This window comes from Lycorma delicatula, chromosome 2 (assembly GCF_047948215.1).
Source record: "Lycorma delicatula isolate Av1 chromosome 2, ASM4794821v1, whole genome shotgun sequence".
In the NCBI taxonomy this organism is placed as follows: Eukaryota; Metazoa; Arthropoda; class Insecta; order Hemiptera; family Fulgoridae; genus Lycorma; species Lycorma delicatula.
The window spans coordinates 166789196-166902155 of NC_134456.1; the positions used below are offsets into that span (position 1 = coordinate 166789196).

At 30.6% G+C, this 112960-nt stretch overlaps 2 protein-coding genes across 2 annotated transcripts; both read left to right on the forward strand.

The window, feature by feature from the left end:
- Positions 1 to 3062: 3062 nt before the first annotated feature.
- On the forward strand, positions 3063 to 87434 carry Glg1 (Golgi apparatus protein 1). The gene is made up of 16 exons (XM_075356657.1): positions 3063 to 3667; positions 7598 to 7948; positions 14325 to 14567; positions 15711 to 15891; positions 22252 to 22472; positions 24264 to 24385; positions 29881 to 30142; positions 36512 to 36681; positions 40319 to 40436; positions 47958 to 48191; positions 48853 to 49032; positions 53115 to 53300; positions 54606 to 54806; positions 60836 to 61187; positions 66211 to 66326; positions 75877 to 87434. Exons 1-16 carry the CDS (start codon positions 3419 to 3421, stop codon positions 76042 to 76044), a joined length of 3354 nt encoding a protein of 1117 aa, XP_075212772.1. The 5' UTR covers positions 3063 to 3418; the 3' UTR covers positions 76045 to 87434.
- Positions 87435 to 102218: 14784 nt separating this feature from the next.
- On the forward strand, positions 102219 to 107425 carry LOC142320310 (uncharacterized). Its single transcript, XM_075358017.1, has 3 exons — positions 102219 to 102332; positions 104997 to 105104; positions 107279 to 107425. Exons 1-3 carry the CDS (start codon positions 102246 to 102248, stop codon positions 107423 to 107425), a joined length of 342 nt encoding a protein of 113 aa, XP_075214132.1. The 5' UTR covers positions 102219 to 102245.
- Positions 107426 to 112960: the final 5535 nt, after the last annotated feature.

Below are 112960 nucleotides of genomic sequence, written 5' to 3' on the forward strand. Positions count from 1 at the left end.
ACTTTAATCCTAAGAAGAATGTGTATACAAATTTTCATCAATTTATCTTAAGTAGTTTTTGCTGGCCATTGATTATGAATCGGTCACGACATGTTTTATATAAATATACTGAGTGGGCCATAAAAAAGTATTTCCGCCAGAATATGGAATATAGAATAGAAAATTAACATCATAAGTTTGCTCACAGGACTTTGGCATGAAAAATTTGTACAAAGGAAGTACATTACTTTCCCTACCGTAAGTCATATGATTGTTCCTTCCTAGGCTCTATTCAATGCTACGACCGTCAGTTGTTTAATGGATCGTGTGCGTTATGCTTACGTTAGCGATGTATTCGGTACTAGAGCAAGTGAATATTTAAAGTCGTACATAAGAACCGGTCCTTTGAAAATCACAGGAGTTATTACGTAAAGTTTCGTAATCGTCCCGACCCAGCTGAACACAGCATTCAGTAATTTGAGATGATATGGAGCCAAACGAGTTCTGTTGTAAATGAACCAAAGAATAGGGCGCTATCTGTCCGCACTCCTAAATTTCGTGCACCATTTTCGAAGTGACACTTCGTAGTATTCAGAAATCTACCAGAACTATCGCAACAGATCGGGGTGAGTATAACAACCTGCAAACGTGACCTGAAGAGTTTAAAGTTGAAACCGTACCGCATTATAGTTCTAAAACAATTGAAGGAACCGAACAGCCAAAAACGTGTGATTTTTTTTCGCTAGTTGAATATGGTTGCAGATGGTCGATTGGACCCGTTTATGTTTATCATGACAGACGAGGGCATGGTTTCTGCCCGGAGAAGTAAGTATTGGACGTCAGAAAATCCGCATGTAATACTCGAGGTACCCTTACATGACCAGAAGATAAGTGTGTGGTGTTGTATGCTTACCACGCGTGTTATTGGTCTAATATTTTTTGACAGCACAGTCAACACAGTTGTCTACCTGATCGTTTTGGATGACTTTGCTTGACAACTGACCGAAGATGAACGTGAGTATTGCTTTTTCCAGCAGGATGGGGCAACCTGTCCCGTCTGAGAGGTCATTTGCTCGTGTTTATTAACTGTTTACTGCTAAGCGAACAGTGAGTTCGCTGCCGCGGTCCCCAGTCTTGTTTACATATGACTTTCATTTATGCGGAATGTTGAAAGGACAAGTATATCAAAACAATCCACATATAATCGATGAAGTGAAAGAGATTATCAGGATGTGCATTAGCAGTATTACCTTGGTGGAATTGACGCAGGTTTACTTTTTTTTTGTTTAGCCTCCGGAACCACCGTAAGGTATTACTTCAGAGGATGAATAAAGATGATATTTATAAACGTAAATGAAGTGAAGTCTTATTCAGTCTCAGATCGACCATCCCTGAAATGTGTGGTTAATTGAAACCCAACCACCAAAGAACACCGGTATACCTGCATTTTGTTAAACCGTCGGCACAAGTGTTTAGATGTTGGTAAAAACCATTTTCAAAATTTACTCTGAAGATTATTACAGGTTTGTTAATTCTTAATATCAATATTACATATGTTAATGTCGATTTTGGCGGGGCTACTTTTACGTGGCTCATCTGCATATCAAGTTTGAAAATTACTTTATAAATTATTTTTACTGCTTGGAAATTGATGAGTCTAATGAAAAATTATCACATTCACTAACATGAAAAATTTTTAAAAACATATACATATGTGTAATAAAATCACAGCTTAGCAAGAGAATAATTGGAAGGGTCTTCAGAGGGTGTGAGAATACAAGGTCGTATGTTATAAAACTCTGTATAGCAACCAGTACTAATTTGAATAAAAATAACCTAGTTGATATTTCTGTGTGGTTTTACTAATAAGTATTGTGTTATGATCACTGCACAAATGTTTCTCTTTTCCCCTAAAGCTTCTGCGTGAGCCTCAGTTCTGATGACGGCTGTTAGTAAAGTGGATAGAATGGTCGTACTCATTGAAACTGTACTCCTGTATTGTAACTGTATTCCTGTACTGCACTCCCTATCGAAAATATTGAATATAATCTGAAACTATTCACATATAATTTGATGCTTCATTACTATCAATAAAACTACGTCATAGCAACCTACTAATATAATATACCATCCATACGAACTGCCTACAGAAAACCCATGGATACCCATCTCTTTTGAAAGGTACTTATGAAAGAAAATTAAACAAGGCACACAAGTACCTCTTCTCGGTCGTATAAAAGCCTAGAATGTGATATGATTAATAATTGTTTTCACTTGAATTTTAATGTTGGATTGTGAATTTCAAGCAGTATGAGAACATTAGTTCTTAATTGTTTTTACCAAGACTGCAATACCACTACAGTATCATTTCCAGCGACGGGGAGTTTTACTCTTTAAGACTTTGGGGGTTAGTGTCCCCACGACCTTAGCTGATAGCTGAAGGTCACGTCTAAAAAAACTGATGGTATCACCATCATTATGCAGTTCCAGTTAATGCTTTTTCTCAATTATGTAGGGAGATATGATTTTTTTTATTGCTGCAACATTTTTCGACGATTCCGTATTTTCAGGGTAACAGCAAACCACAACTTTGATACTGATCTCCGACTGCACTGTAATGATGTAAGAGTGTATTCTAATATGCAACATTTTGATCGTTGAAGTAAAAAGGTCGTGAAGATGAAAATATGATTGTATACTGGTAAAATAAGGTAGTTCCGGATTGGTATCCAAGCAGAAGTGGTATTTTTACTAATCATTTCACACACTTCATCTTATCACTAAAATACCTAGTTTATAAAATGTTCCATATCCTATTTCTAAAATTAATAGTTATCAACAAAGAGCTAATCTAAAAGCAGCTCGTAAATGACACACTGTTATTGAATATACGTTGCAGGATCTCTTAATACTATTTCATTTTTTTTATGAAAGCTCAATATCTTTTAGGTTATAAATTGGCTTAATTAAAAAAAAAGTATTCTACTTTTAAAATATTGGGTATTAAACTTAATTATTGTAAAAACGACAGAAGTCGATTATAATCCTGATACGAAACACGTCGTCATTCTGATGTCGACTCAGCTGTAGTGCGCCACTGATGAGCGAATAATCTAAAGAGCAGGTCCTTTAGTTCAGTAAGGTCGTAAAGCATTTTCGTTATTTTAGATGTAATTTTTTTTTAAGTTTATTGACGTTACTGTTTAGTTATTGATATTATGTAGTGCGGCTATGAGATTTCTGTGTGCGTTTTGGTTTTTTGATTTAGAAAGAATCAAAACATTTTTTTTATATTGGTGATTCCTGTTTTTTTTTGGTTATATTTTTAGATTTGTTTATTGTTATGACACGTTGAAGTAAATTTTATTCCATTTCTTTGTGTTAATGTTTATGGACGTCAATTTTAATTAGTTGGTCGGATTCAAACATTTAACGAATAATGGAAATTATTAATGTTATTTTAGTATTACTTGTTAACCTAATAGTCGATAACATCGTTGCCGATGATATGTATATGCCTAAAAAGAAAATTAGTGCTGGATTAAATCTTGTAGATGACGTTAATGAAACTTCTAATAAATTATTAATTAATAACCAGTTCTGCAAAAACAGTTTTTCTAAATTATGCAGTTCTTTAACACAGTACAGTGATGATTTGACAGTACTAGAATGTATCCAGTCATACAAGGTTTGTATTGTTAATGTATTATTTCATTTTTACATAATGTATCTGAAATTCGATTACACCTAAGTTAGAAAACAAATATCAATCATTGCATTTTAAAGTTGGCTTATGTGTTGTCATTTGAGGATGCAGTTCTGTGTACATTCCTGATTGATTTCAAACTACATTACTGCCCAGTTAGTACAATTAACATTACAGAGTTTTTCTAATGATTTAACAAGTTTGTATCAAACTATCTATTTTATTATTTTACTTGAATCAAGTTTAATAGAATGAAGAAGTTGTGGTAAATGGTTATCGAAATGAAATTATAGAAAGAAAACACTTAATTTCAGAAGTATTAAAAGAAAGGACAGTTTGAATGGGCAGTTAAGTTGTTAAACTGTATTTAAAATTGAAGTTTCACTTTCAACTCTGTGAAATGATGTAGTTTTTTTATTACTGGTTGAATTTGTTGTAACTACATACTTCTGTTACTTGCTCAATGTTTTTGTACATGCCCATACTTCTAGACAACATGCTACTTAAGATACAGAACTTCAGTTATATCTATTGACTTATTCAAATGTGTGTGGTGCATTTTTAATAAACATTGTTTTTTCTTATTGCTTTAAATATTATTTTGCTTGAACAATACTGTTTTTTTTAATGCGTTCATCGAATCTGTTCAACTAGTGAACAATAAGCAACTTCCATCAATGGCCAATGAGATGAGGATGCTATACGTGTGACGAAAATAAGTTATGAGCTTGAACTATACTTAATTTGCTGAAAATATTTCATCAGAAATTGTTTATAATGTATTTTATCCTTCAGTACTAATCAAATTTTGTTTACTCAAACGTTTATATTTCTTCATTTTCTTTTTTTTTATTGTTTATCATTAAAAAATAAGGAATAAATTAGTCCATAAGGTAATTCTGGGAAATTATGTAATCAGTTTCAGTTTTGTTCAACTTTAATATACCATAGTAGATACACTTAGGATCAGGAAAACACAAGATCTAAATGTCAGAAAGTAGATTTGGACAGCAGGTGACCTGTGCAAGGTTAAAGTCTGTGCCATGTTATCAGTACTTAATCAATTAACTATCATCAGCGTTGTGATTTATCAAAATCTGTTAAAAAGTTAGTCCATTCTTTGGACAGATGTTAAGGTTAAGGTTAAGGTTAGAGTTACAGTTAAGGTTAGACTATTGAAGAGGGAGGTTAGGGATAAATTAGCAAGGTATGGCAGGCAATACTTAACACTCTCTTGTAGGACACTTGGCTGAATTAAGATTTAAAATCTAATAAATTCTTTACAGAGAGAGACAACACTACATATTCTGTGCTATTTGTCATGTTTATGACAAAGACCACCATCAGTCATCTACAATGTCTGATACTGACAAATGTTAAGGTTAGTTTATGGTTTGTTTCACTCTCCACAAAACTAATCTTACTCTGACTATAACCATAATATTAAAACTAACTTCTCTCTACAGAATGTATTAGCATCCGAACTCCTCCCAAAATTAGTGCTATAACTCACAAAACTGATTGCTAATTGACTAGAGTACTGATACTGTGATGTAGACTTTGACCAAGCGTGGGCCGACCACTATCCAAATCAGCTTTCTGACGTTTAGATCTTATTTTTTGATCCTAAGGATATGTACTATGATATAAGTATGAAAAAAAATTTAATTTGATCAAGTAATTGCTCAGAATTACCATCCATTAACTTGATTTAAACTGTTTCACTGGATATCACAATGATCTGACCAATTGGAATTTGCTGAATGAACTCATCGCCGATTGAAATTTTTTATGTTGGATGTTATATCTGCAATCCATGTTTTCTGATCTTCCCGGTAAATACAGATTTTTGTAATCTACTTACTTGTAATGCATTCAATTAAAAATTGAAACAATATTTTTGTCAGAAATATGTTTTTTTAATTTTTATCAAATTTTTTCCTAGTGTTATAATAATGAGAATAGGTAAAAAGGCCTTATACGAGGGAAAGCCAAAAAGTAAACTAAATTCAAAAAATCAATATATTTATTTGTACTTACATGAATGATACATGTATTATTTTTCAACAGAACCCCCTCCTACATCTATGCACTTAGTCCATCTTTTAACAAGCTTTTGAATTCCTTCCTAGAAAATTTTTTCATCACTTCTGTGGCCTCTTTATCAGATTAATAACGATTCCCTCGCAACTCTGCTGACAATGGGCCAAAAAGATGAAAACAATTTGGAGTCAAATCCAGACTGTATGGAGGGTGGCCCAGCAGCTCAAAACCGAGATCTTAAGGCAAAGGACTGTTTTTTTGGCTGTATGAGGTCGAGCATTACTCTGAAGCAAAATCACGCCTTTAGAAAGTTTACCAAGTCTTTTGGATTTGATTTTTTGCTTCAATAAACACAGTAGCTCACATTAGTTGTCACAGTTTACTGATTGACTTTCATGTGTGAAGTAAACCAAAAGTGAACCTTCCATATCCCAAAATATCGTCATCACCTTTCCTGCAGACATCTGAGTTTTACGTTTTTTTGCTAAGGGTAATAAAGGATGTTTCCACACTAAACTTTGTCGCTTATTCAAAGGTTCAAAGTGATGGACCAAAGTCTCATCAGCAGTTATTATTTGCTTAACAAATGAGTCTCCTTCATTTTTGTATCATTTCAATAGCTTCTGGGAAATTTTCAAACAGTTCTCTTTGTGGGTGCTGGTCAATTGACATGGAGCCCAGCAAGTATAGACTTTTCAAAAGTTTAAAGAATCTAGGATGATTGAAAATGCTGAGTCATGGCTTATATTCAACTCATTTGCAATGTTATCAACTGTAATTTGTTGATTACTGAGAATCATTTGTTTAACTGTTTTAATACTGTCATTAGTATTTGAGGTGGAAGGCCTAACTTGCAGCTGTTCATCAGAGAGAGAGAGCGAGAGAGAAATCGTACCATTTTTAAAGCGATCAGTTCATTCGTAGATCTTGCTTCCACTCAAACAACTTTCTCCATATTGCTGCTGCATTCGATGAATAATCTCTGCTGGTTTCACCTCTTCTGAACTGAGGAAACTTATCACTGCTGGCATTTCTTCCTTGGTGCAATCAGACAAAGGAACACTCATTTTAAACAGGCTTTTAAACACAATCACAAATAGTCAACAATGAAACACAATACTTTCATTGAACAACTGATAGAGGTTATGAGTTATAGCAGAACAATCATTATTGCCATACACGTGATTGGGAGGGAAATCAAAATTTTCCTTTACTTTTTGACACCCTCATAAAGTAACAAACATTTTTTATTCAGCACTAATGTAGAGTTCATTCTATTGATTTTTCTTCATCTATATAATTCTTTGTGTTCTCAATGTATGCTCTTGTAATTTTGTTCTAAAATAGTTTTATCCTAAAAATTGTGCAGTATACAATTTTAACAGTTTCATTATTAAAAGGATTTAAATGAACAGAAAACATTCTTATTAATAAAACACTTTCTAATTTACTTTAACTCTTGGTTATCATAAAAGATGAAACACCCATGGATCGTATTACCAGCTATGAAATGTGTGGTTGTGTGGTTTTGCTGCAGAAATAAAAACAGAATTGATTCCCAGCCTACAGGTTTGTTCTTCAATAGTTAGATATTATAAAAATGATAAATCCTAACTTTTGTTCCTAATAGTTGAACTAACTAATGTAGGTAGAGTGTGACACATGTGATAGAATCTAGACAGGTTTGTGGTAAATAACCCTTTACTGTTAAACCTATTACAAGTCTTTTGTTTATGTAATGCTCTGCTATGACGATCATTTATACTCATTAACTGCTTCAAGTATTTTTAAACAATAGTATGTAGCCATGATGGACATTTTACTATTAATAAATCAAACCTACTTATTAATAAAGACTTTGTTTTACAGATTGATGTGGTGTCAAACTTAGATATTTATTGTCAAAATGCAATATGGAGTCATACAGCAAATCTTATGAAATATGATCATCTTAGTGCAATTATTGGGTCTGTATGTAGTGATGATGATTTGGAGATGCTTAAAAAAAATTGTCTTGAACTAGAAGAACATTCTCACTATCTTTCTTGTATATTAGATAAATATAATTTAATTAAGAATATAAAATGTCATAATCTTATTCATAGAATTGGATTAGCGGCTTTTAGTGATTTTAGATTAATTTCTGATTTAACAAAATATTGCGAAAATAATATAAAAGATTTGAAATGTGGTAGGATGCAGCCCAACAACGAGTTAATGGTAAGTAATGTATCTGTTACATATGTATTACTTCCTTTATCTATCTTTACACTTCTCTCTAGGAACAAATACACTAATCTTAATGCCTTAGTACATGGTGATTCAGGGAAACTGGTAGCCTTTTCTGTTGGTAGCCTTTGAATGGTATCTTTTATGTTGAATCTTTTAATTTTTATCTTTTTTTTAGAAAAATTGAAGTTTGTATTTATGAACAAATTAGTTCTCATTTTTGAGTTGTATCATAAAACTTAATACAGACTTTATTTAATTAAGTGTAATAGTAATGTATAACATTCATCATAATAGATTATATTGTACAGTTTAATTAGAAAAATCTTACAGTATAGTGATTATAAAGACATGGCTTTAAATAGTAAATAATAGGATGTGGTAGTGGTGTCCTCCTACCACTCCCCAAATAGCACAGTGGAGGAATCTTTATGGTTTCTGGACCAACTAGAAGAGGTGGTACAGCAGTATAGAGGACATTACATCCTGATTGCCAGTGATTTTAATGTAAAGTCGCCAGAGTTTGGGGGAGAAGTCAGAAGTGGTCAGGGGGTCACACATAGCAGCATGTGTAGCTGCTTGGGGGGTGCAATGTATAAATGGAGAAGGGAATACATTTGAGCGAGGGCAAACAAGATAGGTGTTGGACCTGGTATTTGGGAACGGGGAGTATGCGAGCTCATACCAAGGGTGGCAGATACTGATTGAAGAAAGCCTGTCAGATCATCGGATCATTACATTTGAATTCAGTAGTGGAGTGAATAGAAAACACCACAAGAGGAAGGTGACATCAGTGTTTGGTTGCATAAGATTTGCAGGGGCAATTTCACAGCTACCACTGGATGGAGTTACACCGTAGGAGTTTATTAGGATGATTAGAGATGAGTGTGACAGATCTGGGGTGGCTGTATCTCATCCTGAGAAGAAACATATTTATTGGTAGTCAGCTGACCAGGCGATCCTCTGGCAGGTCACAGGTGGTATCAGAGATCAGGTGTAAGAGGAGTTGATGAGGACAGGATTGAGGCCCGAAGGGAATTTGTAGAGGTCAAAAATGGATACGGGGTGAAAATAAGAGAAGAGCGTGGAAGGAACTCGAGGTGGCAGTTGATAGCGACCATTGGGGGAAGGGCTATAACCTAATAGCCCTTCCGCCAACCACCTGGTAACAAAGTGTTTCAACCGCAGGATACCAGTTCTCCCTGAGGAGAAGGTGAGAGAATGTGTGGCAGCATTAATCCTGGTCTCACCAGCCCCGGTAAGGGTGGAGGTAGTCGTGGTAGAGATAAAACCCTTCAATATGGAAGAACTGATTGTGGCCAGTCGTAAAATGAGATTATGCAAGATTCTCAGACCAAATGAGGTACTGGTAGAAGTTGTAAAGATAATGTTGGAGAAAGTCCTACTTAAAGTACTAAATATTATGAATGCCATCTTAATAGGGAGTAGTATTCCTTCTTCCTAGAAGGAGGTGAGGCTAATTTTGCTATAAAAACCGAATACTTCTAATATATCACAGCGTTGACCAGCATGCTTATCGAGTAATTTTTGTAAGCTACTGTAGAGAGACAGTGTCGATGGTGGGGTGCAGTGGGTATTATAATTGGGTGGCAGCTGGCACTTGGAGGACAAGAAGGATTTCAGTGCAGGTCACATTCAACATTAAGAATGCATTCAATTCCCTCCGGTGGAAAGCGATCTTGGGGCAGTTAGAGATTGGGGGATTTTAGGGTCATTGAGAGGCTTATCATGAGCTATTTGGAGAATAGGTCCTTGACCTAAACTATAGGAGATAGGAGAATGCGTTTTGAGGTGATGTGTGATGTTCCGCAGAAGTCCATGGTGTGGGACATTGTATCTGATGGGGTGATTTGGTTGTCCCTGCGGGGGTGCTGCTTTTGTAGATGACCTCGCGATGTTGGTTATGGCAAGGTCAGAGGATGAAGTGACTGAGATAGCAAGAATTGCCATTGGAAATGTGCAAGAATGAATGGTAGAAAAGAGCTTAGACTGCCAGAAAAGACAGGGGTGTTGGCACTGACAGGCAGGAGGAGACTCTCTCCGATTGATCTTCAGGTGGAAGAGCATCACGTGGAAATCCAGGGTGCTGTTAAATACTTAAGAGTATGGATGGACACCCAGAGATCATTTATGAGGCACACTAGAGAGGTGAGTTTATGAGCAGAAAAGACAGTTAAGGCCCTAGGTATGCTAATGTAGAGTGTGATGGGGCCGAAAACTTCTAAGCGTAGACTGTACGCCCACATTTTTGAATCGGTTCTGTTGTATGGAATACTGGTGTGGCACAGGGCATTGCAGATAGAACAGAATTGCCACCTACTGGAGGGTATGCAGTGTCTCATAGGTTTGTGTGTGGCCACTACATATAGTTCAATGTTGGTGGGTGCAGTGATGGTTGTGGCTGGGCTAGTACTGCTGAAGTAATTGGCAGATCACAGAAGGCGGTTGTATGAGGGTGTGGATTGACACAGCTCGGGCGAGGTGTTCATAGAGAAGTGGCAATCTAGGTCGGATGCTTCCCACAAAGGGATGGACCCACTGACTCATCTCGAGTGTTGCACCATGGTATGGGAGTTGATTTGGTGAGTTGAATTATTGGCTTTTCCAGTTTCTGACTGACCACGGAGTATTTCAGGCACATCTTTATAAGAGGAGACGGGCTGACCACAGCAGGCTGGAGAGGTGAACATCCCGTATCATGTAATTTTTGAGTGTCCAAGATGGGACAATAAGTGGCAGTAGTTTGAAAGGCTGGTGGGTCAGCTGAACATGGAATATATCATTGCTTAAATGCTGGAGAACAAACATCAGTTCAACACCATTTTAAGATACATCACAGAAGTTATCCAGTAAAAGGACCAGGAGGCTAGGAGACAGTAAGAGCGAAGGGGTGAAGGATAGCCCCCCTGCAGAGCTGCCGTTCGTCCACACTTGCAAGATGGCAGCAGTGATGAAGCATGGGGACTCTGGATTTCCCAAGCTTGAAGGCACCTCCTGGGGCTGTGTAATGCTTAATTGCGGATCCGGCCCTGGGAGGGAAGGATCAGTGAAATAGGAGGTTTAGTTGGTAGGGTGCAGGCACACATATGCACTCTCAGTAATATCTTGCAGAACCTGTTAGCAAGCATGACACTCAGTACATAAATGGTATTCCTCCGACTCAACTGAAAGAAAAAAAACTTATAGACTGCTGGCGGAATAAACTGATCCCACTAGATTTATGTCTGTTTTCCTTTTGTGTACCTTTATTTATGTTTCTAAATTATCAATAATGTAATTTAAAAATTAATATAATATGAGCAATTTATATTTGTATATATGACACTGAAATAAAATAAAGAAACTTTACCTGTCAGATCTTGAAGGAAAATATATTTATACAAAGAACAATGTATTCCACTCATTTTATCATTTGCCAAAGTCCAGAAATTTGTGTTTTCATCTCTTTATACTGTCTGTATTTTTCTTCTGGCAGTTACTGATAACATATGTTAAAAATCTATTAGCTAAATCTGATTCAAAATAATAGTGAATGCAGTTTGTAAATCGTGTTACTGGTTTTGATATAATAGTAGCGAACTCAACAAAACTATAATAGTATGCTTTACTCTACGTTTGTTATATAGAGTAGAATGTATACAGTTGTACCTACAATTAATTGTTTTAAAAGGATGTGAATGTGAGTTTTAGAAAGTTTTTCCATTGTATTAAGTTGGACTGGTCTACAAAAAATAAATTAAAAAAAATAATAAAACTAAAACATTAGTGAAATTTTCTAATATTTTTAACAAACAGCATTAGCCACCCATCGTGGGTCCAATGGCACCAATGGTATCAGGACTCCATGGTCATAATGTCCCATTGAATGAATCTCTCTCCTTGTTCATTGCTAACTTCATTGGAGAAGAATTTCTTAAACTCCAAGATTTCCTGGAAAGAAATTGATTTGCATATGCATGTAGAATATGTATTTTTATACTTCCTTGATGTAAAGGAAATATTGTGATCGCGAAAAATTTTGGATTTCAGATTTCAACAGAAATATCCATTTTGACCATCCTTGAATTCATTTTGATTAGTTCTAGTGTAACGTCTGTATGTACATATGTATCTCGCATAACTTAAAAACGATTAGCCATAGGATGTTGAAGTGCTGGATTTAGGACTGTTATAACATCTAGTTATACACCTTTTGATTGCAATTGACTGAACCAAAATTGTCTAAAAAAGCCCAAATTCCAGAAAATTTGGATTTTGGACTTTTCTTAACTGCAGTAATAAGCCCTCATCGAGAGCCTTTTAACGACATATCATAAGTGGTACTTATTTTCATTGATTTCAGAGTTATAGCCAAATGAAATTTTAACTGAAGAAATATTTGGATCTTATAAGGGGAAGGCACATCGATTCGAATCACACTTCATCTCCTTTTTTTAAATTTTTATTTAAATATATTGATTTATTAATAATTATTAACCTCTGATTTTAAAAGTATTTTATGATAAACAATAATTCAATAATAACAATAAAAAAAATATCAAAAGTTATTAATGAAATAAAATTTTATGTACTTTTCATTTTAAAAAAATGTGTATGAAATTTAATAGGCGTACAAGTTAGTCATGTGGTTCCGAATCAGATTTTTAGAAACTATGAGTATATTCAACATCTCATGGCTTGGTAGGACTTAAGAAGCTATTGTGCTAGGATTTGTAATTTTCTTCTTTGTTGTCTAAAAATCCTTTTAACAAATTCAAAAATGATTTCTATGCTGTGAATTCCTTTTGGTTGAGTTTTCAGAATCACAAATTACTCTTCTTGTATCAGGCCTAGTAAATATACTCAAGTTTGACTTAATTATGAAAAAACTTCTTTTAAATGTTGGAAGCCTTCTTCACCTTCTTTATCCATCGCCTTTACAGAATTTTTCGTTAGTTCTAATTTGATGTGAAGCAGAGGAAGAAAAATTTTCTCAAGTTCAGCTAGAGAGTCATAAAAGACATTTAATTACCTAATAAAATTCAAATAAGTTCTTTTTGGCCAGTCTCTTTTTTTACAAAATATTACTGACTTGCTCTGCTATCCAATAAACATAAAAACCCGTTAAGGCACGTTAAGACCTTCAAAATCCCACAAACTTGCCAACTAAACTGTTATTACTTAATTGCTTTCAGAATGACAAGCATGGTATCACATGCTTCTTTTACTGAATAAGCAACAGGTTTCTTGTTTCCATTTTGGAATAAAATTGTTTCAGGCTATGTTTAAAAGAACCACAATAAAAAGGTTAATAAATTTTGTAGGTTTATGGTTTATTCTTAGTTCAGTCATTAATTCATCATAGTCAAAACATACACAAAAAGAATCCTCCGTTTTTTAAAACACTGACAAAACAAAATTTCATTTTCTGAAGAATGTAATACTTCTTTCATCTGTCAGTAGATTCCAATTTTGCAATCCAGAGCAGAGAAGTTCAGCGTACTGTTTTGACAGGCCCAAATCATTTAATTCACTTTGACAGATAAGATGGAGGTTCAATGGGTATTAGAGAACTTTAAATGGGATGTTAAGTGTTTTCTTAGAAATATCTAAAATTTCATCAGGTGTATTAGCATCTATCATTAAGCTTTTAAATTTTGGAATCAGTAAGCCTTTCCATGTTAGTTTTTTTTTTTATTGATAGGTTCATGTAACACCATAGGGACAACCAAAATCAGACCTGTTATCTTTCACCTACTGAACTAGTTCGTTTACAGCTTATACAGCCAACATGGGGAGCAATTTTTATTTTGATTTCCAGTTTTAAACAAATATATAAAAAATAGATTTTTCATTTTTTTGTTATTTATGTACCTTGTGACTGGAATATAGAACGCTTACAAACAACAAAACCTGTCTGGTGAATTTTTGCAAGATCTGCTGTGAAAACTTGATATTTTGAAATTAATTATCTATTAATTAATTATTTTGAACAGAGATTATCTATCTACTAGTAGCAAACACTGCATGACAGACATTGATTGTTGTCTTGTGATACACTGATTATGGTGAGGTTACTGACTCTCAGCACTAACCTACAGGGTTGACTACTGTGAAGTACCAAAAATTTCTAATTATGGAAGAGACTGACAATTAATGATAACGTAACGTAAAAATGTGATGTGCTGGGATTTTTTAATGGCCAATATTTAAAATACAAGTAAAATGAATTATTAGAATTGATAATATGACCCTTGTTACTAACACACTATTGACCAGGGTTATATTATTTAATTTACAGTTTTAGATATTATCCCTAAAAGTTTGTATTTGTCATTTTTAATCTGATATTTTTATAAAATTACAGACTCTTTCTCAAGGCCACACTATTAATTGTTTACAACAAAAGATAGAAAGATTAGAAGAGAAGTGTAAGGAACAAGTTCTTCATTTTTCAGAACTGCAAGCAAATGATATTAAATTTGACAGGCAGCTTTATATTGCATGCAGTGAGGAAACACAACGGTTTTGTCAGAATGTTAAACCGGGTACTGGTCAAATGTATAAGTGTCTTATGCAGCATAAAATGGATAGATCTATGTCAGAAAAGGTATTTATATTATTTCATTTTGTTTATTTATTCATTAAAAAATTAATTATATTAAATTTAAAAATTAATTATTAGTTATTTTATAAATTTTTATTGAGCTGTAAAGTACAGTTAGCGTGACCTAATGATTTGAGTATGGTTTTTGTTGATTTGATTTAAGTTTTTTGTTGACTTCTTAGAAAGGGAGGCCAAGCTGATTCCATCATACACTTACAAATGAGTTAAACAGCTAGGTTGATGGAAAATTCAAGTAAGTTTAAGGCAAGAAAGAATAAACCCACCGGGTTGGTCTAGTGGTGAACGCGTCTTCCCAAATCAGCTGATTTGGAAGTCGAGAGTTCCAGGGTTTAAGTCCTAGTAAAGCCAGTTATTTTTACACGGACTTCAATACTTGATCATGGATACCGGTGTTCTTTGGTGGTTGGGTTTCAATTAACCACACATCTCAGGAATGGTCGAACTGAGAATGTACAAGACTACACTCCTACATTTCATCCTCTGAAGTATTATCTGAATGGTAGTTACCGGAGGCTAAACAGGAAAAAAAAAGAAAAAGGCAAGTAAGAATAAAATGTAAAAATAGAAATGATAAATTGAAATAAAGATTCATTTACACAGTATTTAGTATACAATATATAGTATTTTAGGAGTGAATTATGCCTCGGGAGTGCTAAACCACTTACTTTTACTCTCCCACTGCTTACAACCTCCTTAACAGAATTGAGTTCTTCATTCATAGTCACATTGTCTTCATCCAGTTTCTCCTGCGTAATGAAAAATGCCAGGTAAACAATTATCTGATTTTACTTTAAATCAGTGTATTTAAAAGAAAGCCTTTTTGTAGAATTTTGAATAATATAAATAAATTATTACTACTACTCTTATGTTGTACATGTTCTTTTGCTAGAAATTGGATTTATGTCCATGTGTGATGTCAAAAATGAAATATAGTTATTGCTATAAATACTGATCAAAAAATCAATTTTAACTCTTTTCATGTACTAAGAACACTTAAATGTTTCTGATATTGTTCTTTTTATTAGAATGAACTTTTATTAGTTTACATAATTGTTATTCATATCATATGTTATATTAAAACCAAATTATATTTAGGCTAAGCTATTAACTCATCATTGTTTTCAGTGTGAAAGTCAACTACTTAAACATCAAAAACTCATCTCTCAGGATTACCGTGCCAGCAAAGGATTAGCAAGAGCTTGTAAAGAATACATCCGTAATTTTCATTGCAGAAGATCTGTTTCTGATGACAAAGCTGTTCGTCTTGCCCAAATACTTCTATGTTTAGAAAATAATTTAAAAAATGGTAATTTTGTTTTCATTTCTAATTATACAGATATATTTTTTTGTGTGTGTTCTATTTATTAATTCTTATTCATTGTAAACTTAAAAAGAACTATGCGTCTTTCAAATTATCTGTTGAATATATTATTATATTATATTCTATTTGGAAATATTATTATATTGATGTGTAACAATATAATATTGATGTTCAACAATATTATTATATTGTTGAAAATATTCAACAATCTGTTGAATATTTTTTACTCTAGGTTTTCTGTTTCTCATAAGTAGAGACAATGTAAATAATTTAATCTGGACAGAAAGGAGGAGTAGTTTAATGTTTTGCTTTATACTGTCTCCACAACATGGTAATAATAGTTGTAAAGCACCTGAATATAAAAATTTTGAGTGGGAGATGTTTTTTTATAAGACTGTTTAGCTAATGATTGATCATATTAATTGATTGTCATTAATTATTTTAATTCGTTGTATTTGTGATCATGAATTTATCTTTATTAAAACTTCCATTGATGTTATCCCCAATGATATTATAGGAATATTTGTGGCAAAGAGATGGATACAGAATTGAAAGTAATTGAAAAATATCCTAAAACTAGCCAGAAGAAAAAAACATACCCCAACCCAGCCATATGCATTATACTCTTATTATATTGTTAATTTTTCCATGCTTTTATTTATGCTGTATAAATAACTCAAAAGTAATAAAAAGAAAAAAGATTACTGATGTTTAATAAAAAATGTTTATAAATACTGCAGATTATTTTACACAGTTTAATACAGAAAAACGTTTACTGTTTGATCTAATTGAATCCTATCAAAAATTTACTAGTCATAAATAAGATTTATTAGACACTCTTGATCAAACATATTAATGAATATCACAATTATTGTGTATTATAAAATCCATCCAGTTATAATTGGATACAAAAACATTTACAATTTTTTTTTTTAATCATTAATTATGTATGTTAGTTAAAGATTTATGTGATGGTTGTCCAGAAAGTAATGTAAGTTTTCTATAAAAAAAAAAACAGCTGCTGGGAAAAGAATATTTTTATATACACTTTGAAAAACATCCTTAAATTACTTTTCTGTAGTCGCCAAATAAATTGAGTCACTTGTCATATGTGTGGACGAGTTTTTGTATCCCGTCATCAAAAACTTTTGCCACCTGGTTTTTCCATTCACTCAAGGGACTTTCCTGGAGCTCCTCCTCATCATCAAAGTGCATAGTTGCCAGCCAGTTTTTCATGTGAGGGAACTAATGGAAATCACTCAGTGTCAAATCTAGGCTGCAAGGCCTCAAGAAAAGTAAAAAAAAAGATGCATATACGCAGTTTGTATTATTCTGAAAGAAGTTTTGAAACTCAAGTTAAAACTTATCCAGCTTTTTCATCATAACTTCATGGAAAAGACTACATGAGATTTTCAGAAACTGAAATGGAAGTTCTGTAATAGTAAAGTATTGATTAGTGTGAATCTTTTCATTAACTTTCACTACTAGTTTGTGTGACAGAACTTTAGTCTGGCTATCGTTTTTCATACTTGAGCTGCCATTTTTAGACATGATACATCACTTTTTCAGTACATCTTTTTCATAAACATTAAATATTTTTCAATAAATCTCAATGGGTTTGTAGTCAAAAGAAATCGAATAATTGATCTCAATTCACAAGTGGCAGGATTTTCTATCATGGCTTATCATTTAAACACTTGAAAAAATCAACAAGACACATCATAGTCCTTCATGTAGCACAGCTTGATGATTACTGACTCAGGCTAGCAACAACTACCAATATGGCACTGCTATCCTCTCTTTCACAAACATCAGCAAAATGTGAATTATTTTCTGGATAATCCTCATAAAATATTTTTTATGAAAATCATTAAATAAAAAATAAATTCAATTAAAAAAATATTTCATTTAATACAAAAATGTAAGAAGAAATATTAGTACACTTGCTGGCCCTCTACTAAAGATGGTGGAAACGAAATATCATCGCTTCAGTCACAGCATGGGATTGTACCCCTTATGAGATAGTAGTATAAGTGTTGTTACTAAAAAAAAGACGCAAAATAAATTTAAATGTTAAACATTTTTTTCTTTTTTAAAATTTACACATACCAATTGTCAATGCAGGATTGAGATAGATTTTGATACTTTAATCATGAATATTGGTGGTGCTATTATGAATTTATACTGCCAGAAATACAAGGGTAGGGTGAAATTTTCTATTCCTGGATAAGAAAACATAATTTTTCTATGCACAGTTTGATTTATTTTTCAACTTACTCACCATTAACGTCTGTACACTTAGCCCAGTGTTATCCAGTTCAGTTAGTAGATTTATAGAACTCCTTAAAATAACCATCTATGGCAGCAGTAACTTCATTACTGGTCAAATATCTATTCCCTCCAAGCAATTATTTTAGGTTAGGAGTCACTGGGAGCCAAATAAGGTGAATATGGAGAGTGTTGGAGCAATTTGAACTGTAATTCGTTGATTTTTGCCATTGCAATGACTGAAGTGTGAGCTGGAGCGTTGTCTTGATGGAAAAGAACTTTTTTCTTAAGTACGGTTGTATTTTCTCAATTTCATTGCGTAGATGCTGCAATAGAGCATAATATTCCCATATATTCATCCTTTTTAAGAAAGGATATTTTATCCTTTCTAAGGCAATCAATAAAAATTATTCCACGTGCAATCTAAACAGCTGTTGCCATAACTTTTTCACGTAAAAAGTCTTTTTTTGTTTCTTTTTAAGCACATTGACCTTTTTTAATCCATTGTTTTGTCTCAGGAGTGTACTGATGAACCCAAATCTTATCAATCATCACAAATTGATGTAAAAATTCCTTTGGATTGCACCAAAGTATTTTTTTGGCACTGTTTCTGGTCGGACCTGAGCAAGTGCAGCACCCATCTAGCGTACAGCTTCTCATGCCCAAATGTTCGTGCAAAATATTGCACATGCATTCTGTTGACATGCCTACAGACTCTGCTAACTAATTCAATATCAACTTTTTGATCTGCCAAAACGATTTTCTGCAAAATTTTTTTTTTTTTTATATCATTTCTGTTATAGTCACTTCTGAAGGGTGTCCATTGCGAGCTTCATTGTTAGGCCAGTCTATAAGTGTTGTTATTTGATGGAGAGAAGCCTCCCAACATCATATTAAGCTCTTCTTTAATTTCTTTTTTAATTAAGCCTTTCAGAAAAAAGTATATAATCACTGCATGAATTTCCAGATTTTTCCATTTTACAATAACACCATAATTCTCCACTTTGACAGACTGTAAGTGCTATACTAAGTGATGCAGCAACTTGAAACTCTTATAGTAAACTAATGAAGAATGGAATCGTGCAGTGCCATTGAGAAATAAGGCATACCTAATGCCTTCCCTGAAAGCCATTCCTGTGTGAGGCCTGGGAACCTTTCACCCTAACCTCATATATATTACAGTAAATTTGATTAAGCTGGTGATTATGCATAATTACCGGTGAATTTAATTAATCATCTCCAATTTGGAGAATTTAATAAATATATAGCATTTTTTAAATGTACTGGTCATCATTATTCATATTCTCCATATTAACATATTTCACATATTAAAATAACAACTTTACTATAAGCAGTAATTACTGAATTTATTATTTAAATAATCAAAACCTTACTATAAATTAATCAAGGTTAGCGAGCGTAGGTAATAAAATAATATGTCCACATTGCTCACTAACCTTGTCTAATTAACATTAGATACAGAAATTACATATGTTATTCTCTAACATTGTAGGCAATTAATCAAATTCTCTGGTAATTATGCATAATCACCAAATTAATCAAATTACAATTTTATATATATATATATATAAAATCAATACTTGTAATACCCATATTCCTCTGTACGAGTATATTTTATTTGTATAATCAAAAACCAACTTGAACAACCCAAGTACAAAATTACGAAGTAATGAAATGACATTTACCTTTCTTTTTTTTTATTCCAAAAGTACATATCGATCATAAAAATTTTACGAATCATAAAAAATTACGAAGTAATGAAATGACATTTACCTTTCTTTTTTTTTATTCCAAAAGTACATATCGATCATAAAAATTTTTAAATTAAAGTATTAAAATTTCAAATATATATACAAAAACATATGAAATCAATTAAATAAACATTCATCACTCTCTGCCCCGAGATTTTCCAGGAAGAAATCTAAATGTAAGCGCAGGAAGTGTACATTTAAAGACATATTACAACCCAAATTTTTATAACATCATTGACAATATCATTGTAATTTTCTGCCTTTCAATTTCCCAAAAAACTCTGAGTAACATTTTTTAATGCTTGCCAAGTTGCTTTCTCCAGTGGATTTGATAGGTCCACAAACTTTTCATCATGCATTAGTGATCATATTTGTAGACCCACAAATATTCCTTCTTTAATTTTTGCATCATTAATTTTAGGACTCTTCTGTTTTATGTACATGAAACCAGGAATATTTGTCGAAATTCTTCATTAATCCTAGTTTGATGTGTAACGGAGGAAGATACAGATTTTTAGAATTACACAATCGATCATGTGTCACATTTTTCTGTTCAGGAATCAGTGATTCACATTTAGGTCATTCTTTTCTAATGAAATGGTTTTTTCTGTTCCTACTATCCCATTCACAAGAAAACAACAGTCTTTATGTAACCAAGCTGCAGTCCAAGAATAACTGCAATTTCCTTCAAATCACCACAGATATTCCATTCATACACTGCATATTGAAGCTTTTCCAATATAAATCTGAAGTTTTTATATGTTTCTTTCAAACTAGCAGAGTGAATCACAGGTACTGATGGGAATTTATTGCCATTATGCAGAAGCACAGCTTTTAAACTAACTTTAGAGGAACAAACACCATTCTGTTACAAAGTGTAACAGAAATGTTCATTACAAAGTGTCTCCATAAGAGAAGAGATGTCATTACAAAACACTAAGCCATTTTCTTTAGAAAAATAGTATTTAAATTCAGAATGACAATTACAATAAGTACTATCTTTGTATTCTTTTGAAGAAGATTCCATTCTTTTAGCTAGGAAGCAAGCATTTCAGACTATTTTTTGGATAACTTTAAATCTCATATGAGATTGTTGAGATTTTCTTGAGTCAGTAAATGAGGCTGAGATGAACTGCTTTGATCAAAAGTTGTATCACCAGAATTTGTTTCTTTTTCTTCCTTATTTCCATCAAACTCTGAGCTCTCTTCATCTAATGTCACATGTTCTGGAGGCTTTGGTATGTGCAGTTCTTGGCAGTGTGGAACTGGTCTCATTGCAGATTGCAAGTTAGGTACACCACTGTATGTTTTGATTTTGACTTAATCCCTTTAATGTTTGTTAAGCGGAAATAGCAGTCAGAAGAGTGATTTTTGGGTTTCCTTCAAATCATAGGGATAGCAAATGGCATGTGACATGTGCCATTTTTCCATGCAGTGAGAAGCGTAGAACACAATAAACAGCAAATATGTGGGGCCCAGACCCTTGTTTAGTCTTCAGCTTTATACCCAAAATAAAGTTCATAACACCTTTTTAGTAATGGAGTAAGGTTTCGCCTTTGGGACTAGAGCATCACTTTACTGCAAACATAACAAAAATTGTTAGAATAATTTAAACAAACTAGACATTTTGTAACTAACATCTAATTAAAAGAAATAAAGTTGTAAATATGTAATAAACAATAATTCAGACACATAAAGCACTCACAATGACTTTTTACTGTTTCACTACTATCTCACAACTGTCATCGTTCTGATGAATGTGTGCTACTCTAGATCACGTATGTACATGTTTACACACTTCTGAACCTGCACAACATTAGCAATGCTACCCTTTGAGTTAGCTCGTTTGGTTCCATCATATTTACAATACTCTATGATCTTTTACTTGACAAGGGACAAATGGATGAAAAAACATTTTAAAATATTTAAAAAAACTGTGGATGATGGAGAAATACTGAATACATATTTGAAAACAGGACAAAAAATTGCATTAAGTACACATATTGGTAATTTGGTACTCGTGAGACAAAAATCATGTTGACCCGTGTAATTGTCAAATTTCTCATTTAGATGTGTTTTTATTTGCAATGAAATACATGTAACAATAAATAATGCATCCAAGCATATGTTTGTAGTATATCAAGCAGATAGAATTTTTGTATCATCAAGTTTAAAAGAACCACTGTTTAATACCAATCTCATTACTTCCCAATTTGATAATTTGACTTATCTGTTATAATTTTTTTTATATGTATAATGATTTTTTCTTTTAAGAGATATTACTAATTCTGCTTTAAAAATTTAGGTAGTAAGGTAAGCCACGATTGTCAGTCAGAGATGATAGAACACAGAAAATTTCTTCTTGAAGATTATAGATTGTCACCAGAAATTGTTGCCTATTGCTCTGGTGACATCAGTCAATTTTGTCAAGGCAATATAGAAATTGGGAAAACAATTCACTGTCTTCTAGAGCATTCTAGATATAAAAGAAAAAAGCCAAGAGTTTCATTTACTTGCCAAAGAGCTGTAAGTAGCTGTAATTTTGTAACTTATTTACTATGTTTGTGTATTAAATCTCTTTTATGTCACTGTTAATAAATAATGATAGTAATGTGTAATAATGATGATAGCTCTCTTTTTTCTATTGTATTATTGATAAAAGATTTTTATTTTATAAATAGCAAATAAACAACACTAGTGTTGTGTAAAAATATAGTCATAAGGAAGATTTATAGATTTGTGCAAATTATGACCAGTAGATAGAATAAAAAACAATATAGAATTTTATTGAGTTACATAAAGCAGATATTGTTGCAATAAGTAAAAAGCAAGATTTTTTTGTGATTTGACATAAGTTAAAAAGGATTAGTTTCTTAACAGAGTTATTATACTTAAGGAAACAGAAATCAAAATAGCCTTGAAACAAGAAAATTCAGGTTGAAAAAATAAGATATGAACTAATAGGTGCTACAGATATGGGCTAAAGGTTAATAAATGAAAAAAAGATTGATTACATTAAATACTTATGTAAAGCAATATTATTTTTATAGCTTTTTATTAAAAGGAAATTCAGTGTTCAAATTCCAGTCAGGTGTTGCATTTTTCTTCCATTACAAAGTTTTCACACCATATTCCCTTACCATAACTGCTAGCTTATGTCATAAATTAATAAATTTCTAAAATATATACTTGTATTTATGCAGGATTTTATATGACAGTTCTAATGTGCTAGAACCCTGTGAATTTAAACTAATCCATTAAAGAGAAAAAACAAACAAAAAGAGATATCCATAATTGTAATGTTTCTAAACATAAATTGAAAATTACAATTTTTCTAGATTACAGAGAATTTGTTAAATGTCTTAAATAAGTTAATTTACTTATCCTACTTTTTTCCTTTGTTTCTGCAAAAGTTTAATCCAATATGATTATAGTAATTAGATAAAACAGTTTATTTTAAGAAAACCTTTTAGAATATAAATTTATATTTTGATTAACTAGACTGACAGTTATTTAAATATCCAGTTGTTACAGTTCCAGAACAGCAAGCATGTTTGTGTGTACACTTCACAGAAAAATAAATTCTTCAAAAGTATAATTATATCATGTTTCTGTGACATGTACGCAGAAACATGATATAATTATTTTTCATGATTTTATTTTTCCCTCGTAGAAATTATATGACAAAGAATTCTCATCTAATGGAAAATTAAAAAAAAATTGTCATTTTACTTGATGAAGCAGATCATTAATACTTTGAGAAGCCTCCTCCCTTTCCATGCAAGAGGTTAACAAAGGCCTGGCTGAACCATATTTTAGAGCCAGCAACTCCATGATACTATCCCAACCACCATTCTATTGTTTTGCTCTAATTAATAACACATTATGCTGTGGCAGTCCATAAAACAAGCTATTATTGCACTTATCATGCTATAAGGTATACAGCTAGCTGTGAGCCCCAAATCAAGATAACTTCTAAATTTATATTTATAATTATTTTTCAGTCTAATTTCAGACAATTTTAAAATATTTTTTTTTTAAATTGTACTAAAACCTTACTTGGCTCTGTATTATAAAATTGTTTCTTCTACCTCTGAAGAAAAACATAATGTGCAGAAAAAATTATACTAAATGTAAACTGGAAAATTTAATCTCCTACATAATTTTGTTACTTTTAAGAGATGTTTTATGAAACCAGTAATTCTCATACTAAAAGGTTGCCTATATATCTAATTTTAGAGATAAGTAAAATTCATATAGATTATATAGTTCTTTTAAAAATATGTTTTATTTATTCTATTTACATATTTTTGTTAGCTGGAACAGCTAATCAAAGAAACAGATGCAGGTGAATATTGGCAAGTTGATCCAGTATTAAATGAAGCTTGTAGGCGTGTAGTCGATATTGCATGTCAGAAAGTACATGGAGGAGAAGCAAGGTAATTATAAGAAAACTTTATTAATCCCAAACAATATTTAAAAAATAAAAATATGTATTACAGAAAGTCATGCATGACATAAACCATTATACTTCATCAAATATTATATACAGAGTGTATCACAAAGTTCTGGTGGGACTTGTGTAACCTATTGTACTTGCGAAAATAATGGAAAAATATCATATAAACTTATGTCCTAAAATGCTTTATTTGCGAGTTATGGCTAGTGAAAGATTTCACTCAAATTTCGGCTACTCAGTTTAAATGAGGTCATACTGAAATTTTTAGGACATTAATTAAGGGGCAGAATTAATGATTTCTTATTATTTTTGACCAGAAAGATAGAATAAAATAGGTACTAAATCGGCTAAAATGGGTTTCAGGATTTTTGCAATTGTTGACATTTTAACATGTTAGTCTAGAAATATGAGAGGTACCAAAAAAAAATTAGAATTAATTATTTAAATTTCTTTTATATAAAATAACACCTTGAAGACATCAAACCTGATCAAAATACTGTCCATTAGATGATATGAACTTGTCGTAAGGGTTTTTCTAATGCTCGAAACATTTTTTTTATATTCTTTTGAACTATTGCTGTTAAGTGCCTACAGTGATTATTTCTTAACATCTACATCCTGAAAACTTTTTCCCTTTAGGTTTTCCTTTGTTCTTTGAAATAAGAAGTTGCAGAAGACTATGTCAGGCTTGTAATAGGGAGGTAAGAAATAATTTTCATGCCAGTTTTTCACCAAAAACTGGTTTCAACACTGTATGGACAGGGGCATTTCATGATGAGCATCCCCTGATTGCCACAATTCAGGAAGTTTTTCTCACTACTTCATGCAATCTTTCAACATTTGCAGTTAGTAATGTTTGTTCACTGTAGAATCCTGAGGAACAAATGTAATATGAACAACTCCTTTGGTGTTGAAAAAACAAATCATCATGGACTCCACATTTAGTTTCACTTGCCATGCCTTTTTTTGGTCTGGTTGATGAAGCTGTTTTCCACTGGATAAAACTTCTGTTTTGTTTTTGGGTCATAGCTATAACAGTAAGATTATCCCTTGTTATGATTTGAAAAAAATCTAGATCAGAAAATGTCTGTTCTTTCAATTCCTGGCACACTCTGGTGGTTCTCTCTCTGGTCATCAGAAAGCAGTCATGGCACAAACTTTGCCACAACATGCTAGAGTTCATATCTTCAATTAGGATTCTTTGGCTTGAATCCAGGAGATTCCAGTTATTTCCTCAAATTCGTTGATTGTTCTGGTATAATCATACAGGAAGGCATCACGCACTTTTTGAACATCATCTATTCTGGATGTTGAGGGGCTACTCGAATCATATTCATCCTAAAGTGACATTTGGCCACTTCTGAACTGGGCTAACCACTCCTTAATTCTTGCCTGGGTTAGAGCTTCCTTTCTTAAGCTTCCTGAAGCATTGAAACTAGTTCTGCCACTGATTTCTTTAATAGGAAACAGAATTTGACAGCATGTTGCTCCTTAAAGTTAGAATGTTGGTTGGGGCTTAAAAAAACAATTACTCTGTCCATTGCAATGATTTCTCATGATGCTTCCTGGCCAACTGAGCAGAGAGAATGCCTAGTAAACTTACCCAGCAGGAGAGGGCAGCACTGCCAATCCACATGCCTACTGAAAAATTCTTGTTTTTTTTTTGTACTCCCACCATAAAAAAAGTAATTGAAAAAATCTGGAAATAGTTTGTATAACATATGTGTGTGCCTATATTTTGGTTATTGTCTTCAGATTACATAAACATAAATTCTTCAAAAATGGCTCAAAATATTTATATTTATAAGTTTTCACAATTTTAATTTTTTTATAGTGGTTATAGAAAATTGCGCTTTAGTTTAATGAAGTACTTATTGAGTTATTTAAAATTTCAAACTTTTAAGTAAATTGAATTTAGGGTAGGGGCATATTTAACACTATTTCTAAACAGTTTTTGCTTCATACCTCAAAAACTTGTTGACCAAAAAAGTTAAAATTTGGTACAAATATTTGGCTCTATATATGTATATATATATATATATATATATATATATATATATATATATATATATATATCCACCTTTGACATAATTTGTAACTCCATTGGCCAAGAAGGCATCATGGTGCCCATCTTTTCCTTCTTTTGTGTCAAAAGAAGCCTGTTTATTTTTTATAATTTTTTCTAGCCTTGTTAATAATGTCATATTATTGCACAAAATTATGAATATTGCTCCCTCTATGAATCTTGAGACCTTGCCAATGGTGAGGGGGCTTAAGTGCTCAGTGACACAGAGTAGCTGGACCAGAGGTGCAGCCATATCAGAGATGTAACTGTTGAGAGCCAGATTAAGGAATGATTCCTGAAAGAGGGCAGCAGCTCTTTCGGTAGTTGTTTAGGGTGTAGTTCAGGAGGACTTGTTGCTCATTCTTCTGAGTACTGCGCAGCTGAAAGCAATGGAAAACTATGGCTGTTTTTTTTCCAAGAAAATGTAGCTCTCTACATTCTCATTTAACAAGGATGGAGGCACCTTCATTGTTAAAATATTTCAGAGTTAAACTAGTCACCCATTTGGATCTCTGGGTGGGGACTATTAAGGAAAGAGTCATCAGAAAATTAAAAAATAACATGCTAAGAGTTGGAGTGTGGAATGTTAGAAGTCTAAAAAAGGTTGGTAGGTTATAAAATTTAAAGAGCGAAAAGGATAGGTTAAATGTAGGTGTCGTAGGAATTAGCAAGGTTTGATGGGAAGAAAAAAATGACTATGGTCAGATGATATTAGAATAATTAACTCAGTTCAAATAAAGGGCAGGCAGGAGTAGGTTTCGTAATGAACAAGAAGATAGGGAAGAGAGTAAAGTATTTCAAAAAGCTTAGTGATAGAATCATTGTAATAAGTATAAAATCAAAACCTAAGCCGACAGCGATTGTTAACTTCTTTGCGCCTACAAGTGCTCATGATGATGATGAGGTAGAGTGTGTATACGAAGAAATTGACAAAGCAATTAAACACATGAAAGGGGATGAAAATTTAATAATAGTTGGAGAATGGAATGCAAGCATCGGAAAAGGCAAGGAAGGAAATATTATTGGTGAAAATGGGCTGGGCAAAAGGAACGAAAAAGGAGACCAACTTATTTAGTTTTGCACAAAGTATAATTTAGTAATTGCCAAAAATCCAGTTTAAAAATCTTAATAGAACATGCACATGGAAAAAGCTTTGTGATACTGCAAGGTATCAGATACATTCTATCAAAGTTAAACAAAAATTTAGAATTCAACTCCTTGACTGCAAAGCAAATCCTGGAGCAGACATTAATAGCGACCATAATTTAGTGAAATGAAATATAGATTGGGATTTAAAAACCTGAAGAAAAAGTGTCAGATGAATCAGTGGAATTTAAAGAGCTTGAGGTATAGAAGATTTTTGAGCACGACATTGCAAGAGGTCTGAGTAAAAACGATACAGTAGAAAATATAGAAGAAGAATGGGAGAATGTTAAAAAGGAAATGCTTAAATCAGCAAAAGTGAACTTAGGTGAAACAGAGAGAACTGGTAGGAAACCCTGGAAATCAGAGTATGTAATGCAGCTGATAGGTGAAAGTAAAAAGTATAAGAATGCTAGTGATGAAGAAAGTAGAAGGAACTATCAACAATTAAGAAATACTATAAACAGGATGTTGGGTAAAGTTAACAAAAAACACAGTTAGTATTTGCCAAAAGAAATTGGACTTTATTGAAAACAAATGAATTTATGTTACAATTATCATAACTTAATACTACTTAATATATCAGCTGAATTAACAAATGAATAATGCTGTTAAATACAAAAATACGTGAATAATCCTTTATAAATACACAGTGTAACAGAGTCGAAAAATAAGAGAGTTGTTTACAATAATTTCAGTATAGAAGGCGTTAAATCACAATATAAACACATTAAAATCAATAATACTATATGAAATATATCGCACATAAGTTTTATAATTCTGAAGTAGTGTTTAGATTAAAAGTAGATTTGATGAGAACGATAGTTTGCATTTAATAACCCATAAAATGGGCTACACATGAACAAGAATAACATAAACGTTTAATATGAATAATGATGAATAATTTGCACTTGCCTGTATCACACACAAATATTAGCCAGAGATGAACTCGTAAAAGCAAGTACCGATGAATACCTATGTAATCCTGGGCGTAGTCCGCACGGTGTATCAGGAATACCGAGGTGTGATGTGGTTTGGTGGTAGAATGATGCGTAGAATCTCAGATGTATAGTGAGGAGTTTTGAGATTCTGCTTGAATGAGAATGTTACCACAAAGTTTGCAGGAGAGTATGGCCATAGGCGACTGCACTGGTGAGATGTTGGATCTACTCTGCCGAAAAGATGGCGAAAGAAAACGGGGGTAACCAGATCCAGGTAGTGGACAGGAGAGAGTGTGTGTAAAAGACAAGAGATGTGTGCATGTATTAGTAAGGGGACGAAAGAATAACAGGTGTATGAAAAGGGTAGACAAAAATAACTCGATAGAAGAATGGACGCGGTCACTAAGGATGACGGTGGGAGGGTCGAACACAAGAACAATAATAGAAACAGGTGGACTGACAAACACAGAAATACGAAACAAAGTGAGATTTAAACATTCCTTGTAACAAAACAACGGGACCCACCCTAGCTTGGAATTCGTAGAAAATAACGGAAAACTTTATGCCAGAATGGCGTAAACACAGGAAGTGCAAATTAGTGAAAGAAGAGTGGATTAGAGAAAAGTGTTCAGAAGTGGAAAGAGAAATGATTATTGGTAGAATAGACAGAGCAAACAAGTAAGTTAAGGAGAATTTCATGGTACAAAAATTAAAATCAAATAATGTGATAAATAAAGATGGTACACCGATTTATAATACAAAAGAAAAGGTTAATGGGCGGGTGGAATATATTGAAGAGATATGGAGGAAATGAATTAGAAACTGGTGTTATAGAGGAAGTTGAAGAGGATGAAAAGGGAGATACAATATTGAGATCTGAATTTAATAGTGCATTAAAAGATTGAATGGTAGAAAGGCTCCTTGGAGAGATGGGATATTTACAGAATTACTGGGCATTGCAGGTGAGGAAGCAATAGATAAATTATACAAAGTGGTTTAAGAATTTTGATTTTTTTTTTCTTCAATTATACTATTAATAATGCATCATTTTTAACATAAAAACATCATTGGTCAAGGGGGCCAAGTCAGTTTATTTTTTTTTTTACTGAATATTTTGATCTTTATAAAGTTGTACTCTGAATATTGCATAATTAAGTCATTAATATTTAAAAATCATATTACATATTTGAAATTAGAATCTGTCAAGAGCAAAGCTGGGAAAGTTGTGGAACCCTGTGTTGGCTTTTTTTTGATAATTTTAAAGTAATTTTCCCATTTGTCATGACTGAATTTTTATCAGTCTTTTATTTTATTCTTATGTTTCAGAGTAATAACTTGTTTAATGGATCATATTGGTACTGCTCTAATGACTGATGCCTGTGAAACTGCATTATTACAAATTCAGTATTTCATTGCTCGGGATTACAAACTGGATCCTCAGTTGTATAAGCAATGCCATGAGGATGCTGTTCATTACTGTCATGCTAAACATTCATGGCATGATGAAACCAGCATGGATCCTGATCTTGGTCCTCTTGTTCTTCCATGTCTTTATAGAATTGTCTACCTTGGTCATGATTCTATTAGGGTGAGTATTTATGTAGTACTTCTAATTTTTTAATTAAACTATGTTTCTAAAGTTTTATCTTCATTCAGTGTGTTTTAGTTAACTTTGTTTTCCATTTTTTTTCTTTTGTTTTGTTTGTTGCTGTATAATTTCTTGTTCAAGATATTAATATTAATTTTATATTAATTATAAGGTGCTACTTTGTTATATTCCTCTTACTTTTCATTGGAGTACACCATGTATTCTGCATTTCTTCTTCGCTGTATATCCTTTTAGAAAATTTACCCCAAAAAATAAAGAAATTAAGGTACAACATTTTATATTATATTCTTATTATGTTACTTATACTAACAAGGGCAAGCAGTCAGCTTACAAAGGAGTTTATGGATGCCCTTTTGCAGGCTAGTAGGAGGGGATTCCCTCCTTTAAATCCAGATTAGCAGTTTCTAACTTAGCCATATTTCCGAGTAAACTCCACTTTAAGATTTTTGAGCAGTTCAATTCAAGTAATCTTATTTGTATACCTGCTGTCACAGCAGCAGCAGTTTACTGGTAAGCATTCTACCCTCAATCGAAAGGTCTGTATGTAGATTTTTTTACTTTTTTCTTACACAAATTTACATATACATTTTCTTGCTTACATTAACACAAATTTTTGTTTTGTAATAATGTTTATACACTCTAAAATATAGATATACATATGAATATAGTTTGCTTATCCTTGTTGTTATTAATATTAGTAATATTAATACAGTATTACATTTTGATTCTTTTTTTTTTTAGAGCCTGAAATTATAACCTTTGTAGAGTAATGTTAGTCAAAAGCTTTTAGAACTTGTCAAAAAATACCTGGCTTATTCATTCATTCTTATAGTCACACGTGCCAAAGATGTTTATCATAGCCTCCTTTGTAGAATGCACACTTCTAAAATTACATAGGCAAACAAAAACAAGAAATGATTCAGATGGTGGCAGACTTCAGGTCTGATTTCATCACTATTGCATTCTCTTGAGTTACATGTGATTGTACATCTCAGTTTAACATTGGTGTTTTGTGTTTTTTTTTTTTTTAATAATTTTTGTCGCTGTACAGGTTTTTTTAAAAATTTTGTTAGTAGAATGTCAGAAAAAAAATTAAATCAAAATATTAAATTTTGAAACCACATTGAGTAAACTGAAGATGCTGGCTGTTGTCTGTCACAAAGAAAATTAGTAGAAAAATACGATTGTGATGAAACACAAATCTAAAAAATTTTAAAAGAAAAGGTTTAAAAATGATAATAAAAATATTAAAAACGAAACTTTTCAAGTGTACAAAGAAGTGAATGATTTAACTTTGGCTTGGTTTAAGGGTGCCCGTGCACAAAGATTACGTATCAGCGGTAAACTTCTATAAGAAAAAACAACAAGTAATGCACCACTACTGCAAATCAACACTGCAAGCAGTGGTTGGTTCGAAAGATCCTGCCACCGAAACAATATTGTTTTAAAAAATCGGTGTGCTGAAAGTGAATCCGTTATTGAAAACATAGTGGCAGAGGGGTTACAACAGTTACCATCATAATAAAAGACTATGATCTTAAGGATATTTACAAAATTAACGAAACAGGACTTTTGTATTGAGCTTTACCGAAAGTCATTGTTGTTCAAAGGTAGTAATGCATATGGTACTAAAAAAGTAAAACAAATAGTTGTAGTGATGTCTAACACTACAATTAAGACTCGACCATTAGATTTTGGAATCCATTTGTTTAAACTTCATTATCATCATAAGATAATGACTTCTCTTGTAGCAGTTATTGACTTAGTTAAAAATGTAGATGATTGATTCAAAAAATTTCTTTGATGGATGTAATGAAATAGGTATAGGAAGCATAGATTAGTGTGGACAAAAACATGGTAAAAAGTTTTTTTAAGGAAGATGGTATTGATTTTGGGTTACCTGAGGAAGAGAATATGAAGGAAAAACTGTAATTCAAACTGAAAATGAAGTCGTAAAACTAGGTCAGCAGATCAGTATTGAAAATGATTGGGAGAAAGAAATTCTGGATAAGATGCTAATGCTTCTTTTTCAAAATAATATCAACAAATTAAAATAATTAGATTCATCTTGGTAATAATAGAATTGTCGACTTGCTTTCTAAAGTTCAAATTGTATTAGAAAAGGAAGTGATTAAAGAAAAGATAGAAACAAGAAGGCAGACTTCACTGAATTTATATTTCAAGTAGTAGGCATCTTTAGAGGCTTGTGTTAAATACTAACAAATTTTGTGTAAAATACTGATACTGTATTTGGTATTTACAGTATTTTTCAGTACACACTTCTTTTTTTTTAAGTGTAAAATTAATTACTCCCTCATTTATCATATTACTTTCTTGTTAGACATTTATTTCCATTTTACAAAATTTATTAACCTGTTCTGAAAACTTAATTCAACTTTTTATTAATGTTTTTTTTCTTTTCCATTATTGTCATCAACAGAATTATTACAGTAATATATATATCGTTTGACTAAATTTTTGTAATTTTAATTAAATCAATTTCTTCTGTTCTTCCAATTACATATTTTTATTAAAAATAGTAATTTCCGTAAACTTTTAACAAGAATTATTATGGCCACATTGGTACATCTATAAGAAATCATTATGACCATACCGACAGTCATTGTTCTACTAATTGTCCCTAAATACATCTTCCAATATTCAGAACTTATGCCACTGGATCATTAATGTCTTCAATAAATACCTTGTTAGTGTGATCAATTATATTTTTGTGATACATAATTTATAACAGATATAGATACATTTCATTTATTTTAATATTGTATAAAATTGTATTTTGTATTGTATTAGTAACTTATTTCACATTGTTGAGGTTAATTTTTATGTACATGTACAATATTTATATTTTAAGAAGTATTATATAAAAGTATTTATTTAGATTCACATTTAAGTTACATCTTCAACAGAACTGACTTAACTTTAACTACATATTTTATTGAACTGATATAACTTTAAATGAATTGAATTGACTATTAATACATATTTAACTGAATTGAATTAATTAACGATAGTATTATAAAGACAAAATATATATTATGAAACAGCTGTTGAACTCAACTAGATACAACAGCTCAACTAGATTTTTTTTTTTATATGTCTTGCATAAGTAAAAAGAAAAAGTTAAATAGTTTGTTTAACATTAATAAAGAGGACATGAAGCTGAATAGAAAAGTTCTCTAAGATGACCACCTCTACAAAAGACCAAAATCATCTGGAACCAAACTTATTGTCTTAGGGAGATTTCACTATACTTATTTAAATGGTGCAAATAATACAATATATGTTTTTATTAAACTGTATGGAAAACTATTCTACTTATAAATGTTTATGAGAGAAAATTTTTTATTGTAGCAAACTCCTACAACCTATAATCAAAAACATTCTGTGATTAGGCATGCATTAGCATTGAGTATATGAACCATCAAGCTGTCAAATCATACATATGGACTTCAATTTTTCACCCCTATAAAATTCAAATTGTTCAAGAATTAAAAGACAGTAATTTGGTAGATTGCAGGAAGTTTTGTCAAGAAATATTGGAGTGTTTGGATGGTGGTGAAAACTTAATTGAAAAATGTAACTTAAAACTTAATTCCTTTGTATGTGTAAGTCAGATGAATCCCATTTTTACCTCAATGGCTACTTAAATAAGCAGAATAGTTGAGATTAGAGCACTAAAAACCCAGTTCAATTGCATGAGAAACCATTACTTCGAAGGTTACAGTATGGTATTCACTTTTGTCATCTGGCATTAGACCTTTTTTTCAAGACAATCAAGGAAACTCAACCATTACTGCAGTGCGTTACACAAGCTTGGCCACAACATTTCTACAACTCATACTGCTTTAAGAGATTCTTTTCAAAACATATCATATCCAAGAATGGGTACATTGTTTGGTCATCTAGATCACCTGATTTTTCCACATGCAACTTTTTCCTTTGGGGTTTGCTCAAGTGCAAGGTATAAGTGGAACAATTGCAAATCGTGAAACTAAAATTAAAAATTCAAGAAGTTGCACATGCAACTTGTTATGGTGAATAGTAGAAAATTTCCAAATAAGACTACAAGAGTGCACATTTGTAATGGACCCCATGTGTCGTTATTTTTAAAAATAAATGGCGTGTCCTACTAAACAGAGTAAGACTCTGCCAAGCTCCATGATGAGAGCGTTTCAGCCTTTCATCTGGAGGATCCAGGTTTAAATCCCAATCAGGCATGGCATTTTTCATACAATATAAATTCCATTATTTCCATATCCCACACACATGCTTCAAGTTAGTGTGGTAATATCGTCAAGTTTAAAAAAAAAGAAACATTCTTGTTAAAATAAAAACCTACTTAAACACAGGAGTTTTAAATTTTCCCGCTTCACCGACATATATATATAATATATTATATAATTATTAATAATAACATTATTATTATTCACAATGTTTTATTATAATTTTTGATATGGTATGAAAAAGAAATAGTTATAATAATAAGAGAGTTAATAACTGAATGCTGTCTTTATTCACAGTAACGTTATAAAATAATTTGTATTTGATTAATAAAATTTTAATATTTTTTTACTGTATAATAATTGAACTGATATTCTATCAATTAGTAATATATTACATTAAAAAAAATAAATGTTTAATAAAATATATTTATAAATTAAATTAAATATATAAAACAAATAAATAAATGGTGTCTTTACTAGTATATTAATAAAGAACCATTTGATTTGTTTCAAAACACCAAGACTCAGGCTATACAAAGGGAGTTTCTGTTATGTCTTTACAATAGAGAATTGGTTTAAAAATCCTTGTATGTTCTTTTAACAGTTAAATTCATAGACATTCAAGAGTTTTTCTGTCATTTATTCCAGTTCCTGGTGCATGTATTGTTTCACCACACTTGAAAAAGTTGGGTTCCAGTGTTTCATTGTCAACAGAGGTACAATTTAATAAACCCAGAAAATGATGCACATATATAAATATTGAAAGGTTACTATACCTGAGAACAATATTGAGATACTGTAAAGGCACCATTCAGATTTGTAACTAGTGATGTTCCATTATCTTCAGCATGCCATACACAACCTTTTCATCAAGATACTGTGTATTTTTAAAGACTTCTGAGTGTGATTAATCAATCAGCAACGTTGAAACTTTAATTAAATATTTTGTTATATGGTATTTAATTATATTGAATATTAAAGTGTATTTTATTGCAACTTATATACATACATGTACACAGGTAATTCAAACTATTTAAAACAATGAGAAGACTTTTTCCATTCTGTTTGATTACAAAAGTATGAATAATGTAAAAACTTCTATCCTGTAAGATATTTTGTGGAGTAACTGTAAAAATAAACTAAAACGTGTGACAATTATCAAATTCTTCTGTATGTTACGGAAGTAATGAGAGTAAATCAAATTACCATGGTTACAGGTGGTAGTATTACATTAATGTGTAATTGTGAGTAGCGTTACATCCATAGCACTGTCCTAAATTTGTGGTCAGTGGATGTATACTATTATTAGAAAAACTTTTTGATTTTTAATTTTGTCAAACAAAGAAAACTTTTGCTCTTTGCTGCAACGCTTGCACTTATTTTACCATATTGCCCTCAGAAATAAACAAATCTGATTGCTTTAATTACATCAATGATATATTTTTTCACATGTAGCTAGTTGTTTCTATTGACAGGAGAAGGTCCCAAGAAACTAAATTATGTTCTCTTAAACTTGTGATTATAATTCTTTTTATAACTTATAAAACATCTGTTTGGATTGTTAAAACTTTTAAAAGGCATTAACTTTTATTGTCTTCAGCCGTTAATAAATTTCAATGCAGTAAAACTGTATTGATGAACTTTTATGTTATAAAGGAACTGGTTCATGAAATGATGGCTTTGGCCATTGGTACTTTATCTTACTCCTTAATCTTTAATTTCCAGGTTGCTACTCCCTGAGATGTTGTAGATGTGAAACTGTCAGCATGTGAGGAATGCAGTTTACTATCTTACCCGTGCCCATTTTTATGCCTGAATAACATAATCTGTTCTTCCACTCAAATGCACATAAATTTACTACATGTGTATTCAACATGCACTTGTTTAATTATCTAGTACTACATTACTACATCAGTTTTATAATTTACTGGTATAAAAACATTAGTTTATCAGTTAAGTTTGTACCAATAATTTATATAAGTCAGAATAGATTAAAATTTGCTTAAATGTTGGAAATATCCCCTTTGACAATCCCCCCCTCTCTCTCTCTCTCTCTCTCTCTCTGTGTGTGTGTATAAAGTTTAATCTTTTTTTTATTTTTCAGTTAAAACCTGGTTGTAATGATGAAATACACAGAGTGATGCGTGTTCGTGCTATTAGTGTTGATCTGCAGCCTGAGATAGAAATTGTTTGTGTTAATGATTTAGCTGTGTTTTGTTCTGATAAAACTGGTGTTGGAGAAGAAATGGTTTGTCTTCAAGATAATCTTGAAAGGTTAGTATTTATCTTTTTTGTTTATATTTTTCTTACCTCTTTATCAATTGCCTATGTTTACCATCCATTAAACAGGATAATAAATATTAATAATCACAAAATAATTATTATATTTAACTATTTGATATCATTGCCATCTTATTTCCTTTCTCATATCAGAAAAGAACTTTCTTGTCTATATTATTATTGAATTTTGTTGTGAAGTTGACAAAATATGCCGATAATTAATGTCAGTAATAAAGTAAATTAAATTGAAATTATTTAAAACTAAATTTTTGCATAAGAATAAAATTTCCCTTGTATGTTTTTCTTACTTACTGAAGAGATCCAGATAATAAAAAAATGGAAAAAGATATAATCTACATCAGTTATTTATTTATAAAATAATTAAGTAAATAGTGACCTAAGCAACATACTGTTATTCTGACAAGGAAAAATCATCTTTGTTACTTTTAGAATATAATAATGTATTAAGAATGTGCAGCTTTTGAAACTAAAATTATTCTGTTCCATTTAAATTTAGTATTGGAATGTAGTAGTAATAAAAGCCATATTAATTTATGCTATATTTCTATTTTTAAAATAAACATCTCTCATTTTAATTTTTATTCAATTTGTTTGTTGTACTTAACAAAGCCTTAACTGTTGTATAAAAACTAAACATAACATAGTACTAATAAATAAATAATACATACATAATACATTTTTTGTCAATTCATTTTATGCGAAAAAGATGATTTGGTGAAATTTTGTCCATGTCAAAATGACGTTTGTACTGATCACATGTTTGGTTCTCATGGCAGTTATGATAATCTGCATATGATAGAAGTTATGTTTGTTACTGTTTAAAGTCACACATGACATCGCAATTAATATTCGGATGGTAAGCAAAAATAATTATTATTTTGAACTTAATGACTGTTTACGTTTTTGTTTTTAGAGAACATTATTTACTCATGTACATTGCATAATATGTAAATATCATTTATGTTTTTAGTTGGTCATGAAATCATAGTTTGTTCAGAGTGAAAATAAATGCTTTATTTTATTTATTTAGTTTTTTACAATACTATATTTATTGGCGTGTTGCATAGTAGGTAGAAGAGCCTAGAACATTGTGCATTTTATCATTGTTTTTAGTTGTTTATGACATTCGAATCATAACATTATACTTATTTCATCTTAGCCATTTTGTTTTTCTCCTTTAGTATTTATTAGTGAGTTGCTATAATATGCAAAATGAGCAATGTACTTTGAACATCAAGTGAAATTGATTGAGAACTTAGGAATGTTCAGTCTGAGTGATTTGTGCGATGGCAATTCTAAAAAACTTAATTTTACAAATTTGACTAAAATTTATTAATTTATTGCCAAAAATCATGATGTTTTCAGGTGCAACACAAAGTAGGACAACAATTCTAAAAATCATTATTCCCACAGGAAAATTGTTTCTTGATTTTGAGTTAGGTGATTTCAAACTTACCTTTTTGGTTTTTTATTTCTGTTTTTGGATTCTTTAATCTTCAGAAAAATGTTTTATTAAGACCCCAAAAAAACATTTCAAGTTGATAGTGCAATAGTTTTCCTACAATTTAAAAAAATGCTTTTTTAAAAAATATTTAAAAAAGAATATTGGTAATAAAAAATTTTATAAATTTTTTAGTACAAGCTTACAAATAGCCACCATAAGGCACTGTACAGTTTTTTTACCAACAATAATATAAGCATGCAATTTTTGTAAACCTTTTCCAGAAAAAGTCTAGTCCTGAAAGTGTTAAATAAATTAATAAATTAGTTTGTCTTTTAAAAAATATAATTTAAACACTTATATGTATTACATAAAGAAAAAGTCTTTATTGTTACAAAAAATACTTACGAGTTCATGTCTTAAAGTAATTGAGGAGGAACATTATTACAGTATGGAAGGAATGACCTTACCCAGCGATTCTTTTCAAATAAATTACAGTTATTTTGCTGGTTGTAATGATTTAGCTACAATTGCAACGCATTTGTTGCATACTGCAGACAGTTGGAGCATATTTAAAACATTAAGAATATATATTTAAAGGACATGAGAAAAATTATTGTGTAATAGATGATGGAAGTAAAGACATAGCAAAGAAATTTAATATTAATGCATTAGGTTTATAAGTAAATTCTTGGATTTAGCTAGTACCATATAAACTAAAAACTGTATTCAGGATATGATACTAAAACAGAGGATGCTGAAACAATTGAAGTTTTGAAATTTAAAGAGTTGATGGCATAATTCTAAAGTTTTAAATGAAAAAACTTTAAATAATGAAAGAGATGACTTCAATAACAATTAATCAGAAATTCCAAGTCAGCTCTGAATTAGAAAGTGCAAAATACATTATTTGTCTTAGGTTCAATTTACATATAATTCTCATAAAATTAAGAGGCAAAAATTAAGTCAGCTTTACCAAATTAAATAAATTAAGATTTTTATAATAGTTAGAATAAAAAAAATAGGTTTAATATCAGTTTCGGTTCTTCATGATGATAAAAAACTATAACCGTTGCTAAACTAAACTAACATTCTGCTGTGCATAGTACAGATCATACATAAGTTATTTAGTATTATTATCTCTTTTATTTTACATTACTTAATTTTTTTTTATAGTATAATAGGACAGTGAAATTAAATTAAGATGTATGATTTATTTACTATTTACAAGTATGTAATTTAAACACTTGTAATGTTACAATCACCGAATGAAATTATTTCCTTTTTTATGGCATAAATTTTAAATAAATAGCTCATGGTTGTTAAATGTAATCTGCAGTTTATAAAATTGATATTATGAGTAAATTTTTTTTTTGTTTTTCTGTTTGAATTTTTGTGTTTTTATTATAAATTTAATATACAACTGTTCTTTAATATATAAACTGTTTTACTGTGTATAAATACATAGAAGAATATTTCATAATTACGACTGATTATTGTATAATTTAGGGGAAAGGCATTAGATTTAACCACCAGTTTGATAAATTTTCAAGAATACAAAATAAAAAAATATTCAGTACAGCCTCTTCTGCATGTAACAACCTGTGTATTGGTTGTTAAATATAAAATGATTTTATGAACTGAGAACTTATAATCACGAAAATTTAAATTGAAAATCTGCCAGTCACATTTTAAAAAGTATTTTGTACGTCTGACGCTTTTTATAACAGTATGTTAATTATACTCCCCCCAAAAAAAAAATTAATTTCTTCCATGGAAAGATTTTATAAATTTATTCTAATATGTAACTTTCTAGTGCAGTAAGAAAGAGACAGTATCAAATGTAAATGATTAATTAGTATTGTTCAGTAAAAGCTTTGAATGTATGTACTTAGTATCCACTGTGTACTAGAATATTAATACTTTCTTTATCATATATTTTAGCATATTTTTTTAATATTACATCATATTTTTTAGCAGTAGATTTAAAAAAAATCATAATTTATTGTTAATATTAGAATTTACTATTAAAAAATTGAATAATGTTTTAACCTTGGCTATAATTAGCTACATTAGGTTGTGACGGTTTTCATTTATTTTTTATTTTTTTTTTCATTTTAATTACAACTGTAGAGTTAATTAGTTAATCTCTATTTCTTTTTTTTTTAGTCTTTCACAAGATTGTAAGAATCAAGTATCTAATTTTACTCAAGTAGAATCTGCAAATATTGAACTTAACCCAATAGTACTAGCAACATGTCAAATTATCATAGAGAAGCACTGTGAGGTAATTCAGAAAAAAATTTTCATATTTTGTCTAGACTATCCTTCATAGCATACATATGTTTGCAATTTTTTTTTAATAGTGTTTACTTTTGTGAATTTTACAAGAGAATTTTTTTCAGGTGAATTATTTTCATCATTATGTACATATATATATATATAATAATAATAATAATAAATCTTTTTCAAAAAATCAACTTCACCTCTTAAAATAGAAATTTTTTTGTTATTTTGCTTTATCTCCATTCAGTTTAATTATTTTTCAACAATTTTTTGGAAGTTTACACTTCATATATAGAGCTATCAAGAAATAAATATATTTTTTTTTAAATAGACCCGGAACTGAATGCAGAAAAGTTTTGAAAATTTTCTTTTTCTTATTTTAGTCTTTATTTAAGGTGGTGTTAGATTTAGAGAAAACTTTATTTAAGCAAATTTTTGAAGCTTAACCTATGTATGGATATTTTGAGAAAAGCTTTTGTTAAAATTTATTCCCCACTCTAAAAATAATTTCTTCGTTTATTCTTTTCGTTTTTTTGTTGGATCTAACTCCAAATTTTTATTATTAATAGCCTGGAAAGTCATGCAATACTTTTCCAGGTTTTTATTAAAGTGATTTAGTATTGATGAGTTGTTAAGTGTGAAAAGAGTGTGAGCAAATGTACATAATTTGCAGCATATTTATGCTTACCATACATCCGGTATTAGCCCAGACAGTCCTGGTTTTTAATGCTCTCCAGAGTTTGAGAATTTTATGACTGGCGAAGATTTTTTTTAATTTTAGAACTATATGTTCGACATCACATTTTTAAACATTCTCTTACGGCTGTGCATCTCACAGCCAACTTTGGAACAAGTGCTGATGTTGATTTTGACAGAGGCGTGGCTACCAATCTCACCACAACTTTTTAATTAGTTATTTGGCAACACAACACAAGGAGGGGCAATGTGTTTATGTTGTTTTTATGTATGAAGTAACTCATCTCCATGTTTTTTTGTTATTTTACCTGTATTCATTTTTTCTCTTGTCATGCAAAAGATAATCTATGTTTAATGTTAACTTGCAACAGGAACAAATTTTGAAATTGTGTAATGACAGTAACAATGAATGGGTTTATTGCACGCTATATTCTGGAGAATTTTCTGGGGGACATAAAGGAAAGAGTGAGAGATATTGAAGACCACATGAAAACAGCTAACTAAACATGGAAGTGCTATTAATGCTACTGCCTCAGCAAACAAGAGATTTTTTAAACCCAATAATAGTAAAAGGAAATAACAATAACAGTGATCTGGAGTGTGCTGCTAAAGAAGCTACATTTTCATACCACACTGTTAGACACAAACTCAGTTTCAAAACATCAAACTGCACATCTAAACTGGTTAAAAAGTTATATGACCAAAATTTTCATCTGCTAGAACCAAAACCGAGGCAATTATTGTTAACGTTATTTCACCATTTTTATTTGATAATGTGTTGCGTTCTTCGGAAAACATTAATTATGTAACAGTAATGATGGATAGCTCAAACAGAAGTGAAGTAAAACTTGTTCTGTTTGTTGTAAGATATTTCAGTCTGGTGGAAGGAATTCAAGTTAAACTTTAAAATTTTGATGAAGTTTCATGTGAAACTGCTCAAATTTTGACTCGGTATCTTTTTCAGTGTGTGAAAAAATACAGACTTGAAGAAAAGTTGGTTTGTTATATTGCTGATAACGCTAATAGTAATTTTTGTGGTGTGAAGAAAAAGGGGAATGAAAATGTATTCAGAAAAGTTCCAAGTGATTTAGATAGACCTATTTTAAGAATTGGTTGTTCATCCCACATTGTACACGATTCAGTATAAGCAGCATGTGATTCTCTATCTCTGGACATAGAAGTTATTATTATAAAAATTTATAAATATTTTCACATTAATAGAGTAAGAATAACGAAACTTCTGAAGATGAGTTCTGTGAATTTGTGGAAACAGGTTACATTAACGTATTTTCTCATAGCAGCACAAGGTTCCTTAGTTTGTTACCTGCAATAGAAAGAATTCTTTCCATTTTTGATGGCCTAAGTCCTACTTCTTATCTTGTGACAAATGCCCAAAATTATTATTTGATTTTTTTTTTTTGAAAATCTAGAAAGTGAACCAATTTTGAAATTTTTATTGGGACTCTACAGTTAATGTAGTTCTGAAATTTAAAGCTAATTCTATCACAGCAACAGAAGCATTTCAGATATATTCTGAATTAATTTGTCAACTTTAGGAAAGAAAACCCACAAATTTATATAATATTCTGCCAAAGAATTGCTATGCACTCTAAAAAAAAAAAATGATGTTCAGGAACAAAAATTCTTATCAGTGTAGACAATTTTTAAAATTCAAGTATCCAATACTTTGAGTTGTGGAGAACCAGTTTTGATAAAGTTAGTAATTTTCAGTGGATAAATTTATCATCATTTAACATCTGCTCCAGTTGAGAGAATTTTTTTAATTGCAGGGAACATTTGGTCTGCAGAAAGGGATAGACTTTCAGTATCTACTGTTAAAACATCTCCTAAATGTTAAAATTAATTCAGAACTTTATTGTTGTGAATTTTATGATGTAATTAAAACAAACAAACCATTTCTGAAAAAAAGTCATGTCTAGTGAAAAATACAACTAAATAAATAAATAAAGTTTAATGTTTCAGTAAACTGTTAAGACTTTTAAGTAATTTCTAAAATATGTATTGGGTTGGACCCAAAAAATATGGTAAGCATATTGTTATTACTGTGTAAAGTCACTTGTATTTTTTTTATTTTGTACTTAGTTTTTCAAATGTAAAAATGCCATTTTCACCAATGAAGAATATGTAGACATAGTTATTATATATGGCTATTGTAATGTGGATTCAAGATCTTCTATAATTGAATAAAAATGCTATTTTTTCAGCAAGAAGGATGCAAAAAAAAAAACAACCAAAATACCTTCATCATTTTAGGCAAATCAAGCTGCCCAACTGGTATATATTGCGGCCTGATTGACTCACCTGAAAATACCTATTACAAGTGTCATAAATGGGTTGAACTCAAACAACGGCATGGATTGGAGTGGATTACACTGGATTCCACGGTGCTATATGCTTGAATGCACCACAGAATGGCATAAGATTGAATCGTGGTGACAGAAATTATAAAGACAAAAGAAGCCAAATACACTCAATGGAAAATGGTCTAAAAAAAAATCAAGACCAAGTCCCAGTGAGGAACCGGGAACAGCATAGCTGGGCCCAGACCTCCCGTCCCAAAGCTTGAGGCAGGCAAAGCAATTAAGACCATCTCCCGGCTGGTGGGGTAGAGATCCTGGGAATGACATAGCCAGGCCTGGGTTAACCTCTGCTTTACCAGTTAGAGGCACAGGCACACGAAGAAAAGAAAAGATCCAGAACTGGTGGGCCAACCTACCATGCTGTACATACTACCGGAGGGTGGGAAGGCCTGTTAGAATTGGAGGACACTTCTTTGGGTTGAGTTATCCCACATGGTTGACTCCAGGACCAATCCTGGGGAGCTGGAAAAAAAGGTTATTAAGAGCTATAACAGGTAATATTTTCAGGATATTAAATAGGTTCTTTTCCAAAAGCCCATGCAGAAAGAGAAGAACTTCATAAAGACAAGTTGTATGCTACAGATAATCCAGACCCAAACCATCAACAGGGCTAGTTACTTGTAAAATCCATGTTTGGAGACTGTTTGTTACAGTGTGATGTTTTGTTGTATCCTTACTGCCTGCTAAAAGTTCAAAGTATAAAATCCCATGTCCTTCCAAACCATCCATGCTTCTGTGATTGATTACAACAAAATAGTAAACATAGTAAATAGAATTATTTTTAATGATGAAGCAAAATACACTAGAGATGGGATAAACAAATTGCAAATACATTCATGGCACCATCAGAAACCTCATATTGTGACTGAAAATAATTTTAAAAATAGATTTAGATACTCTAAATCTATATGCGGACAAGAATAATTGTGGGAAAATTGATTAGACCTAAATATTTTGAAATTAGATTGGGTCAATCCATTTGAAGTGACCCAAGGGTGGTTGCTTGATCAAGTCAAACAAAATTGAAATTTTGAAACTTGTTTCTACATGTCCCAGGACCCTAAAACTATTCTTTTTAAATATTTTATTAAATAAAGCAGTTTACCTGTGGTGGCCATTTTTGTTAGTGTGCACACCTATTTTTTTATTATAAGGGTTTACAGAAAAAATCATAACTAAAACACTAATTGTTCTGGGAGGATAAAACAAAAAGCAATTTATTCATATTTTCTCAAGGTAAAAGATTGGCCCACTAGTTTATTTACCTATCTCTCTTCTTTCTATGAGAAAATTACCAATAAAGTTGAACATAAAAAACATTTTGATGGCCCATCAAAATGATATTCCGTTTAACAGGATTTTTCATGATTTTTGAGAGTTTATAACTTTTTATCAGTGCAATACACAAGAAACTGTTTTTATTTGGAAAAACACTGCAAATTTGAGATTTTTATCACCAGCCCTATCAGATTTATTTGAAGCCAAAATTTGAATTTAAAAAAAAAATTGTTTTCAAAAATTTATGGGTAAGTATATCACCATTAATATTATTTATTGTAAAATTACTAACATACACCTACATATAAAAAAATTCAAACTGTGTATGCCATCCCTGCTTCTTAAAAAAATTACCAAAAGTGAAATTTCACCATTTTTCATGTTCAAATTTATTGGTGATTTTTTCATAGAAAAAAGAGAGATAGGTAAATAAACCACTGTACCAATCTTTTACCATGAGAAAATATGATTAAACTGTTTTTTGTTTCATCCTTCCAGCATCAATAGTTTTTTTAGTTATAATTTTTTTCTGTAAACCCTTACAATCGCAAAAATAGATGTGTGCACCATAACAAAAATGGCCATCACAGGTAAACTGCTTAAATAAAAAATTTTAAAAAAGTTTTAAGGTCCTGAAACATGTAGGAAACAAGTTGGTAAGTTTCAATTTTTTTTTGAATTGGTCAAGTAACCAGCTTATGTTTGTTTGGGACATTTCAAATGGATTGACCTGATTAAGAAATGAAGTTTAGTAATATTATGGAGGAAGCATTATATCTATGGAAGAATAAGAATATCCTTACTGATGTTATTCCATTGAAAACCAGAGTTAACCGTTGGTTTTAGCATAATAGCACTTGACTTCATGCAGCAAACCAGGTGTACTGTTGTCTTGATGGTGTATTTGAAGGCCGCTAGATTGGAAGAAGTAGACCTGCAAACGCCCTGCCACCAGACCTCACTCCATTAGACTTCTTTCTTTGGAATTGATTAAAAGATAATATATGTATATATCAGTTTAGGTAACAAGAAATGCAGGAAGAATTGATGTGGCTTTCAATGGTCTAAAACAGGAAATGGAGCACATTGATTGGCAGAAATCTGTACGAAAATGTCTTCAGGCAAATGGAGACCATTTTGAGAATGTAATTTAAATGATTGTTAGCTTACATAGTAATCTCCAAGTGTAAGTTATTACTCTAATATAAGAAGGTTATTGTGTAAGTTCTCGAAAATCTAAATAGTTAACTGATAGATTTCTTTATTTACACTTCTGATATATTCATTACTTTGTTTATTGAAGGTTTTAGGCCAAAGTTATGCCCTCTTTTCTTTTAATTGTTAATAATAATTACTGTAATAGAAATTATTATTTATAATTCAATTAGTGAAGGAAGTGAAACAGGCACAATATTATTAGCTTGCATTACTTTTGGATTCGCTTTAACAGTTTAATTTTTACTTAACATATTACGTATTAAAATATTTCATAAAAAGTAATGTTAAAATTTGATAAAAGTAATATTTACATGCTATTAATGATTAAAAAATGTAAATAGCCACTATTTTGATATTTTCAAACTTATTTATTTGAGGTGATGTTGGGTGCATGTACAGCAAATTTATTCAAAGTAACTCAATCCATTCCTAAGATATAAATTTTTATTGAAGAATAAAAAATAAAATAAAATTTGAAAATGAAGTAAGATTTGTCCACATGAACTTTTTGTTTATCTTTATATTCTGTAGCAGTTCCTTAAGTTTGGCCAACACTTTGGAACACTGTATAAATTAATTTTATTATTATCAAACATGTTAACCATTTACCATGGAAAATTCAGCAATACAATGGAATAGTTCATCATAGGCAGTTGCAAGTTAGAACATATTCAGCCAGGTCCCGCTCAAACAAGTTAGCACATGTTCAGACAAGTCCCACGCAAATAGAGGTGTCCTTGGGCGTTAATGCACCAGCCATTCAGGCTGTTCTACAAGATCACCTTCAAGATTTTTACCCTTTGGGTGCCACATAACTTGACCAGTGATCAGATATGAAATTCTAAAAAAGTTTAAAAACTGGAAATCTCCGTTTGTATTGTGACAGGTGACTTTACTATTATGACGTCCCAACCAAGGCTCAGATCAAAAATGAAGATACCTCTGTGGCAGATCAGTGAAAAAGAAATGGCCCTAGTGTTTTTAGTGTGAGAGGAGTTTTAGAGTGAGTTGTGTTGGAAACTCTGAAGACAGTTACAGGGAAGTGGTATATCAAGGATTGCCTGGCTAAAGTTATTGAAACTCTCAAGAAGCTGCATCCAAATTCAAGGATGGACATATGGTTTCTTCACCAAGATAGTGCTCCAGTGCACCACTCCAGAATTTGCTTTTAGTATTTGATCAGTATTGGAATAAATCTATTAGAACACCTTTCCTACAGTTTTGATGTTGCTCCATGTGACTTTGTGTTGTTCCCCCAATTGAAGAACAGACTGAAAGGGAGGCATTTTACAATTGATGATGACCTAAAGACTTGGTACAATGAGTGCGTCCAGATCTGACAAAACATGACAGGGTTTCTTTGAAAAGGATGGAGAAGTATGTAGTGTGTGGTGAAAATTACTTTGAAATTTTTTTTAAATGAAGTCATATTGCAAAAACTTTCTAGTGCCTTTTTTAAAATTATGTTTTATCTGAACAAAATAAATATTGGAGTGATAAAAATCAAGGTGATAGCCAACACAGGATTGCTTTCACTCCAATCTACATCTACACCTACTTTTGCATTTACATTTATACTTTATCTACATCTATATTTACTTGTCATTATTACATTTGACACATAAATTAATCTATAAATTTATCAGTTGTTTCTACTTTAAAGTTTGTAAAATAAAAACTTTAAAAGTTTGTAAAATACAAATTTGTAAAAGTTTGTTAAATACTCCGTTTTTTATCACATGAGAGAAAAATTTCTTTTATCAGAGACATTACCATATAGATAGATTACCAAAGATATTTCCTTATCTAATAGTTTTGCTTGAAAGTTTTTTGCTTCCTACATAGATTTTTCGACCCATTTTATAAACTCTTAGTATAATGATAAGAATTAGTGATAATATCATAGAGAGATAAAATTTTGTGAGTAATTTTTAAGGTTTTTGTTTAAGGCTGAATTTCAAGCAAAGGATGCTGGAAACGTTATGGATTGCCTTATTGAAAAGAAAAATGAACCTGATGTTAGAGCTCAGTATAAATGTCGTGCAGCTGTTGAGCATTTTCAGCTTATAACATTAAAAGATTATCATTTTACTGTAAAATTTGAAAAAGCTTGTCGTAATGCAGTTTTACGTTTTTGTCCAAAAGCAAAGACAAAAGCTGATGTTGTTTATTGCCTTAGTGAGGTCAGTATTCTTTTTGTTATTTTTTTATGTGGTTTTGTTTCTTTATGATTAAAAAAAAGTTACACAAGCAGCCAAGTTGCTTCACTAATTTAACCAAATATTTTTTTAATGATCAAAATAAAATTACTCGTAGTCACCCTTCCAATTTGTTAAAAACAGTGTATTTTCTCTAACAAAAGTTTTTTCTTTATTTTAAATCTGTGTTGAGTTATATGAAATTTTGAATTTACAGAACCTGAATCTACCATATGTTTATATACTCAGAAATTGTTTGGTATAATTAATTTGTATGTAACTTTACTCATATGTTGTTTTATTATCCAAAGTCTTGTAATGATTTGTTATTTAAGTTACTACATCTGTTATATTGTTGGATTTTAACTTTTTGACATAAACGTTTAATAATAAAAGTGTATAAGGTGTTAATCTGTCATCCATAACACCTTCAGTATTTCAGAGAGTAGCATCTTGGAGATTGAAAAGTCTGAAGTATAGATATAGATGTGCAAAGTGATGTTTAAAAGACCAGTTCTTGTAAATATTTAACAGCATTGGATGTAGTTGCATTGCATGCTTGGGATTTATTAGGGTCTTATTACTGTAGCATTAGATGCCATTTAAAAAAATAATAATTTATTTTTAATTTTTTTTTTTTTTTTAGCATATTAGAAATGACACAATAACCGAAGTGAGACATAATATTCCAAAAGAGTGTAGACAGCAGTTGAAATTCCAGTTACTTCAGCAGCGAGAGAACATTAACCTAGATCCAAAATTGAGTAAAGCTTGTCAAAATGATATTCCAAAGCACTGTGGTGAAAATGTTCCAGGAAATTCTGCGGTTAGTATCATGTATGTAATCATTATTTAACTTTAGATTGAGATTAAATCCTCCAGTTAACATACATAACTAACAAGAAATGTTCTGTTATTTTCATTATAAGACTAGAAATGTTCTTGCTGATTTTTTTGGCCACAATCTAAGGATTTTTCTGATTCACAATTAATATGCATATATAATAGAACTGTAAGGTAGATTGAGTCATCCAATTGTCGCATTTTAAGGAGTAAATATCAAGCCGTACATTTCCTTACATCCTTAGTATGGTTAGCCAAAAACAGGTTACTCTTGCACGCATTTGAATACTAGATTGTGGATACTGGTGTTCTTTGGTGGTTGGGTTTCAATTAACCACGCATCTCAGGAATGTTCGAACTGAGACTGTACAAGACTACACTTCATTTACACTCATACATATCATCATCATTCATCCTCAGGTCTCATTGATTATGTCAAATGACTGCCTAAAACACAAAAGGCATAACTGACGTTAAGAAAAATGTTATGTGTTGGTGGATTTCCACAGGAATTATTCATCACGAGTTTTTAGTAGTAAAAAAAAAAAATATATTCCTAATAATATTTACTATAACCATTTGGAAAAAATTCAGGGAGAACTGTAGAATAAAACCAACACAGTGAACAGGAAGAAAGTTCTGTTTCTTCAGGCTACCACCCTTATCTCTCTCTTTTTCTGTTTAGCCTCTGGAACCACCATAAGGTATTACTAATGACAGTATAGTGGAAATTGAGTTTGAGTTGGAGATTGCTTCTCTTCCACCATCTTTGCCAGCTCTCTTACTAAAAGATTTCCACTTGTTCCAGATCTGGACAACCATACAAGCTACATACAGTTTAAGAGTTAAAATTATCTGAAAGAAGTGTGACGACTTTTCCACAGTAAAACAAAATGTTTTTATAAAACAACATTTTTAAGTTATTAAACCACTTTGTGAAAGTTGTATTATGTGAATATTATTCTAATATATATTTTTTTGATGAATAAATTCATTTTAAAATAAATTTTTTTTTTTAATTTTTCCCATAAAAAATAGCAAAATCTTTTTTGGACACCTGATATTTCAGTGCAAGCTTTTGATATTTTACCAGAACTCCAAGGTATTTTCTGATAAAATATAATCAATAATAAAACTTTTATTACCAAAAAATTTATTACAGAATTAAACTTTTCTGATTTTTGTCGTATTCCTAGGTAAACAGAAGTTATTTACAAACATAACCAATAATAATCATTATGTTTTGTCAGGTATCTTACACGTCAATATTTTCCAGTTGTTTTTATCCTATGCCTGCTCTATATGTTTTACTCTTTATTCTTCTTTTCATGTTACTAGCTTCTATCCTTTCCTTTCTTCTCCATTTCAATCATTCAACATCTTTAATATGAGCTATGGCAGTGTATATAACATATGCTTCCTTTTAAGACATAAAGGGAACATTAATATATTGTTTTAGATTATCTGTTTCAGTCTTTCTTATGGTTTGAAGCAAGTAAAATACAATACAAAATACAAGTGGTAACAATCACTTTCTTTGGGAGTAATGATCACAACAGTCTTTTGGTAAACTGAGTGTAAACAAAGTGGTTTTTGGTGTCACTTCAACGTCTGAATATTGCTGAATCTCAGTGTAATTAGCATGATGATTTACAGAAATATATTGGTTCACCAAGTATGCATCTGGAACATCATCCTTATCACCCCTAGTAAGCCTAGCACAGAATGCTTGTTATAATTCCAAAAATTGTCACTTTCAGGAATAACTTGTGATTCTTTACCAGTTGTCTATGATTGTGGCATTTAACTTATTCTTATTTTATTTTTGTTGATTACAGCGTCTTCTCTATTCATCTTAGTAAGTTTTGTTTTCTCACATTTACTTTCATCCTATGCTTGTCCACTACCTCTTCTAGTAATGGTATTGTCTTTTGAAGTTCTTCAGTATCATGAGTTAGGATATACATATTATCAGCAAATCTGATACAGTTTATCAATTAGCCTCTTTTATGTAAGCATAAGAATAAAGAGTAATTTTTATTCTTCCACTAGCATATTATTATCCACGTTGTCAGTTTATAAAAAATAAATAATTTTGTTTATTTACCACCTCCTTTTCTTACTCTCCTGCCTAGCTATTGCCAATCTGTCATAATTTCATTAACGTTTACAGCTCATATACAGATTTTGGATCAGTCTTTTCACCCTTTAGTCAGAATAAAAATTAAGTTTTCTAGACCTTAAAACTTTACATCACCATACATTATGGAATTAATAAAATATGTTTGATTAATAAATTATTAGTTCTATTGAATATGTTAATCTTAATAATTTTTGCTTACATGCTTTTTCTTAACGTCAGTTATGCCTTTTGTGTTTTAGGCAGTCATTTGACATAATCAATGAGACCTCTTGTGATACAAGTACATGATCCATTTCTCATAGCAAATTAAAATTTGACTGAATAAAAGTACAGTTTTTGACCTAGTGAGAAATGCATATTGTGAGCTGCTGCAGGTGTCAAACTATAAGGAACCAATTGTTTAATTTCCATCTCTTTCCTACTCAAAAAAGAGGTGATCTTATGGTTATTGTCATTAAAATTATATGTACTATCATGTTTTTTGCCGAATCAGTTTCAAATCTGTCTCTATCGCAGTCCTTAAATAATAATCCTCATCATTTAAGGAAAGTGATCTTCAGACCACAGTGCAACCTCAAGGCACTTATAGTCTGAAGCAAGGTTTTGGAAAAGAGTATGAGCAATTCATTCCTTTACTGCGTCTTCTCCAAATGCTGCACAAATCTTTTGAAAGATTTGATGGGTTAGAATCAAGTATAAATTTATGCAACAAACTTTCATGAGTAACCTTCTTTTTCCAGTTTAGCCTCTGGTAATTACCTTTCAGATAATACTTCAGAGGATGAATGAGGATGATATGTATGAATGTAGATGAAGTCTCAGCAGTCTCTACAGTCTCAGTCTGAAGTCTCTACAGTCTCAGTTCAACCATTCCTGAGATGTATGATTAATTGAAACCCAACCACTAAAGAACACTGGTATTCACAATCTAGTATTCAAATCCATGTAAAAACAACTGCTTTTACTAGGACTTGAACGCTGAAACTCTCGACTTCCAAATCAGCTGATTTGGGAAGATGCGTTACCACTAGACCAACCTAGTGGGTTTGCATGAGTAATCTTTCTTTTTCCTGTTTAGCCTCCGGTAATTACCTTTCAGATAATACTTCAGAGGATGAATGATGATGATATGTATGAGTGTAAATGAAGTGTAGTCTTGTACAGTCTCAGTTCGAACATTCCTGAGATGCGTGGTTAATTGAAACCCAACCACCAAAGAACACCAGTATTCACAATCTAGTATTCAAATGCGTGCAAGAGTAACCTGTTTTTGGCTAACCATACTAAGGATGTAAGGAAATGTACGGCTTGATATTTACTGTTTACTTTTTACTGATTTTACTTTTTCTTCCTCTTAAGTGATTTCTTCCTACTACCTTATGGCAGTTCCGGAGGCTAAACAGAAAAAAAATAAAAGTTAAAAGTTCAGTACAAGAAACTTTTTTAATTTTTGTTTTTTTTTGTTTTTTTTAGTAAATGTATTAATTGCCATTTCTTTATTTTTTATTGTTTTACTTTATTTACATTTTTTATCTCATTTATTTGATATTTTTTATCTTTCATATATTACAATGATTTATTTAGGATTACTAATTTATTACACATGAAAACAAATGTCATTCAGTTATAAGTATTAAAGATTTTTATTTATAATATGTGTAAATATAGATATTTATTTAAACTTCCATTATTCATGGTGAAAAAAATGTGTAAAACTTGAAATATAGGCAGGAATAGGTGGGCGGCCAAATTGCCACCATGCAAGCGCTTGTGTAACTCTCCAAGGCATGAGCACTTGAAGGTTAACGTTTACTAGTTATCATAATTTTTAGAATGTTAGAAAAAAGTAGTAATAATAAAAATATTTTTGATGTAAAATGTTTTACTTATTAATTTATCTCTTTTAACTTTTGACTTTACAGATTCTTGAATGTTTAAGACTGAAGAAAAAAGAGTTAAGTCCAGAATGTCATAGACATATATTTGCTATTGAGTTACACGACTTGGCTGATAGTTCTAGCGATTATGCTTTATTGAATGGTTGTAAACAGATGATAATGGTATATTGTAGTCATACTGATTTATCTCAAGTTCTTCCATGTTTGAAGGTATTTACCCACTCTTTCTCTCTCTCTCTCTCTCTCTCTCTCTCTGTGTGTGTGTGTGTGTGTGTGTGTGTGTGTGTGTGTGTGTGTGTGTGTGTGTGTGTGTGTGTGTGTGTGTGTGTGCGCGCGCGCGCGCGCATGATTATATAAAGTAATGAGGAAATATTTCTGTAATTTTCATAAATAACATTCCCAAAAATCAGTGTTGCATATGCTTTAATTTGCAAAATTGCATAAGTGCTTTTTTCATTTGTATTGTAGTTTGAAATACATAAAATTATTACATATAATTGCTTTGGCCAAAATGTTTTATCATTAATCAGAATATCCACTATTCAGATTATTGTATTACATAAGAAACATATCTTACCCCTATTTCAAGGGGATGGGGATTGTAAAACTATCTTGTATAGGTGCTTCGTATGGAAAGTAATTTAGTGACAGAGGTCTCACTTCATATACATAACTTTAATCAAATTAATAAATTCATTTTAAGCAATAAATACACAGATGTGCTTACTTTTTGAATTCTTTTTATTCTTCAAGAATAATCAGTTCTCAGATGTACCTCCTGCATCAGTTCCTTTCATAATATGTTCAATACCCACACTGTAATTTCCTGACCCATGTGGCAAAACCTTTTATTTTTAAGAAAAGAGAGGCCTACCTCTAGCTTAGTGTGTTAATAGATGATCTTGTTTTATACATTATACATTTGAAAAGCAAAGTATGATATTTTATTACTTAAAACAGTTATATGTAGTGTACCTAAGCATGATTCATGCTGAATGGCCAAAACGTATAATTTGATATAATACTGTATCATCATTTTTATAGCAACAATTAAGTCATTTTAAACAACTTTAACTAAACATTATATAATAAATTAATTCGTAGCGAGAAATTTCATTTAAATTTTATTCTAATAGTTAAACAGTTTGGTAAAAATATTTGAAATTTGATTATCATTCAGACTTAAGATTTTAATCAATTACAAAATTGGAAATTGTTAATGTACTGTCAATATCACATTAAAATGTATTTTTCACAAGTACACTGTTTTTTACTCTACAGTATTTACTGAATTCATGTAAAACATAACATATTTGTCAAAGGATATAACTATATAATATATAACTATTTATATTTTATGTAAATATAAAAAATGCTGCACGTAAGTCATATGTAAAACTATTCATTCCACCAATTTTTTAAAAGTATTTTCATGTTTAAGATATTCCTGATACAGTTATTTCCTGTTTGTCATTTCTTTTATATACTGTAAAAGTTTATTATTTTTATTTTTAGAAATATAAGGATGAACCTCAATTTGATCAACGGTGCAAGAAGGTTGTTATACATAGAATGATTGAGCAGAGCACTGATTATCGTTTGAATCCAGCTCTTCAGAATGGATGCAAAATTGAAATTAGAAAATATTGTTTTGATGTCATCAATAAAGAGTCTCCAAATATGGAACTGGAAGGAAAAGTCATTAAGTGCCTGCAGGTATCTATTATTTACATTTCTGTATTGTTGTAAATGTAAATATTCTTAACTTTTGACTCTTTTTTTCAGTGTTACCAGTCGTAATACATAAGAACAAGCTTCAAAATCTTCTCATCTGAAGTGAAGCGTGCCTCTTTTAACAGCACTTCATTGTTGGTGGTATTCTCCTGATAATCCAATTCTGAAAGCATTAGGATGCTATTAAATACATTTAGTACAGTATAATAATACATATTAGGTTGATCAAAAAATAATGAAAATTTTGATTTTTATATAAAAGATTACTTGTACTTCTGTATTGTTATTGTCCCTTCAAATCATATCTCCTAAAAAGTGTGTCCTCCAGAGATGGGACACATTTTTTCCAATCCTCAAAAAAATTTTGGGAACCACCATTTTTTGATAACCTTAAGTTTAACCTGAAATTTTTTTCTTTATTTCATCTATCGTTGCAAACTGTTCTTTTTACTTTCTATTAATCAGTAGAGATTCCCACCCCTTCACAAGTTTTTGTAATAGCAATTTAATGATTATTGATCACAACATCCTTAATTTTATCAATATTTTCATTGGTTGTTAAGTGTTAGTCAACTTTTGTCATCTTCATGATTTTTTGAAACCATTGTACCATTCATAAACCCTTGGTGTTGACATAACATATTTGTCAAAAGTCTTCTCTAACATTTTCATTACTTCACTGCCCCTTATTCCATTTTTTATTTTTTATTCCCTTATTCCACCATTTTCAAACAAAATAAATTGTCACTCATAACATTGTAATTACTCAACTGATAGATGTTAGCTACTCATCTAACATGGCTGAGAATATTAATAAACATTATAGACAGTGCTTGCCATCACATGGGAAAAAAACGAATTTAATTTAAAAAATATAGCACGTAGAATTAGAAATTTCCAGTTATTTTTCAATATCTGTTAATGGTAGAGGCCCATCAGAAGATTTGATATTTACAAAGTAAATATCAGATCAAGTAAATTAGCAAACTGGTCTAATAAAGCCAATTTACATGTAGTGCTCAACTTTGCCATGACTGTATGCAACTTAGCAGAAATAAAAATGTATAATTAGCGTATACCAGTTAAATCCTACTTTTATGGTAAGTAATGTACATTTGTACAAGGAATGTCCAATAATTAAAAAGACAAATTGCTGTAAAAAAAGTATTACTTTTTCAGAGACAGTGAAAATACTTTACTTTTCAGCAAAATCTTAGATATTTGTCCTGTCATTCTGTGAGCTTGTTTATTCCTATAATAATGAATTGTTTACGTTAATGTCATTAATTAACGCCAGCCATTCTTGACGCTCATTGTTACCAAACTCAATGCAACTTGAAATACTGAGAGGACCAAACAAAAAAATTTGATGGTGCAAGATCAAAACTATAAGATAGATTTATTTGGCAACACCTCCTAAATTTTGATTAGCTTTCCATATCATGAATGGTATGGGGACAGGCTGGTGCTTGTGTTTTGGAATGTATAATGGAATGAACAGTTTCAATAGTCAGACTACAAATCTCAGCAATTTCCAGAATTTTTATGAATCTATCCTTGTTAATAAGATCATTAGTGTGATTTTGAAAAGCAACAATCAAAACTTCCACTCGTCTTCTGCTACCATGAAAATCGGTGTCACTTAGTCTGCCTGGTTTAAACTGTTCAAAAACTTATTAAAATTTGCACAGTTAATCTGCTTTTTTCTATCCTGTTTTAACATCTGCGAGGGATGTTAAAGCAGAATGCGATACAACTAAAACAAACAACCCTGTTGAAGTACGGAAAGCCATCAAAAACATTTATTCAGCCCAGTGCTGAACTGTTAAAACTCAGGTTTCATTTCCTACTTTTTTATTTGTAAAAATAAATTTTTTTCACTTTTTTTGTACTTTATGAATTTTCACTCTTTCTTTTATTCTATAAATTTTCACTTTTTTCTTACTCTTATTAAATGAATTTGTCTAATGCTTTATTATTAGTCGGTCTTATTCCATCCTTCAAAGACTCAACATGTGTTGATTACGAATGTATAATTAATTAATACAATAATGTTATATATATCTGAATTACAAGTTCAAAGATTTTTTTTTTGTCTTCAGTCATTTGACTGGTTTGATGCAGCTCTCCAAGATTCCCTATCTTAGTACTGGTTGTTTCATTTCAGTATACCACCTACATCCTACATCCCTAATAATTTGTTTTACATATTCCAAATGTTGGCTGCCTGCGCAATTTTTTCCTTCTACCTGCCCTGCCAATATTAAAGCGACTATTCCAGGATGCCTTAATATGTGACCTATAAGTCTGTCTCTTCTTTTAACTATATTTTTCCAAATGCTTCTTTCTTCTATTTGCCGCAACACCTTTTCATTTGTTACTTTATCCATCCATCTTATTTTTAACATTCTCCTCTAGCACCACAATTCAAACACTTCTAATCTTTTCTTCTCAGTTACTCTGATTGTCCAAGTTTCACTTCCATATAAAGCTACACCCCAAACATATTCTTTCAAAAATCTTTTCCTGATATTTAAATTAATTTTTGATGTAAACAAATTATATTTCTGACTGAAGGCTCATTTCACCTGTGCTATTCGGCATTTTATATCGCTCCTACTTCGTCCATCTTTAGTAATTCTACTTTCCAAGTAACAAAATTTCTCTACCTCCATAATCTTTTCTCTTCCTGTTTTTTTTTTTTTAATTCAGTGGTCCATCTTCGTTATTCCTACTACATTTCATTACTTTCGTTTTGTTCTTGTTTATTTTTATGTGGTAGTTCTTGTGTAGGACTTCACCATGCCATTCATTATTTCTTCTAAATCTTTTTTTTATTCTCAACTAGAATTACTATATCATCAGCAAATCGTTGCATCTTTATTTTTTCACCTTGTACTGTTACTCCGGATCTAAATTGTTCTTTAACATCATAAATTGCTAATTCTATGTCAAGATTAAAAGGTAACAGGGATAGGGAACATCCTTGTCGGACTCCCTTTTTTATTACAACTTATTTCTTATGTTCTTCAATTATTACTGTTGCTGTTCAAAGAATATAATAAAAATAATTTATATTATAAACGAAATAAAGACTTTTATTTATTTGAATGAACCAACAAATAATAAAATATTTAGAATAATTAAACCTAACCGAGATATTGAACCAAGGCAGCATATTACTTTCAACAGTTACCACTCTGGCAGCAGATATTCTCAGCAGTTTATTTAATTGTTTGTAAGTTAGTCTTATTGTTTGAATTTGTAGTTTTTCTAAAATATTTAATCCCTTTGTTTTATTGTAATATTGAAAATTTTGTTTTGTACCCAGTTAAAATCGCCATATTTTGATTTGTTTTGTTTTTTTAAACTTCATATTAATGTAATTCTTACATTTGTGTTTATTTTCTGTAGACTATTCATACCATTTTATCCAAATTAATTTTCTCTTAGGTTTTTTTTTAAATCTTTTGTTTTTACCAGCTAACAAAATTATTTTACACCAAAATTATTTTTATACTGTCTTAAACAGAATGTTTTTCAACTCCAATCTTTTGTTTTCTACCCCAGATTTCTCAAAAACTACTAAAAATACTTTTAGGAACCTTTTTTTTTTTCAATTCAGTTTTAATATAATTCCACCAAGTTTATGCCTTAATTTGGATCCCAAAAATTAGAGACTGACTTAATTTTACCAAAGGCACAGAAATCAGAACAAAATCTTTCATCAGCTGACACTCACTAACAAAGCATTTCCAAACCTATGATTATAATAACTTTCTTCTTTATTTTCACTAATAAAACATCTTCTGAAAGTTTTTTAAATTCTTCATGATTCACTCTGTAGCAATGAAATGCCACTTTTACGCCATATTTCTTTCATTTGACTATCGTTTCCTTTCCTGACCTCTAGAGCTATCCTACAAGAAGGAATTGTTATCAGTCAAAAAATGGAATGTGGGTTTTTTGTGTTTGTCAAAGTTTCATGCCCAGGGACTCCAAAAAAAAAGTGTGTGTTTAAAGCTTAATAACGTTTTGACTGTATTAACTGATTTTGATGAAATTTGGCACTGAGATTCATGTATATGGGGCAATTTGTTGGTAAACATTTGGGGTCAATATCTCCAAGAGGTGAAGTACAGTTTCTTTGGAGTTAATTTTCTCAAAATTCTGCATCCATAACCCCACCTTACATTAAGCTATATACATACATGGTTATCTTATAATTTTTTTTTTAAATGTTCCCAAATTCTTCCCATCCACCAAAATCAAAAAAGCTATATATTTTTTTTTGCTTATTTTTTAACTTAATTTTTATTATGTCTTCCAAGGCATAATAGTAATGCAAACAACCCCAAAAAAAAAAAATATTTTTGGGAACAATATTGGTGATAGGGGAGTCAATCAAAGTTTTCAAACATATCAATGTTTTTAAACTTTTATCAATAATATTACAATAAAATTTCATCATTTTTAAACTTTTTCATTAATTCACACCTACCTTCAAAAAGGAAATCTCCGGTAACTTTTTATCGGTTGTACATGTTTCAGTAGCTTATTTTTTTTTTTTAATTTCTTCCATTTAATTTATTAAATGTAGACAAATAAAAGAATTTTCTTGGGAGCTGAGGGAGCAGAAAATGATTCTTAAAAAATATTGATTTCTTCAATTTTAATAATTTGTTTTGTGTATTATTTTTCCACTATATAAGAATAAGTAACCAATGCCAGGAAAGTAAAACAACTGTGTTGTTAGCTTTTTTCATTTGTTAATTATCAGTGACTGTGCATTACATTTCAGCCATACCTTAAATGTTAATTTTATAACCACTGTACCTCACCTAAATACAATTACCTACAATATCTCAGATTTGGGTCATCACTAGTATTGATATGATGATGCACTTCTTTTTATCCATTTGTTTTTCACATTAGTGAAACTATCTGCATTATATAAATAAATAATTGTTGGCCTACCTTATATGAATTTAAACTCTTGTGGAAGAGAGAATGTTTTGTTATGTTGTTCTAAATGCTTTCCTACAAAAATTTTATCAACATAAACATCATTACTAACACTTTCACACAGAAAGATTATTTTATTTTATAAGTACAATTTTGTCTTATAGAAAAATAAAGTTTAACATAGATTCATTGTTGTTCTTTTGTCAATATATTTAAGTGTAATTATTAATTCTAGATTTAATTATTGTACTTGCTTATTTTCAGTTAAACTTATTTAATTATTCAGTAAAATGTTTTTGATGAGGTTATTTCAAGAAATATTTAAAAATACTAAAAAAAAAAATACAAAATCATAATTTTATTATTTAGGAAACCTCTTTCACTAAATTGTTTAATAAATTTCAGGGTTTACTGAAAAACTGATAAAACTTTTGAACTTTTCTTAGAAGGCATAGTCACATCCTCAGAAAAGCATTGAATTTTTTCAGATTTTTTATTAAAGCTACCTTATGTCTTTGTAGTACTCTGTTTAATTGTAGCTATGTGAGATGATCAGCTAATTATTCAGCCTTTGTAACAAAAGTGTGTTATTAATGAAAATTTATTACTTAAACTTTGTAATTTGTTTAATTATCCTCTCAAACAGTTGCATTCCTTCCAATTATGAGCAAGTTTATTAGCAAAAATATTGGTGTTTATATATTAATTTTACATTTGGTTATTTATAATAATATCTGATATTACCAGTTTGAAATGTATGCTTCTGAAAAAGGCAAGCCTAGGCCTGTACCCATATCTTTTGGTGTTAGGCAGCACTCTAGTTATATTTATCTTTGTTTAACCAATGATTGTGGTACTATATATGTCAAATCTACCATTTTTGTTGATTATAAAATGCATGCACACTTGTAGTGATAATCTCCATTAAAAGTTAACATATATAAAATAATTGTTAACTGTCCTTGCATTTTGTAATTTTAGACTTTTTCTATAACACGTGTATGTAGATAAACAGCAGTTAAGTTGTGTATTTTTATTTTTTACAGTTAAAATTCATTAAAAGAAAACTAAGTTTGGAATGTGAACAGCAGATGTCTATTGTATTAAGGGAAGCTGCTTTGAATTATCAATTAATACCAGTTCTTAGAACTGTTTGTGAGTATGATATAAAAGAAACTTGTAGTAACACCGATGAAAGTTTAGGATCTGGAGCTGTTTTAGAATGTTTAAAAGTTGCTCTTCTGAATAACAAAATAAGAAGAAGAGAATGTCAAGTAGAAGTAGCTGGACTTATTGAAGAAGCAAAAGCTGATATTCATGTTGATCCATTATTGCTGCGTGCTTGTTCTGTTGATATTATAAAATTTTGCAATGATATACCACAGGGTGCTGGAAGACGTAAGTAATTAATTGTTGTTTGGTGACAGTGTAATTTACTTATTTATGTATTCATATTATTTTTTCATCTATTTATTAATAAGAGGCATATGTTCTTATAACAGTTAATGTGTAAATTTATAGGAAAGTAATTAAAAGTGAATTGATGTTATCAGAGTTAAAAAAAAATTGAAGGCAAGAAAGCTTGTACAAGGTACCACAGCCATTAAAGATGAGATTAGGTCATTCACTTCTAAGTATAAAGAAATAAAAAATTCTTACCTTACTCTTGTATACTGTAACAAACAGGAAAGTCACAATTATTATATTGAGGCTGGTTTTAGTTCAAAAGTAATTTAAATATCTTTTTATATAAGGTACTGATTTAGCTTTAGATGGCATTTGGTTCTAATTACTTATAATTTTTTACAGCTGGTTTTATAAAAGTGGTGAAGAAATTGAATTCAAATATGTTGATTTGCACACAGTTTTTGTTTCAGATGGTTTAAATCTAATTATTAAACGATTATCTTTGCCCCTGTGTTGTGTTTAATGTACTCGTTTAATGTTTACTAAAAAATCTGAAACATGAAAAAATGGCTTTTATTCATAGTAAGCTCTAGCTAATGTGAGTATTTACTCACATAAGCTCACATTTGTACAAAGATTCCATTACTGCCATCAGGTGTAATAAAATCCTTAGTAGATTAGAAATGTGTATAAGTTATAAGTGCTGATCTTTCTTTCTGTCAGAACATATACACTGATTACTAACAGAATACTGACTAGACACAGATCTAAAAACTGATTACACTGATAGATAGAAAAAAATTATTTTTAATGTTTCTTTCTATGTGTGATACCAACCATTTCTTTGCATACATTACATATTTGTAAATACAATTTTTCTAACACCCTTAGTTTTAAATAAATTATACTTAAAAAAATTAAGGAAAAATATAGTTAAAAATCTATAAAATTTATAATTTTGCATGGTCATACCTGTGTTAGAATGATTTTGCTGATGCTTTTCTTTCATAAATAGTCTCAGGCACATCCCGAATTAAAGTCCAACAGTAATCAGCTAGCATGTTAGTATTCCATTTCCCTTTATAGCAGCTTTCCATTGAAATGTCTTGGTGGAAACGTTCACTATGTTTGTTACTTACATCTCTGAGGTTGTCCAGGAAAAATGCAGATGTGAATGGAGGAAATGTATTTTCAGACATATGACATAGCTCTGTATGAAGTATTAAGTTGCTTAATAATATTGTGGTAATTGACGGATTTTGGTTTACCAAGAAAATTTTTGCAAACATCTTTAAATGAAGCCCAAGCTGCATTTTCTACATAATTTAAAATTGAGTTAAATAGATCATCTTTGACCAACTCTCTTATTTGAGGACCAAAATATATTCCTTCTTTAATTTTTCCTTCACTTACATTCGGAAATTTCTGCCTGATGTACAAAATACAGGACTATCCTTCTTTATTGCTTTTACAAAATTTTTCATTAGTCCTAGCTTGATATGGAGAGGGGAGAAAAATTTTTTTTGAGTTCAACTAAGGGCTCATGAATAATTCCATTTAGGAGTTTTTTTCATTTGAAGTTAAGTTGTCTCGTTACTTCCACTCTTTCTAAAACTGTAAAACCTACCCCACAGTAACTTTTAATCCAACACCGAGGTCGCAAACAAATCTATCTAACATAATGTTTATCCCTAGCTCGGCTGCCACATTCGCAAAGAAAATACATGTACTTAGTATAGCCTAACTGCATGCCTAATAAAATATTTATAACTTTCAAATCACCACATATGTTCCAGCTATGTTTTTATAATTTATTTTTTCAAGAGCATCTTTCATCACATCGTATGTCTCTTTCAAATTAATACCATAAGTGATTGGTATCGAAGGATATTTGTTATCATTGTGTAGTAGAAAACTTTTAAACTGTACTTTGACAGATCTATGAAAAGGCACCAGTCCTGAGGTTTATGAACTTGTCCTAAGTGCAACATAAGCTCATCTATATTTCTGCAATAAACCAGATTATTTTCATCAATAAAGTACTGAAAAAGTTCTTTTTGTCGACTTCAAAAGCCCAAAATTTTTTTATTTTTTTAAAAGTAAATTCCAACCTTGCAGTCTTGATCCTAACAGTTCAGCTTGATTTTTTAATAAATTCAAATTCCTAGCCAGTCATTTAATTCATATTGTGATATAAGATGTGGTTTATTGGAAGATAATTCAAAATAAAAATCATTGTTGTCTTCTTCAGTACTGCCTGATTCTTCATCGCTACTTTCAAAACATACATTCAAAGGTGGCTCAGGATCTGGAATAATTTCACTGTGAGGTACAGGCTTGATTGCAGATTGTAATGAAGAATATTTTACAGTATGTTTACATTTTTTTAGAAATTCCAGACACTTGTTAAACAAAAGTAACAATTGGTTACATGATGCTTTGGTTCACACCAAACCATAAGTACATATGTCATAATATGTGACTATGATATGGTTTAATTCTTTGTCTAGTATTGTTTATTTATAGCGCTTACAAATTATGTTAACAAAGTTAAACAATAAAAAATGAGCTAACAAAATATAATATAGGAGCTTAAAATGCTAACTATATATTGAAAAATGAAAAAAAATCCTTTAATTAAAATTTAAACATTTTTCAAAAATGATGGGTGATAGAAAGATTTTGAGTTCATATTCGTTTTCAGCATCAAAAACAGATTAAAATCATGTATCACATGTTAGGAAACAAAAATTATATTTATCACTGTTATTGATACATAGCAATATTTTTTTTAAGTTAAGAACTTAAGTACTGCCTGAATTGTAAGAATTGTTTTAGTGATAAAGCACTGTATATAATTAAATGATACTTCAATTTTAACAAATTCTTGTGTTTATAAACTTTACCATAAAAAGATTTTTAATTAAAAACAGATTGTAAAAGAACCCTTACAAACACAACTATCACATGTAAAGGTTGCATGACTTCATTTGTGGTTCATAAATTGAGTTTGAATTATGAATTGTCAGATCGTAATCTCTCATCATAGATAATTAAAATCCATGTAGCCTTTAGATCATTAGAAACATTATTTATTAACCATAATGCAAATTATATAGAAAATTAAAGATATTGTCGTGTGTTCGCAGCTCGATCAGGGTATTAAGAGATTGACAGTTGGAAATGTTTATATAATTACAATTTATTAATTTAAGAACTTAAATAAAATAGGACAAATCTGTAATCACAATCACAATAAGAATTATAAACAACAATAATAATAAAAATAATAAACAGTGTTACATACGTAACAGAATTTAAAGTAATCATCAAGATTTATTTATAGGTAGTTATATATTGAAATTCAGAATTCAGTCCCCATGGTTAAAGACATTTAGCATGACCGGTAATCTTAACACTTTACTAATAATCTTTTATTAACAACAATAGTTAAAGACAAGTAGTATAAAATTCTTTTACTTTGCAAATATCTTTGCTGTTCACAAATAAAACTACCCTAACAATTTATGAATCAAATTTAGTACATTATATCATTCACTTATAGTCTAACAGTAGCTCACTGAACCATTTCTTGTTTTCATGTACTGTACACTCTAGAAATTCGCTCCTTCAGTGACTCGCATAACTCCTTGCTGGATACTCTCACCTCAAACTCACATCATAACATCCTGCTTAAACTCACTCACAGACTCACCTCGCAGACTATCTGTCAACTGGTCTTCTTCGGAGTATTTATACTCCTACCCTCTTTACCTGCAGGACCACACCAGACCCAACTCAAAGCATGAGAATGATCGTCCGCCCTCCCATTTTCCCATGAGGTTCCTACCCTGGTCTGGTACAACATTTGGTCATTGAACAACATCTGTTTAGGTGTATCAGCGGGCAGTATTACAAAGGACAATTGTTAAATGGACATGAAATGTTAGCTTTACTAAAAGAGTTTCTTTTAGCTCCTTTCTGGATTCTTCCCATTATTATATTCTCTACACTTTTTTCATAATTGGCATGAATCTGTTACTTAGGTCGATTATACCGGTCTTGTTAGTACATAACAGGTTTATAAGTGAACAGGTCTAGTTTGAAGTGTAAAGAGCTCAAAGTTAAATAAAAATTAAAATAATTCATGCTCACTCTATTTTAATTGTTAATTACTGAACTTTAAAATTTAGTTTGAGTATAATTTTTTTTATTTTCATTGATCATTATTTATGTTAAATTTTATATATATAATATTCACTTTCATTTATATGTCTAAGAAACAAGCTAATAAAACATTTGGTTCAATCAGAATTAAAGGTAATTTTTCTGCATAGGTTAGTGTAAATATAGTTACAGAAAAATTGTAATTTTTTGTTAAATCTTTGTTATGTAAATTCTGTATGTTATAATAGATAAGTCTGTAATTTTATTAATGAGGAGAATGTTGTATTTCTTAAAAGTCTTTAAAAAATAATTCCAATGATGTTAAAACTTTCCTTCTTAAGTTCTGTTGGTATCATATTTGTGTTTGAATGACCTATCCTACCTATCACTCTGCAAGTCTTAAAGCTTGTTTGAGCTTCATCAGTGCCTATTTCCTATTTTACAACGAAGCCTAGGAAGCAGTAGTGATGCATACTGCCTGCCACTACTTTGTAGGTATTTGTTACTTTTCTTTCGCCTTTGTAATTTACAGAAATAGTATGAATAATGATAATGATAAATTTATACAATAAAACTAACTTATCCTGAAAATGTAACGTCATTTCCAAGAAATCTCTGTGTTTATATATTCAGTATCACTTGCCATTTAACTGTTTTTGTTTGTCACAATGCACTACTACTGTTCTTCAGACAATTTCTAAAGTAGAAAAAGATGACAAAAGGATGATTGAAATTGATGACAGATAGGATTTATTCCACTGATAGGATTAATTTTAATAAGATATTTATAGTTTATATATTGAAATTATGAGTGTAATGTATGTTAATTATAATTTTTACTTTCTAGATATTCAATGCTTGACGGCAGTACTTTCAGATAGTGATAAAACTAGATTTCTTCAGTCAGATTGTGAAACAATGTTAAAACAGCGAATGGATATGTTTAAGAATGCTGATAAACTGGTACGTTTATTTCTATTTTTGGATTATTTATGAAATATTTAGGATTAAAAGTAAGGTTTACGTTAGTTAAAAGAACTAAGTACTAAAAAAACCATTTCATTTATTTGCTTCCATTACTTTACATTTCTTTCTATGAGAGTGAATCAGATATAAATAGTAATTTTTTTTTTTTATAAATTTATTTATTAATAATATACAAAATTCATACTGTCATCATTTCTCTGTTTTTATTACCAATTTTTATTCCTTGTTCATAAAAAGTTTGAGGAAGAGTCGTCAACCAATTGCACATGCACTCCTCGATTTCTTCATTGTTTTTGAATCATTCCCCTCCAAGCAATTCTTTCAATTGCACAAAAAAGATAGTCACAGGAAACAAATCTGGACAGTAGGGAGAGTGGTTGAGGGTTTCCCAGTGCATTTTTTTCCAATTTATCCCTTGTCAAAATTGCAGTGTGCAGCCTGGCATTGTCATGGAGAAGGATGACGTCTCTGATGGGCATACCCCATCTTTTGTTTTGGTAGGCAGCTTTTGTTGATTGTAGTGGTTGGCACTAGTAAGCCACATTCACCGTTTGTTGATTATGGAGAAAATCAGTGATTAAAACTCCCCTTGAGTGAAAAAAAAATTGTTGCAAGAACTTTTCCAGCTGACTGATTGGGTTTGGTCTTCACTGGGCAGCCCTCATCCTTCCTTTGCCACGCCTTACTTGCCATTTTTTACTCCAGAGTGTAATGATTGCCCCATATCTGATCACATGTGATGTGCCTCAAAAAATCATCACCTTCTTGCCAAACTCAGTTCAGAAGTCTCTTACAGATATCTAACCTGACCTGATTTTGATTTTGATCAACAACTCAGAACCCATCAAGCTCTAATTTTTCTAAAGCCAAGATGATCATTGATAATGGATTGAGCACTCCATTGCTGAATCGGCAGTCACCTTCAATAAGCTCTCAAATGGCACGGATTTTGTCAGCGATGAGACTTGACCTTGGGTGTCGATCATGACTTTTGTTTTCTACACTTTCGTACCTGTCTTTAAATTGACTGGCTCACATACACACTCGGTTCTGGGACAAGTTTAATGCCTTCATTAGTTAAAAACTTTGATTATACATTGTGTAACAGATGATGGTACCGCTTGCTCACTCATGGCTGTACTGACAACAGAACAGAGCGGAGAAGCTAACCAAGTTGGTTCCCCCTCTCTAACACACTGAACATTAACCCCTCACTCCACCATCCTGCTCGAAACTGCTTGCTGCATAAAATATTATTCATGAATATTATGTTTGTATATTCATAATAATGCTTGCTGCATAGAATAGCAAAATTACTGTTTAAATTTGATTCATCCTCGTGTTAACATTATTTACTACAGTTATTCATACAAGCAGTATTGAAAATAAAAATTTCAAACTGAATGAAAATTACTCTCTTAAATAAGCAAAGGAAAGTACAGTGGTAGGAAGGATTTATTACAAAATTTTATTATCGCAAAAAAAAAATACAGTATAAATAAAAAATATTAAATTTTCATTAAATAACATTAATTAAAATCAATTCCTGATTTATAAGTTACTAATTTACTAAAAATGTAAAGGCCTCTTAACAGGCAGGAATAACAGTCAACAGAAACATTGATGAATTTTTTAATCATAGTCTAGCTTTGGACCTATTTAATTTATATTTTATATTTTTTTATAAAATATGATTTGGCAATAAAAATTAGATTACATAAATTAAGAAGCAAAATATTAAAAATTTTTGTGCCTAATGAATAAAGTTTCTGTGTATAACAGTAGTGTAGATTTTCACTTCTGTTACTAAGCCCAGTTTTCCCTAACTTGAGATAAAGCAACCATAGTCATTTCTTTAAATCAAATGTGTAAAAAAGAGTAGTTTTTTGTGGTACCATTGTTATTAAGGAAACCAGAGTTCGATCACTAATTTGTGTATATTGTTAAAATTTTGATTATACTTGTAAAATAATTAGGTTATCAAAATAAATTGTGTTAAAACTTAATTACAGTACATTGACCAAAATATGTAGTTCTATATTTCACTCATAAAAATATTATTTAAAAATTAATAAACTTTTTAACATTATATATATATATATATACACACGCACACGTGTTTCTAAAATGGTTGGCTGGCTATACTTTTTTGGATTCTACTTGTAAAACTAAACAAAAAATATCCGTAGGAAAAATGGCAATTTCTGCTTCGTTTGCCCGTGTCTGCCATTTTGTTATTTTTATATAAAAATTTATATCTCAAGTTACGGAATCACATTAATATTTGATAAGCATCTTTATAAAAAGTTTTTAAATTAGCAAAAAATCAGGACTTAAATACCTCTGCAAATTACAAAATGGCAGCTGTGTTTATTTTTCAGTCCATTATATCTGTAAATATAAGTTTTATCAAAATGTATGGTATTGCTAAAATATTAAGCCTTTTATTTTGAACAAAATAACATTTAATTTTTTTAAATCGGTTTATAAATAGCAGAGTTGTGGCAGAAAATTGATATTGTAATTTTGTGCCTGTTTTCATGTCCTTCACTTTACGCTCAATTCCATTAAATATTGTTTTTATTTATAGTTAATTCTAATATTATGAATTAGTATCAAATTAAGTAATAACTTTCTCACAATAAAATTTATTATTACATAATAATAAAACAGTTGATATTAATTTTCACTTTTAAATAATTTTACACAGCGACTATTACTGTTGATCATGTTAACAATGTAAAAATGAAGCTTCTTTCAACAGGAATGGTGTTCACAAAACTATCACAACCAGAATATCTGGAGCAACGAGAATACTCATGGTACGTTCCAAAGTAGCCATCAACAAAGATTTTCCTTGAACATATGGGCAGGTGTTTTTAATAATATCTTTTGGATCCTGTCATTCTACCAAATCATTTAAATGGAGAAAATTATCTTGTTTGACTGAAAATGTTCCACTTTTTTTTGGAAAATGTTCCTCTTCAATTAAGAGAAAGTATGTGGTTTCACCACGATGAAGCTCCAGCACATTTCAGTCAGTTTGTATCAGATTTGCTGCATGAAACTTTCCATGAAAAAATGGATAGGCTGCGGAGGGCCAGTACTCTGGCCTGCTCAGTCACCTGGCTTAAACCCTCTTGACTGCAGCCTGGGGGGGGGCCATTTGAAACATATTTTTTATTCAACTCCAATACTCAACATTGAGTATCTTCAACAAAGGATCCAAAAATGGATTTCAAGAAATTAGGAATACTCCTGGAATTTTTGAATGGTTAAGATAATCTGTCAGAAAAAACCAGAGACTTGTGTAATTTGTAATGGTAGACACTTTAAACCACTCTTATAATCTTTAACAATTAATTGTTAACTGTTTATTTAAAAAAAAAGGTATACCTAATGTTTTACAACAATTAATGGAAGATTTTCACAAGTAGTTGTTTTATTTTTTTTTTTTAATCATTAGGTCTATTATTGTGAGAAAATTGTTACTTAATTTGATACTAATTTGCGATACTATAATTAAAAATAAATAACAATTAATATTTAATCGAACTGAATGTAAAGTGGAGGACATGAAAACAGACAAAATTACAACTCTGCCAACAACACCAATTGTCTGCCATAACTCGGGTATTTGGTAACAGATTTTAAAAAATAAAATGTCATTTTGTTAAAAATAAAAGGCTTAACATACCTTTTATATATATGGTGATATAACAGATTGAAAAATAAACATGTCTACCATTTTGTAATTTGCAAAGGTATTTATGTCCTAATTTTTTGCTAATTTAAAAACTTTATTACAAAGATATTTACCAAATATTAATACCATTCCTCTATATGGACTTGAGATATAAATTTTCATATAAAAATAACAAAATGGCGGATGATGGAGAACAAAGGAGAAATTGCCATTTTTCCTAAAGATATTTTTTGTTTAGTTTTAAAACAGATTCTGAAAAAGTATAGCCAGCCCACACCATTTTAGAAACACTGTATTTATATATTGTTACCACATATATGCCTAATTTAATATCGGCGGGCGGACACAATAGCAACAATATGAACTAGCGCACAGTATACGGACACGCTGCTACAGGCATCACTCCCACCATAGCGGCACTGCAGCCCCACCACTCTCAGGCACCAATAAAAGAGGGTTCATCATGAGAGTGAACACAGTCCATTGTTGACCACTACTTGGAGAAGACCAAGAAGAAAAAGAAGTTCCTGCCCTGCTCAACGTGGGACCTCCCGGCAGATGCCAATATCCTCGCCGGAGCAGCAGCCTATCCGGCTCACCGAGGGAGTTGCTGGATGCAGATGCTTTCCCATTCCCGCTCCAGCTCGCTGGGCTTCATCACTCTGGCCAGTAGGCTCAGCAGTAGAAGCCGGACTAGCGTGGAATCGCTCAGGGAGAACCGCTTCAGTTGTGCCAGCGAAGGACAAGCGACACCGACTCGATGACACTGCAGGGATCTGGGGGCCACCACTGGCACTGTGTAGTGGGGACCCAACTGCCACTGAGGGAAAGCCTGGTCGGACTTCAGTGGATGAACCACCACAATTCCCCGACTTCACTGGAGACCAGCTTCCAGACCCAACAGCTCTTCTCAGAGCTAATGCAAAAAACGGCCCTTTTCAGGACCACCGTGAGGTTATAAAATACAAACCGTCAAAGCCATTTGACAACAAAAACGGCCCTTTTCAGGGCCACCATAAGGTTAGTATGTGCCATGTGCCGTCGAAGCCATTCGGCAACTATATATTTATATTACTTTACTGAAATTAATCTTTTTAAACTTCATATTATTCCACTGTACTGTAAAATTATATTTAAATTCTATTAAATAAACCACCTAGTACAAAATATTTAGATGAAACATCTTAACTTAATTTTTATGGAAGTACTTTCATCCTGCATCCTCGACATGATTGAAATAATTTTGTTATTGCATAATATAAATATAAAAGTAAAAGTACTAAAATAATAATTGCATATTAATTTATATGAGTGCTGTTATTTGTTGCAGTTTTTGTAAGTACGTCTCTCTCAAACAATGTGTGATGGTTTATCAAATTGAAATACTATAATAACTTACAATGAAGAAATATTTGAACCAGCATACAAACCTAATAACAACATTATAGAATATTTAAAAAACAAAAATAATAAAATAAAAGATCTGTGTGAAATTTATAAAATTAAACTTAATGATTGTGATCCTATTTATACAGGAAAAACAAATAGATCCTGTTAAACTAGGTTTCTTGACCATTGTAGAAATTACTGATTTAATAAATTAGGTTTATCTAATATGACAGACAATTTAATAAACAATAAGCCATACTATTTCTGATATTAACACAAATTTATAAATATTAGAAATTAATAAAAATAACATAAAATTAAATGTACTGTATATAAATAGTATGTATATAAATACAAATGAAATCTCAGTTTGATAAACAATTAGATAATGTTTGAGGGAGATGTTCCTATAAAAACTGCAGCAGACAACAGCAATCGTGTAAATCATCACACAATTGTCATTATTTTAGTATATTTGTTTTTATATTTACATTACGGAATAACTGAATTATTTTAGTCATGACTAAGGATGCAGGATTCTGCAAAAATACTTCCATGAGAAATTAAGGTAATATATGTCATATCTCAATATTCTGTATCAGTCAATAGAGCTCAAGAAGAACTGAGTTTGTAACAAAATTGTTACCCGGAAACTGTTGCAGGATATTTTGAAGTATGTTTTGTAGATGAAAACATATATGTTTTAAAAACTCCCAACTAAGTATAAAAATTGTTTAAACAATGTTTTTGTGTAAAAAATGCCTTTTTTCTTTTGTTGCGTATAAAATGAAAACCAGTGGAGCAATGAAAAGTTGTAGAAAAGTTCAATACAAAAGTTGTAGAAAATCACAAAACCTGTAAAATAAGACTTTATGTGTTTTGACTAATACATTTTTTGGGGAGAAAATGTGTAAAAACTGATAAAAATGGTTATTTTTGTGAAAATTTCCAATTGTTATTTTTGCATTTGTAACATTGGCCTTTGGAGAAAATATAGGTAATTTCTTATGGAATATGTGTGCAGAAGCTGGATTCTATGGAATGTATACAGTATGCACAAGACTCTAAATTTGTCATGCCTTTTCTTGCAGCATTCATTCTATCTCATACAATCACTTAAATAAAAATTTAAAAACGGATTCGGAAACTAGAGAAGGTAAACAACATTTCATTAATTTATTTCCATTCGTTTAAATGCTGTTGAATTACTTTAAAATGCACCCAAATCTCTTACGTGCAAGCATGCTGAGCGAGGTGGTGGTATTAGTGGGGGTATATGGCAGCAGTGGGGAATTGTAATAAATATTTAACTGTACAATGGATGGGTAAGTACATATTTTATGTTAAATCTCGTATGACATTGGTGTTGTACACAATAAAAAGAAAAATGAGAATTGGTTCCTTTAACTATTGTAATCTCAACATTTGTAATATTGTTACTGTATGTTAACGGCTTAATACTATTATAACTAAAAAATGTTTCACAAAAATATAATAGTTTTCAGGAATAACACCAATCAGTTAAGTAGGTTTGCATTTTACGTTAAATCTTGTATGATATTGCGTTAGCTTTTGTCAGGATGATGAAAATAAAAAAAAGCATAACAGTAGCTCAAATAGTTGCTGAAAAGATTAGATTTGTGTTAATATGTTCGATGTGAGTGAGGCACAATTCAGCCGGCTTCGCCATGCAGCACATCGCATGTAACACTCACGGTTTGAGTGTATTTTAAACCAATTCATTGGCATTTAAATAACAGAAGTGAATTAATATTGTTCAGCTTCTCTAGTTTCCAAATTCGTCTGTAAATTTTTGTTTAAGCAATAGTACAAGATAGAATGAATGCTGCAAGAAAAGGCATGAAAAATGTATAATCTCTTGTGCACAAACTATGCATTCCATAGATTCCAGCTTCTGCACACATTCTATAAGACATTACCTACATTTTCCCCAAAGGCCAGTACTTTAAATATAAAAACAACTGAGTTGGAAATTTTCACAAAAATAACCATTTTTATCAGTTTTTCTGGATTTTTGTAGCAAGAAATGCATGTCAAAATGCATAAGTATCATTTTATAGTTTTTGCAATTTTCTACAACTTTTGTTTTGAATATATGCAAACAGAATTTCATTTTATATGCAAAAAACAAAAAAAAATACATTTTTTGCACAAAAAGATTGTTTAAACAATTGTTATAGGTAATTGTGAGTTTAAAACATAAAAATTTTCATCTATGAAACGTACTTCAAAATATCCCGCAATTGGTTTCTGCCAATGGCATATCTGTCTTGTAAGTACTCATTTACTATAGGCTAATGTATTTATTTTAAATCCTGCTATGTCTATGATTAATTTAGAAAAAAGTTACAAAAAGTTAAGTTAAAAAAAGCTAAAATTTGTAGGTTGAAATTTTATGTTGACATTATAATTGATTTACACAATTTGCTTTTACTTTCATAATGAGATTCTTCATGGAAACAGTTTTTTTTTATATTTATTAAAACAATTATTTGTCTTTTACTAAGTTTGAGGGTGGTCAATAAAGTAATGAAAACACTTTGAATTTCATTGCCACAGTTTTTACGACCTTTAGATTCGTCTCAAATTTTCACCTTTTCAGATTCTTCTTCACCTCTGGGAACAGCCAGAAGTCTCTTGGGACTAGATCTGGGCTATATATGTGCTGGGTGAGAAATGATTTTAATTTTTTTTCATTCAAAATCTTGCAGACTGAGCGACATGGGGCCACGCTTATCATGATACAACAGAAATTCTTTAATTTTTTCCAGGGCTTTTTTTCTAAATGAGTCGCAATATCTTCAGCATATTGAGTATCAAAGAGCATATACATTCATCCCTGTAGTACCTGATGTTGATAAATGAATCCTTCATGATCCAAAAGCATTTTCATCATGACTTTATCCACGCTATGTGCAGCTTTCACTTTTGGAAGTGGTGAAGTTGACTTCCATTTTTCAGAGTCATTATGAAATCCTCCAAGACTCATCAATGGTTACCACATTGTGCAAAAATTCCTTCATATATCAAGACAGTTCTTCTCAGATGAATAATGGTACTCCATTTAGTCTTCTGTCAAATATTGGCCTCTTTCTGTTTTTGGTAGAACCATTTTATACAGACTTCACCAGAACCCAAGGTAATTTGTGATAATGGAATGGGCATTTCCATGATTGATTCCCTCTTCCTTAACTGTTAAGAAGCCCCAATGAAGTATCAAATCAATCATATGTTAGCATCATTAATACCCTTTTTTCAACTGTTGTCTATCTTCAGTGAGGTTACAGATAAATCAAATGTTATCTGTTACATTTGTCTTTGAACACCTATTGTGACATTTTCTACAACTTCATTCCTACCTTTAAATTTGGTAGCCCAGTAATGATCTTGGATGCATGATGTCATATCCCCAAATTGTACATGCAGTCTGGTCAAAATTTTGTAGGATTTGATGACCTTATCTGTGAGAAATTTCACAAGCAACATGGAATCTCTTAACTCTGACATGACACTTCATTAAAGACACAAATGTAAAGGCAGCAAGAGCTTCCATCTCCTCCTCATATCATTCATGTTCTTTCAACATTTTTCTGCTCCAGCCCACTCTTATTCGTACAAAGTCATGAGACAAAATTCCTGTATATATTTGACTGATTCTCGTAGATATATATTATGTAAAAGTAGTCAGTTTGGCCAAAATTAAATTTAATTAAATGATCAATTAGAAATAAGTCAAATTATTTTATCTCTAAATTAATAATAACATTAAACTATTTTTTTTTTTTGTTCTACTGTTTGCCAAAATAATTACAAACCTGAAATTTGATGAGGGTAAGATAAAGTACTTTTTTATTTTTTTTTCACTATATATTTTACAGAATTATTTTTCAGAGCTTTAGATCTCAGAAATTGCATATACAAAGATGAATTTAAAAAATCATGTTTTCCCATATTTTTCTGCAAATATAAATGACAGATTTTATGCTGTTAAGGTAAATGTTTAATAAGATTTTAAAAGAGTACTTTTTTTTGCTATTAGTTAAAAAAATTATAATAATTCAAATTCATTGCTAAGACTATAAATCTTTATTTACAACTTTTATATGTTTCAAACACTTATTTTTTATATAGCCTTCAGTTCATGTTTTGTCATTGAGGTTGATTTCAGTGCATTTATTTGCGAGTATTATCACTGAAATAATATTTAGTACGCTTTTATGAATGTGAGTTATTTACTAGCAATACCACTTTGTCACTGTAGAATAGATGTGGTAGTTATAGGGAAATGCAGGAAAATTTTATTACAATCAATATTAACTGCTTTAAATATTTTTACATAGTTGTTTAAAGCTATTTCATTTTATTTACCGTAAAATGAAAGTTTATTTACTATTTATTTTTTATTTACAGATTTTGACAGCACCAAACAGTTTAGGAGATTTGTATGGTCAAGTCCAAAACTCACCCTCAAGAAAATATTTTACTGTTGTAGCTATTACATTCATTGGTATGATATTTATAACGGGATTATTTTGTGGAAGAATCACTCGTAGAACAACACAAATGAAAAATAAATAGTAAATGTTCCTGTTGTAATGTAATATATTATAATGTTATATATCTAGTTTATTATATTTTTAATTAAATTATTTTATAAAAACCATAATTAAATCAGCTTTTTATACTCTTTGTACAATATCTATGTCGACAATTGTGATTTAATAAATTATTACATATAGAAAATGTCCATCTTTGTCATCATTACAATATTATTTCAAATTCATTTAAATATTATTTAATGAATTTACTAAAGTGACGTATTATATTTTCAAGTTAAAAATCCATTAACTTCCATATTGCAAAAAATGTGTAATTGTGTAAATCCATAATTTTAATTTTTTTTATGTTTACTATAATCTACGCCATACCAAATTGTTCTTTGTTTTACTAAACTTATTTTAACAGTGATTATAATAGTTATTTTACTGTAATTTACTAATAGCATGTTCATTCTGACTAGTATTCTCATCCCAAGTAAAATTTAAGCAGGACTGTTAGTGATATACTTAACAGTACATAAAGAATGCCACCTGTTTTTTTGTGTACATGTATATGCACTTGAATAGAATTAAAAGCTACAGTCTATGCACACTGGCATTTTATTTATAGATACAAAGGAGAGTTTTCAGTCCAAAGTTTAAAACACATTATGTTTATACAGTTACATTCCACTGTTAAAAAAGGTATTATGCTATAATAAAAAGTGGTATTGACTACCGGTAACGTAACTTGTTTTACTGAACTCTGTATTGATAACTTGTGGCATTATATAAGTGTCATTGATCTACTGCTATTGATCTATAAAATATTGCTTATGCTGTTTAAATCTTAATCTCATATCTATTTTCTTATACAGTAAGTTATCTGCTTGGCTAGTATAGTATTATAGTTGGGTTTAAAATAAATAACATTTAAAATTGACAAAATGTAGTCTTGCTATATCTGATATCACCATTTATCTCCAACTTAAGTTTTCTTGCCACTTATTAGAAATAAGACATTGATTGAATGAACACTTTCATTGCCATCTGTCTCATAATATGACAATATCTATGTTCCACTAGATATTTTTAATTTTTAACTTTGTTTATCAGGTTAAATTATTTGATGTTAACTGCTTATTAATTTCATGCTTGCAGTTATCAAAAATATATTAATACACTTATCAATTATACTTTGATAATAAATAATTAATTTATTCTACTTTATATAATTTTATATAGATTTATTGATATTTCATCAAAAAATAGAAAAGTATGCAAGAGCAAGTAAATAAATTCCTGTTAATCAGCAAAGTTTATTTGTGAAACCGTTTACTTTTTCATACTTATAGAAATAATGATTAGCCTGCACTAAATTAAAAATGCAATATTAAATAAAATGTCCTGTCCAGATTAATTGTTATTTAAAAATTAATAAAAACCTGATATCAGGCATGCTTCCATACTATCCTGAAAGTTCTGGGTACAGCTAGGGTCGGGAAAATTATCAAAAATTAATCCCAAGATAGTCACTAATGACTTTGATAGTTGATAGACTTAAAAGTAAAAATTTTTTTTTTTTACTTCTACATGTTTAAAAATACAATTTTTGCAATAAAAGGTGACAAATGGAAGTTTTATATATATAATTACAATGAATAGTAAAACATTGGTTAGGGCATAAGTCAAACATATCAGGACAGTTGAACAATTGTAGGACAATAGTAAATTACATAAATTAGTCACATTTTTATTTTGTGTGCATATAATTATGATTTCTTTTCTTTAGTCCTCTTTTTTCACTTCATGGAATTGTCCCTAGATGTGGTATTATGATAGTACTGATGGAAACAGTGCTTCAAGGAACTAGATCACCTAGGAATAGTTCTATTACATTGTTTCTAAAATTCAAATATAACATTGTTGATGTACTAATGATACAAATTTAGAAATATTACTTGACGAACCTCTATCCCATTTTCTTAAATATATATATTAAATACACAAATATGTATATTATTCCTTTGTAGTACAGTTATTTATTTATTCATATGGCATATATGCAGTGTGATTACAAAAATACATATATAGACAATGTATGAACAAAACAAGAAAATAAAACTGCTAATAAAAAGTAACTAAATCAATATCTAGGCTTCAAATCCTTGTTAGCACTGCAGCATCAGTTTTCATGAAGTGCTTTAACTACCTTGTAAAGACCAGAGGTGCATTCCCCACTGATTGTCTGGTTTGGAGCTCCACAGTGCCCTATTTGTGTAGTGAGTCTGCACATTGGCCATCCCCAATGCATATTCTGTTTAATTATTTGACCCACTGCTTCCTGTCAAGCTCTGGTGTCACGGTTATACCCCTCAAACTGTTCCTGTCCATTACTGATAGCGTTGCTCAGCTTTCCATAGTAGTGGATCTCTGGTGCGGAGTCTGTTCTATTGCAGGGTTGAAATGTCATCATACCCTTGTCCCTCAAATGTCAAGTTACTCAGCAACTGTTCCAGTTATTAAATACGGTATTATATGGTTCAGCTAAACATCAATCAAGTATGGCACCTGTTTAGTCAAACTGGAGCACATTACTTGGCAGTAGAAAAACCAGTGTGATAGAAGATGTATGCAGGATATCCACTGAAGCACCCCATGTGATACCATATAGTATTTCAATAATATTATTACGTGTTTTTACCTTGGCAGTGGTATTCTGAAGACGTTTCTTGTATGAAAGAATCAGATTAAGGATGACATAAAGATATTTTGAGTACTTATGTTAAAGATTATTGCTATAAAATAGCATTTGGAGCTTCATGATAGCTTGTTTGTTGTTGAAGTGAAATGCACAAACTTCGGTTTTACTGACACTGAATGCAATTCTCTACTTCTCAAAGTGAGAGCTTAGATTGGCCTGATCCTCAATGAGAGAATTCTGTCCATCTGGCTGAGGTCTCTGGCTCTGCAAGCAAGAGCGATATCATCTGCATACCAGAATTTTGTTGATCTGATATTGGGCAGATTGGATATATACATATATTTGTATATATATATATATAGAGGTTAAATAGCAGGGGAGCCCTGTGGCAAACATACTCCCATTAGACATTGAAGTACCTGTTACTAAACATGCTATTAAGAAGAGTTGTAGTTGTTTGGCACAGTTATTTAAAAAAATTTACATATTCCTTACCTCCAAGCTGTTTCGTATGCAGTGGTAGGTCTCCAAATGCAACAGATCTTTTAAGGTTTTCTATCAGAAAAATAGTAAAAGAAAACTATGGCTTCTGGGTTTTTATTATCTATGTAAAAAACTTGAATTTTTCCCACCCAGAATTCTGATAATACCATCTAGCTTTCTATTTCAATATACACACATAGTTATATCTATAAATCAATGTATAACCAACCCTTTTTTTCATTTAATGAAACAAAAGTATTATTTTTTGTATTATTTTTTAATAAATTTTAATGTCAGTTCATTTGTTTCTCAAAGCTTAGATAATTATTTTTCAAATTTACTGCATTTTGCACACACCCACACAAATACACACTTTTGTATATATATATATATATATATATTTGTGTGTGTAAATTGCTAAAAAACTTATTTTTTACTTAAAATTTTCTTTATGTAGGTAATAAATTGAAAACCATAATATTATTAAAAGATGTTAGTAATTGTATTATTTTCTTATGTGAAATAATCCACTAAATTTCTGGGAATTCCTGTAAATGTACTGCTTAATATGTCATTCATGACTGCACAAAGTGCTCAAAAATTACAATGTTGTATCTTTCATGAATTCCATTTACAACTTTTTCAAAGAATCAGTTATTTTCTAATAAAAGAATGGTTTAGTATCAGCAAATGATCACTAATTCCAGGTACTTTCGCAAATTTTAATGGTGGTAGTAGTAAATGGGAAGAAGGGTTGATTGAAAAAGTAAAAGGATGAGATTATTGTTGAGTAGAGGATGGATATTGTCAAAATTAGGACAGAAAGTTTAATTTTTCAGTGTCAATAATGGTAATATTAGTTGATGTAGACTATTTACCTTATTGTTGCTCACTGAATTTACTTTTTCTACCTTCGGTTCTGTAATACTGTCATAATCTAATTCCCGTGCTCTTCAAATTTTGTGCTGATGTTTGTAAGTTTCACTTTCCATAAATGTTATCCCTTTTTCATTAGAGGCCCTGTAACAATATTTTAATTTGAATGAACCAAGTATTCAAAATTTGGATAAAAAAATACACATTAAATTTCTTGAATATCTTTGTCAGTCACTAATGACTGGAAAAATGTTATTTAATATACAAATTTTATATACAGTTATGCTTAACTATTACAGCCAAACTGCACTTTTCATATAGACCAGATAAAATACAACTAAGTAAATAAATTTTTTATATTGCAAAAATGCTAAAATTTGTGATGTCTTTTATAAATCTATTTTCTTTTTTTCATTGATAATGTACATATCACCTAGCTGATATAAATATGATTTATACTTTTGCCTTGGCTATTAATTTATGATAAAGACGAAGAAAGCAACAAATTCATCAGAAAAGCCAAACCAGGCAAACACATTACAAAAATAAAAATGTTTCACTCAAAGCTACAATCAGATAGTAAATAAGTAATCACTCTGTATGTCTCAGTAACAAACTAAATAATGCAGTAAAATTATAAGCAGAATAGTGGCAATGTACACTATTGAGCTAGCTCACAAGACTTCATAAGAGAAAAAGTTGTTCAAATTTTTTATCAACATAAAAGAATTTTGTTGAAAAAGAAACTATTTGGCTGATAGATTGTTAAAAAGTTTGCACCTTTATCACCTACTCTTCTAAATACAGATACTTTATTAATTATTCATTATGATAAGAGCTTATGCTTTTGCCTACACCCAGTTATTTTTTAAGAACAGCTGTTTGAAGAAACATGTAAAATAAGAATACATTTAATAAAAACAAAACATTCTGAATACGATTTTTTTTACAAAAACAGTTCATTGTTTGAATAATTTATTTCTTCCATTTTACTATTTTTTTAATTTACAACGTATACTTGATGAAATGCTGTGAAGTGTATATCTATTTAAAATAAAACCAGACCAAACTCTATCGTAATACAATCCCAAAATGCAATGAAATAAGTTATGAACAATTGCTGAGCTCACACAAACTAAGAAAAAAAAAAATCTGAATTGATATAGTTTTAAAATTTTTTTAAATCAATTGAAAGCATACACATATAGATATATTTTATTAATAAGTTAACAAAGGATATTGAAATTATATTAAATTTAATATAAATACAAAATAATTTAAAAAAATGAATGAATGATAAAAATTAATTACTAAAATAAAATAAAATTGAATTTAAGATAGCCCGCCCCAAATAAATTTTTTTACTTAGTATTGCTTAATATATAAAAATGTTAAAATATGAAGTTTGAGTAATTTTATTATATGAAAATGTTAAAATAAGATTAAATTTTTTAAAAAATATACTTAAAATTAAAAACTGTTAATAGTAAACTTCAAGTATTTAATGTTTCATACAATTTATATAAATAGATATATTATTACGTAATACAAGAAAAAATGGAATAGATTAAGAATAATCAGTAAAAGATAAACAGCTGACTTGCTTCAAAAATAGCTCGCCAAGAAAGTACCCAAAATTGCCAGATGGTAATAAATCATTAATTCTTCGGTGATGATCTTAACATTTAAAGAAATATGAACTAACCTTGTTTTATAATGTTCTAATAAATTTTTTTAAATTTTTATGTGTGTAAAAATAAGCCTTTTATTTAATTATAAATTATTATTCATTAAACGTATTTAAAAAATATAATTTATTAAGCGATTTAAATAATGCTGATATTTAGAAGAAATAAAAATAAATTTAATATATTCATAAAATAAATTAATATTTAGAAGAATTAAAATATACACTTTTCATGATAATACAGATTGGACAGTCAATCAGCACTTTTTACAGGAATTAAAAAAAATATACAGAAACATTTGTTTAGTCATATATTGCTACAAATCTTAAGAATAGAAATGGAAATTAGTATACAAGCAGAAAAAGATTCATTTTTTGAATATTACTCCAGTAAGCTGGCGACCATAATTTTTTACACATTGTCTGAGTCTCATACTGAAATTCTCATTGACATGTTGTACTACTGCTGATGTTATTGCACGAATTTCTTCAATCTGCACTTTTAAGTTCTGTATTGTTTCTGGACAAATCTTAAAAATCATCAACATTAGATACACCCATAAAAAGTAATCACAAGAGCTCAATTATTCCATTTGAAGAGATCACACACCAGACTGTCAGTTTGGCCAAATGGATAGGTCTGTGAATTTCTTGAGGGTTGGCAGTAGCCCACTAGCGAAAACTGTGTTTATTTACATATCCACTGAGATGGAAATGAGCATCATCACTCATCCATAGATTATGAATGAACTGTGTGTTGTCTTCAAGCAGCTGTAACATGTGCTCACAAAAGCTAGTACGGATAGGATAATCTCTAGGGTTCAGAGCTTGCACTACTTTGAATTTTGTACAAAATTCTTTTTACGCTTCGAGTTGAAAGTACGAGAGCAAGACTGTAGCACTTGGCAAGATCTTCAAAGGCTTCCTTGTAATTGTTACTCGTACAACCTCCACATTCTGTTCTTTGTTGTCTGAACAGTTCTTCCACTACTACCTTACCACCTCCTCTTCTTGTTGTTAGCTCAAACAGAAATGGCTTTCCTGCTTGGACAGGAACATGAGGTGGAAGATGAAAATGTAGGCAGAATCTGCATTGTACACTTATGGATCTTTGACCATTTTCTAAATACACTGTAACAGTAAAACCTCTCTGTTCACCAGTTGAACACTGCATGGTTACTAACTTCCAAATGTGTAGAACGTCTAGGTAACTTCCTACTTCCCCCACCACAGACACCTGCACTATACAAGCTTTATTCAGATGTGCGGTTTTACTGCCCCACTCTGTAGTAGTGAAATGAATTAAAATAAAATGCATAGGTAGGAGAAATTAATAGAAGTAGAGTGTCATATCATAAGAATGCCAAGACTCTGCTCACAGTGCCCAATATAAGATATATTCAGAAAATTATTATGGAAGAATGCTATACATATATTAATTTGTAAGCAAAGATGGCTGTTGACCATTTAGATATAGTTATTCTCTCTCTCCCCCTTTTCCTCTCTCACCTCACTCTCTCTCTCTTTTTCTTTCTTTCTCCCTGTGTATCTGTTTGGTCTCATATCATATCGTAAATGCTGGCTTTTTATTCAAATGATCTAGATTTATTGTAACCATAGTTTTTCATAATCACCGTTTTCATTACTTCATCATTCTTTATAATTGGTTTTACCATTGGAAATAACAGTGATCATAATATTAATGTTGGCACATTTGCATGTATATACTTAGTTTATTTGAATTTTTTACTCCATAAATAAGCTTTAGTCCAATTAAACATTTAGCTAATTATAATGAATTAATTATGTAATTATTTTAATCAAGTTGTATTTTTTTTTATGCTACAATAAGAACGGAGTTACAGCTTTATTATTGTAGGTGTATATTCTATTGCTTCTGTTTTATAACATTAGTTTAATCTTTATATGTGCATTACTTTTACCTAGAAATTAATAAATAAGCCTTTCATGAGAATTATTTTACCTTACATCATTTCTTTATTTCTATTTAAGTTGTATTATTTTTTTAATTTTAGTTGTATTAATTTTCAAATAAAAAGATATTTGAAATATTATTTGTATTTTACAAATGTTATTAATTATATCACAATTTGTTAAACTTATGACCCTGTTGTCCAATATGAAGCTTCACTGGAAATTATACGAAATGACTAATTTTTAATGACAAATTGACAGGCCCTGATTGGTGTTTGGTATATCGGGTGTATGTTAACTAGTCTTGGGTTACGTTATGGCATCATTTCATTCTTCTCATTAAAATATACGTTAAAACATATTAGAAGTCCTATTAATATAAATGATTAAAAAAATATCTTATTTGACTATATTTATAGTCATTATCAATGGCACTACCCCTTACTGTTTATAGATTGCAATTTTAATTGACATTGACAGCAATAACTTATAACATATTACAAAAAGGACAATGGAATACCAAAAAGCACCTCATCTCTCATGCTTCAACATTATGGAATATTACACTTACTGAACTGCTCCAGTTCAAATCTGATATACCTTTTGACCATTTATTAAATCCTTAATAAGAATCTTTCCAATCAAAGAAAAATACCATCTGCAATAACGTCAGCTAAAGCTACAGAGCAATAGGAAGGAGTGTTATTGCCAAAAATGATGCCTAAAAATTAGTTGAAAATTTTTCACTTAAAATATGTTTTAAATTTAAATTAGTTGTGAATTAATTAAAAAATAGTTGGTTCAATTTCTCATTAAAAATTAATCATTTTGTACAATTAAATAGCAATTTATGTTTTGTGTTTTTAGATGTTTTAAGTGGAAAAGAAAAAGTGCAAGTTAATCTTTTTCAGAGTAGTTTAAATATATAACTTATCTCTGATGTATCTTGCAGAGTTCCCTTCTAATTTTTTTTTTTTTTAATTTTGTATGTTTGCAATTTTATCTATAATTGTGTTATTTTTTTATTTTTGTTATTGTTTAAGATAAATGTATATGTTCTTGCTGCTGTTATTATTGATAAGTATTATTTAAATAAAAATTATTTGTAGCTGTAACTATTTTTCATTTAATTATATATATTAAGTATGTTAGTTTTAGGATTCATTCCTGTTTTGTAAATATCTAAAATATTTTTGTAAATGCTGATAAGACTGTTAAATACTCTTCCAGTTTAATTTATTATTATTACAATCTTCACATTTTGTTATGGATTTTATACATCTTTTTTTTTAACAGATAATTCTGTTGATATAAATTTTAAAAATAAGTTAACATTTAGTTAAATATGTTAACTTTACCTCCTCCTATTTAATCCATAGATGTTTATTAGAATCAAACTAGTTAAAAATAAATATAATAATAAATATAGTTCATCATATTTCAATATAACCAAATTCATCTATTTTCTTCTGCATGGGTTCTTTCAGTTCATGTAGTACACTGACAATCTGCTCTCAAAAGGCAGTTATAAGCATTGCTGTAATAAAAACAAAATATCAGGGTGACCTATAATATCCCATATTAGGAACACAATGTGATATGGCACTAATGTTTGAGGTTTAAATGATTCAGACTTAATTTTTCCATTTCTTCACAAAGACAGGTATAATTTTTTTGATCTGCATGTAATATTTCCTAAGTCATGAAGATAAAAATTTACAATTTCTGATACAGAAAACCCTTTTATTTCACATAATTATTTATTTATTGTGTTCACCAGGTTACAGAGTAATAGCACAGTGACGTGATGTCAACAGTACTCTGCAGAGATGCCAAGACATCTGTGCACAGTCTGGTGTAAATGAGTAATCTTGAACAGGCTCAGGCTGACACCCTGAGATGTGTGATTAATTGAAACCCAACCACCAAAGAACTCCTCCACCATCCACAGTCTAGCATGCAAATCCATATAAAAGTAACTGCCTTTACAAGAACTCAAACCTCAGAACTCTCAACTTCAAAAATCAGCTGATTTTGTGATGACGAGTTTAACCCAGCAGGTTTAATTAGTTTAGTCTAAACAGCAGATTTAATTGACATTAGTTTTATATTTTTCATTGGTTCAAACAGCAGTAATTACAATGATGATGCAAAAGTAAAAATGTAAACTCCCCACAGAGCAGGCACTGTAAAGATCATTGCATAGTTATTATTATTAAACTGCAATAAAAATATTCAGCTTCACTACAAGTCATTATAGAATTTGATATATTAAAAAAAAAGGCTAATATTGTAAAAGACTTAATTCCTTAATATATTTATTTCTATTTAAACCTGGGTTTCTGTAACATCACAGATTGCTATAAATATGTATTACTATTTCCTACACTCTTATTAGTCTGCGATTAGAACCTGCATGTAAAATATTCTAGACCCATTTAGTATTTGCTATTCACTTCAGACGTGCATATCACACAAGTTGTCTGCCCTTCATACATTCAATTAATGTTTTCTCTATTTTCATTTATGAGCTTACACTATTGTATCCAATAACCCACTTCCATATCATTAACTTTGCAATATTAAACAAACATTACAGCCTAAACCTATGTCTTACAATGAATAGATTTTTCTATAAGCAGTTAAGAAAATAAAATACAAAATGAGATAAATTCTTTAATATGTTAATTGTTTACAAGTTACCACTTTTTGTTACACCAAGAGTTCACTGGCCATCTGATTCCCTCGTTTAACTTAAAACATATCCTCAATGTACCAACAAAATTAACATTTATTTCTTCTCTATGTAAATTTAACATTTAATAGAAGTATATCAAGAAAATTAATGTGAAGTTAATGTATGATCAAAACATTAAATGATTTTTTTTATTATGCATGTTGCTTGTAGTAGAAAATGATAAAAAAAATCTATTCGTGTGTCTAAACATACATTAGTATTATTATTATTTTTAGTTAATAAATATGTTAAATTGGATTTTCATGTATGCATTTGCAAAATAATATTGATTATGATTATTATTTCAAAATAATACCTTATTTTCATATTCATATTATAGTAAATTAGAAATATTGTTAATAGTTTTATGAAAAATAATAATCCACTACTGTTAAAAATATTAAAGTTTATATTTTATCTTTTGTGTGTGTATGTATTTTACTGAAATTAATCTTTTTAATTCATATTCCTGTATATTGTTAATTTATATTTAAATTCTGTTAATTAAACAACTGTACAGAATATCGAGATAAGACATAAACTTACCTTAATTTTTCATGAAAGTACTTCATGAGATCCTGCTGGCTCAGTCATGATTGAAATAATTTCACTATTATATAAAATGAAATTAATGACAATAATTCTGTTATAGCATAACAGAATATTATTATGTAATATTCTGTCTGTATAATATCTGTTAATATTGTATATTATTGTATTATGCCACTATTGTATGATGAAATTACTTCAGTAATGACTGAGGATGCAAAATCCTGTGAAAGTACTTATGAAATATTAAGGTAAGATATGTTTTATCTCAGTATTCTATACTATGTGGTTTATTTAGTAGAATTTAAATAGATGTTTTTTTTAAATTTAAGTTGTTATTTATAGTAGAAGTAGTTATTTTATTTAACTGACTTCATACGTTTTTTATATATGATTGTAGTTTTAATTTTCTATTATGTTTGATATGTAATTTTATTTAATTATATTATATACAACTGATATGCAGGATTATTATTTCATTATTAGACCTACGCCTTCAATTTTTTGTTTTAAATCGTCCAAATCTCAAACTTTCCTTTGTTACAACTTTTAATGAAATTTCAAGGAAAAAAGTTAGAGAAATTATATCTGAGAGATCTAGCTGATCTAGCCATGCAGTTGGTACTTCATCTGATCCTACATCTAGGGAAGTGTTGTCAGGAATATGGTAACATCTCAATATAAGTGTTTTGGAGCACCATCTTGTTGGAAACTGAATCCGGCAGGAATCTGAGGAATATGAAAATTCTCAAACAGGTTGAGATAAATATGCCCTGTCACATTGAGCTGCATGAAAAAAATCAGTCTGATTATACCATTTTTGTTTCATCATAACTAGACATTGACTTTGGGTGTGTCCCTTTCATTTTTGATTATTGCATGGGGTTTTAAGTACATTAAATTTGACAGTGTCTTTAACTATCCTGCACATATGAAAAGTTGTCTCACCACTAAATAAGATATCTAACTATAAATAAGAGTTGTAACTTGTATTCTTGCAAACTGAGTGCTTATGGTAATGTTGTGAATAGTAGAAAGAGATATTTGCAGTCCATAACTAGGTCGCCTAATAAAGTTAATGTGACGGGCAGTGAATGCATCGCTTACTTGATCCATAGCCTCATCATAACTGAAACCTTTGATGATTTCTGTCTCTTAAAGTCATACCTTGGAGGACGTTAAACTTTGACATAAAAGAATTGATATTCCATTCAGTTTGTACAAGCTGTTAAACATGTGTACATGATTGAAACAACATTAACAAAAGCATGCACTGAATGGTTTTTGTGGGATCCACATCTTGATGGACTACAATCGCATTGGAGTCAGCTTGTCTGCACATCATACGCATATTCTACTGAATATAGAAAGTACACTGAACAATTCTTGGAGATTTATGCTATCATTGAGTACTAAGAAGTTAGGACTGATTTCCTAAATATAGGCCATTTATTTTGGATACCTTTAGCCCAGACAATCTGTAAAGTTTCAGCTATGTGTATAGATATGCAATAGGATAAGTAAAGTTTGTTATTACGTTAAACTTTACTTGTGAATCATTAAATAATATTCCAAACGATGTTTATTTTGAATATATGTTTAAAATATTCAGTTTTTTATCCATATTTTGCGGCTTTTTACAAAATAGAATTATGTTATTTTAATGGAAATAATTTTACATTAATTCATAATTACTTTTGAATTGTTGTTTTAATTTTACAGGTTATGATTGATAAATTAACCATCATTGCAAGTACTAAGAATTGTAAGAGATGTGTAAATAATTCGGTATATGATGGAATTATAAAACAAAAATCCAGTGAATGTAATTGTGCGAATGGCGATGTAAGAACAGAAAATTTAGTCAAGGATATAAGTAGTGAAAATGAGTTACCTCAGCAGAAAGGAAAGAAATTGGTTTGTGAATATTGCAATGAAAGATTCAGATGTAAATGTTATTTAAAGAGGCATGTTAACTTTCATGCTAAAGAGAAAAAAAATAATTCTAACTTTTGTCAAAAGTCTCTTCATGATAATAGTTTAAAAACAAAACTTATTGCGCATAACGAAGAGAAAAACTATGTTTGCAATTTCTGCCATAAGGTTTTTAATTATCCTTCTAATTTAAAGCAACATCTTAATATTCATACAAAAGAGAAGAATTATATTTGTAACTTTTGACAAAAGTCATTTAATCACAAAAGCAATTTAAGAATGCATCTTAATATTCATACAAAAGAGAAGAATTATATTTGTAACTTTTGTCAAAAGTCATTTAATCACAAAAGCAGTTTAAAAATGCATCTTAATATTCATACAAAAGAGAAGAATTATGTTTGTACCTTTTGTCAGAAGACTTTTAATCGAAGTTCATGTTGCATTTAGTTGTATTTAGTTGTTCGAAGTTCATAATTGCATTTAAATATTCATACCAAGGAGAAAAATAATGTTTGCAATTTGTGCCATAAGGTTTTTAATTATCCTTCTAATTTAAAGCAACATCTTAACATTCATACAAAGGAGGAGAATTATATTTGTAACTTTTGTCAAAAGTCATTTAATCACAAAAGCAATTTAAGAATGCATCTTAATATTCATACAAAAGAGAAGAATTATATTTGTAACTTTTGTCAAAAGTCATTTTATCGCAAAGACCGTTTAAAAAACCATCTTAATATTCATACAAAAGAGAAGAATTATATTTGTAACATTTGTCAAAAGTCATTTAATTGCAAAAGCAGTTTAAAATTACATCTTAATATTCATACCAAGGAGAAAAATTATGTTTGCAATTTCTGCCATAAGGTTTTTAATCGGCCTTCTAATTTAAAGCGACATCTTAATATTCATAACTAATGAGAAAAATTATATTTGTAACTTTTGTCAAAAGTCATTTCATCTCAAAAACAATTTAAAAATACGTCTTAATATTCATACAAAAGAGAAAAATTATGTTTGTACCTTTTGTCTAAAGACTTTTAATCAAAATTCTGATTTAAAATCACATTTAAATGTTCATACCAAGGAGAAAAATTATGTTTGCAATTTCTGCCATAAGGTTTTTAACTATAATTCTAATTTAAAGCAACATCTTAATATTCATACAAAAGACAAAAATTATATTTGTGAATTTTGTCAAAAGTCATTTAATTTTTAAAATATTTGTGAAGTTCACAAGCGAGATTTCTTATACAAATCACACATTACACGTGATTTTCTCAAATTCATTTTCACAAATAACGTTGATCTTGAATGAATCTAATACCTCATTCTGATTTTGTATTAAAGTTTACTCGCATATTTACCCCAAAACCACCATCAGCTCAAAAGTTTATATATATATATATATATATTTCACTTTCAAATTGTTCCTTAAAAATAACTTTTCACAAAATTTCAGTTAAGTTCATTAACGTTCAAAATCAGAAAAGGGGGTGCATTTTCGAAATAACAAAATATCACCATAACTTAATTATTGAGAAAAATAAAGAATTCATTTAAAGTTGTTACTACTCTATGGATAAGGGCCTAAAACTTATATAAGTAAAGTTTTTTGATATCTCCAACCATTGGCCCAGGGTGTGTAAAAATGTAGTTTTGAAAATAAAAAGTTATACCCTCCCTAGGCACAGTCGGCAATCGACTGTCTATAGGCACAGTAGGCAATCGGTTTAAAGTGGTTGTTAGTCCTCCAAACATTACCTAAAACTTCTGTTCTTTAACAATTTTTGATATCACCTACCCTTACGACAAGGGATGACCAAAATGCTCCTGAAGTTGAAAAAGATGGGGCATGTTATATGCTAAACATGTGAAACTTTTTTCACATGCAACTATTGTCATATTGAGTAAATTTGAAGTTTTTTCTTAACTTTAAAGTGGAAATTTTTTTTAACACTGATGAAATCTACCTCTGCCTTCCAGCGTGTCGAAGGGATTTTTTTTATTCAAATATTTATTTAATCGTTCAGATGTTTATTTAAACATTATAAATAGTCTGATATTTTACATTACTCATGCATGTGAAACACCACTGTATATGTTAAACATGTGCAGTATGCATTCAACCCAAATGTAAGGTTTTTTGAAAACAGTTTTTTTTTTCAGTTGGCTTAGGATTTTTTAAAAAGTATTCAGGTTGTTAGGTGGATTTCCCCCGATCAGCATATTACAAAATCTCTTTCTGGACATGGTGCTTCACAAAATTGGTTAACAGGTTTGGTTATTAATTCAGCTTGTTTCTGGAGTGTAGTCCCATTGATGATGTGCTCCAGGTAACAAAGCTGAACATACTAAAGCAGTTAGAAAGCTTGCAAGAATCAATTTTGTTTTTGATCAGCAAGTAAATTGGAAGAACAAAAGGCAGTGGAACATAGTTGCTGGCTTCCTTAGATTCTTAGCTCTGCGGAGGATGGCTGAGGGTGTCTGATGCTATTATAGTATAGCAACCTGTGTAGCTAGGGGCCTGGCTGGGTGCTTACTTCACCAAGGTAGGTGTTTTGGCATGACGTCCCAATAAGCTCAGATATTTGCCTGTTGGGATGAGAATGGATCTTTGGATAAATGTGTGATGAAGCTGCAATATGGGAGGGTGTAGGCATTTACCCTGCTTCTGAAAGCAGACCAGAGCAGAGAAAAATAGGGTAAGTTTTCATTAGAAGTTTATTAAATTTGTGAATCTGTTTCTTGATTTTTGAGTAAATTGAATTACAAGACAGAATTATTGTTGCAATCAACGTTTTGTTTTATAACACAAAACGTAATTGGTGTGAGAGTAGTACTTTTGGTGTCTAAAGACTCAACCAAGTAATGATCTGAGTGCACATTCTAATTGAAGTTAGATAAGGGAAGAATTTTTGTGTGAAACCTTCAGTGTTAGAGGAAGGCATGGGGATCACACTTCTGCAAATCGGTTTATTTGATTGAGAGTTGTAAGTTATGGTAGGTGGATCATGGTTGGAAGAAGGCAATGGTAAGTTGTGTAAATACAATGATGTTAGTGTCTGCAGAGGCATTTGCATTGTTGGCTTCCTGACAGAGGCCAGACTGATGACTGTGAAGTGTTACCAGGTTTAGAGGGTCTAAAAGATGACCTCTGGTCAAATGGTAAAACCCATCAGGACTAGGAACGGAGGGGGATATGTGGGGAGGGACTGGGATTATCACAAGGCGGAGGGGGTCTTCCCCTATGGTGGTTAGGATGTGGTAAAGGGCTTGAGCTGTACTGCAAACCGCTTAAAAAAATAAATAAATGTCACAAAGTACACTCCACAAATGAAACACAACATTGAAATAAATATAGTAAACAGAATGGCAAACAGAGAACTAACACTTCTGTTAGCCGTTAAGTCACAAGGAAAAATCAATATCATCGGTTACAGATTTTAAAATAAAATGAATCGCCTACATTTAGTTTGGTTTAAAAATTAATTTTATTTCATTTCTAATTTTTCATATGTAAAAAAAAAACTGGTAAAATAACTGTGGTGTATGAATAATAGAAACACATTTTTTGTGCAAATACAGTACTATGCTGTACATTTCTATAAATTTAAATAATATTCTGATTTTTATAATAGCTGTTAAAAAACATGTAGCAAAATAAATATATGTTGCTGCAATGCACCTGTACACATACAAACTAACATAGATTTTTAACATACATACATTTTAAAATTACCCTCTATGAATGATGAGACCTTGCCGTTGTTGAGGGGGCTTGAGTGCTCAGTGATTCGGAGTAGCTGGACTGAAGGTGCAGCTGTATCGGAGAGGTATCTGTTGAGAGCCAGACTAAAGAATGATTAATGAAAGAAGGCAGCAGCTCTTTCAGTAGATGTTAAGGGAATAGGTCGGGAGGACTTAACGGCCATAGCAACATCACTCAATCTTCAGTACTGCGCAGCTGAAAGCAATGGAAAACCACAGCTGCTTTTTTTTGCAAGTAAATGTAACTCTCTGCATATTCATATATAGTAAAGATGGAGGCGCCTACCTTAGTAAAATAATAAAAAAGAACATTTTATGAGTCTGAGCGTGGATGTTAGAAGTCTAAAAAAGGTTGGTAGGTTAGAAAATTTAAAGAGGTAAATGAATAGATTTAATGTAGATGTAGCAGGAATTAGCAAGGTTTGGTAAGAAGAGGAAAACGACTTTTGGTCAGGTGATTTTAGAATAATTAACACAGCTTCAAATAAAGGGCAGGCAAGGAGTAGGTTTCGTATTGAACAAGAAGATAGGGAAGAGAGTAGATCTGATTGAAATCCTTTTACAAATATAATTGATTTACTTCTATATTGTTTTATTGACATAAATTAATTGAACTGTCTTTGTATAGGTGAACACTAGACTGAACAATTATCAAAACTGTAACTGAGCTTGTAATTTATTAAGGGATAAAACAAACTCATACAAATTACATTTAATATTTAATTATATGTTTTTTAGTTACTTTAAAGAAACTTGTTTTTTTGTAAGTTGTGTTCTTTGTAGAATCAGAAGTTTACTTCCCTGAATGTAAGATTAATAATTCTGTTGAATTAAATATAAAAAATATACACGTCGCAACATCAGTTTCACCGACTCAGAAAACGATGGGGTCAAGCCTTCTGCCAGCCAAGACCACTGCTACCGTCTTCCGTTCTGCTAATTTAAGGCCATTTGACTCGAGCCACTTCTTTGCCATGCGAATTGCTGCATTGCCCTGTTCAGCCACTTCTTCTTGTACTACCAGGGCCAGGTCATCTGCAAAACCTACAGCCGTAACCCCTTCCGGATACCCGATTCTCAACACAACATCGTATGCGACGTTCCACAGCAGAAGACCGAGAACCGAGCCCTGCGACACATCACCCTCCAACTCATGGGTAATTTGCATTACTTGAGAATTGGCGGCTACATACCTACGGGACAGGTACAGATTTATGATCCGCCGGAGTACGCACTTGCACCACGTCTCTCCACTTCATCAAGAGTCACTCGCCAGGGCAGGCTATAGCAAGCGTTTTCAACAACCAGAATCATCCTGATACGCCAGGATCCAGCAGCAGCCTCACCGACCAGCTTCATTACTCGGTTGAGAGAATGCACTGCATTCTACCTACCTTTGCGAAAACCATACTACCTACACTAGCATGCAACTCGGTCGTCAATCTACCCACACGAAGGCGCTCGAATAGCTTATCAAGTGTACTCGGTAGGCACAAAGGACGGTAGCCAATGACATTAACTTCCTGATTCCTACCCTTTTCCAATAGCACCAACCAAGCAACTTTCCAAGCATCTGGCACAAAGTCATGTGTAAGCAGTAGTTAGCAGCATCTTGTAGCTTTTGCGGGACTACATTGACCAGGTCCTGCACTGCATCACTCGGTGCTTCTAGATGGACTAAATGGTGATGCTTTCTAGTCCAGGACTCTTCCTGTGCCTAACCCGCATGGCGGCAGCTGTTAATTCATCTCGGTTAAAGAGAGGCACTGAACCTTCCAGAGCGATTTCCTGCCAAGGCACTCAACAGCCTTTGGGAATAGTTTTTCCAAACAATCCACCAGACTCATGGCAGAACGAGGAGGGAACGACCAAACTTCTTCATTACTATCTTGTAGCTGCTCCCCCACATGTCACCATCAACCTCACAGAGCTGGTCAGCCCACATAGCTCTCTTAGCCTGATTAATATCTGCCCTACACAGACGCCTGGCTTCATTACGTATCCCTCTAGCATGAAAGATGCCTGGGTGGACACCACCCCTTAACAACCTCTGCAGTCGCCTTCTTGCTCTGAGGCACTCACTATGTAGCTTCGCACCTCCTGCACTATTTAAGTTACCTCCTCTGGCATAGTAGCATTTCTTAGCCCGTCATATGAAAAATAACTGGGATTTGAATTCAGAACCTTCCATATGGAAAGGAGAGATTTTTTCTTACCGGTCTTTCTCAAATTGATGACTGAACTAAAAGTAAAGAATCAGAGTAAGAGAAACAACGTTCAGTTAACACATGAAACAGAGAATATTATTTTTCTTAATTTTAAAACAATGACTTTATTAAAGGATTCTATTATAAATATTTTATTAAAAATTAATCCAAAGATGAAAAAATGAAATCAGTAAACTTCCCAAGAAATTTTTTTTATATTTAATAATTATATTATTGTAACCTCAAACAGTCGGACATTAATTAACTCTTGGAATACTTTGTTTTTATCAAATAAACTCATCAGCGGTTACGGTAAAACTTAATTTACGCTTAAATATTTATTAACAACATGAATAATGTACATAAAAAACCCGTTACCCATTATTTAAAGTAAACACATATATATATTGTTATAGTTAGTGTTAATTTTTATAAATATTAGTGTAGCTTACATGTAAATGTTAGTAGTTTTTTTTTATACAAGAAAAAATGTAAAATTTCATTATAGACATATTTGCTGACTGGAATCAAAACAGAGTGACATGACAAACAAAGTTTTATTTCTAAAAAACCAAGTAGGATTCTTTAAAAATAATATTTTATTTGTTTGTAATGACACACCACCACTGGTTAAATAATGAATAGGCAAATATGATGATATGGAATATCAAATGTTTGGTTTCTTTCTGGATGACCTTGTAATTGTAATAACTACATGCACAGCGGGCATCAAGTTAAAACCCATGAAATACCTTGGAGAAGACAGATTCAAAGATAAAGGTACAGAATGATGGTGTAATGAATGACTAAAAAAGACTTGACACCAGAAAAGATAAACAAAATCTATGTAAAAGGGTTCTTCAAAGTCTCTAGTTCAAAGATTATTATTTACAAATCCATCCCTAATCCAATCAGGACTTAAATGGCAGCCGATTACTGGGAATATTAATAAAATCCAATGTAATTATTTACGTTTAAAATTTTCACAGCTCAGAGATTTAGCTTGGTCCATTACAAATAACAATGTACGTAACTCTCCTCGTACTTAGAGTAACAGAAGAAATCTCATTTTTTTAATCAAAACCCAACAATCATCCAAATGTTCCGACAATTAACCTTTTAAACCATTTTTGCCACTTACATTCTACCGACCTTTTTCAAAATTCAAGATTTTTAAGAATAAATCCTGGTAAGAGAAGAATGAAATAAATATTTGTTAACATTTGCTGTTGAGCTTCTCTCCTTCAAGACATTTACAAACATTCATTCACCTCATTTATACATTATCATGAACAAACAAATTATAGATATCTACTTGCATTAAAAAAGTTTATATCAGTTGAAATTTATTTTGAACATATTCTAAAATATGTTTATACTGATTTAAAAAATAAACCGCTTAATAATGTCATCTGACACCATTGTGAAACAGCTGCAAGGTAAACTATTTCCTTACTCAGTTCCTGTTCGGTCATCTCTGCTTCAGGTTGTATCTGCTCACAAGGGCAGCAAGTAAGATTTGTGTTTATATTGTGACACCCTTGATGATGTTGAGCACGTGATCTTAGTGTGCCACAAGTGGATGAATCCAAGTTCAAATCCTAGGAAAGGCAGTTACTTTTATATGAATTTGAACAATAGATCATGGATACCAGTGTTCTTTGGTAGCTGGGATTCAATTAACCACACATTTCAGAAACGGTCTACCTGAGACTGTACAAGACTACATTCATACATATACTCTGAAGTAATACCTTACGATGGTTCCGGAGGATAAAATGAAAAAGAGTAAGGAGAGGCCTGACGGGGATGTACGAGTTCTATCGGTACCCGTGGGCTCCACTGTGTTCTTTGCCGACCACTTTCTGACAGGTCCGGTCTTCAAGAGTTATTTGTAGGGGAGGGAGTTTAGATGATAAGAGCCTACACCAAAAAAAACGACAACTAAATTCTTATAATATATCTGAAGTACGTTTTTTTATAGAAAAAAAAGATAATAAATTTGGTTCGGTTTTGTTACGGAAGTATGAGTTTTTAAATTAATATCATCTTCGACAGTCATGGAAAAAAAGCTATGAAATAATTAAAAATGATTACTTGTTGTTTAATTTATCAACGACAATGTTATTTGAATTTTTATGTTCAACTACTACATTTTTGGATTACTTTTATATATAACGAAAACATTATTATTATTATCTTTTCATCTCAGAGATATTTCACATCCGGAACTCCAGTACGAGAGGCCATTGAGGTATACCTCATTTAGTGATGTGGTACATTTAACACAGTCTGTACAATCCTACACTGCTCCAGAATTACCGATCTTTTGAAATTTTGAGTTTAGGATCCAGGGAACGACTTTACTGAGTTCAGTCTGTAAATTTCCTTATACCCTATTGCCAGAGGGTTGTACCTGTTTATTTTATCTGCTCAGCCTTATTAATATTGTGATCAGATGGATGAGTGACATCAATGAGAACAGCAGTCATTTCTTTAATGTTGTTGAGAACCATGTCTGGCCTCTTGGAAGCAATAATTTTATCAGTATTTACCGAGAGATCTAACACAGTCTATAGTGCTCATTTTCCAGCAAAGGCCTTATATTCATAAAAAGGACACTGCTCCCTGTCATCTACGAGTCTAATTTCAACGCCAACGCCTGATCAACAGTGTTTAATGTAAGATCGTGGTGATGCAGATTTCCTTGTCAGCCAGACTGGCGCACTCAGTTATCAAATGATCAATTGTCTCCGATAATTGGTGACACATCCGGCACTCATCACTGATGTCCTGATTTTCTATGAACTTCTTGTAATTGTTCGTCGCAACGACCTTATCCTGGATTGAATGTACAAAACCTTCAGTTTCTCTAAATAGAAATCCGTCCCTCAGACAACGCGTAAATGCGTCCTTCACAGCATTTTCGAGGGAAAGGACAAATCTACCGTGGAGTGCTTTAGATTTCCATGCTTGGATCCTATCCCTAGTTGTAATGATACTGGAGTAGAAATTGTCACCATTCAGATTTTGAGGGGAGTAACCCTTGTCAGATGCAACTACAGCTTTGTACAATGATGATGTTTCAGATCTGGAGAGAAAATGTCACTTCATTGAAGCAATGTGTCTGTTACAAAGTGATTTTAGGTTGAGGAGGCCTCTATCATCTTCTTTAAGAGATATACAGACATTTCACTTCGGATTTTGGATGATGCATTCTGTATTTTGTCATCGTTGTGCGTACAAATACGTTTAGGTTTTCAAGATGTCTGGGATCAATAAACAACTCCAAACAAGTATATGAAAACTTTATTATTATTATTAAATACCGGCTTAATATATATATTTTTTTAATAAATTACAATCGGTTCTAAGAATTTTATGAAAATCTCTTTGCATTTTTTATTTTTACATTAAACCACTTAACTTTTCCGTGAATGAGAAATTATTTAATAAGTATAATGTGCAATATTATACGTATGTATATATATATTTTTTCCAAGATTATATCGAGATATCGTAGGTATTAAAATATATATTTGCGTGTGTTGGCATCACTGATAAAATTGTGGGAAAGCTTTGTTAGGAAGATATGTAGTAGATGTTCTAATTTTATTATTGTGTACTTGTTGGTGTTTACTTTGTTTATCTGACTAAGTAAGTAATGTTATGCTATTCTAATATAGATCAATAGAATTTAAGTTTTAGTTTTTTATATTGATAATTAGTAGCGTGAGCTTTAACTAGTCATGTAAATTCATTTTAGTTCGTTGTAAAATCGTTTTCCACAAAAGGAAAGTTGTTCAGAAACTTGTATAATCACATTTAAAGTGTGAGACTGTCAATTTCATTTATCCCATGAAAACACAAACTGAACTTCAATTTCACAGTCCTTCAGAAATGATTACACATATATCATATTTTGATGTCCCAATCTTTAATGCTGTTCTTGTTACAAACCAGTTTTAACCGAGACGCCACTAGCCTTCTCAGTAGAATGGGGAAATAACCATTACAGTTAAGTTTATCTATTGTGCCAACTTCCTCGAACTTGGCAGGATGAGTTGCCAGATTTGTTTTACTCCCAACCTTACTTCTAAGGCAATGATGCAACTAGCTACCGTTAAGAAATTTCTGTCTAAAGAAAGAATAGATTTTTAGTACATAATTATTAATAGTACTTGAACATTAATTCTTTCTATTGTTTATTAACTTTTAATTTTTATTAGGTAACTTGTAGTTAGAAGTGATTATACATTGATTGAATAAATCCATGATCACTAAATGTGAGTGCTATCATATCCTTATTGATGCTAGGAGACTTGAGGGGTTGGTCACCTCACTTTAATTAAAGTAATTATAATGTATTATTAAATTTAAAATTTACTATAAAATATATATATACACACACATAATTTGAAATGTATGGCATGATGTAGAACAAAGATTTACAAACCAATATTATGAACCTATTTTACGGACATATAATAAAAAGAACTTCAGTGAACATGTGCTTATTGACATTTATATATTTAAACCAGCTTGCATTGTTTTTTGAATTCTGCTTAATCTGATTAATGCTAAGTTAGTATTTTTCCTTTTTTGGTAACCTTTATTATTGTGGGCATGTTGAAAAATATAAGTATTCTAAAATGGGGCGTACAAATTAGAAAAAGTTTTTAGATAACAAGAGTGTGGACTGGTGGTTAAGCTTTTAACGGGATTTATTAATATCTTTTTGGTGGGGGGTTCCTCCATTAAATCCAAAATGGCAGCTTCCAACTCGTGATGTTTTGTAGTAAACTGTAATTAAACATATTTATTAAATATGTAATTTATTTCTATATTTTCAGTCACAGCAGCCAAGTGGTATAGTGAGTGTTCAAATCTTATAACTGGGAGATCTTTAGTTCTAGTTCTTAAATAAGAAATAGCAAGGTGATCTCTGAACAGGATGCAGATAAATAATTTTTGTTTTAATTTAATTTATTTAAAAATTCATCTTCAGAGTAATTATTTATTATTGCCAACATAAATGAATCAATATCATATATAACCTCATTCAAGCTACTATAAAATATAAAGAACTATCATTAGGTAATTATAAGAAAGCTGTTTATGAGACGTGTTTGGAAGAATCTATTTAGTAATGTTAATTATGTTGGGATCCATACCAAATTCTTCTAGCATATTAAATAAGGAAGTGCTATTGATTGAGTTGTATGCCTTTTTGAAATCTACAAAGACAGTTGCTTAGTTTTTATGCCATGTCATTTTTCTCCTTATTATTGTTTTAAGGTTTGAGATTTGTTCTGCACATGATCTTACTTTTCTGAATCCTTCTCTGTATTCTCCTAGTTGTTAAGTAATTGATTAATTCAGCAATATTTTGAAAGGATTTTGTTTGTCAGAGGTAAGAGGGAAATACGTTTTGTCTTTATTTAGTTCTGTTTCATCTTCTTATTTGTATAGTCGATGTATTAATGTATTTTTCCAATCTTGAGGGATTTTTTTCAGTTTTCCATATCTCTTCTAGCAAGTTCTCACGTTTTCTTGGTGTTTTTCATGATTGTTTCTGTAATTTGCTGCAGTAAAATTATCCCTTGCTACCTTGTTATTTAATTTCTAGCTGATTTTGTCTTGTTTGGATTTTTCAGTTCAAGTTGCTAGATTTTGGAATTGAATTGTTACCTTGGCTTCATGGTAGTTTAATGATCTTTTAAATTAGTTGCTGGAATTTTGCAATTGTCTTTGCTGTTGTGGGCTAATTTTCTTTTTTTACCCTAAAACAAAGACTGTACAATTGCTATTTGGTAAGTATGTTAAATTTTAAATTGTATATATTTATTTAATTGATATAGACAGCCATGAAACCCATGAATACAAAATCAAATTAAAAAAACCAACATAATTACATTAAAAAAATTATCATTCATAAGTTAGAATAGCTCTTGATAAGGTTAAGGTATTATGTGTCCTTTACATAGTATAGGTGGCATAGTAATAACCTACCGGGTTGGTTTACTAGTGAACGTGTCTTCCCAAATCAGCTGATTTGGAAGTCGAGTGTTCCAGCGTTCAAGTCCTAGTAAAGCCAGCTATTTTTACACGGACTTGAATACTAGATCATGGATAACGGTTTTCTTTGGTGATTGGGTTTCAATTAACCACACATCTCTGGTATGGTCGAACTGAGAATGTACATGACTACACTTCATTTACACTCATACATATCATCCTCATTCATCCTCTGAAGAATTATATAAACGCTAGTTACCGGAGGCTAAACAGGAAAAAGAAAAGGTGGCATAGTAATAGATAATCTATGTGAATTGATTGAACCATGAAAATTTTGAAAATTATACCAAGCAATGTAGTTAATATGAAAGTTAAAAAACCAATAAATTAGGTTAGTCAAAATAATTACTAAAAATTTTAGTATCAAATATTAAATCTGTCCTGATCAGAAATTACTCAATTCTTGGTATTTTTAACAAATTAAAAATATGAATAAAGTTATGATTGGTCATGTGCATAGAATCACTGATTTTATATGCAGCACATGTAAGAAAGATTCTATGTGGTATTTCAGGTAATCTTAATTGCAAGTCAGGAAAAGGTTACCATACAACAGAGTTTATTAATTTTAATTTAGTACTTCATAAATGCATGACCTAAAATTTGTAGAGAATGTTAATAAAATTTATCGTTTTTAGTGACTTACAGTATTACCAGTTTATTCATTGAAGGATAACTTGCTATCAAAACATACAGCTAAGTGTTTAATAGAAGATACCTTTTGTATTGCAGTATTTTATATTATTCAGCTGCACAATTATATCAACATTTTCAAACCTTCCAAATTGAATATGAAATTAATTTTTTTAAAGTTGGCAGAAATACTATTTTTGCTCAAGCAAAAGCATTAGCAAATTTAAAAAAAAATCTTTGAAATCATGAGTTAAAGATTTCTCAACTTTAACAGTATAATTTAATACTAAATCTTTGACTAAGAGTATTGCATACAATTTCTTTCTAAATAATTCTTAATAATAAATAGATTACGTTTTTGAAGCTTATGGAATTTTTTGTTATTAATAATTGCGATAATAATTTCACTAGAGAACTGCTTGTAGTTTTGGTAGATGACATTCAACAATATTACTGTATTATAATTATAATAATTTAACTGTGGCTGTGCTGTTTGTGTATGGTAAGTGAATTACATATACAATTTATTTTACTTTTATAAATTGTACAATAAATCATAAACATATTTACTTTGTAGCATTTATTTATTGTTTGTTATTACAGAAAATAAATTTCGTACACCTGGAAGAGAAGGCTTGAGATTATGAATAGTGACAGTCAGAAAAGATTTGTTATGATTGAAGAGACCAACTCAGTTAAATCTGAAAATTTAAAAGTTGAAAATGAAGTGGTAAGTGGTCGATTTTGTATACAGTGGTACACCAATTATCCAGATGGACATTGCAAGGCCAAATCTGGATAATTGAAAATGGTAATTTAAAAAAGGTTGTTGTATATATTGCACATATAATTCTATATTTAATGGGTAATACAATAAGTAAAAAAAATAAAAGTAAAAAAGTAAATGTGTTTCAGTTAAATTAAGAAGAAATTTGGAAGATGAAAATAAAATGTACAGTGTAAGAAAAAAGAGATAGTAAAATGTTGCAAAAAATACAGTATATAGACATTTGCTTTTATAATCAGTTTTACAAATGTCGGTATAATATATATATATATATATATATATATATATATATATATGTATCAATTATTATGTTTTTACTAAATGAATTGCAAATAGGCAGTTAAATAACCCAGTATAATAAATATTGATTATAGGAATTGTAAAAATTCCTATTTAAACCATATGTCACAGGAATGGTACGCCTGAGTGTACAAGACTACACATAGTTTATATGTCATAAATACCATCCTCATTTAAATGGATGATGGTGGGGTAGCTTTATTGTTCACTAGTTGGTTACTAGTTTCAAAAAGAGTAATGACAATATTAGTGGTGTAGCCATGATTACGGGTTTTTACAATTTGTGTGCCTGCACTTCTGTATGCTATCAAGTTTTATTTATATATATCCAGTTTCTGACTCTGAAATGTCTTAATTTCAAAGTGTACTCTTTTTATTCTAATAAAGTGAATGAAGTTTAGCCTACCTTTCCAGTAAACTTTCATCATCTGGTAAAACTTTTTCTGGTGTATATACTGAATTTTTTAACAAGATAGTCAATAATCGATTTTATTTTTTGGAGATTTATTAGTAATATCATCATGAGTAAAATTGAGGAAATACAATGAAACTTTGATTCTTTGGGCTAAAACTTTTCCAAATCCAAGAGTTGTAAAAAGGAGATTGTTTGTGTAACAACGTTCAGTTTGTGGCTTTCAGGTAATTCCTGATAGCATATATACAGCTACAAACAAAAGCATCTCATAATTATCAGTCTGTTTCCACAGGTGAAACCTGAAAAACTGGTTTAGTAGTTTTTTTAAAAATAAATCTTTGACATAAAGATTAGTCTGCTTGACATAAAGAATGTCAACTAATTTATTTGTAAAAAATAACCCGAATAATGAATATACATTGTTAGGACATATAGAATAGAGAAACAATATGATACTATCACTTCAGCAATAAATTAGAGTAAAAATGGAACTAGACTCACGTATGTTACAGTAACCCATCAACAAACACAATAAAATGGGTCAATTCATAATTATGAATTATTTCATCAGTGGCACTTTTTAGCAAAAAAGTGGATGACGAATTATTTCGTCAAGGAAATTTTTATCAGGGTAGTTATTTGATGAGTTATTTCATCAAAAACTATGAAGGGGGTTAAATAACTTGCTATTAATTGTCAGTATTTGGTGTCATAAGTTTACATGATTTATGTTTGGTTGAATTGTAGTTTTAATCTCGCTGGAAACCTGAAAAATTTTGCAATTTTCATAGAAAGTTTTCTTTGATGCATTTTTCTGTTATTTTTATTTCTTCTATGTCTTCTTCTGTTATTATTTTTTTAGTCTTTTGAGGTGTAGAAGTAGCTTGTTAGGGTTCATTCTTTGTAGATGACCGTAAAAGGTGATTTTTCTTTTTCTGATTAAATCGAACACTTTCTCCCTGTTCATTATTGTGTCTTCTTTTCTGTCTTTGATGGGCTGAAAGACCTTTTTTTTTAATATTGTTCATTCATTTGTCTATTAGAAATTGTCAGATGTTCAGTCAGATATAGAGCTTCTGATCAAATGACTGTTCAGTAGTGCCTTATTTTAGCATTCAGTGATATTAATTATCTGCTGCAGGTGTTTAGTTAATTGATAGATTAGCCACTTTACTGTGTATGGACCTAATGGCTTCTTTTTCAGAGATGATCGACTTCAATAATCTCCTCTGGGTATTTTAAATCTTCAATTTTGGTAATTTCCTGTGTGTTATTGACAGTTATTAAAAAATCATTATAAGAAATTTTATAGGGTTTACTTTTATAATTTAGTAAAATTAAAAGGAAATTTAGAAACATAACAAGACAACAGTACTGTCTTTTCATAACTTCAACTGACAGGAAGAAAAGCCTTAATGTCCTTCTGAATTGCTGAATCATATGAAAAATCTTCCCACTAATTTATTTAAAATAAAATCAAATATTCTCTTTTATGGAAACAACATTCCGCTGTTGATGAATTTTTAAATAATAATAATTATAAAAAAAACACAGTTTATCTGCATTCTGATCAAAATGTATTTAAATATATGCTCAAAATAATTTTCAATAGGCTCTGAATTGTGGATTATATTTTTGTAATTTTTTCATTTTTAATATTTACCGTAACATTATTTCATGTGTTTTATATAAACAGTTAATATAGACTTTGATCGCATCTATTATTATCTCATAATTTGTTTTTCTTTAATCTATTTTATGATGACAGTATATCTCGATAATAGACAAATTTACAATGGTATAATTAAGTTTGTCAGAATAAAAAAAGATATTTTATTTAATATTAATTAATTTCAACATTTTTGTAAGGTTTTTTCATCTTATTTTTATAGGAATCTGAGATCTCATTAAATGATGACATTCCACCTCGGATTAATCTTAAAATTAATGATGTACACACTGTAAAGGCAGAAGAAGAGGAGGAATTTTATCCAGGTCATGTAAGTATTTATAATTATTGGATATTGTAACATACATGATGAGGTTGGACAGAACCCTGAAAAAGAAACTAAATTATGAAATATAGGTAATAGGAACTATGCTAACCAAAGTACACACGCCTTTGACGACAAAAAATTCATAACTTATTTCTTTGCAATGGCGACAGAAATATTCAGTAATGAAGTAAAAGAATAAATCTATCGTTTCCTTATTGAATTTCTTTAATTCACAACTTCACCCATCTTGAGAGTGAAGAAATAATGAATATTTTTAATATCTTAATGTTCAAGGGAGCTAGGGGACTCGGTTAATGGCTTAAAACCTTCTCTGGGGTAACACATATGTATTCTGAAATTTGAAAGTAATCAGTCAGTCAGCTTCGTCTCACATGATGCATGAGCAAACAGACAAACTATATATATATATATATATTCCCAGTTTGAATTTTCAAAATCGGATGATTGTTTTCTGATATAAGAGCACCACATCGCACCTCCAAAAAAGTGCACCAGGGGCACCCCGTTTGTTACCAGTTCATAGTAATGATTCGGCTAGCCTCCCATGAGGTGTTCATATACCTCACCAGTCTAGCCTCATGCAGTCCCCAAGGGAAGGTCATTATTGTTAAACAGAAAGAAATTGTTCAAAATTTATTTAATATTACTCATTATTTTTGTAATATTTTTCAGTTGACTCATATGTTGACCATCACATGCCAATTCTTCCTTCCACCTGGGACACATGAAAAAGATGTGCTCCATTGTGTTAGTTTCTTCACAATACTGACATTGATCTGTATACCTCCTTCCAATCCTGCAGACGTAGACCCCAAATGACCCATGGTCTATTGACCAATACAGCAGCTACTTCTGGGATCAAAATATAGCTCTAATGTCCTTTTGGATTCTTCCACCTCCTGCTATTCAATAAACATACGGGTCCTTGCCTTCTGTGATCCTGTCCCTTTTTTCCTTGGCTATGAGGTCCAATGGTGGCATTCACACCACCACTAGTGAAGCATCCAAGGAAACTGTCCTATATAATTGGGCTACCCTGATTGCCAACTTCCTATACTTGCTCTTCAGTCTGAAGGCCTCCCACCGTACCGCCATCACATACAATATTGTATGTGATAGCAATAGTATCGGCTGTATATCCAACACCACCGTAGACGCTAATATCCTGCGTTTAGATGCCCTGGGACCTCCGACATTGGCCCTTAGCCTCATCAGTGTTGATGACATTTGCTCCGCCTTCTTGGCCACCTAAAATAGATTTATCATTGTTTTTGTTAGCTTATTTTAAAAGAATCTTTGGAACCATTGCATAAAGATTCCTCAACTTTACAGTATAATTAAAAAATAAATCTTGACTTAGAGTATTATAAATATTTTGTTCTTAAATATATCTTAATAATAAGGTTGTTTTTGAAGCTTATGGATGTTTTTCTCATTAATAATTGTGTAAATTCTCAGTAGAGAACTGCTTCAAAAATTACATTATATATAAATATTTTTGGTACATGATTATCAACAATATTGTTAATATGTAGTTGCAGTTCTAAAAAAAGTTTCTATATTGGTGATAAATATCAAATCCGAGTCAGGTATTGCATTTTTCATTTGCTACTAAATTCAGTTTCCTTGTTTCACTCTTAAACTTCAATATTATATGGCAATATAATAAATAAATATAATTTACAATCAAACTCCTATTTAGTAAATGGTGAATGTTATAAAAATATCTGGTAAGAATTGTTTAGCTATAAGATTTAACTCAAAATCTTAGGCAACGTTATCTCTAAGGTAAATGATATTTACCATGATAAAAAGTTTTACTGTAAGCATTATTAACATAATGTCAGTAAGATTAGAAAAAACAAACTCATGAGAATTACCACAAGAGTTTTAACAGATTATTTGATTGTAAAAGGTTTTATTGTAAAATTTGTAGAAAAATCTATAATATGAGTTGAAACATCTTTTGATAATATTTTGCAAAATCTGGCATATTAAAGTCACCTAATAATGATAGTAATAATTTAACTGTGGCTGTCCTGAATGTGTGTGCTAAGCAAATTACAGGAGCAATTTTTTATTTATTTAATATATTATACAAAAAAATCGTAAAAATCTTTTCTTTGTAGCATTCATTTTTTTGTTTTTTATTACAGCAAGTAGATTTACTAAAGCTGGAAGAGGAACTACTTGATATCAAAAAAGATCATTTAGCAATTGAAGACACCAATTTGTATAAATCAGAAAATTTAGAAGTTAAAAATGAAGTGGTAAGTAAGGATATTAGATTCTGCATACAGTGAAAACACCAATTGTCCAGATGAACCTTTACAAGGCCAGATCTGGATAATTGGGTAAAAATTTACTTTAATAAGTTTTACAAAGGCTAAAATACATATATGTTTTTGCTAAATGAATTGCAAAAAGGTCAATTGAAAAAAATTCAGTAAAATAAACATAAATAAAATATTTCCGGTTGAAGTGAAGATTTATTTTTCAAATGTATTATTTTTTCTTTAATTTCTTAATTTGGATTTAAGCAGTCCAGTTTTTCAGACATCTTGAAAATCGGCATCCTACTGTTTTGTTTTTCATTATTATGGCCTTGCATGTAAATTTTGGATTCCATGCAGTTCATTTGTGAACCTGTATATATTAATTATTTAGCAGATTAAACTTTTTATAGTCCATTTTTTTTTCTCTACATAAATGTCTATATGTACGATAGAATATTCTTTCAGCCTCTGCAAAGCACGGAATTAGAGAAACACTCTTGCCTCTAATTTCTTACTTCAAAATGCCTTCAGGCCTAAGCTGATTCTCAGTGATAACTTTTATAAATTCTTTAACTGTTCACAATTTATATAATAACTATTAGCTTTTTACATTGTGTAAAAATTGTTTTTTAAATAAAAATTAATAAAACAAATTTTAAACTTCTAAAAATATTCAAAATGTTTTTAAAGATTTTTTTATTTTTAACAAATATTTGTTCAGTCAATAATGAAAAAGTATTACAATAATTATTAATTTATCATATCTTATCTTTGGATACAAACTTAATTTTAATAAAAGTATCTCCATCAAATTCTGTTTGCAGATTTATAAGGCTGAATTCACGTTTATATATATATTCATTTTCAGTATTAATTTTTTCAACTATTTCCAAATTACCTGCTAAACTAAATAATAATCAAAATTATTATAAAATTTTCAGCAACATTTTAGAAAACTATTATTCTATTTTTAAATGATTTAAAATGTTCATTAAGTTTATCTTTAAGATAGATTTAATGAACATTAAATCTAAATAGGTCATATTACCTATTTGTTTTATATATCTTTTCATAATTCTTCCATTTAATTTTATAAATACCAGAAGACCCACATTTATTTTTTACTTTTTAATGTTTTATTATTATTATGCTTTTACGGCCAACATGGGACTACTTAAGTCAATTTTAGTTGCATCTTTTCTGAGAAAAGCGTGTTATTTTACTCTTCCAAGCTGCCCAGTATTTCTTCATCTGTTCAGATCTTGCTTTCTTTTCTTCATCCGTAAACACCCTCTTCGTTGTATTAGGTCGTTTGTCTGTCTTTTGTTTAAATCTAATGCTTTTCTCTTTTAGCTTTGTAATTTTTCCAGTTTTATTCTGTAGGTCAGTCAGGGAAATTCCCAATTCTTTCATATCTTCTGTAATTTCTTTGATCCATCCTACTTCTAGCTTTTGGAACCAGAGCTTTTCAATAATATTTCTTGACAGTCTTGTTTCCGGCATCCTTATGAGATGACCAAAGAAAGAGATTCTTTTTTTCCGCGTAGTATCAGTAACAGGCTCTATTTCTCGATACACCACCTCATTTGGCACAATCCACCATCGGCCTTCTTTTTGGTGTTTTTTATTGATACACGTTCTGACAATTCTCCTCTCTATTTTCAGAATTTTTTCAATTCGGTTTTTCTGAGTGATTTTGAAAAGGGTCTCGCTTCCGTAGGTGACTTCTGGCTGTACTACAGTTTTATAATGTTTAAGTTTTGTTTTAGTCGAAAGGCATTTTTTGTTATATGTTGACCGAGTTAATTTTTGGGATTTAATCATTTTATTTGCCCTGTTTTGCCATGTCACTTTTTCATTTAAATTATAAATTATTATTTCCCCATGATATTTAAATTGTTTTACTATTTTAATTTTCTGATTGTTTACTGTAATGTGCTCTATTACTAGAGGATCTATGGCCTTTAGTTCAGTTTTTTCGAAAGAGATATGAAGCCCTATCTTTTGTGCTAGGTTTTAAAGGCTCATTATTTGTGTTTTGGCTTCTTGAATATTATTTGCTAAAAGAGCGAGGTCATCTGCAAATCTTAGGCGATTTAGTGTGATGGAGTTTTTCTTAGTACCCTTTTTTATATTTTTGGGATTTATTTCATACCATTTTCTCATGACAAATTCGAGGGCGCAGTTAAAAAGGAGTGGTGAGATGCCGTATCCTTGCCTCAATCCAGTTTTTATGTAGAAGGGTTGAGAGAGTTCAACTCTGAATTTCACTCTGGACTGGGTATTGATTAAAGTTAATTTTATCATGTTTAAGAGTTTAGGGTGAAGGCCCAGGTTTCTCAGAATATTCAGCATGGTTGGTCGGTGTATACAATCATAGGCCCTTTTAAAGTCAACGAAGGTGATTATTAGTTGTTTTTTCCGTCTTTTAAATAAGTCCATCATAAGTTTTAGGGATATTATATGCTCCGGGCAACCTCTCAATGGCCTAAATCCCCCTTGGTATTCCCCAAGTTCCAGTTCAAGGTGGTCTTTGCATCGGTTGTATATGATTCTCGACAGGATTTTGTATGTTTTTAATGTTTTATTATATGATTATCAGGTTTGTATTTTTTATTTGTATACGCATCAATTTAGTTTTCTATAATTTTATTTGTATAAGATTATTTTGCATATTTTTATGGGTAGTAATGTAGTAATATTTGTATTACTGAAAAATTCTGGATTATATTTTTAATATCAATCAATGACGTATGATATCCTTTTTTTATAGCTATATTCTTTATACTAAAATTAAAAAATTCCCATTTGTTGTTTATGTATTTTATTGCTCTGTTTATCATGTACTTAAAAATATTAACCTTCTGGGACCAAATATGATTAGAATTCCTATTTATAATAATTTCATTTCAGGTAGGTTTTTTATATAATTCAGTTATTATTTGATTGTTTTTATTTTAATATTTACATCTAAATAATTTAATTTTCTGTTATGTTCCATTTCATATGTAAAATATAAAGTTTTATGATCTGAACTGAATTTATTTAAAATTACTTCATCATTATCTATAACTGGTTCATATATAACTAAATTATCATCCACGAATCTGACCCACATTAAAATTTAATATACATGATTTATGCCATATACTGTTCTATTATCAAATTCCTGCAACATATTTTTGACATTAAAGCAGATAAGGGAAATCCCATGGGTAAAATATTTTCTCATATGTAACAGGTTCCAATAAATTCAAAATAATTCTGCTGACATGTTTCTAATTGTTAAATATTTATAAATTTTTTGTCTTCATCTGCTTTTATTAATTTATTTTCTATTGAGATTGTGTAATCAATGGGTTTATCTGGGTACATATTAGTTATATCTAAGCTAGTAATTATAGTTTTAATAATTTTTAACTTATTTAATTTATTAATTCGTACCTGTTTTTTATTTTATATTTTATTTGTATTCTAAATTTATCTTTGATCTAATTGCTATATCAATAATTTTAGTAATAATATAACTTGGGGCTGTTTTGAAATTAATTAATTTTCTTGTTGATATACCTTCCTTATGTAATTTTGGGAAATCTGTAAGTTTTGGGGTGTAAGGTATGTGTGGATAATCAGATATGCTATTTTAATTTATTATTATTATTAAATATTTCCTTGTATTTAACTATGGAATCTTTTTTTAATTTTTAAAACTTTATTGTTGGGTCATTAATTTTTTTAAAACCATTTCATTTATATATTCATTGTATTTCTCAATTGAAATAACGGGAATTTTTGTTTTATCGTATTCTTCCGGTATTTATAAGATAAAATCCAACAATTGCAAAAAGGTTACAAAATGTAAAAAGCTAATAGTTTTTGTGTAATTGTAAACAGTTTAAGAATTTATAAAACATTTCACTGAGGATGGGCTTAGGTCCAATAGTGTTTTGATGGAGTAAAAGATTAAAGGTGAGTTTCTCTAATTCTATGAATTGCGAAGGCTATTGTGTATATATATATATATGGGTGTAACATTTAGGATCAGACTTTGTAACTTATCTCCAAAATAACATCTTTTAACAAAAGTCAGATTGAGCCATCATAGGTTATGCTTGGAGGTATCCTGAACAAATAGGAGAAATTTGTCTGGTGAATTGAATCTAAAAAAACTTCATAGCTTCATTTATCATCAAATCACACCTCACTAGATCGCATTTAGAGATGTAACTCGGAACCGAGTTTGACAGGTGACCCCTTGAGAGGCATCACTGAAAGGTCTTTTTTAAGTAATAGTCCACCTGCTGAACCAAGCAACACCAGAATTAAGAAAAGGCAGCATTTGGATATGGTGGGCTTCCACTTAGAAGATAACATGCAACTGGAAGCATTGGAATGCCCTAACACTACACACACAAATAAGAAAAATACAAAGTCCAAAATCAAACCAAATCAAATCATCTACATTTCCACACACAAAGTAAACTTGCTGCAGCAGACTGGTAAACTAAAAATAATAACTGGCCGAATGGACCAATACAAAATTCTCCTCATGGGTCTGCAGGAAATAAGAAACACTGACCAGGATGCCATGGAATCTCACGGATATAGACTCTGCAAAGGTATACCTGGAAAGAGAGTGATGAAAAGTCCCACAGTTTGGAACTGGCTTTTTAGTCAGACTCAAAATAATAAACTCCATACAAGAATTCAAGTCACAATCTCCGAGAATCTCAACACTTACACCAAATGCATCTAATAAAATCTACACTATAATATACAGCCATGCATCCACTAATAATAAAATAATTCTCCAAAAGACTACAAAGAAACAGTAAGGTTCTGGAATCTACTTGAACTAACTATAAATAACATATCTGAAATCCATGTTAAACAATTAATTGGAAACTCAATGCCCAACTAGACAGACAAAGAAGACCACGACATCATCGGAAAATGGCCCGCCCAAAAGAAAACAAACAAAAATGGAGAGAGATTCATCGATCTCTGCAGAAACGACAACCTAATATTGAAATCCACATATTTCAAGAGGAAATCTCAAAAAAATCAAAATCTAAAAACAACTTGATTACAATATAGGAGAATGGTAACTAGACCGTCTTTATGGATAAACAGCACGACATGGAGATCTACGGTGTAAAAGTCATCCGAGGAGTTGACACTGGATCCAATCACTATGTAGTCAAAATTAGATTTGCTCTCCAAAGAAAACAATAAAATCAAGTCCTAAAACTAGAAGAAAAGAGGATCCTGCCCGACTGGTCAAGAATGAAAATGACCAAAAAGCAACCAAAAAAATAACAATCACAGATAAACTCAAAGATCCAGTCAACAACATTAAACAAATCGCAGAAGAATTAGCCCCAATAAAATCCCGTACAAAAACATCAATGTTGGAAAGGCAAATGTGTCAAAACAGTGGAAAAAAACATCTACTATTGCTATTAATCCCAAAAATTAGAAATATCCTTCCAAAATCTAGTAAAACAAAGAAATGAAACCATCTGACCCCTAAGGAGAATAAAGAGACTACATCATTAAGAA

Bases quoted from the DNA above. Each gene is read 5' to 3' on its own strand.
- Glg1 (XM_075356657.1), top strand. From the start codon at position 3,419: ATGGAAATTATTAATGTTATTTTAGTATTACTTGTTAACCTAATAGTC. The intron at 7,949-14,324 runs GTAAGTAATGTA...ATAAAATTACAG, and splicing joins AGCCCAACAACGAGTTAATG to ACTCTTTCTCAAGGCCACAC. The intron at 22,473-24,263 runs GTAAGTAGCTGT...TATTTTTGTTAG, and splicing joins CATTTACTTGCCAAAGAGCT to CTGGAACAGCTAATCAAAGA.
- LOC142320310 (XM_075358017.1), top strand. From the start codon at position 102,246: ATGAATAGTGACAGTCAGAAAAGATTTGTTATGATTGAAGAGACCAAC. The intron at 102,333-104,996 runs GTAAGTGGTCGA...TTATTTTTATAG, and splicing joins TAAAAGTTGAAAATGAAGTG to GAATCTGAGATCTCATTAAA. The intron at 105,105-107,278 runs GTAAGTATTTAT...TTTTTATTACAG, and splicing joins AGGAATTTTATCCAGGTCAT to CAAGTAGATTTACTAAAGCT.